Source organism: Rutidosis leptorrhynchoides, chromosome 6 (genome assembly GCF_046630445.1).
Source record: "Rutidosis leptorrhynchoides isolate AG116_Rl617_1_P2 chromosome 6, CSIRO_AGI_Rlap_v1, whole genome shotgun sequence".
Lineage (NCBI taxonomy): Eukaryota > Viridiplantae > Streptophyta > Magnoliopsida > Asterales > Asteraceae > Rutidosis > Rutidosis leptorrhynchoides.
In genome coordinates, this window is record NC_092338.1 from 269710003 (window position 1) to 269854181 (window position 144179).

A 144179-nucleotide genomic window follows, 5' to 3' on the forward strand; every position below is an offset into this window, starting at 1 on the left:
TTTGATTTAAAAGTTGTTATTCTGAGAAAATGATTTTTATTATGAACATGAAACTATATCCAAAAATTATGGTTAAACTCAAAGTGGAAGTATGTTTTCTAAAATGGTCATCTAGACGTCGTTCTTTCGACTGAAATGACTACCTTTACAAAAATGACTTGTAACTTATTTTTCCGACTATAAACCTATACTTTTTCTGTTTAGATTCATAAAATAGAGTTCAATATGAAACCATAGAAATTTGATTCACTCAAAACGGATTTAAAATGAAGAAGTTATGGGTAAAACAAGATTGGATAATTTTTCTCATTTTAGCTACGTGAAAATTGGTAACAAATCTATTCCAACCATAACTTAATCAACTTGTATTGTATATTATGTAATCTTGAGATACCATAGACACGTATACAATGTTTCGACCTATCATGTCGACACATCTATATATATTTCGGAACAACCATAGACACTCTATATGTGAATGTTGAAGTTAGCTATACAGGGTTGAGGTTGATTCCAAAATATATATAGTTTGAGTTGTGATCAATACTGAGATACGTATACACTGGGTCGTGGATTGATTAAAGATAATATTTATCGATTTATTTTTGTACATCTAACTGTGGACAACTAGTTGTAGGTTACTAACGAGGACAGCTGACTTAATAAACTTAAAACATCAAAATATATTAAAAGTGTTGTAAATATATTTTGAACATACTTTGATATATATTTATATATTGTTATAGGTTTGTGAATCAACCAGTGGCCAAGTCTTACTTCCCGACGAAGTAAAAATCTGTGAAAGTGAGTTATAGTCCCACTTTTAAAATCTAATATTTTTGGGATGAGAATACATGCAGGTTTTATAAATGATTTACAAAATAGACACAAGTACGTGAACTACATTCTATGGTTGAATTATCGAAATCGAATATGCCCCATTTTATTAAGTTTGGTAATCTATGAATTAGGGAACAGACACCCTAATTGACGCGAATCCTAAAGATAGATCTATTGGGCCTAACAAACCCCATCCAAAGTACCGGATGCTTTAGTACTTCGAAATTTATATCATATCCGAAGGGTGTCCTGGAATGATGGGGATATTCTTATATATGCATCTTGTTAATGTCGGTTACCAGGTGTTCACCATATGAATGATTTTTATCTCTATGTATGGGATGTGTATTGAAATATGAAATCTTGTGGTCTATTATTATGATTTGATATATATAGGTTAAACCTATAACTCACCAACATTTTTGTTGACGTTTTAAGCATGTTTATTCTCAGGTGATTATTAAGAGCTTCCGCTGTCGCATACTTAAATAAGGACGAGATTTGGAGTCCATGCTTGTATGATATTGTGTAAAAACTGCATTCAAGAAACTTATTTTGTTGTAACATATTTGTATTGTAAACCATTATTTAATGGTCGTGTGTAAACAGGATATTTTAGATTATCATTATTTGATAATCTACGTAAAGCTTTTTAAACCTTTATTGATGAAATAAAGGTTATGGTTTGTTTTAAAATGAATGCAGTCTTTGAAAAACGTCTCATATAGAGGTCAAAACCTCGCAACGAAATCAATTAATATGGAACGTTTTTAATCAATAAGAACGGGACATTTCACCAGGAGGTCACCCATCCTAGTAGTGCTCTCGCCTGAGCATGCTTAACTACAGAGTTCTCATGAGTTCTGCTGCGCTTGTGGTTCTAAAACGCGTCATGCTAGGAAAGGTCTCCACACCCTTATAAGGCATGCTTCGTTCTCCTCTCCAACCGATGTGGGACGGATGTAACATGGATGTTACAATCTCCCCCCCTAATGGGACACAGCGTCCTCGCTGTGCACGTTTGGTCCGGGGCCTGGCTCTGATACCATCTGTGACATCCCAGGTAAACGTTCCCCGTAGCATGATATTGTCCGCTTTGCCCGTAGGCGCACGGATTTTTCTTGGCAACCACACACGACGAGCACTTTCCCAGGAGGTCACCCATCCTGGTAGTGCTCTCGCCTGAACACACTTAACTGCAGAGTTCTCATGAGATCTGCTGCGCTTGTGGTCGCAAAACGCGTCATGCTAGGAAAGGTCTCCACATCCTTAAAAGGCATGCTTCGTTCTCCTCTCCAACCGATGTGGGACGGATGTAACACGGATGTTACAATCCTCCCCCCTAATGGGACACAGCGTCCTCGCTGTGCACGTTTGGTCTGGGGCCTGGCTCTGATACCATCTGTAACATCCCAGGTAACACGTTCCCCGTAGCATGATATTGTCCGCTTTGCCTGTAGGCGCACGGATTTCTCTTGGTGACCAAACACGACGAGCACTTACCCAGGAGGTCACCCATCCTGGTAGTGCTCTCACCTAAACACGCTTAACTGCAGAGTTCTCATGAGATCTGCTGCGCTTGTGGTCCCAAAACGCGTCATGCTAGGAAAGGTCTCCACACCCTTATAAGGCATGCTTCGTTTCCCTCTCCAACCGATGTGGGACGGATGTAACACGGATGTTACAAACACATAAGTGGTTGGGTAGCTTGGTTGCCTTTATTGTTTCCAGATGGGTGCAGGTTCGATTCTTGCAGGTTTTTATTGTTACATCCATGTTACATCCGTCCCACATCGGTTGGAGAGGAGAACGAAGCATGCCTTATAAGGGTGTGGAGACCTTTCCTACCATGACGCGTTTTGGGACCACAAGCGCAGCAGATCTCATAAGAACTCTGCAGTTAAGCGTGCTCAGGCGAGAGCACTACTAGGATGGGTGACCTCCTGGGAAAGTGCTCGTCGTGTGTGGTTGCCAAGAAAAATCCGTGCGCCTACGGGCAAAGCGGACAATATCATGCTACGGGGAACGTTTACCTGGGATGTCACAGATGGTATCAGAGCCAGGCCCCGAACCAAACGTGCACAGCGAGGACGCTGTGTCCCATTAGGGGGAGGATTGTAACATCCATGTTACATCCGTCCCACATCGGTTGGAGAGGAGAACGAAGCATGCCTTATAAGGGTGTGGAGACCTTTCCTAGCATGACGCGTTTTGGGACCACAAGCGCAGCAGATCTCATGAGAACTCTGCAGTTAAGCGTGCTCAGGCGAGAGCGCTACTAGGATGGGTGACCTCCTGGGAAAGTGCTCGTCGTGTGTGGTTGCCAAGAAAAATCCGTGCGCCTACGGGCAAAGCGGACAATATCATGCTACGGGGAATGTTTACCTGGGATGTCACATAAATCATATAAATAGATTTAGGATTTTGAAATTGATTTCACATCACTTTCCATCTGTATATAATTGATTCGTACGAATCAGGATTAAATTAATAGGACCCATCCAAATTAGATTAGGAATTGTACGCACTTTTACATTCTTTATTTTATTTTCTGTTTCTAGTACTGAAACCTGTCGAGCAAGTTGAATAAACAATAAACGAATTGGAAACAAATCTGCTTTATATCATTTATATCTGAAATAATTGATTCACTAGTACAATAAGAGATTAACTTCAAGAACAAAAATCCAAATTCTGTTTACCATCGTTTTCCCTTCCTATTCTGAACAAGATTATTCTGTCGACTTCGATTTGGCATATAACACAATCAAATCAAGTTATTATCCGATGCATTACTATTATTATTGTTGTTAGTTGAATATGACCATAAACAAACCCACGACAATCATCTCTCAATCTGATTATTCTGTTTTACTTTCTAGTCGAAAACATCCCACAAACCATTCTCCAAACCAAACTACGAACTTGCTGAGAATTCTTGTTTCGGATCTTGTTCAAACAAGTACACATCACCTTTGTTGCTTTGCTAACCCAACAATCACAATATCACCATCTTAAATCCATCAAACATCACTACTTGCCATCTTCAATAATCACCACCAGCTTTCACAATCATCATGAAATCACAACTCGTTTTTCCTTGTCTGTTATGATGATAAAACCAAACCGACCCATCAAGAACCACCACAAACCTTGTTAAAATTCTGTTCCTGTTCGAAAAGCATCAAGCAAACTGAAGACACCCGCATTTTCCTGTTTTGGAGTTTTGTTAAGAATGAGGTGAACTTGAACGTATGCAATATTACACATATATATAATTGTCTTTCTATCTTCCTTTTATTCGAACCCAACAGCCCACCGAAAACCCACTTGCAAAGATCAAATTTTCAATTGTTACAATATAACCACACTTGTTCAAGATATGGAGTTGTTGTGTAAAGGGTCACGTTCAATTAATCTTATCCACCTCATCGAAATTTTCCTTGTAATTTTATAACGAATTCCAACTTGGATTTTTAGGAAGTAAAGTTGAAACAGACACATATATTATTCAATTAAAGTGGTGGGATGAAAAGGCATGTAGGGTTAGAGTGATGAGCTGGTGTTTATTTTAATACTCCGTATTTGAATTAATCTGCAAACCATCGATTTTTATTTTTTATTCCTTCTGTTCTGGCTGATTAAAAGAAATGGGTACTTTAAATCGGTTTCTGCTCAGCCCATTTATCAAGTTGGCCCAACATTTATAAGCCAAATTTATCCTTCTATTGGTTGGGTTATAGTCGATTGATTAGAAGAGATGATGAAACCAGTTAAAACGGATGATATAGAAATAAGGGGTGTTTTAAAACAGAAAAGGAACGATGGTGGAATGGTTGGTGTTGTTGATGATTACCGAGAGGTCGTAGGTTCGAGCCTTGGCAACATCTATATTTTTTTAAAAGCTTTTACAATCTCTTTAAAGGTAGTAAAATATTCATTATTATTATTATTATTGATTATTAATTATTGTTGTTATTGTTATGTTAAATATTTACAACATTAATATTAGAATTATTATTGTCATTAATATTATTAGTATCATTATTATTACTAATATTATACTAGCAGTGTTATTATTAATAACTTTATAAGTATTATTATTGTGAATATTATCGTTATCAGAATTATAAATATAATAATAATTATTATTAGTGTTATAAGTATTTTCATTTTTATTAACATTATTATTATTTTTTAACATTATTAGTAATATCATTATTATTATTATTATTATTATTATTATTATTATTATTATTATTATTATTATTATTATTATTATTATTATTATTATTATTATTATTATTACCATTAGGATTATTATTACAACTAAACTAGTATCATAATTATCATTAGTAGAAAAATTATTAGTTTTATAGTTAATATAATTATCAGTACTATTATTATCAAATATTATTTTTAATTATTATTATCACTATTATTGTTGTATTGTAGAAATAATATAACTTTTCATTTAGTATTATTATTAATATTTTTTACTAAACGAATATTAAATTATATGTATTATATTTATTATATGTATCAATTTTCAATAAATTAGTTAATTAGAGTAGTTTAATAAGTATTTGATATATTAATATTAAGAACATACCTAAGATAAAAATAGATATTAATTATATTAACGAGATAGAAAATGAAAATATAAAATATATTACTAATATTAATATATAAACTTATTTGGTTACAATTATATGTGTTAATATATACACTTGATATAGGTTCATGAATCCGAGGCCAACACTGCATTGTTCAATATAGTCATATGTATTTTTACCACAAAATACATTAGGTGAGTTTCATTTGCTCCCTTTTACTCTTTACATTTATGGGACTGAGAATACATGCGCTACTTTTACAACTGCTTTATTAAATGCTTTTGAAATACATTTTGAACTGCGAATACATGAAATGCTTTTATAAATGTTTGACGAGATAGACACAAGCAAAACATTCCTCGAATGAATTATGTGGACGTGATAATTGCCACCATTGAATTATGTAGACGTGATAATTGCCACAATTGATATGAATAATTTTCCCCTGATTATTATTGCTTGGTAACCTAAGAATTAGGGAACATCACTAATTTTGAGAATTAGTGCACGCCTAATTTACGCAAATTCTAAAGGTAGCTACCGGGTTTAACACCCCCACCTAGAATGTTCACTAGACGGAAGGGCTAGTGGGCGTGGTATTTAGTACTTCGAAGTTTATATGATTATTATACAGACAAGATGTTCTGTTTTGGGGATATTATTATGCGCATTATATGTTAAGGTCGGTTACCAAGCCAAGCTATGAAAGAAATGAAAAGTGAATGTTATGTATCTAGAGAATGATTTTATACACAGGTTATGTGTATGTTATTTTTGTGCACGAGATATCTGTACGGTTACTAAGATTTATGAAAGATGATTTCGTACACGAGAAAGGTGTACTGTATTTAAAAGATATCGCATGTACATTACAGGTGGGTATAGGATTCGGGCCCATTTGTACCATGCAGCATTTAAATCTTGTGGTCTATCAAAATGATGAATTTTATTGTTTTCGATAAACTTATGAACTCTCCAACCTTTTGGTTGACACTTGAAAGCATGTTTATTCTCAGGTATGAAAGAAATCTTCCTTTGTATATTAGCTCATATTAGAGACATTACTTAGAGTCATTCATGACATATTTTAAAAGACGTTGCATTCGAGTCGTCGAGTTCATCAAGATTATTAATAAGTCAATTATAGATGGATATTTTATGAAAGGGTATGCATGCCGTCAACTTTCGATGTAAATGAAAGTTTGTCTTTTAAAAACGAATGCAATGTTTGTAAAATGTATCATATAGAGGTCAAGTACCTTGCAATGAAATCAACTATTGTGAATCTTTTATAATGTATATGAACGGGTCATTTCATATATATATATATATATATATATATATATATATATATATATATATATATATTATTTTTATTTTATTTTTATTTTACATAGTTAATTAAAGCATTTAATATTTTAAATTATACTTCAAATATATACGTATTTATACATATAAAATATATATGTATCTATTTATAAATAGTTGTTCGTGAATCGTCGGAGATAGTCAAGGTCAAATGAATTCATGAAAAATACTTCAAACATTTTGAGATTCGGTTTAATAGACTTTGCTTATCATGTCAGAATCATATAGAGATAAAGTTTAAATTTGTTCAGAAATTTCCAGGTCGTCACAGTACCTACCCGTTAAAGAAATTTCGTCCCCAAAATTTGATCGAGATCGTCATGGATAACAGTAAGAATGTTTTCCTGATGAATTTGAGCTGATAAATAGAGTTTTATTACTGTTGAGTAATATGGATAAGATAATTCGATTACTCGAAGCGTATAAGTGAAGCTATCACAAAAGAGTGAAATGAGAGAAATAAAGTTTCGTCTTAACTTTTGACGTAGTCATGGTTGATTTCCAGAATTCAAGGGACTTAGAGAAAATCTTCGAAATCTAAAAGATTTGATTCTTCGGCGAGTAAGGAAATTAAGATCTCTATAATTAAATACGGTGATCTGCCTCGATTACTCTGTCTGATATTTCCATTATAAATTAAACTCTTCCGTTCCATTATTTTCACCATTTCTATACTTTCTTTCTTAGTTCATACATCCAAAAGATTGTGAAAATGCTTAATCCCATTCTAATCCTTGATATTTTTCTAATTATCATTTCTGTCATCCTTTTTTTTAATCTTCCACCAGAAGAATCTTTGGGGTGATACTCTTTTTAATTCTACTGTATCTTTATATTGCTATTCGTATTAATATCCACGGTTTGTAACCTCCGTGTTGTTATTGGGCTTTATATTTTCTCTTATATTTTGGAGCTCTTTTTCCTTTTTATTATCTTCTCGACCGGTAGTAACGCGAGTAACGGTCCAGAATTTGCAAGTATGGAGTTTCGAATGAATTTAATGTCCTAAACAAGAAAGAACGTAATCGCACGATTTGGTTTGTCAAATTACCCGAGTCACTGAGAATAGAACTATCAAGAACATACTTTCTTGATATGTTCAGAAGTTAAGTAGAATGAAAGAGTTATGTAACATGGCACATGATGATGTTATGATCTGTGAATCATCACGTCCCATTAGAAACTCAGCATGATTTACTGTAATATAATCACGTTGATCAAGTGTCATTATATTATACTAACTCATGCTTTAGTTCCCAACACTACTTCAGAATTCATTCATAGTTTATACTTAGATTTTATAAAAATTTCCAATATAATATATTACAGGTAGCACGAAGAGGTATATAAATTCGGACAAGAATATTTATGAAAATATCTTCAGAAGTATTGAAGATATTTATGATGATATTTTGGGATATCTAAGTTCGAAAGTTGATAAGGAAAAATTTTAACATGACTTCGGAGCAGGATATCTCTAAAGTTTTCATCGGGTCCAGAATTACCTGGATTCTTTGAATATAGGGTTTGGTCCTTGTATTTGATCTTGGTCTCCTTCATGGTTAGCTCAATCTGTTTTTCAATACTAAATTTTCTATTGAGCATTCTCAACATTTCATTCTTTATTATCAAACTTTTGGCCGTTTAGATCATCTACAATTTTGCTGTTTCCTCTGTATTTAATGCTACCACATCTGAATCATCGTTTATTAATCCGAGGTGGTTTCAAGAAAATTGTGTTTTTAGATGATTAAACGCTGATGATAATATGGTGGAATATAAAAGGTTCCCCAGTAATGAGGACGAAGGCAAACTTATATATCAAGGTTATAATAAGGCTAATTCGAATGAAAGTCGAAGTTGACTTGATGGAGCTGTGACAAAATTGGCTAATTTGAAAAGGAATTGCAAAGTTAATTTATTTTTATTTTTTTTTTGTAATAACAACGCCAAAGAAGCTAGCACAGATACGTGTTAAACATTTACTCAGGTTCCAAGTGTTTTCAGGTGCATAACTATATGCATCGATCTTTTCTTCCGTAGATGAAGTACGGTTGGTTCATCCTCTCGATTGAGATGTCTTCAACAATCATGAAAGGTTTGAACGCAGATTGTAATCGTCAAGATACAAATGAGGTTTAAGACGAAATCAAGTGGAAACTTGAAGAATTATTTAGTTTCATATGTTATAATCAATATTTTAATTCATTTTAATTGTCCAATGTCGGCAGTCCACAGTTGATAGTCCACAGTTAACAGTCCAATAATTCATATATAGCTTAATATATAATATTCGAATTAATTAATATGTATCGTGACCCGTGTACATGTTTCAGACTCGATCACAACTCAAAGTATATATATTATTGTAGAATCAACCTCAACCCTGTATAGCTAACTCACACATTACTGCATATAGAGTGTCTATGGTTATTCCAAATAATATATATAGATGCGTCGATATGATATGTCAAAACCTTGTATACGTGTCCCGATATTTAAAGTGCGTAAAATAAATAATAGAAATTAAATGACGATAAATAAAGTGCGTAAAGTAAATAACAGAAATTAAATGACGATAAATAAAATTGCGAGAATTAAAATTGCGATAAAATAAATTACCATAATTAAATTGCGATAATTAAAATATAATACTGAATTCACAGTTAGCTAGGATTTCGTTAGCGTGGATTCTTAACAAAATTTCTCATAGTTAATTTGTTTGTTTCTAACAAATTTTATTTTGTCCAATGTTTTCTTCATTATGCCACTTGTTGTATTCTGATAGATTAAAATCCAAATATGAAATTGAATGAAAATGGTTATTCTGCGGTGAACGGATACGTATATCTTTGGATGTAAGTAGGATAGTAAATGACCGTTGAATCAGATTCGAAGAATGTACAATGTAACTTATTAATGTCAAATCTTAAATATTCCTCGAGTATTACCTACCCGTTAAAATATTTTCATCATTAACAGTTTGTACAAAGTTTTTTTTAATTACAATCTTTATGAAAACATATATACATATATATTTTCTTCATATGTAATCATGGATTTAATGAGTTAATATGATATTAAACTCATTTGATTTACCGTTAGAATAAGAATATATAATCTCTAAAACATTAGAGATTACATAATCACCATGTCGAACGAAGATAAATGATGTAGAACGTCATGTAGAACGAAGATAATTGAGGTAGGAAATCATGTAGTATGATGATTATGCTGGAGGTACAGACTGTGAATTTGAGGCGTATAGTGTTGAGGCTTGTGCTGCGGATGCTGTTGTTGGTGGTACTTGTAGTGACCCGAACTTTTCCATGTTTATATATATTAATTGAGATTGATATTTACATGATTAAATGTTTCCAACATGTTAAGCAATCAAACTTGTTAAGACTTGATTAATTGAAATATGTTTCATATAGACAATTGACCACCCAAGTTGACCGGTGATTCACGAACGTTAAAACTTGTAAAAACTATATGATGACATATATATGGATATATATATAGTTAACATGATACTATGATAAGTAAACATATCATTAAGTATATTAACAATGAACTACATATGTAAAAACAAGACTACTAACTTAATGATTTTTAAACGAGACATATATGTATCGATTATCGTTGTAAAGACATTTAATGTATATATATCATATTAAGAGATATTCATACATGATAATATCATGATAATATAATAATTTAAAATCTCATTTGATATTATAAACATTGGGTTAACAACATTTAACAAGATCATTAACCTAAAGGTTTCAAAACAACACTTACATGTAACGATTAACGATGACTTAACGACTCAGTTAAAATGTATATACATGTAGTGTTTTAATATGTATTTATACACTTTTGAAAGACTTCAATACACTTATCAAAATACTTCTACTTAACAACAATGATTACAATTACATCCTCGTTCAGTTTCATCAACAATTCTACTCGTATGCACCCGTATTCGTACTCGTACAATACACAGCTTTTAGATGTATGTACTATTGGTATATACACTCCAATGATCAGCTCTTAGCAGCCCATGTGAGTCACCTAACACATGTGGGAACCATCATTTGGCAACTAGCATGAAATATCTCATAAAATTACAAAAATATGAGTAATCATTCATGACTTATTTACATGAAAACAAAATTACATATCCTTTATATCTAATCCATACACCAACGACCAAAAACACCTACAAACACTTTCATTCTTCAATTTTCTTCATCTAATTGATCTCTCTCAAGTTCTATCTTCAAGTTCTAAGTGTTCTTCATAAATTCTACAAGTTCTAGTTACATAAAATCAAGAATACTTTCAAGTTTGCTAGCTCACTTCCAATCTTGTAAGGTGATCATCCAATCTCAAGAAATCTTTGTTTCTTACAGTAGGTTATCATTCTAATACAAGGTAATAATCATATTCAAACTTTGGTTCAATTTCTATAACTATAACAATCTTATTTCAAGTGATGATCGTACTTGAACTTGTTTTCGTGTCATGATTCTGCTTCAAGAACTTCGAGCCATCCAAGGATCCGTTGAAGCTAGATCCATTTTTCTATTTTCCAGTAGGTTTATCCAAGGAACTTAAGGTAGTAATGATGTTCATAACATCATTCAATTCATACATATAAAGCTATCTTATTCGAAGGTTTAAACTTGTAATCACTAGAACATAGTTTAGTTAATTCTAAACTTGTTCGCAAACAAAAGTTAATCCTTCTAACTTGACTTTTAAAATCAACTAAACACATGTTCTATATCTATATGATATGCTAACTTAATGATTTAAAACCTGGAAACACGAAAAACACCGTAAAACCGGATTTACGCCGTCGTAGTAACACCGTGGGCTGTTTTGGGTTAGTTAATTAAAAACTATGATAAACTTTTATTTAAAAGTTGTTATTCTGAGAAAATGATTTTTATTATGAACATGAAACTATATCCAAAAATTATGGTTAAACTCAAAGTGGAAGTATGTTTTCTAAAATGGTCATCTAGACGTCGTTCTTTCGACTGAAATGACTACCTTTACAAAAATGAATTGTAACTTATTTTTCCGACTATAAACCTATACTTTTTCTGTTTAGATTCATAAAATAGAGTTCAATATGAAACCATAGCAATTTGATTCACTCAAAACGGATTTAAAATGAAGAAGTTATGGGTAAAACAAGATTGGATAATTTTTCTCATTTTAGCTACGTGAAAATTGGTAACAAATCTATTCCAACCATAACGTAATCAACTTGTATTGTATATTATGTAATCTTGAGATACCATAGACACGTATACATTGTTTCGACCTATCATGTTGACACATCTATATATATTTCGGAACAACCATAGACACTCTATATGTGAATGTTGGAGTTAGCTATACAGGGTTGAGGTTGATTCCAAAATATGTATAGTTTGAGTTGTGATCAATACTGAGATACGTATACACTGGGTCGTGGATTGATTCAAGATAATATTTATCGATTTATTTCTGTACATCTAACTGTGGACAACTAGTTGTAGGTTAATAACAAGGACAGCTGACTTAATAAACTTAAAACATCAAAATATATTAAAAGTGTCGTAAATATATTTTGAACATACTTTGATATATATGTATATATTGTTATAGGTTCGTGAATCAACCAGTGGCCAAGTCTTACTTCCCGACGAAGTAAAAATCTGTGAAAGTGAGTTATAGTCCCACTTTTAAAATCTAATATTTTTGGGATGAGAATACATGCAGGTTTTATAAATGATTTACAAAATAGACACAAGTACGTGAAACTACATTCTATGGTTGAATTATCGAAATCGAATGTGCCCCTTTTTATTAAGTCTGGTAATCTAAGAATTAGGGAACAGACACCCTAATTGACGCGAATCCTAAAGATAGATCTATTGGGCCTAACAAACCCCATCCAAAGTACCGGATGCTTTAGTACTTCGAAATTTATATCATATCCGAAGGGTGTCCCGTAATGATGGGGATATTCTTATATATGCATCTTGTTATTGTCGGTTACCAGGTGTTCACCATATGAATGATTTTTATCTCTATGTATGGGATGTGTATTGAAATATGAAATCTTGTGGTCTATTATTATGATTTGATATATATAGGTTAAACCTATAACTCACCAACATTTTTGTTGACGTTTAAAGCATGTTTATTCTAAGGTGAATACTAAGAGCTTCCGCTATTGCATACTAAAATAAGGACATGATTTGGAGTCCATGTTTGTATGATATTGTGTAAAAACTGCATTCAAGAAACTGATTTCGATGTAACATATTTGTATTGTAAACCATTATGTAATGGTCGTGTGTAAACAGGATATTTTAGATTATCATTATTTGATAATCTACGTAAAGTTTTTTAAACCTTTATTTATGAAATAAAGGTTATGGTTTGTTTTAAAAATGAATGCAGTCTTTGAAAAACGTCTCATATAGAGGTCAAAACCTCGCAACGAAATCAATTAATATGGAACGTTTTGAATCAATAAGAACGGGACATTTCAGTTGGTATCCGAGCGTTGGTCTTAGAGAACCAGAATTTTGCATTAGTGTGTCTTATCGAGTTTGTTAGGATGCATTAGTGAGTCTGGACTTCGACCGTGTTTACTTGAAAAATGATTGCTTAACAAATTTTGTTGGAAACTATATATTTTTAACATGTGAATATTATGTGATATATTAAACTCTTAACGCGTTTGATATTATGTGATAGATGTCTACCTCTAGAACAAGTCCCATTGACTCACCTAATAATAATGAAGAGTCAAATGTAAATTGGAATGATTCGTGGACTGATTCACAAGTTCCCGAAGAGGAACCGGAAGAAGAGTCGGAACCGGAAGAAGAATCGGAACCGGAAGAAGAATCGGAACCGGATGAAGAAATAGAACCGGTGGGGGAAGTAATAAAACGGTTAAGTAAAAGAAAATCCTCAACCAACCGACCAAGGTTAATTATAGTCAATGGTGTTTCCGCCAAGGAAGCAAAATATTGGGAGGATTACCAATTCTCCGATGAATCGGATTCCGACGAGAATTCCGATGATGTTATAGAAATTACCCCAACTGAATTTAAAAAGGCAAAAGAAAATAATAAGGGAAAGGGCATAAAAATAGAGAAATCTAATTCCAACCCCGATGAACTTTATATGTATCGTCAACCCCCGAAGTCCTTAAGTTGTAACAATGACCCGGGAACCTCTAAACCACCAGGTTTTTCTAAACCAATGTGGAAAACGACGGCTCGTATTAGGGGAACATCATATATCCCTAGAAACTTGGCAAAACGAACCAAAACCGAAGAAGAAGAAACAAGCGAGTCAGAATAAGATAGTTGTATTCGTGTGGTGTAATATATGTAATATAGTGTGCTTATGCTTTATGATATATGTAAAAATTGCTTGTATTAATAAGTATTTTTTTTATGAATCTAACTCTTGTCTATTTTACAGTATAAAAACACAAAATGGATAGACAACCCAATATTTTAAGAGACCTACCCGGAGACATGATTGATGAAATCTTGTCTAGAGTCGGTCAGAATTCTGCGGTATGTGATGACCCGGAGATTTTCGAACAAATTTAAACTTTAACCTTTATATGTTTCCGACACGATAAGCAAAAATCTGTAATGTTGAGTCTTGAATGTTTTGAAAACTATATTCATGTAATCAATTACCCTTTGACCATGCCTAGCGATTCACGAACAATTATGTGTAAATAAATATATATACATATACATGTGTGATTATTAAATTGAGATATATTAATAAAACATTGAACGGATTAGTTAATATGAATATAAGCTATGAGATCTATTTTATGAATGCTATCAAGGTATTGAATGAATAATATGTTACATAAACGTATTTGTTCGATGTAAGTTTATCGACTAGATTAAAAGATAATGTCAAATGATTGAATTATCGGATACATTGAACTATGATTATGAGTCTCTGTTATGAGGTCCACTTTGAATTAGGTAACCCTTATTATTAACCGTATTCGGAAAAATGGTAAAGCGAGTTATAAAAGAAGACAAAGGTGTCAATTAACGGGAACTAGCCAAATGTTAGTGGAGTTTTCTGTTCGACTTTCTATATAAACGTTAACTAGTTAACCTTCCTATTATTTAGAGTGAAAGAGAAACTTTGGGAATATAGTTATATTATTTAGAAAGTTTAAGGAAAACAAACTAAACGTTGACACATAAGGAAATTATATTTTTTAAAGTATAAACGTTATAGGATATAATATCATAAACGATCTTCAAATATACTTTGAAATATAATTAAAATCTAAATATTTATTAAAGTATTTCAAACCTATATATTATAAATATATTTTAATTTAGTCAAAAGACGTTTTGGTTTAAGTTAATGTTATTAAATATACTTCGATAACTAACGAGGGTATGAATTATAAAAGTAAATGACCAAAACACTCAAAAGATTAAGTTACACTCTGAGTGGGTTAGTTTTTAATTAATTTAAGTCTATATTTTGATAAAGGTACGAGTCATAAAACGTCCTGATTTAAAATAATATATTTTGATAAACAACGAGACTTTGATTTAAATAAGTAAATGACCACAACGCTAAATTTTATAAGTGATATTTTTATAAAGCTAAATTATTGATAAGTAAGTCTAATTTTTGTATAAGGTACACATCGCGTAACGTAAAAGGCTAGTTTTCTAAACGTACGAAAGTGCGCCCGAAAAACCGAAAGTGGTACATGAGTCGTGAGATCACGACCGTATCATTTTTGTAAAAATTACATTTTTACCATGAGCGTAAATATAATATAATATATAATTAATTATATGAATTAAATATATTATATATATAATAATAACTAATACTACGTAAAAATATAAGAAACATGTGAATTGCAAATCACTTTAGTGATTGACTCCGTAAATTTAGGGACTTTTAATTCAGCAATCCTCCGAGATTGCGGAGATGGGGCCAAATTTGGGACTATAAAAAAAATCGAGCTCATCATTCTTCAATCTATCTTCTATCTCTCTCGTTATATATATATTTATTATTATTATTAATATTATAAAGATTATTATCATTAAACTTATTATTAGTAGTACTAGTATTATTATAATTAGTATTATACATAAAATATTACGACGAGGTCATGAGTGCATTATTTTCAAAACAAATTTTTATGAGGGGGATAGAGCTAAGGAAATAATGGGTTATAGCTATGGAGGTTATGGGTATGGTTCATGGGTGTTATGCTCATGAGGTCAATCTAGTGTTTGTCATCTCCGTTTCGTCTACGTACCTTTCCTACAGTATTGAACCTCAATATTGTTACGTGAGTACTCCTAATTAAATTTTTTACATACTAATAGTGTATCCCTGACTAGTGCTCGAGAAAATAGAATTAGGCATGCTTGTATATTTGATATTGCCCTTAGATAAGTTATGTTGAATCTTAAAGGTTGTTATACTAGGGATGAGATAAGATATAAGATATGCATGTCCTTGGAAAGCTAGCGAAAAATTATGAACTTTTCCTTTAAATACCAAATGGTTTTGACGGATGGATTAGAAGTTATATTCAATTGAATTTTTGTATTATTATTAAAAAATGAGTATTATTATCGTCGTTATCGTCGTTATAGTTTTATCTAATTATTATTATTATTATTATCATTATTATTATTATTATTATTATTATGAACGCGATATAACAGACGATTTAAAAACTATTAAATGAATCGATTAAGAAGGAATAGGTATGAGTATCATGATGAAATTAAAATATTGAAAGATATTAAATTAGATAAAATTGTCATTTTTATTATTTTTATCATTACTATTATTATTAAAAAGTATCATAAATATTAAGGTTATCCTAATCAAAATTATTATTTTATCATATTATCTTAGTAAATTTAAATAGTAATATTTTATTAATAATAATAACTATTATTACAAAATAATACAACGTTTACGTATAGATATTATTTTATCAAATAAATATGTGATACAAATTATATAACTACCTTAATAGAATACATCACAATATTTTTATGATATTGAATGAACTGTATAAATTTTATTACTTAAGATATATAAAAGTATATTTTAATGTAAAATTTTATTTATTAAAAAATAATATATTATTTACTCTATTAAATCTTTTAAAAATATATAAAACGATATTTAAATTATGTAATAAATTTTTGAAATCATTTTGAGTCAAACTAACTTTTATCGACCTTTGCATATTAGACTCGAGCATTAGGATTGTGGTACACTATAACTTGGCCTAATTTATTAGACAAATTTGACAAACACATAAAAATATATATAATTATTATAGGTTCGTGAATCCGAGGCCAACCCTACACTTGTTCAATGATGTTATATGTATTTTTAGTACAAAATACAGTATGGTGAGTTTCATTTGCCTTTTTACCCTTTATATTTTTGGGCTGAGAATACATGCGCAATTTTTATAAATGATTTACAAAAAAGACACAAGTACGTGAAACTACATTCTATGGTTGAATTATCGAAATCGAATATGCCCCTTTTTATTAAGTCTGGTAATCTAAGAATTAGGGAACAGACACCCTAATTGACGCGAATCCTAAAGATAGATCTATTGGGCCTAACAAACCCCATCCAAAGTACCGGATGCTTTAGTACTTCGAAATTTATATCATGTCCGAAGGAGAATCCCGGAATGATGGGGATATTCTTATATGCATATTGTTAATGTCGGTTACCAGGTGTTCAATCCATATGAATGATTATTTTTGTCTCTATGCATGGGACGTATATTTATGAGAACTGGAAATGAAATTCTTGTGGTCTATTAAAATGATGGAAATGAATGATTATGATAAACTAATGAACTCACCAACCTTTTGGTTGACACTTTAAAGCATGTTTATTCTCAGGTATAAAAGAAATCTTCCGCTGTGCATTTGCTTGTTTTAAAGATATTACTTGGAGTATTTCATGGCATATTTCGAAGAACGTTGCATTCGAGTCATTGAATTCATCAAAGATTACTATTAAGTTAATTTATAATTGGATAGTGGATATTATGAAATGGTATGCATGTCTGTCAATTTTCGATGTAAAGAAAGTTTGTGTTTTAAAAACGAATGCAATGTTTGTAATATGTATCATATAGAGGTCAAATACCTCGCGATGTAATCAACTATTGTGAATCGTTTATAATGTATATGAACGGGTCCTTTCACGGTACAACTAGTTTGTAAGACATTCGAAGAAAGTTCCAAGAATGCCTTGGTTTATAAAAGGCTTTCGTTCGGAAGATGGGGAATATCACATTGGGAAATCCATAAGTTACGATGTGTTTACTTTGACGCATATATTGCGGGGAACCCAAATGCTATTTTACGCAATGGGTTAAGAAATTATTTTGACTCAATATATCCGAATATTGGACTTCGTGATTTAGAAAAAGCGGCTAACGTGCAACATAAAGAAGCATGTTATGCTTACGGATTAGTAATGTTCTCTTCTCACCAAAGTGAGAACAAGAACATCGGGCTACAACTATTAAACAAAACGTTCCCACAAGTGACGGAGTCGGTAATTGGGGTAAGAAATGAGGTTTTTAGATTGTTACGGGACTGTTGGACATTACGTAACCCTCGTCCCTTTGACGACGTTACAACACGCTGTCTTATCAACGGCCATAACGGTTATGTTCCACAAGACCAAGGATGGGAAGTAATCCTAGTAAAACCAGAATGCATGACTTGTTTCTGGACGTATGAATTACATGTCTTTATTGCCTTTGCTGAACGACTTGTGTACTAGCTAGAATTATCTTCACAACCATCTTGTATCAAATTTATTGTGTGCTATATTTCATGCTATATGTAAAATAAGCGGTATTGTAAGTTTGTAAAATATTATGTAAAAGTTTGAACGCGAAATATTATTATAATCAGTTTTTCATATAGAATTGTAGTAGTTGAATTGTATATTAGCTACTAAGTATGAACTTAACGGGTAGGTACTACCCGAATTTAAACTTATAAAACGCTAATATGAAGAAAAAGCTTTTATAAATGAGTTCATATTATGCTACGAAATACTATTAACTACTCTTAATATTCTGTATGATTAACTTGTTCCAATTGACTATTTTGAAGGAAATGGCACCGACTACTCGACACACCGTGAATATGAATGAAGAGGAATTATGTACTTTTCTAGCTTCAAACATAGCCGCAGTATAGGCTGCACTACATACCAACAATAACCTTGGATCTAGCAGTACAGGAAATCGTGTAGGATGCACCTACAAAGAATTCACTGCCTGCAAACCTTTGGAATTTGATGGAACCGAAGGACCGATCGGATTGAAATGGTGGACCGAGAAGGTTGAATCGGTGTTTGCCATAAGTAAGTGTACTGAAGAGGACAAAGTGAAGTACGCTACACATACCTTCACAGGTTCTGCGTTAACATGGTGGAATACCTATCTAGAGCAAGTGGGACAAGACGATGCGTACGCACTACCGTGGTCAGCATTCAAGCACTTGATGAACGAGAAGTACCGTCCCAGAACCGAGGTCAATAAGATCAAGACAGAACTTAGAGGGTTACGAACCCAAGGATTTGATATTACCACGTACGAAAGACGATTCACAGAATTGTGCCTATTGTGTCCGGGAGCATTCGAAGATGAGGAAGAGAAGATCGACGAATTTGTGAAAGGATTACCGGAAAGAATCCAAGAAGATATAAGTTCACACGAGCCCGCCTCCATACAACAGGCATGTAGAATGGCTCACAAACTAGTGAACCAGATTGAAGAGAGAATTAAACAACAGACTACTGAAGAGGCCAATGTGAAGCAAGTCAAAAGAAAGTGGGAGGAAAACGGTGATAAGAATCACCAATACAACAACAACAGCAATTACAACAATAATCGCAACAATTATCCCAACAATCGCAACATCAATCGCAACTACAACAAACGGCCCAACAACAACAACAATAACAACAACAGCAACTACAACAATCATCCCAACAATAATAATAACCGCAACAACAACAACAATCAGAAGCAGCTATGCCAAAGGTGTGAAAAGTATCACTCGGGGTTCTGCACCAAATTTTGCAACAAGTGTAAAAGAAATGGTCATAGCGCGGCGAAGTGTGAGGTCTACGGACCAGGGGTTAATAGAACGAAAGGAACAAATGGTGTCGGAACGAGTAATGGCGGAGCAAGAGTCGGAGCAAGTTATGCCAATGTAGTTTGTTATAAATGTGGAAAACCGGGCCACATTATTAGAAATTGCCCGAACCAGGAGAACACAAATGGACAAGGCCGCGGAAGAGTTTTCAATATTAATGTGGCAGAGGCACAGGAAGATCCGGAGCTTGTTACGGGTACGTTTCTTATTGACAATAAATCTGCTTACGTTTTATTTGATTCGGGTGCGGATAGAAGCTATATGAGTAGAGATTTTTGTGCTAAATTAAGTTGTCCATTGACGCCTTTGGATAGTAAATTTTTACTCGAATTAGCAAATGGTAAATTAATTTCAGCAGATAATATATGTCGGAATCGAGAAATTAAACTGGTTAGCGAAACATTTAAGATTGATTTGATACCAGTAGAGTTAGGGAGTTTTGATGTGATAATCGGTAAGGACTGGTTGAAAGAAGTGAAAGCAGAGATCGTTTGTTACAAAAATGCAATTCGCATTATACGAGAAAAAGGAAAACCCTTAATGGTGTACGGAGAAAAGGGCAACACGAAGCTACATCTTATTAGTAATTTGAAGGCACAAAAACTAATAAGAAAAGGTTGCTATGCTGTTCTAGCACACGTCGAGAAAGTACAAACTGAAGAAAAGAGCACCAATGATGTTCCCATTGCAAAAGAATTTCCCGATGTATTTCCGAAAGAATTACCGGGATTACCCCCACATCGATCCGTTGAATTTCAAATAGATCTTGTACCAGGAGCTGCACCAATAGCTCGTGCTCCTTACAGACTCGCACCCAGCGAGATGAAAGAACTGCAAAGCCAATTACAAGAACTTTTAGAGCGTGGTTTCATTCGACCAAGCACATCACCGTGGGGAGCTCCTGTTTTGTTTGTCAAGAAGAAAGATGGTACATTCAGGTTGTGTATCGACTACCGAGAGTTGAACAAACTTACCAACAAGAACCGCTACCCACTACCAAGAATCGATGACTTATTTGATCAACTACAAGGCTCGTCTGTTTATTCAAAGATTGACTTACGTTCCGGGTATCATCAAATGCGGGTGAAAGAAGATGATATTCCAAAGACTGCTTTCAGAACACGTTACGGTCATTACGAGTTTATGGTCATGCCGTTTGGTTTAACTAATGCACCAGCTGTGTTCATGGACCTTATGAACCGAGTGTGTGGACCATACCTTGACAAGTTTGTCATTGTTTTCATTGATGACATACTTATTTACTCAAAGAATGACCAAGAACACGGTGAACATTTGAGAAAGGTGTTAGAAGTATTGAGGAAGGAAGAATTGTACGCTAAGTTTTCAAAGTGTGCATTTTTGTTGGAAGAAGTTCAATTCCTCGGTCACATAGTGAACAAAGAAGGTATTAAGGTGGATCCGGCAAAGATAGAAACTGTTGAAAAGTGGGAAACCCCGAAAACTCCGAAACACATACGCCAGTTTTTAGGACTAGCTGGTTACTACAGAAGGTTCATCCAAGACTTTTCCAGAATAGCAAAACCCTTGACTGCATTAACGCATAAAGGGAAGAAATTTGAATGGAATGATGAACAAGAGAAAGCGTTTCAGTTATTGAAGAAAAAGCTAACTACGGCACCTATATTGTCATTGCCTGAAGGGAATGATGATTTTGTGATTTATTGTGACGCATCAAAGCAAGGTCTCGGTTATGTATTAATGCAACGAACAAAGGTGATTGCTTATGCGTCTAGACAATTGAAGATCCACGAACAAAATTATACGACGCATGATTTGGAATTAGGCGCGGTTGTTTTTGCATTAAAGACTTGGAGGCACTACTTATATGGGGTCAAAAGTATTATATATACCGACCACAAAAGTCTTCAACACATATTTAATCAGAAACAACTGAATATGAGGCAGCGTAGGTGGATTGAATTATTGAATGATTACGACTTTGAGATTCGTTACCACCCGGGGAAGGCAAATGTGGTAGCCGATGCCTTGAGCAGGAAGGACAGAGAACCCATTCGAGTAAAATCTATGAATATAATGATTCATAATAACCTTACTACTCAAATAAAGGAGGCGCAACAAGGAGTTTTAAAAGAGGGAAATTTAAAGGATGAAATACCCAAAGGATCGGAGAAGCATCTTAATATTCGGGAAGATGGAACCCGGTATAGGGCTGAAAGGATTTGGGTACCAAAATTTGGAGATATGAGAGAAATGGTACTTAGAGAAGCTCATAAAACCAGATACTCAATACATCCTGGAACGGGGAAGATGTACAAGGATCTCAAGAAACATTTTTGGTGGCCGGGTATGAAAGCCGATGTTGCTAAATACGTAGGAGAATATTTGACGTGTTCTAAGGTCAAAGCTGAGCATCAGAAATCATCAGGTCTACTTCAATAACCCGAAATCCCGGAATGGAAATGGGAAAACATTACCATGGATTTCATCACTAAATTGCCAAGGACTGCAAGTGGTTTTGATACTATTTGGGTAATAGTTGATCGTCTCATCAAATCAGTACACTTCCTGCCAATAAGAGAAGATGACAAGATGGATAAGTTAGCACGACTGTATTTGAAGGAAGTCGTCTCCAGACATGGAATACCAATCTCTATTATCTCTGATAGGGATGGCAGATTTATTTCAAGATTCTGGCAGACATTACAGCAAGCATTAGGAACTCGTCTAGACATGAGTACTGCCTATCATCCACAAACTGATGGGCAGAGCGAAAGGACGATACAAACGCTTGAAGACATGCTACGAGCATGTGTTATTGATTTCGGAAACAGTTGGGATCGACATCTACCATTAGCAGAATTTTCCTACAACAACAGCTACCATTCAAGCATTGAGATGGCGCCGTTTGAAGCACTTTATGGTAGAAAGTGCAGGTCTCCAATTTGTTGGAGTGAAGTGGGGGATAGACAGATTACGGGTCCGGAGATTATACAAGAAACTACCGAGAAAATCATCCAAATTCAACAACGGTTGAAAACCGCCCAAAGTCGACAAAAGAGCTACGCTGATATTAAAAGAAAAGTTATAGAATTTGAAATTGGAGAGATGGTCATGTTTAAAGTTGCACCTTGGAAAGGCGTTGTTCGATTTGGTAAACGAGGGAAATTAAATCCAAGGTATATTGGACCATTCAAGATTATTGATCGTGTCGGACCAGTAGCTTACCGACTTGAGTTACCTCAACAACTCGTGGCTGTACATAACACTTTCCACGTCTCGAATTTGAAGAAATGTTTTGCTAAAGAAGATCTCACTATTCCGTTAGATGAAATCCAAATCAACGAAAAACTTCAATTCATCGAAGAACCCGTCGAAATAATGGATCGTGAGGTTAAAAGACTTAAGCAAAACAAGATACCAATTGTTAAGGTTCGATGGAATGCTCGTAGAGGACCCGAGTTCACCTGGGAGCGTGAAGATCAGATGAAGAAGAAATACCCGCATCTATTTCCAGAAGATTCGTCAACACCTTCAACAGCTTAAAATTTCGGGACGAAATTTATTTAACGGGTAGGTACTGTAGTGACCCGAACTTTTCCATGTTTATATATATTAATTGAGATTGATATTTACATGATTAAATGTTTCCAACATGTTAAGCAATCAAACTTGTTAAGACTTGATTAATTGAAATATGTTTCATATAGACAATTGACCACCCAAGTTGACCGGTAATTCACGAACGTTAAAACTTGTAAAAACTATATGATGACATATATATGGATATATATATAGTTAACATGATACTATGATAAGTAAACATATCATTAAGTATATTAACAATGAACTACATATGTAAAAACAAGACTACTAACTTAATGATTTTTAAACGAGACATATATGTATCGATTATCGTTGTAAAGACATTTAATGTATATATATCATATTAAGAGATATTCATACATGATAATATCATGATAATATAATAATTTAAAATCTCATTTGATATTATAAACATTGGGTTAACAACATTTAACAAGATCATTAACCTAAAGGTTTCAAAACAACACTTACATGTAACGACTAACGATGACTTAACGACTCAGTTAAAATGTATATACATGTAGTGTTTTAATATGTATTTATACACTTTTGAAAGACTTCAATACACTTATCAAAATACTTCTACTTAACAACAATGATTACAATTACATCCTCGTTCAGTTTCATCAACAATTCTACTCGTATGCACCCGTATTCGTACTCGTACAATACACAGCTTTTAGATGTATGTACTATTGGTATATACACTCCAATGATCAGCTCTTAGCAGCCCATGTGAGTCACCTAACACATGTGGGAACCATCATTTGGCAACTAGCATGAAATATCTCATAAAATTACAAAAATATGAGTAATCATTCATGACTTATTTACATGAAAACAAAATTACATATCCTTTATATCTAATCCATACACCAACGACCAAAAACACCTACAAACACTTTCATTCTTCAATTTTCTTTATCTAATTGATCTCTCTCAAGTTCTATCTTCAAGTTCTAAGTGTTCTTCATAAATTCTACAAGTTCTAGTTACATAAAATCAAGAATACTTTCAAGTTTGCTAGCTCACTTCCAATCTTGTAAGGTGATCATCCAACCTCAAGAAATCTTTGTTTCTTACAGTAGGTTATCATTCTAATACAAGGTAATAATCATATTCAAACTTTGGTTCAATTTCTATAACTATAACAATCTTATTTCAAGTGATGATCTTACTTGAACTTGTTTTCGTGTCATGATTCTGCTTCAAGAACTTCGAGCCATCCAAGGATCCATTGAAGCTAGATCCATTTTTCTATTTTCCAGTAGGTTTATCCAAGGAACTTAAGGTAGTAATGATGTTCATAACATCATTCGATTCATACATATAAAGCTATCTTATTCGAAGGTTTAAACTTGTAATCACTAGAACATAGTTTAGTTAATTCTAAACTTGTTCGCAAACAAAAGTTAATCCTTCTAACTTGACTTTTAAAATCAACTAAACACATGTTCTATATCTATATGATATGCTAACTTAATGATTTAAAATCTGGAAACACGAAAAACACCGTAAAACCGGATTTACGCCGTCGTAGTAACACCGTGGGCTGTTTTGGGTTAGTTAATTAAAAACTATGATAAACTTTTATTTAAAAGTTGTTATTCTGAGAAAATGATTTTTATTATAAACATGAAACTATATCCAAAAATTATGGTTAAACTCAAAGTGGAAGTATGTTTTCTAAAATGGTCATCTAGACGTCGTTCTTTCGACTGAAATGACTACCTTTACAAAAATGAATTGTAACTTATTTTTACGACTATAAACCTATACTTTTTCTGTTTAGATTCATAAAATAGAGTTCTATATGAAACCATAGCAATTTGATTCACTCAAAACGGATTTAAAATGAAGAAGTTATGGGTAAAACAAGATTGGATAATTTTTCTCATTTTAGCTACGTGAAAATTGGTAACAAATCTATTCCAACCATAACTTAATCAACTTGTATTGTATATTATGTAATCTTGAGATACCATAGACACGTATACATTGTTTCGACCTATCATGTTGACACATTTATATATATTTCGGAACAACCATAGACACTCTATATGTGAATGTTGGAGTTAGCTATACAGGGTTGAGGTTGATTCCAAAATATGTATAGTTTGAGTTGTGATCAATACTGAGATACGTATACACTGGGTCGTGGATTGATTCAAGATAATATTTATCGATTTATTTCTGTACATCTAACTGTGGACAACTAGTTGTAGGTTACTAACAAGGACAGCTGACTTAATAAACTTAAAACATCAAAATATATTAAAAGTGTCGTAAATATATTTTGAACATACTTTGATATATATGTATATATTGTTATAGGTTCGTGAATCAACCAGTGGCCAAGTCTTACTTCCCGACGAAGTAAAAATATGTGAAAGTGAGTTATAGTCCCACTTTTAAAGTCTAATATTTTTGGGATGAGAATACATGCAGGTTTTATAAATGATTTACAAAATAGACACAAGTACGTGAAACTACATTCTATGGTTGAATTATCGAAATCGAATGTGCCCCTTTTTATTAAGTCTGGTAATCTAAGAATTAGGGAACAGACACCCTAATTGACGTGAATCCTAAAGATAGATCTATTGGGCCTAACAAACCCCATCCAAAGTACCGGATGCTTTAGTACTTCGAAATTTATATCATATCCGAAGGGTGTCCCGGAATGATGGGGATATTCTTATATATGCATCTTGTTATTGTCGGTTACCAGGTGTTCACCATATGAATGATTTTTACCTCTATGTATGGGATGTGTATTGAAATATGAAATCTTGTGGTCTATTATTATGATTTGATATATATAGGTTAAACCTATAACTCACCAACATTTTTGTTGATGTTTAAAGCATGTTTATTCTCAGGTGAATACTAAGAGCTTCCGCTGCTGCATACTAAAATAAGGACATGATTTGGAGTCCATGTTTGTATGATATTGTGTAAAAACTGCATTCAAGAAACTGATTTCGATGTAACATATTTGTATTGTAAACCATTATGTAATGGTCGTGTGTAAACATGATATTTTAGATTATCATTATTTGATAATCTACGTAAAGTTTTTTAAACCTTTATTTATGAAATAAAGGTTATGGTTTGTTTTAAAAATGAATGCAGTCTTTGAAAAAGTCTCATATAGAGGTCAAAACCTCGCAACGAAATCAATTAATATGGAACGTTTTTAATCAATAAGAACGGGACATTTCAGTACTGGTGTTGTCGGTGCTGTTGTTGAAGCTGGTAAGTTTTGCACCATGTTTTTCTAAATTGATTACTCGAGCGCGAAGCTCGTTGACTTCTTTCATTATTCCGGGATGATTGTCGGTTCGGACGAGTCAATGAATAAGATCTAGAATTTTAGATAGAATATAATCGTGGCGAGATACTCTGGAAATGAGTGTGAAAATGGTGTTTCTAATAGGTTCGTCGGTAAGTACATCAGATTCTTCACCAAGAGGTGAATTCGGTGGGTGGAAGGGATTACCTTCTTCTTGCCTCCAATGATTAATTAGGCTACGAACCCATCAGATGAATTGGGGATGGCTGATTGGTTGATTCATTTCATTTACACTGCTTTCAGAGCTTAGGTGAATATCCATGTCAGAATAGATGTCGGAATAACTATCGGAATAGCTATCGAAATCTGAGGGCCTCGAACTGGTTGAGGGATTCATCTCGTACGATCAGATGAAGGATTTTCGATAAGAAATAGATTATAGAATGTATATTAGTACCCTGTAATACATAATTTACATATGCATATATAATACTAAAATCCCGTAAGTTACAGAGGAATCTACGGAAGCTGTCAGGCAAAGGTAACAATAACAGATACGCTAAGATATGAATTTATCTATACACTGTCTATGCAATAGAGGCAGTAAGACGTGTCTAGACTTTAAGGATGATAAGCAAATAATTTTCGACACTAAAAGATAAGCAAAACTTTTGACATGCAGACACGGTCGAAGTCCAGACCCACTAATGCATCTAAACAACTATCAGTTAGACACACTAATGCAAGACATGGTTCGCTAAGACCACCGCTCTGATACCAACTGAAAGACCTATTCATATACATTATAAACGATTCACAATAGTTGATTACATCGCAAGGTATTTGACCTCTATATGATACATTTTACAAACATTGCATTCGTTTTAAAAGAAAAACTTTATTTACATCGACAGTTGACGGCATGCATACCATTTCATAGTCTATCCAACTATAATTGACTTAATAATAATCTTGATGAACTCAACGACTCAAATACAACGTCTTTTGAAATATGATATGAATGACTCCAAGTAAGATCTCTAAAATGAGCTAATGCACAGCGGAAGATTTCTTTCATACCTGAGAATAAACATGCTTTCAAGTGTCAACCAAAAGGTTGGTGAGTTCATTAGTTTTTCATCAATATTCATTTTCATCATTTTTAATAGACCACAAGATTTTCATATCCATTTCTCATAAATATACGTCCCATGCATAGAGACAAAAATCATTCATATGGATTGAACACCTGGTAACCGATGAAATGTCCCGTTCTTATTGATTAAAAACGTTCCATATTAATTGATTTCGTTGCGAGGTTTTGACCTCTATATGAGACGTTTTTCAAAGACTGCATTCATTTTAAAACAAACCATAACCTTTATTTCATCAATAAAGGTTTAAAAAGCTTTACGTAGATTATCAAATAATGATAATCTAAAATATCCTGTTTACACACGACCATTACATAATGGTTTACAATACAAATATGTTACAACAAAATAAGTTTCTTGAATGCAGTTTTTACACAATATCATACAAGCATGGACTCCAATTCTCGTCCTTATTTAAGTATGCGACAGCGGAAGCTCTTAATAATCACCTGAGAATAAACATGCATAAAACGTCAACAAAAATGTTGGTGAGTTATAGGTTTAACCTATATATATCAAATCATAATAATAGACCACAAGATTTCATATTTCAATTAATCAAGTCTTAACAAGTTTGATTGCTTAACATGTTGGAAACATTTAATCATGTAAATATCAATCTCAATTAATATATATAAACATGGAAAAGTTCGGGTCACTACAGTACTTACCCGTTAAATAAATTTCATCCCGAAATTTTAAGCTGTTGAAGGTGTTGACGAATCTTCTGGAAATAGATGCGGGTATTTCTTCTTCATCTGATCTTCACGCTCCCAGGTGAACTCGGGTCCTCTACGAGCATTCCATCGAACCTTAACAATTGGTATCTTGTTTTGCTTAAGTCTTTTAACCTCACGAACCATTATTTCCACGGGTTCTTCGATGAATTGGAGTTTTTCGTTGATTTGGATTTCATCTAACGGAATAGTGATTTCTTCTTTAGCAAAACATTTCTTCAAATTTGAGACGTGGAAAGTATTATGTACAGCCGCGAGTTGTTGAGGTAACTCAAGTCGGTAAGCTACTGGTCTGACACGATCAATAATCTTGAATGGTCCAATATACCTTGGATTTAATTTCCCTCGTTTACCAAATCGAACAACGCCTTTCCAAGGTGCAACTTTAAGCATGACCATCTCTCCAATTTCAAATTCTATATCTTTTCTTTTAATGTCAGCGTAGCTCTTTTGTCGACTTTAGGCGGTTTTCAACCGCTGTTGAATTTGGATGATCTTCTCGGTAGTTTCTTGTATAATCTCCGGACCCGTAATCTGTCTATCCCCCACTTCACTCCAACAAATCGGAGACCTGCACCTTCTACCATAAAGTGCTTCAAACGGCGCCATCTCAATGCTTGAATGGTAGCTGTTGTTGTAGGAAAATTCTGCTAATGGTAGATGTCGATCCCAACTGTTTCCGAAATCAATAACACATGCTCGTAGCATGTCTTCAAGCGTTTGTATCGTCCTTTCGCTCTGCCCATCAGTTTGTGGATGATAGGCAGTACTCATGTCTAGACGAGTTCCTAATGCTTGCTGTAATGTCTGCCAGAATCTTGAAATAAATCTGCCATCCCTATCAGAGATAATAGAGATTGGTATTCCATGTCTGGAGATGACTTCCTTCAAATACAGTCGTGCTAACTTCTCCATCTTGTCATCTTCTCTTATTGGCAGGAAGTGTGCTGATTTGGTGAGACGATCAACTATTACCCAAATAGTATCAAAACCACTTGCAGTCCTTGGCAATTTAGTGATGAAATCCATGGTAATATTTTCCCATTTCCATTCCAGGATTTCGGGTTGTTGAAGTAGACCTGATGGTTTCTGATGCTCAGCTTTGACCTTAGAACACGTCAAACATTCTCCTACGTATTTAGCAACATCGGCTTTCATACCCGGCCACCAAAAATGTTTCTTGAGATCCTTGTACATCTTCCCCGTTCCAGGATGTATTGAATATCTGGTTTTATGAGCTTCTCTAAGTACCATTTCTCTCATATCTCCAAATTTTGGTACCCAAATCCTTTCAGCCCTATACCGGGTTCCGTCTTCCCGAATATTAAGATGCTTCTCCGATCCTTTGGGTATTTCATCCTTTAAATTTCCCTCTTTTAAAACTCCTTGTTGTGCCTCCTTTATTTGAGTAGTAAGGTTATTATGAATCATTATATTCATAGATTTTACTCGAATGGGTTCTCTGTCCTTCCTGCTCAAGGCATCGGCTACCACATTTGCCTTCCCCGGGTGGTAACGAATCTCAAAGTCGTAATCATTCAACAATTCAATCCACCTACGCTGCCTCATATTCAGTTGTTTCTGATTAAATATGTGTTGAAGACTTTTGTGGTCGGTATATATAATACTTTTGACCCCATATAAGTAGTGCCTCCAAGTCTTTAATGCAAAAACAACCGCGCCTAATTCCAAATCATGCGTCGTATAATTTTGTTCGTGAATCTTCAATTGTCTAGACGCATAAGCAATCACCTTCGTTCATTGCATTAATACACAACCGAGACCTTGCTTTGATGCGTCACAATAAATCACAAAATCATCATTCCCTTCAGGCAATGACAATATAGGTGCCGTAGTTAGCTTTTTCTTCAATAACTGAAACGCTTTCTCTTGTTCATCATTCCATTCAAATTTCTTCCCTTTATGCGTTAATGCAGTCAAGGGTTTTGCTATTCTGGAAAAGTCTTGGATGAACCTTCTGTAGTAACCAGCTAGTCCTAAAAACTGGCGTATGTGTTTCGGAGTTTTCGGGGTTTCCCACTTTTCAACAGTTTCTATCTTTGCCGGATCCACCTTAATACCTTCTTTGTTCACTATGTGACCGAGGAATTGAACTTCTTCCAACCAAAATGCACACTTTGAAAACTTAGCGTACAATTTTTCCTTCCTCAATACTTCTAACACCTTTCTCAAATGTTCACCGTGTTCTTGGTCATTCTTTGAGTAAATAAGTATGTCATCAATGAAAACAATGACAAACTTGTCAAGGTATGGTCCACACACTCGGTTCATAAGGTCCATGAACACAGCTGGTGCATTAGTTAAACCAAACGGCATGACCATAAACTCATAATGACCGTAACGTGTTCTGAAAGCAGTCTTTGGAATATCATCTTCTTTCACCCGCATTTGATGATACCCGGAACGTAAGTCAATCTTTGAATAAACAGACGAGCCTTGTAGTTGATCAAATAAGTCGTCGATTCTCGGTAGTGGGTAGCGGTTCTTGATGATAAGTTTGTTCAACTCTCGGTAGTCGATACACAACCTGAATTTACCATCGTTCTTCTTGACAAACAAAACAGGAGCTCCCCACGGTGATGTGCTTGGTCGAATGAAACCACGCTCTAAAAGTTCTTGTAATTGGCTTTGCAGTTCTTTCATCTCACTGGGTGCGAGTCTGTAAGGAGCACGAGCTATTGGTGCAGCTCCTGGTACAAGATCTATTTGAAATTCAACGGATCGATGTGGGGGTAATCCCGGTAATTCTTTCGGAAATACATCGGGAAATTCTTTTGCAATGGGAACATCATTGATGCTCTTTTCTTCAGTTTGTACTTTCTCGACGTGTGCTAGAACAGCATAGCAACCTTTTCTTATTAGTTTTTGTGCCTTCAAATTACTAATAAGATGTAGCTTCGTGTTGCCCTTTTCTCCGTACACCATTAAGGGTTTTACTTTTTCTCGTATAATGCGAATTGCATTTTTGTAACAAACGATCTCCGCTTTCACTTCTTTCAACCAGTCCATACCGATTATCACATCAAAACTCCCTAACTCTAATGGTATCAAATCAATCTTAAATGTTTCGCTAACCAGTTTAATTTCTCGATTCCGACATATATTATCTGCTGAAATTAATTTACCATTTGCTAATTCGAGTAAAAATTTACTATCCAAAGGCGTCAATGGACAACTTAATTTACCACAAAAATCTCTACTCATATAGCTTCTATCCGCACCCGAATCAAATAAAACGTAAGCAGATTTATTGTCAATAAGAAACGTACCCGTAACAAGCTCCGGGTCTTCCTGTGCCTCTGCCGCATTAATATTGAAAACTCTTCCACGGCCTTGTCCATTCGTGTTCTCCTGGTTCGGGCAATTTCTAATAATGTGGCCCGGTTTTCCACATTTATAACAAACTACATTGGCATAACTTGCTCCGACACTACTTGCTCCGCCATTACTCGTTTCGACACCATTTGTTCCTTTCGTTCTATTAACCCCTGGTCCGTAGACCTCACACTTCGCCGCGCTATGACCATTTCTTTTACACTTGTTGCAAAATTTGGTGCAGAACCCCGAGTGATTCTTTTCACACCTTTGGCTTAGCTGCTTCTGATTGTTGTTGTTGTTGCGGTTATTATTGTTGTTGGGATGATTGTTGTAGTTGCTGTTGTTGTTGCTGTTCTTGTTGTTGGGCCGTTTGTTGTAGTTGCGATTGATGTTGCGATTGTTGGGATAATTGTTGCGATTATTGTTGTAATTGCTGTTGTTGTTGTATTGGTGATTCTTATCACCGTTTTCCTCCCACTTTCTTTTGACTTGCTTCACATTGGCCTCTTCAGCAGTCTGTTCTTTAATTCTTTCTTCAATCTGGTTCACGAGTTTGTGAGCCATTCTACATGCCTGTTGTATGGAGGCGGGCTCGTGTGAACTTATATCTTCTTGGATTCTTTCCGGTAATCCTTTCACAAACGCGTCGATCTTCTCTTCCTCATCTTCGAATGCTCCCGGACACAATAGGCACAATTCTGTGAATCGTCTTTCGTACGTGGTAATATCAAATCCTTGGGTTCGTAACCCTCTAAGTTCTGTCTTGAGCTTATTGACCTCGGTTCTGGGACGGTTCTTCTCGTTCATCAAGTGCTTGAATGCTGACCACGGTAGTGCGTACGCATCGTCTTGTCCCACTTGCTCTAGATAGGTATTCCACCATGTTAACGCAGAACCTGTGAAGGTATGCGTAGCGTACTTTACTTTGTCCTCTTCAGTACACTTACTTATGGCAAACACCGATTCGACCTTCTCGGTCCACCGTTTCAATCCGATCGGTCCTTCGGTTCCATCAAATTCCAAAGGTTTGCAGGCAGTGAATTCTTTGTAGGTGCATCCTACACGATTTCCTGTACTGCTAGATCCAAGGTTATTGTTGGTATGTAGCGCAGCCTGTACTGCGGCTATGTTTGAAGCTAGAAAAGTACGGAATTCTTCTTCATTCATATTTACGGTGTGTCGAGTAGTCGGTGCCATTTCCTTCAAAATAGTTAAATGGAACAAGTTAATCATACAGAATATTAAGAGTAGTTAATAGTATTTCATAGCATAATATGAACTCATTTATAAAAGCTTTTTCTTCATTTTAGCGTTTTATAAGTTTAAATTCGGGTAGTACCTACCCGTTAAGTTCATACTTAGTAGCTAATATACAATTCAACTACTACAATTCTATATGAAAAACTGATTATAATAATATTTCGCGTTCAAACTTTTATACAATATTTTACAAACTTACAATACCGCTTATTTTACATAAAGCATGAAATATAGCACACAATAACTTCGATACAAGATAGTTGTGAAGATAATTCTAGCTAGTACACAAGTCGTTCAGCAAAGGCAATAAAGACACGTAATTCATACGTCCAGAAACAAGTCATGCATTCTGGTTTTACTAGGACTACTTCCCATCCTTGGTCTTGTGGAACATAACCGTTATGGCCATTGATAAGACAGCGTGTTGTAACGTCATCAAAGGGACGAGGGTTACGTAATGACCAACAGTCTCGTAATAACCTAAAAACCTCATTTCTTACCCCAATTACCGACTCCGTCACTTGTGGGAACGTTTTGTTTAATAGTTGTAGCCCGATGTTCTTGTTCTCACTTTGGTGAGAAGCGAACATTACTAACCCGTAAGCATAACATGCTTCTTTATGTTGCATGTTAGCCGCTTTTTCTAAATCATGAAGTCCTATATTCGGATATACTGAGTCAAAATAATTTCTTAACCCGTTGCGTAAAATAGCATTTGGGTTCCCCGCAATATATGCGTCAAAGTAAACACATCGTAACTTATGGATTTCCCAATGTGATATTCCCCATCTTCCGAACGAAAGCCTTTTATAAACCAAGGCATTCTTGGAACGTTCTTCGAATGTCTTACAAACTGATCTCGCCTTAAATAGTTGTGCCGAAGAATTCTGACCGACTCTAGACAAGATTTCATCAATCATGTCTCCGGGTAGGTCTCTTAAAATATTGGGTTGTCTATCCATTTTGTGTTTTTATACTGTAAAATAGACAAGAGTTAGATTCATAAAAAAAAATACTTATTAATACAAGCAATTTTTACATATATCATAAAGCATAAGCACACTATATTACATATATTACACCACACGAATACAACTATCTTATTCCGACTAGCTTGTTTCTTCTTCTTCAGTTTTGGTTCGTTTTGCCAAGTTTCTAGGGATATATGATGTTCCCCTAATACGAGCCGTCGTTATCCACATTGGTTTAGAAAAACCTGGTGGTTTAGAGGTTCCCGGGTCATTGTTACAACTTAAGGACTTCGGGGGTTGACGATACATATAAAGTTCATCGGGGTTGGAATTAGATTTCTCTATTTTTATGCCCTTTCCCTTATTATTTTCTTTTGCCTTTTTAAATTCAGTTGGGGTAATTTCTATAACATCATCGGAATTCTCGTCGGAATCCGATTCATCGGAGAATTGGTAATCCTCCCAATATTTTGCTTCCTTGGCGGAAACACCATTGACCATGATTAACCTTGGTCGGTTGGTTGAGGATTCTCTTTTACTTAACCGTTTTATTATTTCCCCCACCGATTCTATTTCTTCTTCCGGTTCCGATTCTTCTTCCGGTTCCGACTCTTCTTCCGGTTCCTCTTCGGGAACTTGTGAATCAGTCCACGAATCATTCCAATTTACATTTAACTCTTCATTATTATTAGGTGAGTCAATGGGACTTGTTCTAGAGGTAGACATCTATCACATAATATCAAACACGATAAGAGATTAATATATCACATAATATTCATATGTTAAAAATATATAGTTTCCAACAAAAATGTTAAGCAATCATTTTTAAAGAAAACACGGTCGAAGTCCAGACTCACTAATGCATCCTAACAAACTCGATAAGACACACTAATGCAAATTTTCTGGTTCTCTAAGACCAACGCTCGGATACCAACTGAAATGTCCCGTTCTTATTGATTAAAAACGTTCCATATTAATTGATTTCGTTGCGAGGTTTTGACCTCTATATGAGACGTTTTTCAAAGACTGCATTCATTTTAAAACAAACCATAACCTTTATTTCATCAATAAAGGTTTAAAAAGCTTTACGTAGATTATCAAATAATGATAATCTAAAATATCCTGTTTACACACGACCATTACATAATGGTTTATAATACAAATATGTTACAACAAAATAAGTTTCTTGAATGCAGTTTTTACACAATATCATACAAGCATGGACTCCAATTCTCGTCCTTATTTAAGTATGCGACAGCGGAAGCTCTTAATAATCACCTGAGAATAAACATGCTTAAAACGTCAACAAAAATGTTGGTGAGTTATAGGTTTAACCTATATATATCAAATCATAATAATAGACCACAAGATTTCATATTTCAATTAATCAAGTCTTAACAAGTTTGATTGCTTAACATGTTGGAAACATTTAATCATGTAAATATCAATCTCAATTAATATATATAAACATGGAAAAGTTCGGGTCACTACAACCGACATTAACAAGATGCATATAAGAATATCCCCTATCATTTCGAGAAATCCTTCGGACATGATAAAAACGAATTCGAAGTACTAAAGCATCCGGTACTTTGGATGGGGTTCGTTAGACCCAATAGATCTATCTTTAGGATTCGCGTCAATTAGGCATGAACTAATTCTCAAAATTAGTGATGTTCCCTAATTCTTAGGCTACCAAGCAAAAAGGGGCATATTCGACTTCGATTATTCAACCATATAATGTAGTTTCGATTACTTGTGTCTATTTCGTAAAACATTTATAAAAATTGTGCATGTATTCTCAGCCCAAAAATATAAATTGCAAAAGCATTTAAAAAGGGAGTAATGAAACTCACTATAATGTATTTTGTAGTAAAAATACATATGACGGCACTGGATAAGTGCAAGGTTTGCTTTAGATTCACGAATCTATATCATTTGTGGATATATTAATACACGTAATCGTAATCGAACAACTATATATATATTTTTGTTATTAATAATATACTATATATTATTTAGATAAATTTAATATATTTAGTTTATATGTTTTATATAACTATTACTTATCATTAATAATAAAAACTGTATATTAAGGTTTAGTATATATTTATATATTAATTGATATAGCTTAACTAATATCTTTTTGGTAATAAAAGTATAGCGTAATGTATTTTTATATAAAAGTATCTATTTATGATAATATTGATAGTTTTAGCGATAACAAAATAATAATTTTATAAGAATGATAATAATGATAATAAGTTTAATAATAATACTAATACTAATGATTTTATTAATAATAATAATGATAATATTTATAATACTACTTATGTTAATAATAATAATAACAATATTCTTAGTTATAACTATAATCATAATAATAATAACGATAACTAATACTTGCATGACAAAATTTATAATAATAAATACATTAGTAATGTTAATAATAATAATGGTTTTAATACTTATAACTATGATAATAATAATAATAAGTGTTATAATACTAATAATAACAATAATATCAATAACAATAATAATAATCATAGTAATAACATTAATAATAATAATAATAATAATAATAATAATAATAATAATAATAATAATAATAATAATAATAATAATAATAATAATAATAATAATATAAATGATAATCAAAATAATAATAATAATAATAATAACAATAATAATAATAATAATAAATATGAAAACTACCTCTTATAAAACGAGTTCCAAAAAGAAAACAAGCCACTGCAGGGCTCGAACCCACGACCACTCGCTCACCCAAAACACTCTCCAACCAATTCTCCATATCCGTTTTACTGAGTTAATTCGCCATCAAATTATATACAACCCGTATTTGTTTGTTTTCTTAAAACACACATACAACATCTCTGGCCCAACACAGATACACGGCCCAACACAGATACGCGGCCCAACACAAATAAACACTTCAGCCCATAAAACAAGATCAGAACCCCAATAAATTTAAATGGCCCGATAGAATGAAATCATACTACGGTACTTATAACTTGATAGAAATAGAAATTAAGTCGTCACTATCTATATGTCTTTACAGCTCATCCTCAGAAATTCTTATTATTGTTATCAATATACGAGTTTCCTTGTCTTCTTCACATCATCCTCATCATCGCTATTATTAACGGATCATGGTCATTTACATCACCATCATCGTTTGTCTTCACCATGTACGAGTAACAGCAACCACAACGATTGTAGCAGTAAAACAACGAGGGTTTTAGTTTTTATATGTGATTCGATCCACACACAGCAGCAGCAACAGTCGTCCCTTTAATCATCTGGGTTTGCATTGATCATCGAATAGGGGTGATGATAATGCTAGAAACGAACATATATTTCATAGCATTATCCCTCAAGAAAGACAAGCTTTTAGTTGCAATTATTCTATTTACAAGTGATATTCGTTTAAATAATAAAAGGTGAAGATAAAAGACAGATTCGACGAATTGAAGACGCAAACGACCAAAAAGCTCAAAAGTACAAAGTACAATCTAAGTGGTTCAAATTATTGATGAGAAACATCTAGAAATTACAAGAGTACAAGCCGCAAAACGCAAAGTACAAGATATTAAATTGTACGCAAGGACGTTCGAAAATCCGGAACCGGGACCAGAGTCAACTCTCAACGCTCGATGCAACAGACTAAAAATTACAAGTCAACTATGCACATGAATATAATATAATATATAATTAATTCTTAAAATTATATATATATTATATTATATATTAAAACCGTCGGCAAATAAGAAAACAAAAATATGTGAGCTTTCCTAGGCGGCCATGCGATCGCATGGCCAGAAGGCACAAAATCCATGCGATCGCATGTGCATCAGAATCTGGCCAAGTGCTATAAAAGCGACGAATTGAACGAGTAATATACAACATATTTTTCTCTTTCTTCTCTCACGTATTATATATATATATATATATATATATATATATATATATATATATATATATATATATATATATATATATATATATAAATATATATTATAATTTTAATTTTAATTTTAATAATAAGGGTATGTTAGCGAATGTTGTAAGGGTGTAAGTCTAAATTCTGTCCGTGTAACGCTACGCTATTTTTAATCATTGTAAGTTATGTTCAACATTTTTAAATTAATGTCTCGTAGCTAAGTTATTATTATGCTTATTTAAGCCGAAGTAATCGCGATGTTGGGCAAAATATTAAAGACGGGGTAATTGGGCTTTGTACCATAATTGTGGTTTGGACAAAAGAACGACACTTGTAGAAATTAGACTATGGGCTATTAATGGGCTTTATATTTTTTTAATTAAATGATAGTTTGTTAATTTAATATAAAGATTTACAACTGGACGTACCTATAAATAACCATATACACTCGATCGGACACGATGGGCGGGATATTTATAAGTACTAATAATCGTTCATTTAACCGGACACAAGAATGGATTAATAGTCAATGGACTTATTAAAACAGGGGTGAATTATATACAAGGACACTTGGTGTAATTATAGTTTAAGTCCCCAATTAGTTGGAATATTTGACTTTGGATATAAGGATAATTTGACGAGGACACTCGCACTTTATATTTATGACTGATGGACTGTTATGGACAAAAACCAGACGGACATATTGAATACTCCAGGACAAAGGACAATTAACTCATGGGAATAAACTAAAATCAACACATCAAACATCATGATTACGGAAGTTTAAATAAGCATAATTCCTTTATTTCATATTTAATTGCACTTTTAATTATCGCAATTTTATTTATTGTCATTTTATTTATCGCACTTTTATTTATCGCAATTTCATTATCGTTATTTACTTTACGCTTTAAATTAAGTTATATTTATTTTTAATATTTTATATTAGGTTTTAACTGCGACTAAAGTTTCAAAAATCGATAAACCGGTCATTAAATGGTAAAAACCCCCTTTTATAATAATAATAATAATACTTATATTTATATATATATTTATACAAATATAGTTTTTAAAAAAATATAGCGTTAAACTTGGCTAGATCCCTGTGGAACGAACCGGACTTACTAAAAACTACATTACTGTACGATTAGGTACACTGCCTATAAGTATTGTAGCAAGGTTTAGGTATATCCACTTTATAAATAAATAAATAATTTATGTAAAATTGTATCGTATTTAATAGTATTTCCTAGTAAAATATAGCTATTTCGTATACACCTTTACACACATCAAGTATTTTTGGCGCCGCTGCCGGGGACGACGAAGCGAAACCCTATAAAATTTTTTTTTTATTAAGTCTTAATTTACTTTTGTAACAATACGTTTTAAATATCAAAAATATAAAAACAAGAAAAAGAAAAAAAAAAATATATATATATATATATATATATATATATAAATATATATATATATATATATATATATATATATATATATAACTATATATTTTTACATTTTTAAAATTAAAAAGTTTGTATTTTTTTTAGTTACAAAAACTAATAGGTAGTTTTTAAAATATAAGTTTTTATATAAATATTTTATATAAATTAAAAACAGAAAAAAAAATAATAAGTAAAAGAATTCGGGCCCGGTACTGTAGCAGCCCAACATTAGATCCGGAATTCTGCTCCATGCGATCGCATGAGTTGAAGTGACAGGTCTGAGCCAACAGAACTAGGGTTCAGTTTAATAATTATTAGTATTAATTAATTAAAATTAGGGTTTAATTTAATAATAATTAGTTTTAATTTTTTAATTAAATTGTATTTTTAAGTTCTAATTTGTTTTATTAATTTATAAATTAATACATTTATAAAATAATAATATAAAAATAATATTTTTATAAAAATAAGTAATTTTATCATTTTTTTTCCCTTTTTATAAATTGTATATTTTTAACCTTTAATTCGTAATTTGTATTTTTATCGTTCGTAATTAGTTTTAAACTTAGTTTTTGCCGTAGTTATTTTTATTTCTAGATTTTTAGGCTTGGCCGTAAAATCCCTTAAGTGCTTTTTCTTTAGACTAAGATTTAAGTGCTTTAGAATTTTGCGACGCCGTTTTAAGATTTTAGTACTTTTTAAGTTATTACCGTTTTGGATATAGTATTTCTTTTAAGCTTTAATACCTTTAGGCGCAACTTTTTAGATTTAGTTTTTAGACTTTTAAGTTTCGACATTTTTCTTTCTTATTTTTATTTTTTGACCTTTTATTTTTCGACGTTTTTCGACGCACTCTTTTTCTTTCTTATTTCTCGACGCTCTAGTTTTTAGGACATAGAATTTTCTATTTCTTCTTTATAATTTCAAAACGAAAAATTATTTTAAGCGGTTAAATTGATAGACATTCAAAATTTTCTGGTTCGTAATAATAGTTGGATTTGTTATGGCGAGTTGTGGGCTTCCGATTTAAAGGGTCCTGGCTACCTGCTGCATCTATTGGCTATTCGAAACGTGGGCAAAATCAGAAAAGTCTATTAATTTGATAACTTGTATAATTTTTATTTTTTTTATAACTAATAGGATATTCAGTGAATGCACCGAGCAAAACGTTCAGCACCTTTCATACGTTCACCACCAGTAACTCGATCAAGACATCTAGCCAACATTGTTGCTGTTGATTTTTCTTTAGAATCGTCATTCAATCGACCAAGTACTCCAATTCAAATTTCTGATAATCCATTTTTTGAACCCGATCTCACAATTGAGAATCCGGAGGATATTCAAGGACAATTCCAAGATCCTGAAAAACTAATGATTCCTCCTGAACCACAAACCGTTAAATCAAAATCCTTTAGTGATTCAGATTTAACAAATTCAATTATGGAAGTAACGGAACCTCTAAGTATGGAAGACCGAATGAGAGCCACACGCACGGGCCAAGGTCACGCCATTATTAAGCCAGACATTAATGTGCCAGATTATGAAATCAAAGGACAAATCCTACACATGGTAACTAATCAATGTCAATATAGTGGTACACCAAAAGAAGATCCAAACGAACATCTTCGAACCTTTAATAGGATCTTTACTCTATTTAAAATCCGAGAAGTTGAGGATGAACATATATATCTCATGTTATTTCCCTGGACTTTAAAGGGAGAAGCCAAAGATTGGTTAGAATCGTTACCTGAAGGGGCGATTGACACATGGGATGTTTTAGTTGAGAAATTTCTTAAACAATTCTTTCCTGCATCTAAAGCCGTGAGACTTCAAGGAGAAATTGTTACGTTCGCGCAAAAGCCAAATGAAACATTATATGAGGCATGGACAAGATTTGGAAAGTTGTTGAGAGGATGTCCGCAACATGGTTTAGACACCTATCAAATAGTACAAATATTCTACCAAGGATGCGACATTGCTACACGAAAAGACATCGACATAACTGCTGGTGGTTCCATTATGAAGAAAACTGCAACCGAAGCTCACAAAATCATTGATAACACTGCCTCCCATTCACATGAGTGGCACCAAGAAAAAGATATCTTTCATTCATCTAAAGCGGCTAGAGCCGATTCTAGCCATGACTTTGATTCCGTTTTCGCAAAAATAGATGCTTTCGAGAGACGAATGGAAAAAATGACTAAAGATATTCATGCAATATGAATCAGTTGTGAGCAATGAGGTGGACCACAATTAACGAAAGATTGTAATTTTGAACAAACGATGGAACAACGTGAGAATGTTTCCCACATGAACCAAAGGCCGGGAAATAATTATCATAATAATTATCAACCGCCAAGGCCAAACTTCAATCGAAATCAAAACATTCTTTACAATCCAAATAGACCAAACAATAACTCGTATAACTAACAAGGTCCAAATAACCAACCAATTCAAAATAACACTTTCAATCAACAAAGACCTAGCTTGTATAAACCACCACAACAAACCGAAGAGAAAAAGCTAAATCTAGAAGAAATGATGGCAAAGCTAATGGAATCTCAAACACAATTTATTACATCTCAAACCCAAACAAATGAGAGGTTTGATCAGTCATTAAGAACTCAACAAGCTTCCATTTTGAATCTAGAAAAACATGTAGGTACTCTTGCTAGCATAATGAGTGAGAGGGAATAAGGAAAGCTACCGAGTAATACTGAAGTAAATTCTCGGAATGAGAATGTTAATATGGTCTCAACAAATTCTGAAAAACCAGCATCAGAAGATGGGAAGGTTTTAGACGTGAGTAACAATGAAGAAGTTACAACACCACCACCACCCGAGTATGTAAAGCAAGTGGTGGCACCATACAAACCACCCATCCCGTTTCTAAGAAAAGGAGTTGAGTATGATAAAGTAATAGGTAATAAAGTTTGTGATACCTCTAGAAAGAAGAAGAAGAATAAGAAAGTACAAGAAACAAAAACCGTAAAGATAAACCCGGTGAAGACAGTTCCACCAAAACCTCCACCCAGGGTGGGTGATCCGGGTGAATTTATTATTCCTTGTCTACTTAGTGATTGTGTCATTATGATGCACTAGCAGATTTAGGTGCAAGTATAAGTGTTATGCCTCTTTCATTATATAAGAGATTAGGAGTAGGTGAGCTAAGTCCAACAGAAATGAGTGTTCGACTCTTTGATCAAACCATTAGACGCCCAGTTGGAATTGCTGACAACCTACCCGTTCAAGTGGGTAATTTAACCTTTCTAGTCAAATTCATTATCATTGACATAGAAGAGGACCCAAACATTCCTCTAATTTTAGGTCGACCATTCTTAGCGTCCACAGGGGCGTTATTTGATGTAAGAGAGATTTGAATGACACTTAGTAATGATGAAAAATAGATCACCTTTGTAAGTCGAACGCCTAAATCTCCACCAACTAAAACCGTTGAACCAACAAAAACGATTGGTAAGAACCATGTTGTTTTACCAACTCCAACGGTAGTACTTAACAATAATAAAACTCCTAAGTGTGGGGAAAATGAAGTAACACCTAATGATGACCTGATAATAAAGAACCTCGTTGTTGATATGAAATTAAATGACCCCGTTATTAATAGTTCAATGAAGAAACTTATTAAACGGATTCGCGATGCTAGAACCAAGGGGAACTTTAAGTTATGTAACCGGTTAGTATCCAATCTATCGCCTAAAGAAAAGGCAAAACTAGTTGAATTTGTGGATATTACACAAGAATCCGACCAATGGCCTAAAGCAAAAGTCACAGATATGCAAGTTGATTATGGTCCAAGAGAAATTGATGATGAAGTTAATCACAATTTCGACACCACAGCTGCCTAAGTATGGGGAGATTCAAATGTTCTAAAAAGAAAACGCTGTCTAGAGTTAGTTGTTCTGTTCTCGTGTAGTTTCGAGAATGGAATCCGATTGGTCTTTTCCGCTAACAGAAACTAAAGAACTAGTTTTCTCCCCCCATTCTAAATTTTTTGTTTTATAGGTTTTATATAAAATTTATATGCATTTTTAAATTTAAGTTTTGTGTGATTTTTAAAAACAAAAATTTCTTTATTTCATTAAGTTTAAAAAAATGATTTCTAAAAATTCATCGTAAGTTGAAGACTAGGTCATGGAATCGAAATTGCTTTACCCGAGGGCGGGGCGAAAAATTTTGTTATCATTATTTTTAATTTCATTGATCTAAAGTATACCAAAAAAATTAAAAAACTCAAAAATCTTTGCTTTTAAAATAATCGCTTTAAAAACGACAAATTTTAAATTTTGTCGAGGGACGGACTAGGTAAACATACCGAAACTACCTAGAGTAAAAGGAAACAAAATTTTAAAAAATTATTCATTTAAATTGTTTTATAAAGAAACAAAAATTATATATATATATATATATATATATATATATATATATATATATATATATATATATATATATATATATATATATATATATATATATATATGTTTGTATTTTATGTTATGTACAAAACAAGGTAAAACATCGCACTTTTAAAGATTAAATTCAGCAAAAGCTACTAATTTTGACGACAAGACGCAAAATATCAAATGTGATTTAAAATAATATGTTTGCAAACTCGGTAATTTTAATCACTTTTCTACACTAATCACCCTCATGAATTTATAATTATAGTCTGATTTCATGCAAATGAGGGCATTGCATGATCTCAAGTATGTGGAAGGGTTATAAATGTAGTGACCCGAACTTTTCCATGTTTATATATATTAATTGAGATTGATATTTACATGACTAAATGTTTCCAACGTGTTAAGAAATCAAACTTGTTAAGACTTGATTAAATGAAATAAGTTTCATATAGACAATTGATCACCCAAGTTGACCGGCGATTCACGAACGTTACAAAATTGTATAAACAACATGTTGTGGTATATATATATATATATATATATATATATATATATATATATATATATATATATATATATATATATATATATATATATATATATATGTATATAGATATGGTTGACATGAGATTATGAAGAGTAAGTATCTCACTAAGTATATTAACAATGTGTGATATACATAAGAAATGAGATTACTAAGTTAAGAAACTCGAAATGATATATATAACGATTATCGTTATGATAACGTCTACTAAATATATATGTATCATATTAAGATATTGATACACTATATTTAACATGATAAAATGATATTTAAATATATCATTAAGTGTGTTAACAATGAACTACATATGTAAAAACAAGACTACTAACTCAAGAATTACGAAACGAGACTTATATGTAACGATTATCGTTGTAACGATATTTTAATGTATATATCATATTAAGAGTTATTCATACATCATAATATCATGATAATATAATAATTTAACATCTCATTTTATATAATAAACATTGGGTTAACAACATTAATTGAGATCGTTAACTTAAAGGTTTCATTAGAATGTAATGACTTACATGTAACGACTAACGAAGACTTAACGACTCCATTAGAATGTATATACATGTTGTGTTTTGATATGTATTCTTACACTTTTGAAAGACTTCAAGACACATATTAAAGTACTTCTACTTAACAAAAATGCTTACAATTACATCCTCGTTCAGTTTCATCAACAATTCTATTCGTATGCACCCGTATTCATACTCGTACAATACACAGCTTTTAGATGTATGTACTATTGATATATAAACTCCAATGATCAGCTCTTAGCAGCCCATGTGAGTCACCTAACACATGTGGGAACCATCATTTGGCAACTAGCATGAAATATCTCATAAAATTACAAAAATATTAGTAATCATTCATGACTTATTTACATGAAAACAAAATTACATATCCTTTATATCTAATCCATATACCAACGACCAAAAACATCTACAAACACTTTCATTTTTCAATTTTCTTCATCTAATTGATCTCTCTCAAGTTCCATCTTCAAGTTCTAAGTGTTCTTCATAAATTCCATAAGTATAGTTTCATAAAAATCAAGAATACTTTCAAGTTTGCAAGTCTACTTCCAAGCTTTCTAATCCATTCCAAGTAATCATATAAGATCAAGGAACCTTTGTTATTTACATTAGGTTATCTTTCTAATTCAAGGTAATATTCATATTCAAACTTTGATTCAATTTCTACAACTATAACAATCTTATTTCGAGTGAAAATCTTACTTGAACTATTTTCGTGTCATGATTCTGCTTCAAGAACTTTCAAGCCATCCAAGGATCCTTTGAAGCTAGATCCATTTTTCTCATTTCCAGTAGTTTTATCCAGAAAACTTTAGGTAGTAATGATGTTCATAACATCATTCAATTCATACATATAAAGCTATCTTATTCGAAGGTTTAAACTTGTAATCACTAGAACATAGTTTAGTTAATTCTAAACTTGTTCGCAAACAAAAGTTAATCCTTCTAAATTAACTTTTAAAATCAACTAAACACATGTTCTATATCTATATGATATGCTAACTTAATGATTTAAAACCTGGAAACAAGATGAACACCATAAAATCGGATATACGCCGTCGTAGTGAAACCGGGGGCTGTTTTGGTTTGGATAATTAAAAACTATGATAAACTTTGATTCAAAAGTTGTTATTCTGGGAAAATGATTTTTCATATGAACATGAAACTATATCCAAAAATCTTGGTTAAACTCAAAGTGAAAGTATGTTTTTCAAAATGGTCATCAAGATGTCGTTCTTTCGACGAAAATGACTACCTCTTTAGTAATTGACATGTAACTTAAGTTTCCGACTATAAACCTATACTTTTTCTGTTTGGAATCTTAAATTAGAGTTCAATATGAAACCATAGCAATTTGATTCACTCAAAACGGATTTAAAATGAAGAAGTTATGGGTAAAACAAGATTGGATATTTTTGATCTTTTTAGCTACGGGAAATGTTTAACAAATCTATACAAATAATATCCTAGCTAACTTATATTGTATTATACATGTATTCTAATATATTATGTAATCTTGGGATACCATATACACGTATGCAAATGTTTTGACATATCATATCGACCCATGTATATATATTATTTGGAACAACCATAGACACTCTATATGCAGTAATGTTGGAGTTAGCTATACAGGGTTGAGGTTGATTCCAAAAAATATATACTTTGAGTTGTGATTTAGCCTGAGACATTTATACACTGGGTTGTGGATTGATTCAAGATAATATATATCGATTTATTTCCGTACATCTAACTGTGGACAACTAGTTGTAGGTTACTAACGAGGACAGCTGACTTAATACACTCAAATCTTTAAAACATAATAAAAATGGTTGTAATTATATTTTGATCATACATTGATATATATGTACATATTTGTATAGGTTCGTGAATCGATCTGTGGCCAAGTCTTATTTTCGAGGAAGGAAATATCTGTGAAAGTGAGTTATAGTCCCACTTTTAAAATCTAATATTTTTGGGATGAGAATACATGCAGGTTTTATAAATGATTTACAAAATAGACACAAGTACGTGAAACTACATTCTATGATTGAATTATAGAAATCGAATATGCCCCTTTTTATTAAGTCTGGTAATCTAAGAATTAGGGAACAGACACCCTAATTGACGCGAATCCTAAAGATAGATCTATTGGGCCTAACAAACCCCATCCAAAGTACCGGATGCTTTAGTACTTTGAAATTTATATCATATCCGAAGGGTGTCCCGGAATGATGGGGATATTCTTATATATGCATCTTGTTAATGTCGGTTAACAGGTGTTCACCATATGAATGATTTTTATCTCTATGTATGGGATGTGTATTGAAATATGAAATCTTGTGGTCTATTGTTACGATTTGATATATATAGGTTAAACATATAACTCACCAACAATTTTGTTGACGTTTAAAGCATGTTTATTCTCAGGTGAATACTAAGAGCTTCTGCTGTTGCATACTAAAATAAGGACAAGATTTGGAGTCCATGTTTGTATGATATTGTGAAAAAACTGCATTCAAGAAACATATGTCGATGTAATATATTTCTATCGTAAACCATTATGTAATGGTCGTGTGTAAACAGTATATTTTAGATTATCATTATTTGATAATCTACGTAATGTTTTTAAAACCTTTATTGATAAAATAAAGGTTATGGTTGTTTTAAAAATGAATGCAGTCTTTGAAAAATGTCTCATATAGAGGTCAAAACCTCGCAACGAAATCAATTAATATGGAACATTTATAATCAATATGAACGGGACATTTCAGTTGGTATCCGAGCGTTGATCTTAGAGAACCAGAAAATTTGCATTAGTGTGTCTTATCGAGTTTGTTAGGATGCATTAGTGAGTCTGGACTTCGACCGTGTTTTCTTTAAAAATGATTGCTTAACATTTTTGTTGGAAACTATATATTATTAACATGTAAATATTATGTGATATATTAATCTCTTAACATGTTTGATATTGTATGATAGTTGTCTACCTCTAGCACAAATCCCATTGACTCACCTAATAATAACGAAGGGTCGAATATATATTGGCAAGATTCACAAGTTCCCAAAGAACCGGAAGAAGAGGAAACGGAACCGGAAGAAGAGGAACCGGAAGAAGAGGAACCAGAAGAAGAGGAACCGGAAGAATAAGAGGTTCCGGAGGGGGGAATAGTAGGAACCACAGAAAACCGGTCAAATAAAAGAAAATCCTCAACCAATGGACCAAAGTTAATAATGATCAATGGTGTTTCAGCTAAGGAAGCAAAATATTGGAAAAATTACCAATTTTTCGATGAATCGGATCCTGATGAGGATTCTGATGATGTTATAGAAATTACCCCGACCCAATTTAATCAGGCAAAAGAAAATAATAAGGGAAAAGGCATCAAAATAGAGAAATCTGATTCCAACCCCGATGAACTTTATATGTACCGTCAACACCCGTATTTTCAATATCGTGACAATAACCCAGGAACCTCAAAAGCACCAGGTTTCTCTAAACCAATGTGAAAAACAATGACTCGTATTAGAGGAACATCATATATCCCTAGAAGATTAGGAAAAAGAACCAAGTTCGAAGAAGAAGAAACCAGTGATTCAGATTAGAGGGGTGTGAGCATGTTGTGTAATAAATGTATTGTAGTGTGCTTGTACTTTTATGTTCTATGTAAAAATTGCTTGTATTGTTTGTTATTACGAATCTAATCCTTGTCTATTTTACATTATAAAAACAAAATGGACGTTACAACCGAATATCTTAGAAGACCTACCAGAGGATATGATTGAGGAAATCTTGTCTAGAGTCGGTCAGAATTCATCAGCACATTTAGTTATGGCAAAATTAACTTGTCAAACATTTGAAAGACTTTCCAGAAATGCCTTAGTTTATAAAAGGCTTTTCTTTAATAGGTGAGGTATATCACATTGGGGAGACTTTAAGTTACGCCGTGTTTTCTTTAAAGTGTTAAATGCAGGGAACCCAAATGCAATTTTACGCTACGGGTTAAGAACCTATTTTGACTCAACATATCTCAACATAGGATTTCGTGAATTAGAAAGAGCTTCTAACATGCAACATAAAGAAGCAAGTTATGCTTACGGGTTAGTGATGTTCGCTTCTTACCAAAGTGAGAAAAAGAACATCGGATTGCAGCTTTTAAATAAAACTTTCCCATAAGTGACGGATTCAGTAGTTGGGGTGAGAAACAAGGTTTTTAGATTATTACGGGGCTGTTAGACATTACGAAACCCTCGTCCTTTTGACGACATTACAACATGCTTCCTAGCCAATGGTCATAACGGTTATTTTCCACAAGACCAAGGATGGGAAGTCGTCTTAGTAAAGCCAGAATGCATGACTTGTTTCTGGACTTATGAATTACATGTCTTTATTTCCTTTGCTGAACAACTTGCGTATTAACTAGATTTATCTACAAAACTGTCCTGTATCATAGTGTACTATATTTCATGTTATATGTAATATAGCGAAGTTGTAAGTTTGAAGAATATTTGTATGTGATATATTATTATAATCAGTTTTTCATATGGAATTGTAGTAGTTGAATTGTATATTAGCTACTAAGTATGAACTTAACGGGTAGGTAGTACCCGAATTTAAACTTATAAAACGCTAATATGAACAAAAAGCTTTTATAAATGAGTTCATATTATGCTACGAGATACTATTGACTACTCTTAATATTCTGTATGATTAACTTGTTTCATTTGACTATTTTGAAGGAAATGGCACCGACTACTCGACACACCTTGAATATGAGCGAAGAGGAATTTCGTGCCTTTCTTGCTTCAAACATAGCACAGTACAGGACGCGCTACAGACCAACAATAACTCTGAATCTAGCAATACAGCTAACGGCACAAGAAATCGTGTAGGATGCTCCTACAAGGAATTCACTGCTTGCAAACCTTCAAAATTTGATGGGACCGAAGGACCAATCAGATTGAAATGGTGGACCAAGAAAGTTGAATCGGTGTTTGCCATAAGTAAGTGTGCTGAAGGAGACAAAGTGAAGTACGCTATGCATACCTTCATAGGTATTGCGTTAACATGGTGGAATACCTATCTAGAGAAAGTGGGGCAAGATGCTACTTACGCGCTACCGTGGTCAGCATTCAAGCACTTGATGAACGAGAAGTACCGTCCCAGAACCGAGGTCAATAAGCTCAAGTCAGAACTTAGAGGGTTACGAACACATGGATTCCATATTACTTCGTACTAAAGATGATTCATAGAATTGTGCCTATTGTGTCCGAGAGCGTTCGAAGATGAGGAAGAGAAGATCGACGCATTTGTGAAAGGGTTACCGGAGAGAATCCAAGAAGATATAAGTTCACACGAGCCTGCCTCCATATAAAAGGCATGTAGAATGGCTCACAAACTAGTGAACCAGATTGAGGGAAAAATTAAAGAACAGGCGGTCGAAGAGGCCAACGTGAAGCTAGTCAAAAGAAAGTGGGAGGAAAACGGTGATAAGAGTCACCAAAACAACAACAACTATCTCAACAATCGCAACTACAACAAACGGCAAAACAACAACAACAACAACTACAACAATCATTCCAACAACAATAACAACCGCAACAACAGCAACAATCAGAAGCAGCTATGCCAAAGGTGTGAAAAGTATCACTCGGGGTTCTGCACCAAATTTTTCAACAAGTGTAAAAGAAATGGTCATAGCGCGGCGAAGTGTGAGGTCTATGGACCAGGGGTTAACAGAACGAAAGGAACAAATGGTGTCGGAACGAGTAATGGCAGAGCAAGTAGTGTCGGAGCAAGTTATGCCAATGTAGTTTGTTATAAATGTGGATAACCGGGCCACATTATTAGAAATTTTCCGAACCAGGAGAACACAAATGGACAAGGCCGCGGAAGAGTTTTCAATATTAATGCGGCAGAGGCACAGGAAGACCCGGAGCTTGTTTCGGGTACGTTTCTTATTGACAATAAATCTGCTTACGTTTTATTTTATTCGGGTGCGGATAGAAGCTATTTGAGTAGAGATTTTTGTGCTAAATTAAGTTGTCCATTGACGCCGTTGGATAGTAAATTTTTACTCGAATTATCAAACGGTAAATTAATTTCAGCAGATTATATATGCCGGAATCGAGAAAGTAAACTGGGTAGCGAAATATTTAAGATTGATTTAATAGCAGTAGAGTTAGGGAGTTTTGATGTAATAGCTGGCATGGACTGGCTGAAGGAGATGAAAGCAGAGATCGTATGTTACAAAAATGCAATTCGCATTGTACGTGAAGAAGGAGAACCCTTAATGGTGTACGGAGAAAAGGGCAACACGAAGCTACATCTTATTAGTAATTTGAAGGCACAAAAACTAATAAGAAAAGGTTGCTATGCTGTTCTAGCACACGTCGAGAAAGTACAAAATGAAGAAAAGAGCATCAATGATGTTCCCGTCGCAAACGAATTTCCCGATATATTTCCGAAAGAATTACCGGGACTACCTCCACATCGATCTGTTGAATTTCAAATAGATCTTGTACCAAGAGCTGCACCAATAGCTCGTGCTCCTTACAGACTCGCACCCAGCGAGATGAAAGAACTGCAAAGCCAACTGCAAGAACTATTAGAACGTGGTTTCATTCGACCAAGCACATCACCATAGGGAGCTCCTGTTTTGTTTGTCAAGAAGAAGGATGGTACATTTAGGTTGTGTATTGACTATAGAGAGTTGAATAAACTTACCATCAAATACCGTTATCCACTGCCGAGAATTGACGACTTATTTAATCAACTACAAGGCTCGTCGGTTTATTCAAAAATCGATTTACGTTCTGGATATCATCAAATGCGAGTAAAGGAGGATGATATTCCAAAAACTGCTTTTAGGACGCGTTATAGTCATTACGAGTTTATGGTTATGCCGTTTGGATTGACTAACGCACCAGCTGTATTCATGGACCTTATGAACCGAGTGTGTGGGCTATATCTTGAAAAGTTTGTCATTGTTTTCATCGATAACATACTTATTTACTCAAAGAATGATCAAGAGCACGAAGAACATTTGAGAAAAGTGCTAGAAGTATTGAGGAAAGAAAAACTATACGCTAAGTTTTCAAAGTGTGCATTTTGGTTGGAAGAAGTTCAATTTCTCGGTCACATAGTGAACAAAGAAGGTATCCAGGTGGACCCGGTAAAAATTGAAACCGTTGAAAAGTGGGAACCCCAAAAACTCCGAAGCATATACGTCAATTTTTAGGATTGACTGGTTACTACAGAAGATTCATCCAAGATTTCTCCAAAATAGCAAAACCCTTGACTGCATTAACGCATAAAGGGAAGAAATTTGAATGGAAGGATGAACAAGAGAAGGCGTTTCAGTTATTGAAGAAAAAGCTAACTACGGCACCTATATTGTCATTGCCTGAAGGGAATGATGATTTTGTGATTTATTGTGACGCATCAAAGCAAGGTTTCAGTTGTGTATTAATGCAACGAACGAAGGTAATTGCTTATGCGTTTAGACAATTGAAGATTCACGAGCAAAATTATACAACTCACGATTTGGAATTGGGTGCTGTTGTTTTTGCATTAAAGACTTGGAGGCATTATTTATATGGAGTCAAAAGTATTATATATACCGATCACAAAAGTCTCCAAAATATATTTAATCAGAAGCAACTGAATATGAGACAACGCAGGTGGATTGAACTGTTGAATGATTATGATTTTGAGATTCGATACCACCCGGGGAAGGCGAATGTGGTAGCCGACGCTTTGAGTAGAAAGGACAGAGAACCTATACGGGTAAAAGCTATGAATATAATTATTCGTACTAACCTTACTACTCAAATAAAGGAGGTACAACAGGGGGTTGTAACAGAAGGAAAGTTAAAGAATGAGATACCCAAAGGATCAGAGAAACATCTTAATATTCGGGAAGACGGAACCCGATATAGGGCTGATAGAATTTGGGTACCAAGGTTTGGAGATGTGAGAGAAATGGTACTTAAAGAAGCACATAAAACCAGATATTCAATACGTCCCGGACCGGGGAAGATGTATAAAGATCTCAAGAAACACTTTTGGTGACCGGGTATGAAAGCCGATATTGCTAAATATGTAGGAGAATGTTTGACGTGTTCTAAGGTCAAAGCTGAACATCAGAAACCATCAGGTCTACTACAACAACCTGAAATCCCGGAATGGAAATGGGAAAACATTACCATGGATTTCATTACTAAATTTCCAAGGACTACAAGTGATTATGATACTATTTGAGTAATAGTTGATCGTCTCACCAAGTCAGCACACTTCCTGCCAATGAGAGAAGATGACAAAATGAAGAAGTTGGCACGATTGTATTTGAAGGAGGTTGTCTCCAGACATGGAATACCCGTCTCTATTACCTCTGATAGGGATGGTAGATTTGTTTCAAGGTTCTGGCAGACGTTGTAACAAGCATTGGGGACTCGTCTAGACATGAGTACTGCCTATCATCCACAAACTGATGGGCAGAGCGATGTAGTGACCCGAACTTTTCCATGTTTATATATATATATATATATATATATATATATATATATATATATTAAATGAAATTGTTATTTACATGATTAAGTGTTTCCAACATGTTAAGCAATCAAACTTGTTAAGACTTGATTAATTGAAATAGGTTTCATATAGACAATTGACCACCCAAGTTGACCGGTGATTCACGAACGTTAAAACTTGTAAAAACTATATGATGAAATATATATGGTTATATATATAGTTAACATGATATTATGATAATTAAACATATCATTAAGTATATTAATAATGAACTACATATGTAAAAACAAGACTACTAACTTAATGATTTTGAAACGAGACATATATGTAACGATTATCGTTGTAACGACATTTAATGTATATATATCATATTAAGAAATATTAGTACATCATAATATCATGATAATATAATAATTTAAAATCTCATTTGATATTATAAACATTGGGTTAACAACATTTAACAAGATCGTTAACCTAAAGGTTTCAAAACAACACTTACATGTAACGACTAACGATGACTTAACGACTCAGTTAAAATGTATATACATGTAGTGTTTTAATATGTATTCATACACTTTTGAAATACTTCAAGACACTTATCAAAATACTTCTACTTAACAAAAATGCTTACAATTACATCCTCGTTCAGTATCATGAACAATTCTACTCGTATGCACCCGTATTCGTACTCGTACAATACACAGCTTTTAGATGTATGTACTATTGGTATATACACTCCAATGATCAGCTCTTAGCAGCCCATGTGAGTCACCTAACACATGTAGGAACCATCATTTGGCAACTAGCATGAAATATCTCATAAAATTACAAAAATATGAGTAATCATTCATGACTTATTTACATGAAAACAAAATTACATATCCTTTATATCTAATCCATACACCAACAACCAAAAACACCTAAAAACACTTTCATTCTTAAATTTTCTTCATCTAATTGATCTCTCTCAAGTTCTATCTTCAAGTTCTAAGTGTTCTTCATAAATTCTACAAGTTCTAGTTTCATAAAATCAAGAATACTTCCAAATTTGCTAGCTTACTTCCAATCTTGTAGAGTGATCATCCAACCTCAAGAAATCTTTCTTATTTACAGTAAGATATCTTTATAATACAAGGTAATAATCATATTCAAACTTTGATTCAATTTCTATAACTATAACAATCTTATTTCGAGTGGAAATCTTACTTGAACTTGTTTTCGTGTCATGATTCTACTTCAAGAACTTTCAAGCCATCCAAGATCCTTTGAAGCTAGATACATTTGTATTTTTTCCAGTATTTTTATCCACAAAACTTGAGGTAGTAATGATATTCATAACATCATTCAATTCATACATATAAAGCTATCTTATTCGAAGGTTTAAACTTGAAATCACTAGAACATAGTTTAGTTAATTCTAAACTTATTCGCAAACAAAAGTTAATCCTTCTAACTTGATTTTTAAAATCAACTAAACACATGTTCTATATCTATATGATATGCTAACTTAATGATTTAAAACCTGGAAACACGAAAAACACCGTAAAACTGGACAGACGCCGTCGTAGTAACACTGCGGGCTGTTTTAGGTTTGATAATTAAAAACTATGATAAACTTTGATTTAAAAGTTGTTATTCTGGGAAAAATGATTTTTCTTATGAACATGAAACTATATCCAAAAATCATGGTTAAACTCAAAGTGGAAGTATGTTTTTCAAAATGGTCATCAAGACGTCGTTCTTTTGACTGAAATGACTACCTCTTAAAAAAATGACTTGTAACTTATATTTCTGAATATAAACCTATACTTTTTCTGTTTAGATTAATAAAATAGAGTTCAATATGAAACCATAGCATTTTGATTCACTCAAAACGGATTTTAAATGAAGAAGTTATGGGTAAATAAGATTGGATATTTTTTGATTTTTGTAGCTACGGGAAATATTAACAATTCTATACAAATCATATCCTAGCTAACTTATATTGTATTATACATGTATTCTAATATATTATGTAATCTTGGGATACCATAGACACGTATGCAAATGTTTTGACATATCATATCGACCCATGTATATATATTATTTGGAACAACCATAGACACTCTATAAGCAGTAATGTTGGAGTTAGCTATACAGGGTTGAGGTTGATTCCAAAAATATATATACTTTGAGTTGTGATCTAGCCTGAGACGTGTATACACTGGATCGTGGATTGATTCAAGATAATATATATATCGATTTATTTCTGTACATCTAACTGTGGACAACTAGTTGTAGGTTACTAACGAGGACAGCTGACTTAATAAACTTAAAACATCAAAATGTTTTAAAAGTGTTGTAAATATATTTTGAACATACTTTGATATATATGTACATATTTGTTCTAGGTTCGTGAATCGACCAGTGGCCAAGTCTTACTTCCAGACGAAGTAAAAATCTGTGAAAGTGAGTTATAGTCCCACTTTTCAAATCTAATATTTTTGGGATGAGAATACATGCAGGTTTTATAAATGATTTACAAAATAGACACAAGTACGTGAAACCACATTCTATGGTTGAATTATCGAAATCGAATATGCCCCTTTTTATTAAGTCTGGTAATCTAAGAATTAGGGAACAGACACCCTAATTGACGCGAATCCTAAAGATAGATCTATTGGGCCTAACAAACCCCATCCAAAGTACCAGATGCTTTAGTACTTCGAAATTTATATCATATCCGAAGGCTGTCCCGGAATGATGGGGATATTCATATATATGCATCTTGTTAGTGTCGGTTACCAGGTGTTCACCATATGAATGATTTTTATCTCTATGTATGGGATATATATTGAAATATGAAATCTTGTGGTCTATTGTTACGATTTGATATATATAGGTTAAACCTATAACTCACCAACATTTTTGTTGACATTTAAAGCATGTTTATTCTCAGGTGAATACTAAGAGCTTCCGCTGTTGCATACTAAAATAAGGACAAGATTTGGAGTCCATGTTTGTATGATATTGTGTAAAATCTGCATTCAAGAAACATATGTCGATGTAATATATTTCTATTGTAAACCATTATGTAATGGTCGTGTGTAAACAGTATATTTTAGATTATCATTATTTGATAATCTACGTAATGCTTTTGAAACCTTTATTGATAAAATAAAGGTTATGGTTGTTTTAAAAATGAATGCAGTCTTTGAAAAACGTCTCATATAGAGTTCAAAGCCTCGCAACGAAATCAATTAATATGGAACGTTTATAATCAATATGAACGGGACATTTCAGTTGGTATCCGAGCGTTGGTCTTAGAGAACCAGAATTTTGCATTAGTGTGTCTTATCGAGTTTGTTAGGATGCATTAGTGAGTCTGGACTTCGACCGTGTTTACTTGAAAAATGATTGCTTAAAAAATTTTGTTGGAAACTATATATTTTTAACATGTGAATATTATGTGATATATTAATCTCTTAACGTGTTTAATATTATGTGATAGATGTCTACCTCTAGAACAAGTCCCATTGACTCACCTAATAATAATGAAGAGTCAAATGTAAATTGGAATGATTAGTGGACTGATTCACAAGTTCCCGAAGAGGAACCGGAAGAAGAGTCAGAACCGGAAGAAGAATCGGAACCAAAAGAAGAATCGAAACCGGAAGAAGAAATAGAACTAGTGGGGGAAATAATAAAACGGTTAAGTAGAAGAAAATCCTCAACCAACCAACCAAAGTTAATTATGGTCAATGGTGTTTCCGCCAAGGAAGCAAAGTATTGGGAGGATTACCAATTCTCCGATGAATCGGATCCCGACAAGGATTTCGATGATGTTATAGAAATTACCCCAACACAATTTAATAAGGCAAAAGAGAACAATAAGGGAAAGGGCATAAGAATAGAGAAATTTGATTCCAACACCCGTATGTATCGTCAACACCCGTATTTCTTAAGTTGTGACAATAACCCGGGAACCTCTAAACCACCAGGTTTTTCTAAACCAATGTGGAAAACGACGGCTCGTATTAGGGGAACATCATATATCCCTAGAAACTTGGCAAAATGAACCAAAACCGAAGAAGAAGAAACGAGCGAGTCGGAATAAGATAGTTGTATTCGTGTGGTGTAATATATGTAATTTAGTGTGCTTATGCTTTATGATATATGTAAAAATTGCTTGTATTAATAAGTATTTTTTTATGAATCTAACTCTTGTCTATTTTACAGTATAAAAACACAAAATGGATAGACAACCCAATATTTTAAGAGACCTACCCGGAGACATGATTGATGAAATCTTGTCTAGAGTCGGTCAGAATTCCTCGGCACAACTATTTAAGGCGAGATCAGTTTGTAAGACATTCGAAGAACGTTCCAAGAATGCCTTGGTTTATAAAAGGCTTTCGTTCGAAAGATGGGGGATATCACATTGGGAAATCCATAAGTTACGATGTGTTTACTTTGACGCATATATTGCGGGGAACCCAAATGCTATTTTACGCAACGGGTTAAGAAATTATTTTGACTCAATATATCCGAATATAGGACTTCATGATTTAGAAAAAGCGGCTAAAATGCAACATAAAGAAGCATGTTATGCTTACGGGTTAGTAATGTTCGCTTCTCAACAAAGTGAGAACAAGAACATCGGGCTACAACTATTAAACAAAACGTTCCCACAAGTGACGGAGTCGGTAATTGGGGTAAGAAATGAGATTTTTAGGTTTTTACGAGACTGTTGGTCATTACGTAACTTTCATCCTTTTGACGACGTTACAACACATTGTCTTACTATCGGTCACAACGGTTATGTTCCACAAAACCAAGGATGGGAAGTGGTAATAGTAAAACCAGAATGCATGACTTGTTTATGGACGTATGAATTACGTGTCTTTATTGCCTTTGCTGAACGCCTTATTTATTAACTAGAATTATCTTCGCAACTACTTTGTATCAAAGTTTTATGTGCTATATTTCATGCTATATGTAAAATAGCGGTATTGTAAGTTTGCAAATTATTGTATATAAAGGTTTGAATATGATATATTTTTTTTTTGTGATTAGTTTTTCATATAGAATTGTAGTAGTTGAAATGGTATGTTAGCTACTAAGTATGAACTTAACGGGTAGGTACTACCCGAATTAAAGAGTATAAAACGCTAATATGAAGAAAGAGCTTTTATAAATAAGTTCATATTACGCTACAAAATACTATTTACTACTCTTGATATTCTATATGATTAACTCGTTTCATTTGACTATTTTGAAGGAAATGGCACCGACTACTCGACACACCTTGAATATGAGCGAAGAGGAATTTTGTGCCTTTCTTGCTTCAAACATAGCCGCAGTACAGGCCGAGCTACATACCAACAATAACTCTGAACCTAGCAATATAGCTAACGGCGCAAGAAATCGTGTAGGATGCTCCTACAAGGAATTCACTGCCTGCAAACCTTCAGAATTTGATGGGACCGAAGGACCAATCGGATTGAAACGGTGGATCGAGAAAGTTGAATCGGTCTTTGCCATAAGTAAGTGTGCTGAAGGAGACAAACTGAAGTACGCTACGCATACCTTCACAGGTATTGCGTTAACATGGTGCAATACCTATCTAGAGCAAGTGGGACAAGATGCTGCTTATGCGCTACCGTGCTCAGCATTCAAACACTTGATGAACGAGAAGTACCATCCTAGAACCTAGGTCAATAAGCTCAAGTCAGAACTTAGAGGGTTACGAACACATGGATTCGATATTACTTCGTACTAAAGACGATTCACAGAATTGTGCCTATTGTGTCCGAGAGCGTTCGAAGATGAGGAAGAGAAGATCGACGCGTTTGTGAAAGGGTTACCGGAGAGAATCCAAGAAGATATAAGTTCACACGAGCCTGCCACCATACAAAAGGCATGTAGAATGGCTCACAAACTAGTGAACCAGATTGAGGGAAGAATTAAAGAACAGGCGGCCGAAGAGGCCAACGTGAAGCTAGTCAAAAGAAAGTGGGAGGAAAACGGTGATAAGAGTCACCAAAACAACAACAACTATCCCAACAATCGCAACATCAATCGCAACTATAACAAACGGCAAAACAACAACAACAAATATAACAATCATTCCAACAACAATAACAACCGCAACAACAACAACAATCAGAAGCAGCTATGCCAAAGGTGTGAAAAGTATCACTTGGGGTTCTGCACCAAATTTTGCAACAAGTGTAAAAGAAATGGTCATAGCGCGGCGAAGTGTGAGGTCTACGGCCAGGGGTTAACAGAACAAAAGGAACAAATGGTTTCGGAACGAGTAATGGCGGAGCAAGTAGTGTCGGAGCAAGTTATGCCAATGTAGTTTGTTATAAATGTGGAAAACCAGGCCACATTATTAGAAATTGCCCGAACCAGGAGAACACGAATGGACAAGGCCGCGGAAGAGTTTTCAATATTAATGCGGCAGAGGCACAGGAAGACCCGGAGCTTGTTACGGGTACATTTCTTATTGACAATAAATATGCTTACGTTTTATTTGATTCGGGTGCGGATATAAGCTATATGAGTAGAGATTTTTGTGCTAAATTAAGTTGTCCATTGACGCCTTTGGATAGTAAATTTTTACTCGAATTAGCAAATGGTAAATTAATTTCAGCAGATAATATATGTCGGAATCGAGAAATTAAACTGGTTAGCAAAACATTTAAGATTGACTTGATACCAGTAGAGTTAAGGAGTTTTGATGTGATAATCGGTATGGACTGGTTGAAAGAAGTGAAAGCAAAGATCGTTTGTTACAAAAATGTAATTCACATTATACGAGAAAAAGGAAAACCCTTAATGGTGTACGGAGAAAAGGGCAACACGAAGCTACATCTTATTAGTAATTTGAAGGCACAAAAACTAATAAGAAAAGGTTGCTATGCTGTTCTAACACACGTCGAGAAAGTACAAACTGAAGAAAAGAACATCAATGATGTTCCCGTCGCAAAAGAATTTCCTGATGTATTTCCGAAAGAATTACCGGGATTACCCCCACATCGATCCGTTGAATTTCAAATAGATCTTGTACCAGGAGCTGCACCAATATCTCGTGCTTCTTACAGACTCGCACTCAGCAAGATGAAAGAACTGCAAAGCCAACTGCAAGAACTATTAGGACGTGGTTTCATTCAACCAAGCACATCACCATGGGGAGCTCCTATTTTGTTTGTCAAGAAGAAGGATGGTACATTAGGTTGTGTATTGACTACAGAGAGTTGAATAAACTTACCATCAAAAACCGTTATCCACTGCCGAGAATTGACGACTTATTTGATCAACTACAAGGCTCGTCGGTTTATTTGAAAATCGATTTACGTTCTGGATATCATCAAATGCGAGTAAAGGAGGATGATATTCCAAAAACTGCTTTTAGGACGCGTTATGGTCATTACGAGTTTATGATTATGCCGTTTGGATTGACTAACGCACCAGCTGTGTTCATGGACCTTATGAACCGAGTGTGTGGGCCATATCTTGACAAGTTTGTCATTGTTTTCATTGATGACATACTTATTTACTCAAAGAATGATCAAGAGCACGAAGAACATTTGAGAAAAGTGCTAGAAGTATTGAGGAAAGAAAAACTGTACGCTAAGTTTTCAAAGTGTACATTTTGGTTAGAAGAAGTTCAATTCCTCGGTCATATAGTGAACAAAGAAGGTATCCAGGTGGACCCGACAAAGATTGAAACCGTTGAAAAGTGGGAAATCCCAAAAACTCTGAAGCATATACGTCAATTTTTAGGATTGGCTGGTTACTACAGAAGATTCATCCAAGATTTCTCCAAAATACAAAAACCCTTAACTGCATTAACGCTTAAAGGGAAGAAATTTGAATAGAAGGATGAACAAGATAAGGCGTTTAAGTTATTGAAGAAAAAGCTAACTACGGCACCTATATTATCATTGCCTGAAGGGAATGATGATTTTGTGATTTATTGTGACGCATCAAAGCAAGGTCTCGGTTGTGTATTAATGCAACGAATGAAGGTGATTGCTTATGCGTCTAGAAAATTGAAGATTCATGAAAAAAATTATACGACGCATGATTTGGAATTAGGCGCGGTTGTTTTTGCATTAAAGACTTGGAGGCACTACTTATATGGGGTCAAAAGTATTATATATACCGACCACAAAAGTCTTCAACACATATTTAATCAGAAACAACTGAATATGAGGCAGTGTAGGTGGATTGAATTGTTGAATGATTACGACTTTGAGATTCGTTACCACCTGGGGAAGGTAAATGTGGTAGCCGACTCCTTGAGCAGGAAGGATAGAGAACCCATTCGAGTAAAATCTATGAATATAATGATTCACAATAACCTTACTACTCAAATAAAGGAGGTGCAACAAGAAGTTTTAAAAGAGGGAAATTTAAAGGATGAAATACCCAAAGGATCGGAGAAGCATCTTAATATTCGGGAAGACGGAACCCGATATAGGGCTGAAAGGATTTGGGTACCAAAATTTGGAGATATGAGAGAAATGGTACTTAGAGAAGGTCATAAAACCAGATACTCAATACATCCTAGAACGGAGAAGATGTACAATGATCTCAAGAAACATTTTTGGTGGCCGGGTATGAAAGCCGATGTTGCTAAATACGTAGGAGAATGTTTGACGTGTTCTAAGGTCAAAGCTGAGCATCAGAAACCATCAGGTCTACTTCAACAACCCGGAATCCCGGAATGGAAATGGGAAAACATTACCATGGATTTCATCACTAAATTGCCAAGGACTGCAAGTGGTTTTGGTACTATTTGGGTAATAGTTAATCTTCTCACCAAATCAGCACACTTCCTGCCAATAAGAGAAGATGACAAAATGGAGAAGTTAGCATGACTGTATTTGAAGGAAGTCATCTCCAGACATGGAATACCAATCTCTATTATCTCTGATAGGGATGGCAGATTTATTTCAAGATTTTGGCAGACATTACAGCAAGCATTAGGAACTCGTTTAGACATGAGTACTGCCTATCATCCACAAACTGATGGGCAGAGCAAAAGGATGATACAAACGCTTGAAGACATGCTACGAGCATGTGTTATTGATTTTGGAAACAGTTGGGATCGACATCTACCGTTAGCAGAATTTTCCTACAACAACAGCTACCATTCAAGCATTGAGATGGCACCGTTTGAATCACTTTATGGTAGAAAGTGCAGGTCTCCGATTTATTGGAGTGAAGTGGGAGATAGACAGATTACGGGTCCTTAGATAATACAAGAAACTACCGAGAAGATCATCCAAATTCAACAACGGTTGAAAACCGCCCAAAGTCGACAAAAGAGTTACGCTGACATTAAAAGAAAAGATATAGAATTTGAAATTGGAGAGATGGTTATGCTTAAAGTTGCACCTTGGAAAGGCGTTGTTCGATTTGGTAAACGAGGGAAATTAAATCCAAGGTATATTGGACCATTCAAGATTATTGATCGTGTCGGACCAGTAGCTTACCGACTTGAGTTACCTCAACAACTCGCGGCTGTACATAACTCTTTCCATGTCTCAAATTTGAAGAAATGTTTTGCTAAAGAAGATCTCACTATTCCGTTAGATGAAATCCAAATCAACAAAAAACTTCAATTCATCGAAGAACCCATCGAAATAATGGATCGTGAGGTTAAAAGACTTAAGCAAAACAAGATACCAATTGTTAAGTTCGATGGAATGCTCGTAGAGGACCCGAGTTCACCTGGGAATGGGAAGATCAGATGAAGAAGAAATACCCGCATTTATTTCCAGAAGATACATCAACACCTCCAACTACTTAAAATTTCGGGACGAAATTTATTTAACGGGTAGGTACTGTAGTGACCCGAACTTTTTCATGTTTATATATATATTAAATGAAATTGTTATTTACATGATTAAGTGTTTCCTACATGTTAAGCAATCAAACTTGTTAAGACTTGATTAATTGAAATAGGTTTCATATAGACAATTGACCACCCAAGTTGACCGGTGATTCACGAACGTTAAAACATGTAAAAACTATATGATGACATATATATGGTTATATATATAGTTAACATGATATTATGATAATTAAACATATCATTAAGTATATTAACAATGAACTACATATGTAAAAACAAGACTACTAACTTAATGATTTTGAAACGAGACATATATGTAACGATTATCGTTGTAACGACATTTAATGTATATATATCATATTAAGAGATATTCGTACATCATAATATCATGATAATATAATAATTTAAAATCTCATTTGATATTATAAACATTGGGTTAACAACATTTAACAAGATCGTTAACCTAAAGGTTTCAAAACAACACTTACATGTAACGATTAAAGATGACTTAACGACTCAGTTAAAATGTATATACATGTAGTGTTTTAATATGTATTCATACACTTTTGAAAGACTTCAAGAAACTTATCAAAATACTTCTACTTAACAAAAATGCTTACAATTACATCCTCGTTTAGTATCATCAACAATTCTACTCGTATGCACTCGTATTCGTACTCGTACAATACACAGCTTTTAGATGTATGTACTATTGGTATATATACTCCAATGATCAACTCTTAGCAGCCCATGTGAGTCACCTAACACATGTGAGAACCATCATTTGGAAACTAGCATGAAATATCTCATAAAATTACAAAAATATGAGTAATCATTCATGACTTATTTACATGAAAACAAAATTACATATCCTTTATATCTAATCCATACACCAACGACCAAAAACACCTACAAACACTTTCATTCTTCAATTTTATTCATCTAATTGATCTCTCTAAAGTTCTATATTCAAGTTCTAAGTGTTCTTCATAAATTCTACAAGTTCTAGTTTCATAAAATCAAGAATACTTCCAAGTTTGCTAGCTTACTTCCAATCTTGTAGAGTGATCATCCAACCTCAAGAAATCTTTCTTATTTACAGTAATATATCTTTCTAATACAAGGTAATACTCATATTCAAACTTTGATTCAATTTCTATAACTATAACAATCTTATTTCGAGTGGAAATCTTACTTGAACTTGTTTTCGTGTCATGATTCTACTTCAAGAACTTTCAAGCCATCCATGATCCTTTGAAGCAAGATCCATTTATCTTTTTTCCAGTAGGTTTATCCACAAAACTTGAGGTAGTAATTATGTTCATAACATCATTCGATTCGTACATATAAAGCTATCTTATTCGAAGGTTTAAACTTGAAATCACAAGAACATAGTTTAGTTAATTTTAAACTTGTTCGCAAACAAAAGTTAATCCTTCTAACTGAAGGTATTTCGTATGCCAGAGAGACATATTAAATTAACGTGGCTAATATGTTTTGATCCAATTCGGGTCATACCCAATAACAAACTTACCAACACCTTATTCGTATTTGATTTTAACGATTGGTTCATTGATCAAATACGCGACACTTGAACTTCAAGAAAAAAGGTTTTCTTAAATATTGCTAGATGTGTATATATATATAAATTATGGAATAATTTATATGATATGGATTTAATTATTTATAGGTAAATAATTAATTAATTATGTTACATTCTATAAAATAGGTTTTATAGAAGATGTAAACATAATAAATAAAATGTAAGTTTATAAAATATATTTTATAAAATTCAATTTTATAAAATCAAATTTTATAAAAACCATTTTATTTAAATGTATGTAGTGGCATGGGGACTCTTGCACACATGCTTAGATGCTTTTCTTGGTCAATTACAATTGCCATTCTCTATAAGCATGGTCTAGAGACTTGTAGTAAACACACACATGCAATACACACAAAATAAGCAAAAAAAAACTGCATTTTCTCCCTTCCCTTTTGCTGTTTCTGCCGTGACTTTTCAAAGGGGAAAAGGAGATCATTTTTCTTTTAGCAAGCTTATTCTCAAGTGTTGATTAAATCCTAACCAAAGTACAAGGTGTTGGTGCAAAGTTTAGGGTATTATCTCTTGAGGTTTCATAGTTTTGAGACTCCATTCATCATCATCTTTTGACAAGCTGCTGTCCAGAATTTTGGGTTCAAAGGAAGGGGGTAACAAGGTTGGTTTAAATGTGATTAAGTGTCTAAAACCTAACTAAGTTAAAGGGTAGTGTTGGTGCATTACTTCTTCATCATTTCCTTTTCATTTCAGCCCTCAAACCTTGTTTTGAGGAGGTATAAACTCTCTCCTTCTCTTGTTAATATGTAAGCATAATGTTCACAACTTGATCCATGGGATTTAGCTTTAAATTGGTTGAAGTTTAACAAGTAAAACTTGATAATTACACGCTTCCGTTTTGATTATAATCTTAAATGGTTTTAAGAGTTTTAAAACTTGTTAAATCCCAACAATGGTATCTAGAGCCGAAGTTGTTGAAATATGCTTCGAATTGTTGTTTAAAACCCACCTTGTAACATGCATGAATGTAGATTGCAAAAACAAATGAGTTTTGGGAGGGTGTTTGATGAATGCCGAATTGTTAGGGCTCCAAAATTGGGTTTGGGCTCTTGCATTTTGGTCACAATTGGTTGTATGTTGATGTTCACAATCCTAGCCTTGACCGTGTGTTGATTGCATGCTATATTTGGTTGATTTATGATTCATTTGGTTTGTAATTATAATTATTCAATGGCATGTAATAATTGTTCAATTGGTTTGTAATAATTCATTCATTTGGTTATGTAATTCATTTTATATTTGGTATGTAAAATAGAATAGGTTGTAATTTCATTTTCTAGATAAAATGTATTAGGATACATATTTTGTAAAAATGAAGATACAAGATGATGAAGACTTGAAGAACACAAGGTGCATATGGATGCAAGATTAAGTGGGAGATTTGAAATCTCCTACTTTGTATGATTAACCCCTTAACCGGTGACATTTGTTTTCGGCTAAACAAATGTCCACCAAAATGGCTAGATTGTGACACACTTATTTTGCATGTGTGGTTGTTTGTATGATTATTGTTTTGTATGTTTGGTTGATACAATTAATCACAAGATAACAACAAACAAAACGACAATTTAATTGGTTAAATTAGACGTACTAAGTACATGCAAAATGGTAATTTAAATGGTTGAATTAAAATTGCAACCAAAAACCTTAATAAATGGTTATTAAGAACAAGAAAAGGATAACGTATATAAAATGGTTTATATCAAGTAATTGGCTAAATTACAAGACATGAAATTGGTTTTTCATAAGTACCATACACTAAATGCATGTTGGTGTATGGCATAAAAGTTTTCTCAAACTAGAATTAATGAAAACTTAAAATCCCTTTTACAAACAAGGTAAACAAGTTTAACGCCATCCTATTGTGTGACACTTAAAAGTATTAGGGAACTCATGATGGGATAAAGGTCACCTAACCGTTATGAGCAAACTAATATGATTAAGGTAAATTTCGCATGCTTGTGGGATAAAGGTCACCTAACCACATGTATGCTGAATTTACAAGTCTATACAAGTAGGACGACTTGATTTGGGAATCATGAACTTAGGGTCACCGAAGCATGAGGAACAAATAGGCGTTGATGGGATAAATATGCCATGCAAAAGGATTGCATGATCCCATACTCTAGAAGTTGCAAATGGATTGCAATTGTCATTTATTGACTACCTAGCTAAATCAAATTGCGGGATAAAGGTCACCTAACGAAAATTTGGTTTACCGTTGGATTCTAGAATTTAATAATTCAATTTGATTTAAAGGGTATTGGATGTTAAATTAAAATTAATACTTAAACAAACTTTGTTAAATTTCGTAGATGGCCGCTAATAACAACAACAACATGCAAAACGCACCACTTAACATGAACAACCTATCGTTACGGTCTCTCCTCGAGAAAGACAAACTCAATCATACCAACTTTATGGATTGGTTCCGCAATCTTCGGATTGTCCTAAAACAAGAGGATAAAGCGTATGTACTTGAGGACCCCATTCCCGATCAACCGGATGAGCATGATATGGAGGTAATGGCCTCTTACGATAAGTATTGCCACGACTCCCTTCAAGTCTCATGCTTAATGCTTGGGACTATGTTACCCGAACTCCAAAAGGATTTCGAGCATCATAGTGCATACGACATGATAACGTAATTGAAGGAGATGTTCCTCCAACAAGCGCGTGTCGAGCGTTTCGAAACGGTTCGGGCGCTACATGCTTGTCGTAAGGACGATACCCAATCGGTTTCATCTTATGTACTTAAGATGAAAAGCCTTATCGATCGTGCTAACCGCCTTAACCTAAACATATCTAATGAGTTAGCCACCGATCTTATCCTTAACTCCCTATCAAAAAGGTTTGATCAATTTGTAATCAATTACAATATGAATGGGATGGATAAGAGCATAGGTGAGCTTCACGGTATGCTTAGAACGGCGGAAACTAGCATGGGTAAAAGGGCTTTACCCGTGTTAGCAATCGATCAAGGTGGGTCAAAAGGTAACACCTCTAACCCAAAGGTGGCCAAGAGAAAAGGACCCGCCCATCAAGGCAAAGGGAAAGGGAAGATGGTTACCCCAACCATCAACAAGGCTAAGAAGCAAAAGGTAGCCGAGAAGGCAAACCCCAAAGAAGACCCATGTTTTGGTTGCGGTGAGATGGGTCATTGGAAACGAAACTGTCCGGTCTATCTTAAGGAGTTGAAGGATAAGAGGGATGCAGGGCAAACCTCAGGTAATATCTATATGGTATATATAGAGCTTAGTATTACTTCTTCTAATACATGGGTATTAGACACGGGATGTGGAACTCATATTTGCAATTCTTTGCAGGGGTTCAAAAGAAGTGATCATAAGGCGGGAACATCAAGTCTCTATATGGGCAATGGTGCAAAGGTGCATGTTAAAGCTCAAGGAGATTTTATTTTGAAGCTTCCAAGCGGATTGGAACTTATTTTAGAAAATGTTTTGTATGCTCCGGATTTGTGTAGAAACATTATTTCTATTTCTTGCTTAAAACAATGTGGTTACGTTGTTAATTTTATTGATGATGATATTCATGTTTCTAAAGACAATGTATTCTATTTCAAGGCTTCGCCTTCAAATGGAATTTATGAATTGGTTCATGATGACGTATCATCGAGCTCTATATACCATACAAGCACCAAGAAACTCAAAAGGGATTTGAGTTATTCCTATTTATGGCATTGTCGCCTTGGCCATATAAACAAGAACCGAATGCATACACTTCAAAAGAATGGACTTTTGAAATCAAATGAACTAGACTCATTTGATGTATGTGAATCTTGTTTACAAGGCAAAATGACAAAAGCACCTTTCCAAGGGACCTATGAAAGGGCTAAAGACTTATTGGGATTAATACATTCGAATGTATGTGGACCCTTTAAGCCCATAACTAGGAATGGTGAAAGATACTTCGTTACTTTCATTGATGACTTCAGTCGTTTCGGATATGTCTACTTGTTAAGACACAAGGACGAAACGTTTGAAGCATTCAAAGAATATCAAAACGAAGTACAAAATCAACTCAATAGGACAATTAAGGTACTTCGTACCGATAGAGGAGGTGAATACCTAAGCGATGCCTTCCAAGATCATCTTAGGAGTTATGGGATTATCTCACAACTTACTCCACCCGGAACACCCCAACTTAATGGAGTTTCCGAAAGGAGGAACCGAACCCTAATGGATATGGTTCGATCTATGATGGAAAGAAGCTCGTTACCTCTATCATTTTGGGGTTATTGTCTAAGCTCCGCGGCTCGTATTTTAAATATGGCCCCAACCAAGAAAGTGGAACGAACTCCTCATGAGATGTGGTTTGGAAAACCTCCTTCTCTTTCATACTTAAAGGTATGGGGATGTGAAGCTTATCCTAAGCGTTACGTCCCTAATAAGTTGGATGCTCGATCCACGAAGTGTATCTTCATAGGATATCCCAAGGATGATATGGGATACTATTTCTATGATCCATCCGAGCAGAATGTATTTGTTGCTCGGAAGGCGGAATTCCTTGAAACTAAGTTGCTAATGGAAGGAAATAGTGAAAGGAAGATAGATCTTGAAGAGGTTCAAGATCAAGTAGATGATACACAATTGGTTGACACTAGCACTCAACATGAAAATGTTGAGAGTGATCAAATGGATGATCAAAATACACAAGACATTCGTAGATCTGGTAGGATTAGCAATCCTCCTGAGAGATATGGGTTTCTCATAGATGATTACTATACGGTTGATTTGGATGAACCAACAAACTACCAAGATGCTTTATCAAGGATTGATAAAGATAAATGGCAGGAAGCCATGAAATCTGAGATGCAATCCATGTATGACAACCAAGTTTGGGAACTTGTTACGCAACCCCCTGGCTCTAGGCTAGTTGATTGCAAATGGCTTTTCAAAATGAAAACCGACATACATGGAAACTTGGATACATACAAAGCTAGACTTGTAGCAAAAGGTTTCACTCAAACTCAAGGGGTTGACTATGATGAAACTTTTTCGCCTGTGGCAATGCTAAAGTCTATCAGGATATTATTTGCCATTGCTTCTCATTATGATCACGAAATATGGCAAATGGATGTCAAGACCGCTTTTCTAAATGGATATCTTATGGAAGATGTCTATATGGTTCAGCCTGAAGGTTTTGTTGATCCGAAATATCCTAAAAAGGTATGCAAGTTAAAGAAGTCAATCTACGGATTGAAACAAGCATCTAGAATGTGGAATCATCGTTTTAATGAGGAAGCTGAGAAATTTGGCTTCATTAAAAATGGTGATGAAGCTTGTGTATATAAGAAAGCTAGTGGGAGCACAATCATGTTCCTTGTATTATATGTGGATGATATATTGTTATTTGGGAACGATATTCCGGCAATGCAAGGTGTTAAAACTTGGTTAAGTAAATGCTTCTCCATTAAGGATCTTGGAGAAGCACAATACATATTGGGGATTGGGATCTATAGGAATAGATCCAAGAGATTGATAGGTTTAAGTCAAAGTACATACATTGACAAAATCTTGAAAAGGTTCAAGATGGAAAACTCTAAGAAAGGTTTGGTACCTATTCAAAGAGGAACCGTTCTCAGTTCATCTCAGTGTCCTACCACGAAAGATGAACAAGAGAGAATGAAGAAAGTCCCATACGCATCTGCTATTGGGTCTATCATGTATGCAATGATATGTACTAGACCGGGTGTGTCATGCACTCTAAGCTTGACAAGTAGATACCAGAATAACCCAGGAAATAGTCATTGGATTACTGTTAAAAGTATATTGAAATACCTTAGGAGGACTAAGGATATGTTTCTAATATATGGGTCTGGTGAGGAGGAACTCGCTGTAAAAGGTTACGTGGACACGAGTTTCCAAACTGATCGAGATGACTCTCGATCACAATCCGGTTATGTCTTCACATTAAATGGAGGTGCGGTCTCTTGGAAGAGTTCAAAACAGGATGTTGTTGCATTATCCACTACAGAATCGGAGTACATTGCCGCATCATTGGCAGCACAGGAAGCTGCATGGATGAAGAAATTCATCGACGACTTAGGAGTGGTCCCTTCCATTCAAGACCCTCTTGAGATCTTTTGTGACAACGAAGGTGCGATTGCTCAAATCAAGGAACCTCGTGCTCACCAAAAGACCCGTCACATTGAGCGGAGATTTAACTACATTAGGGATGAAGTTGAAAAGGGAAAGATATGTATTTGCAAAGTTCACACAGATCATAACATAGCGGATCCACTCACGAAACTCTTATATGGAGCAAAACATGAAGGACATGTTTGTGCATTAGGGCTTCGATATTCTAGTGATTGGTCTTGATCTATTTTAAGTACTGTAATGGAACGAAGTGGTTCAAACTCATTAATATAATTATGGTTTAATTTATTTTGAGTTATGTTCCTATTTTGCATATTTTATCCACGAATAAGTAATTATTCTAAATTCCGTAGTCGATCACATTTGTGGGAATGAGTGTGAGGTTTAGACTATTATGAACTTGGATTGCTATACATTCATAGGTTGAATGTAGGGCAGGGTTGCTACCAAGGTGATAATGCTAAAAACGAACATATATTTCATAGCATTATTCCTCAAGAAAGACAAGCTTTTAGTTGCAATTGTTCTATTTACAAGTGATATTCGTTTAAATAATAAAAGGTGAAGACAAAAGACAGATTCGACGAATTGAAGACGCAAACGACCAAAAAGCTCAAAAGAACAAAAGACAATCAAAAAGGTTCCAATTATTGATAAGAAACGTCTCGAAATCACAGAAGTACAAGATTCAAAACGCAAAGTACAAGATATTAAATTGTACGCAAGGACGTTCGAAAATCCGGAACCGGGACTAGAGTCAACTCTTAACGCTCGACGCAACGGACTAAAAATTACAAGTTAACTATTTATATAAATATAATATAATATATAATTAATTATATTAATTATATATATATTATATATATATAATAAAAACCGTCGGCAGCAGGAAACTCCAAGGGAGTGAATTGTAAATACCTCTCCGCGACTCGCGGAGTTTGAGGGGCATTTTGCCGCGAGTCGCGGAGCCCCAAATTTCACTTCTGGCTATAAAGCCAACCGAATTCTGATCGAATTTATCATCTTATTTCTCAATCTCTCTCTCAATATATACGTAATATATTTATATTTATAATTTATATTTTAATTTTAATTATAATTCTAATAATAAGGGTATGTTAGCGAATGTTGTAAGGGTGTAAGTCGAAATTCTGTCCGTGTAACGCTACGCTATTTTTAATCATTGTAAGTTATGTTCAACCTTTTTATATTAATGTCTCGTAGCTAAGTTATAATTATGCTTATTTAAAACAAAGTAATCATGATGTTGGGCTAATTACTAAAATTGGGTAATTGGGCTTTGTACCATAATTGGGGTTTGGACAAAAGAACGACACTTGTGGAAACTAGACTATGGGCTATTAATGGGCTTTATATTTGTTTAACTAAATGAAAGTTTGTTAATGTTAATATAAAGATTTACAATTGGGCGTCCCTATAAATTACCATATACACTCGATCGGACACGATGGGCGGGGTATTTATATGTACGAATAATCGTTCATTTAACCGGACACGGGAATGGATTAATAGCCACTAGAATAATTGAAACAGGGGTGAAATTACATTCAAGGGTAATTGGTGTAATTGTTAACAAAGTAGTAAAACCTTGGTTTACACGCAGTCGATAACCTGGTGTATTCATTAAACAAAGTATTAAAACCTTGTTACAATTCGAATCCCCAATTAGTTGGAATATTTAACTTCGGGTATAATAATAATTTGTCAAGGACACTTGCAATTTATATTTATGACTGATGGACTGTTATGGACAAAAACCAGACGGACATATTGAATAATCCAGGACAAAGGACAATTAACCCAAGGGCATAAAACTAAAATCAACACGTCAAACATCATGATTACGGAAGTTTAAATAAGCATAATTCTTTTATTTCATATTTAATTTCCTTTATTTTATATTTAATTGCACTTCTAATTATCGCATTTTTATTTATTTTATTTTATCGCACTTTTAATTATCGTACTTTTTAATTATCGCAATTTAATTTTATCGCATTTTTATTATTCGCAATTTCATTATCGTTATTTACTTTACGCTTTAATTTAAAGTCTTGTATTTATTTTATATTTTACATTAGGTTTTAACTGCGACTAAAGTCTTAAAATCGACAAACCGGTCATTAAACGGTAAAAACCCCCCTTTATAATAATAATATTACTTATATATATATTTGTATTTTTATAAAAGTAAACTAATATAGCGTTGAGCTTTGTTTAAAGATTTCCCTGTGGAACGAACCGGACTTACTAAAAACTACACTACTGTACGATTAGGTACACTGCCTATAAGTGTTGTAGCAAGGTTTAAGTATATCCATTCTATAAATAAATAAATATCTTGTGTAAAATTGTATCGTATTTAATAGTATTTCCTAGTAAAATATAAGCTATTTTATATACACCTCGTTCGACATCAAGTATTTTTGGCGCCGCTGCCGGGGAAATTCTATCTTAGGTACAATTTATCATTCAGCAAACAAACGCCAATATATTTGGAAACTTTGGTAAAAATTTAATCATTTTCACACTAATCACCCTCAATAATTTAAATTGTTACTGATTTCTTGCAAATGAGGGCATTGCAAGATCTTAAGTGTGGGAAGGGATTAAATTCTTTCGGATTTTAAAATTTTTTACTTTATACACTTGGTTACCATTAAAAATACTAGTAAAGCAGTAGTTGTATTAGAATCTAGTGCTCTCTGATAAAAAAGAACAGCCCTAGTCTTATATACTGACTACCTAATTCTAGTAAAATTTTTCAAAATTTTCAATTAAATGAATTCAAAATCATGTTTATACATATTTATGAACGATAAAACTAGGTTTTAACACCGAAATTATTGTTACCTCGGAAAGGACATAAATTGAGAAACAAACTAAAACGTCAAAATTCATTTAAAATGGAATAGAGGACGATAAAAAGAAAAATAAAAAGCCAAGTATGGGAAAATTTACCAAGTTATCTTAAACATATGTCACATATATCTGTAACAAATAATTGAAAATACTTTTGCTTTGGACTAAACTAAACTGTTTTACCCGATGAAAGAAAAGAAGAGATGGATCTACACGATGAATCAATTCCATCATTAAAAGGAAGTAAAGTCTTCCGAAAAAGACACGCGCTTCTTGATTTAGGTCATGAAGTTGTCGTCCAGACCAGCTGTAGGTTGACGAAAAATCTAGAAAAGTCATCACTAAAATCAGCAGGAAATCCACGGACCTCAGCATTAAACAGGGTCGCCAAGTGGTCAGATTTATCCTAACCATGAGAAGGATTTATCTCGTACAATGGGGAGGCACCATGCAAATTAGCTGGATAAGACTAATGAATCAGATCCCCAGAAAGGATAATCTCCTTAAAGATCAAAAATCAGCTTTTAAGCCTGATATTACTCAATCCTAGAGATTGACCTTAAAGATTGAGAATTCAAACTCATGGAATTCAATGATATCTAAGCTCGAGCTTAAACGAGAAAATATTTTGATCAAAATTACAAACCGATTTGTTTTCTGAAAACCCTATTTTCAATGCGTTCATTACGATTGAACGTAAAATCCTAGGAATTCACCTGGAATTCATTAGGTCACCTGAACTAAATCGGGTGTCAACCGTAAGAACGGTGGTTGCATAGCATGGTCAAAGACAGGACCTTGTGCCAGACCGAAAAATTATAAGGGTGAGCTTTACTATTGCTCCTACCAAGGATAGTAATTGCGTCCGATACGTTATAGACCATAATCAAAAGCATGTCACGGGACATTGCCTTAACAGTTGCTTGTTCAACGCTTTCCTTTACAACCGGACGGTAGTTTGCCGAAAGGTAATATACGGAACAAGTAAACTGGACGTGTTGCTTTCCAAATACAAGGTTAGCAAGTGGGTGACACAAAACCGCAAGTTTTGAGCTAAAATTTTCAAATCTGAAACCCACCAAACCCACAAAAATATTTTGCAAACACCGGTAAAGGGTTATTCCGGAAAACTTATCTAGGGTAAAAACTAGATTTAATTTTCAAAAGATCAAATGTTTTCATAAAGATCCAATTTCCTTAATGGATCTAAATTTTTATAGTCATGTGGGACTGTAAACCATATCGTTACTACCATTGTTTATACCGCCGTATAGAAATCACTGATGTACAAAGTGTGAAGAATAAAGAAGTGATTCTAGTATTTCAAGACGATATTGCTTGAGGACAAGCAACGCTCAAGTGTGGGAATATTTGATAATGCTAAAAACGAACATATATTTCATAGCATTATTCCTCAAGAAAGACAAGCTTTTAGTTGCAATTGTTCTATTTACAAGTGATATTCGTTTAAATAATAAAAGGTGAAGACAAAAGACAGATTCGACGAATTGAAGACGCAAACGACCAAAAAGCTCAAAAGTACAAAAGACAATCAAAAAGGTTCCAATTATTGATAAGAAACGTCTCGAAATCACAGAAGTACAAGATTCAAAACGCAAAGTACAAGATATTAAATTGTACGCAAGGACGTTCGAAAATCCGGAACCGGGACTAGAGTCAACTCTTAACGCTCGACGCAACGGACTAAAAATTACAAGTTAACTATTTATATAAATATAATATAATATATAATTAATTATATTAATTATATATATATTATATATATATAATAAAAACCGTCGGCAGCAGGAAACTCCAAGGGAGTGAATTGTAAATACCTCTCCGCGACTCGCGGAGTTTGAGGGGCATTTTGCCGCGAGTCGCGGAGCCCCAAATTTCACTTCTGGCTATAAAGCCAACCGAATTCTGATCGAATTTATCATCTTATTTCTCAATCTCTCTCTCAATATATACGTAATATATTTATATTTATAATTTATATTTTAATTTTAATTATAATTCTAATAATAAGGGTATGTTAGCGAATGTTGTAAGGGTGTAAGTCGAAATTCTGTCCGTGTAACGCTACGCTATTTTTAATCATTGTAAGTTATGTTCAACCTTTTTATATTAATGTCTCGTAGCTAAGTTATAATTATGCTTATTTAAAACAAAGTAATCATGATGTTGGGCTAATTACTAAAATTGGGTAATTGGGCTTTGTACCATAATTGGGGTTTGGACAAAAGAACGACACTTGTGGAAACTAGACTATGGGCTATTAATGGGCTTTATATTTGTTTAACTAAATGAAAGTTTGTTAATGTTAATATAAAGATTTACAATTGGGCGTCCCTATAAATTACCATATACACTCGATCGGACACGATGGGCGGGGTATTTATATGTACGAATAATCGTTCATTTAACCGGACACGGGAATGGATTAATAGCCACTAGAATAATTGAAACAGGGGTGAAATTACATTCAAGGGTAATTGGTGTAATTGTTAACAAAGTAGTAAAACCTTGGTTTACACGCAGTCGATAACCTGGTGTATTCATTAAACAAAGTATTAAAACCTTGTTACAATTCGAATCCCCAATTAGTTGGAATATTTAACTTCGGGTATAATAATAATTTGTCAAGGACACTTGCAATTTATATTTATGACTGATGGACTGTTATGGACAAAAACCAGACGGACATATTGAATAATCCAGGACAAAGGACAATTAACCCAAGGGCATAAAACTAAAATCAACACGTCAAACATCATGATTACGGAAGTTTAAATAAGCATAATTCTTTTATTTCATATTTAATTTCCTCTATTTTATATTTAATTGCACTTCTAATTATCGCACTTTTATTTATTGTTATTTTATTTAATCGCACTTTTAATTATCGTACTTTTTAATTATCGCAATTTAATTTTATCGCATTTTTATTATTCGTAATTTCATTATCGTTATTTACTTTAAGCTTTAATTTAAGTCTTGTATTTATTTTATATTTTACATTAGGTTTTAACTGCGACTAAAGTCTTAAAATCGACAAACCGGTCATTAAACGGTAAAAACCCCCCTTTATAATAATAATATTACTTATATATATATTTGTATTTTTATAAAAGTAAACTAATATAGCGTTGAGCTTTGTTTAAAGATTTCCCTGTGGAACGAACCGGACTTACTAAAAACTACACTACTGTACGATTAGGTACACTGCCTATAAGTGTTGTAGCAAGGTTTAAGTATATCCATTCTATAAATAAATAAATATCTTGTGTAAAATTGTATCGTATTTAATAGTATTTCCTAGTAAAATATAAGCTATTTTATATACACCTCGTTCGACATCAAGTATTTTTGGCGCCGCTGCCGGGGAAATTCTATCTTAAAAGCCGGAAGCGCAACGCTAATATAAAAAAAAAAAAAAAGATTTTTTATCTACTTTTATTAAAAGTCATTTTTGTAAAATTACGTTTTAAAAATTCGAAAAATATAAAAAGAAAAACAAAAATATTAGTATTTTTAGGATTTTGTTAAATATTTAAGTTTTATAAGTTTCTTTATTTTTATTTTAGTTTATAAAAATATAAGTTTTAATTTTAATATCTTTTAATTATTTAAAAAACAGAAAACAAAATAAAAAAAAAAAAAATAAAGAAAAACGCGTAAAAACAAAAGCTGTCAACTGAATTCCTGAACCCCGCGACTCGCGGGGTTTTCTTCTTTATTCGCCGCGACTCGCGGAGGCCCTCTGACACACGGACAAAAACCCTAATTTCGCATTGATTACGGGTTATAATTTATTATTATTATTATTTAACTTAATTATTATTATTATTATTATTAATTTTAGTTTTATTTTTACTTTTTACTTTATATTTATGTATTTTGTTTAATTAGTTTTATTAAAATTGTAAAATTAGTAGTTTTAATTAAATAAATATTATAAAAATAATATTTTTATAAAAATTGTACTTTTTACAACTTTTTGTATATTTTTATATTTTGTACCTTTTTAATCATTGTAGCGTAATATTTATATTTTTAGCTCATAATTAATTTTAAACTTAGTTTTTGCTATAGTTATTTTTACTCCTATATTTTTAGGCTTTGCCGTAGAATTCCTTAAGTGCTTTTTCTTTAGACTAAGATTTAGGTGCTTTAGAATTTTGCGACGCCTTTTTAAGTTTTAGTTTCTTTTTAAGTTATTTCCATTTGGGACTTAGTTTTTCCTGTAAGCTTTAATATTTTTAGACCTTTTACTATGTATCAATTATCATTCCAATTAGTAATTTCAATTTGCGATTATAATTTTAAGTTAGTTGTAGTAATAAGGTTAAATTAATTAAGTATTTTTAAGTTTTTATAAGTTTCTTTTATTTTTCCGTCACCTTTTATTTTTCAACCATTTTTTCTTTTTCGACCTTTTGCGACGAACTCTCTTTTTCTCTCTTATTTCTCGCTATTCTAGTTTTTAGGACTTAGATTTTTATTCTACTTCTTATCTAAATTTCTTAAAATTACGAAAATTTATTTTAAGTGGTTAAATTGATAGACATCAAAATTTTCTGGTTCGTAGTAATAGTTGGATTTGTACGTGGACCGGGTTATTGGAGCCAAACAGTCCTCAATTATATTGAGACCAAACGAATCCTGCCCCTCTGCTGCATCTTTTGGCTATTCGAAACGTGGGCAAAATCAGAAAAGTCTATTGATTGGATAACTTATTATAATTTTTCTTTCCTTTTTAAAAAAAACTAATAGGATATTCTGTGAATGCACCGAGCAAGACGTTCATCACCTTTTGTACGTTCACCACCTGTAACTCGATCAAGACATCGTTTAACAAATATAACCGCCGTTGATTTTTCTTTAGAATCGTCATCCAGTCGACCAAGTACTTCAGTTCAAATTTCCGATAATCCAGTTTTTGAAACAAACCTCACAATTGAGAATCCGGAAAATATTCAGGAACGGTTCGTAGATCCTGAACCATTAAACTTTCCTCCGGAACCACCAATCATTCAAACAGAGATTGTTGAGGAACGAACTATTAAATCAGAATCATCTAGTGATACCGATTCAACAAATTCAATTATGGAGAATCTGGAACCTTTAAGTATGGAAGACCGAATGAGAGCTAAACGCACTGGCCAAGGTCACGCAATTACTCATCCAGACATTAATGCGCCAGATTATGAAATCAAAGGACAAATTTTACACATGGTGACTAATCAATGCCAATTTAGTGGTGCGCCGAAGGAAGATCCAAATGAACATCTACGTACCTTTAATAGGATCTGCACACTATTTAAAATCCGAGAAGTGGAGGATGAACAGATATATCTCATGTTATTTCCCTGGACTTTAAAGGGAGAAGCCAAAGATTGGTTGGAATCGTTACCTGAAGGGGCGATCGATACATGGGATGTTTTAATTGACAAATTTCTTAAACAATTCTTTCCTGCATCAAAAGCCGTAAGACTTCAAGCAGAAATTGTTACGTTCACACAAAAGCCAAATGAAACTCTATATGAGGCGTGGACAAGATATGGGAAGTTATTAAGAGGATGTCCGCAACATGGTTTAGACACCTGTCAAATAGTACAAATATTCTACCAAGGATGCGACATCACTACAAGAAAAGACATAGATATAGCAGCTGGTGGTTCTATTATGAAGAAAACCGAAACTGATGCTTACAAAATTATTGATAACACTGCTTCCCACTCACATGAGTGGCACCAAGAAAAAGACATCATTAGATCATCTAAAGCAGCTAGAGCCGATTCTAGCCATGACTTAGATTCCATTTCCGCAAAGATAGATGCTTTCGAGAGACGAATGGAAAAAATGACTAAAGATATTCATGCTATACGAATTAGTTGTGAGCAGTGTGGAGGACCACATTTGACAAAAGATTGTCTCAGTATTGAATTAACAATGGAACAAAGAGAGAATATTTCATACATAAACCAAAGGCCTGGAAATAATTATCAGAATAATTATCAACCGCCAAGACCGATTTACAATCAAAACCAGAATTATAACCGAAATATTCCATACAACAACCAACAAGGTCCTAGCAATCAACAAGTATCCAATAATACTTACAATCAGCAAAGACCGAATTTTCAAAACAAACCACCACAACAAACCGATGATAAAAAGCCGAATTTAGAAGATATGATGACGAAGCTAGTTGAAACTCAAACGCAGTTTTTCACATCTCAAAAACAAACCAATGAACAAAATGCTCAAGCATTTAGAAACCAACAAGCTTCTATTCAAAATCTGGAACAAGAAGTGAGTAACCTAGCAAGGTTAATAGGTGAAAGAAAACCGGGAAGTCTACCTAGTGATACAAATGCTAACCCCCGGAATGAAACAGCTAAAGCTATTACCACAAGAAGTGGTACGACACTTAAATCACCTGAAATACCTGTAACTTCTGATGAAACTATTCCTACTCCACAAGAACCACAACCTGATCAAGATAAGGAAAAAGAACCGGTAGTTGAAAAGGTTAATGAAGATAACACAGTTAAGAATAAACCTTATGTTAAACCATACCAACCACCACTTCCTTACCCGAGTAAAATGAAGAAGGAAAAACTTGAAGCCGAGCAATCCAAATTCTTGGATATGTTTAAACAGATAAATGTAAATCTTCCTTTCATTGATGTAATTTCAGGAATGCCAAGATATGCTAAATTCTTGAAAGATCTAATCACGAATAGAAAGAAAATGGAAGAACTCTCGGCTGTTACTATGAATGCAAATTGTTCAGCAGTGCTGTTGAATAAGATACCAGAAAAACTATCTGATCCAGGAAGTTTCACAATTCCATGTTTTCTGGGTAGTCTTAGTTCAATAGAAGCATTGGCTGACTTAGGTGCTAGTATAAATCTAATGCCGTATTCACTATACGCTAAACTAGACCTTGGAAAATTGAAACCAACAAGAATAAGCATACAACTAGCCGATAGATCAATAAAATATCCTAGAGGGATAATGGAGAACATGCTAGTTAAAGTTGGTACTTTAGTATTTCCAGTAGATTTTGTTGTTTTGGACATGGAAGAAGATTCTCAAGTTCCTCTCATATTAGGAAGACCATTCTTAAACACGGCTAAAGCAATGATAGACGTGTTCGGTAAGAAACTGACCCTAAGTATAGAGGATGAGAGTGTTACCTTTTCAGTTGATAGAGCAATGCAACAACCACAATCTGCAGATGATACATGTTATTATATTCAAACTATAGATGCACATGCAGAATTATTAGAAGAATTTCCAGAATTACAAGGAACAGGAGAATGTTCTTTAGGAGAAGGAAATGAACCAATTGATGAGGCTGAAATGTTAGCTACACTTATAGCTAATGGATATGAACCAACAACAGAAGAAATTCAAATGCTAAAAGAAGAAGACAGATATCGATATAAATCATCGATAGAAGAACCTCCGAAATTAGAATTAAAGCCACTTCCAAACCATTTGGAATACGCTTATTTACATGGTGAATCTGAATTACCTGTAATAATATCGTCTTCTCTTACTGAAAATGAGAAATCACAACTCATTTCTGTGTTGAAAGCTCATAAACCAGCCATTGCATGGAAGATTCATGATATTAAAGGAATAAGTCCTTCGTATTGCACACATAAAATCCTTATGGAAGAAGGTCATAAAACGTATGTGCAACGCCAACGAAGACTAAATCCTAATATGCAAGATGTAGTTAAGAAAGAGATTATTAAACTGCTAGATGCAGGTTTGATATATCCAATCTCTGATAGTCCATGGGTAAGCCCAGTTCAATGCGTGCCTAAGAAGGGTGGCATGACTGTCATCACAAATGAGAAAAATGAGCTTATTCCTACTAGGACTGTAACAGGATGGCGTGTATGTATTGATTATAGAAAATTAAATGACGCCACCAGAAAAGATCACTTTCCCTTACCTTTCATAGATCAAATGTTGGAAAGATTAGCCGGAAATAGTTACTATTGTTTCCTAGATGGATTTTCCGGATATTTTCAAATTCCAATAGCACCCGAAGATCAAGAAAAAACCACATTCACGTGCCCTTATGGTACTTTTGCTTACAAACGCATGCCATTTGGACTTTGTAACGCCCATGCAACCTTTCAAAGGTGTATGATGGCGATTTTTCACGACATGATAGAAGAATGCATGGAAGTATTCATGGATGACTTTTCAGTCTTCGGTGATACATTTAAATCATGTCTAGTTAATCTAGAACGAATGCTAATTAGATGCGAAAAATCAAATCTAGTACTTAATTGGGAGAAATGCCATTTCATGGTTAAAGAAGGCATCGTTCTTGGACATAAAATTTCAAAAGAAGGAATTGAAGTGGATAGAGCTAAAGTAGATGTAATTGCTAAACTTCCACATCCCTCCAATGTTAGAGGAGTTAGGAGTTTTCTAGGGCATGCCGGTTTTTACCGACGTTTCATAAAAGATTTTTCTAAAATTGCCACTCCTATGAATAAACTCCTAGAAAAGGATGCGCCATTCATCTTTTCAGATGAATGTATCAAATCTTTTAATATTCTTAAAGAAAAACTCACTAATGCACCAATCATGATAACACCAAATTGGAATCTACCATTTGAACTAATGTGCGATGCAAGTGATTTTGCAATGGGAGCCGTTTTAGGACAAAGGATTGAAAAACGATTTCAACCTATATATTATGCTAGTAAGACATTACAAGGAGCACAAACGAACTATACAACTACTGAAAAAGAACTCCTTGCTATTGTCTTTGCTTTTGACAAATTTCGATCATATCTCGTTCTAGCAAAAACGGTGGTCTATACCGACCATTCTGCTCTTAAATACCTATTTTCAAAACAAGATGCTAAACCAAGATTAATCCGTTGGATCTTACTCTTACAAGAGTTTGATATTGAAATCCGAGATAAAAGAGGAGCAGAAAATCTCGCCGCTGATCATCTTTCTCGTCTTGAAAATCCCGAATTAGAAGTTTTGAATGAATCGGCCATACAAGACAACTTTCCTGATGAATATCTATTGAAGATAGATTATAAAGAAATCCCATGGTTTGCAGACTATGCAAACTACTTAGTTTGTGGATTCCTTGAAAAAGGATTATCGTACCAAAGACGAAAGAAATTCTTCAGTGATATAAAACACTATTTCTGGGAAGATCCACATCTGTTTAAAAGTTGTCCCGATGGAATAATACGCCGATGTGTATTTGGAGATGAAGCTAGTAAAATTTTAAACCATTGTCACACAGGACCAACAGGAGGGCATTATGGGCCTCAACTAACAGCAAGAAAAGTTTATGAAGCTGGATTCTATTGGCCTACAATTTACAAAGACGCACACCTTCTTTGCAAATCCTGTGATGCATGTCAAAGGGCCGGAAAAATAAGTCAACGTGATGAAATGCCACAAAATGTCATCCAAGTATGTGAAGTATTTGACATTTGGGGTATTGACTTTATGGGTCCATTTCCAAAATCTCATAACAATCTATATATACTCGTAGCCATTGATTATGTATCTAAATGGGCGGAAGCACAAGCTCTCCCAACCAACGATGCACGAGTTGTAGTCAACTTTTTAAAACGTCTTTTTGCAAGGTTTGGAACACCGAAAGCTTTAATAAGTGATCGGGGTACTCATTTCTGTAATAATCAACTTGAGAAAGTTCTTAAAAGATATGGAGTAACTCATAAAATCTCCACTGCATATCATCCACAAACAAGTGGACAAGTTGAAAATACCAACCGAGCTTTAAAACGTATTCTAGAGAAAACCGTAGGATCAAATCCGAAGGAATGGTCCATTAAATTGGAGGATGCACTCTGGGCTTTTAGAACAGCCTACAAAACTCCAATTGGAACCACACCTTTTAGACTTGTGTATGGAAAAGCATGTCATCTTCCAGTAGAAATTGAACACAAAGCATTTTGGGCTTTGAAGACATGTAATCTTGATTTACAAGAAGCCGGACGTCTACGATTAAGTCAACTAAACGAATTAGAAGAATTAAGACATGAAGCATACGAAAATTCGTTAATCTATAAAGAAAGAACGAAGAAATGGCATGATAAAAGAATCAGAAGTTCAAGGGAATTTAAAGAAGGAGACAGAGTTCTTCTTTTCAATTCACGATTCAAGCTATTTCCTGGAAAATTGAAGTCAAGATGGTCTGGACCATTCATAGTCAAAAGAGTTTTCCCATACGGAACGATAGAATTAATAAATTCAAATGGGATTGAATTTAAAGTTAATGGTCACAGAGTTAAACATTACATACATGGTCCGATGGAAGTCGACAACGAAGTTAATCACAATTTCAATACCACAGCTAACTAAGTGTGGGGAGAATCAAGTCTTTAAAGGATAAATATGTATTTATGTTAGAGTTAGATTGTCTGTTTTCGTGTAGTTCTCGAAAATGGAACACGTATGGTCTTTCCCTAGCAGACCCTAAAGAACTAGTCTTCTCCCCCCATTCTGAATTTTTATTTTTTTAGGTTTTTACAAAATGAAGACTGCCTGTGAACTAAACCATGGTCTAATGCTACACGCTTTGATCACTAAACGTAATAATGACATACTACCGAGCGAAATAGTATCAGTAATCAGAGAAAGAATGGACGGAGTTAGAAAAGGATCCAGATGCGAAGATAATAAGTTACAATTTGGTAAAGGAAAATCAAAATCCGCAGCGAAAAGAAGAGCACGACACCTAGAAAAATGTCACAAATGCGGAAAATGGTCACATGGAGGTAAATGTTCAAATAATCAAACCTATTCAAATACCGAATTTGTTACTTTATGCAGAGACGGACCGTTCATATGTTTAGAAGAAAAGACAATGAATGCTCGAGGTTACGCCTATGCAGCCATGGAAGACCAATTAAACCGACTATCTTATGAATATAATAGATCATATAACTAAGAAATCTATTTCACAGGTATGTCTGTACAGTTTTTATTTTTATTTTTATTTTTAACCTTTTGATAATAAACGCTAATTTGTTCGCTAAAAAGTATTAAATTGGTATTAAATAAAATTAGGTTTGGCGACCGAAATTATTGATATCCTTCAAAAATTTATTACATCACTGCGAAATTTAACGTTTATTCTTAAGGTATAAATATCTTTAATCAATCAACCCAAAATATTTCAAAAATTCGTCATGAGTTAAATTAGGTCTTGGAACCGAAATTACTTTACCGAAAAGAGGGGCGCATATTTTTGATAATATTTGATTGATTAAAGTGGGATAAAAAGACAAAAAGATTTTTAATTTTATTTTTACCATGTTTTTAAAATTAATATTTAAATCTTAAATTAATATTGTAAACTTTGTAAAAACAATATATTTAAAATTGTAAATATTTGAAAAATTAATATAAGTTTGGTATGAATTTATGAATTTTTAAATTAAGTTTGGTGTGAATTTTTAATTTTTAAAATATGAAATTTTAATTTTATGCATTTCAAATTTTAAGTTTGGTGTGAATTTTTAATTTTTTTAATTTTTAATTTTGAATTTTATATTTAAGTTGTGTGAATTTAAAAACAAAAATTTACTTTATCTCATTAAGTTAAGAATATGATTTTTAAAATTCGTCGTAAGTTGAAGACTAGGTCTTTGAACCGAAATTGCTTTACCCGAGGGAGGGACGAGAACTTTTATTATCATTATTTTTAAGCTTATTGAATTAAAGTATGCCAAAAACATTGAAAAAAAAACCCAAAAATCTTAGCTTTTAAAACAATCGCTACAAAGAGACAAATTTTAAAATTTTGTCGAGGGACGGACTAGGACATCGATCCGAAACGACCTCGTCCTAAATAACAAGGGAAACAAAATTTTAAAATTAATTTCTTAATTGTTTTAATAAGTTAATGATAATAAAAAAAAAAAAAAAAAAAAAAAAAATTTGTGTTTGATGTGTTTTGCAGAATGAAAGGGGTGAATCTTCATCCCAAGCCCGCCATGCTCCTGCTGAGAACTTGGAACAACAGGAGGTAGATAACTACTACAGGCAGGATGTACCTCATCCAGTCATGACCTTTTCAGATATGCATTTGGAACAGTTGCACCCGAACCTGAGATTTGACAGACTTTGGATAGATTATCCAAAATATCAACGGGGTTTGCATACTCTTCATTCCAAGGTTGTTGAGGTACCGAGGGTCATAGAATGGGGACCCTTGGAAGCTGTAGAATTGGCCGGGCCAATTAGGGAATTACTGGTACAGAGGTATGGTAATTCTTCTTTTAATGACTGGATATGTTTATTCACCATACGCAGACCTGTATATAAAGTATGGTGTGAAGAGTTGTTATGTAGTATAGAGTTGAATGATCGGGTAGCTAGTTTAACCGATCGTTCTTTTATTAGATTTTTGTTAGGCGGTTCGATGCGCCACATGTCTTTACTGGACATGGCTCAGGCTTTACGTATATATACGCCTGAGGAATTAGCGTCTGCCGATTGTAGAGGATTGATACTAAACGGTAGGAAAATAGATGAGAATTTTGATACACACGGTGTGTGGAGTCAAATGACAAGCCACCACCGTTTCAAAGGGGGAAACTACTCTTATTTGGATATAGATAGAGCCGAATTAAGAGTAATACATAGGTTTTTAGCTAATTCGATTACACAAAGGGGTAAAAACAAAGAAAAGGTAAATGAACAAGATTTGTTTTACCATATGTGTATTCGAGACCCACACAGCGCTGTAAGTATACCATATTGTGTGGGTTATTATTTATCAGCTATGGTTCGAGGGATGCGTCCACATAGCATAATAGGAGGTGGTATTTTTATTACTTTGATTGGTGAATATCTCGGTGTGGATATAAGTCGGGGGGGATTATTGGTAGAAGAGCCGGAACCCCGCGACACTATAGGTTTGAATGTATACCATGGTGCTAAAGTTTTGAAGCGGCGAAATAACGCCGCAGTACGATACAATGGTAGACATCCACAGGTAGAGAGAAACCAGGAACAAGGTAATGTAGGAGGGGGGAATGAGATGCAAGAAATGCATAGGTTTATAGCTTCTCAGGAATACGAAAATGCTAGACAGAGAGCATTTGAAGATTGGCAAGTTCATCAGAACCAGATCATAGCGCATTGCCAACATATAGGTAGAAACTATATTCCTACACCGAAACCCGTCTTCCCTCCTTGGTCGATAGAGATGCAGCCACCATATCCTACGTATGACCCTGCCGAAGCATTCTATAGCACTTATGGTTATGCGTGGAACCCCTATTGGTACCAATATCATCCTTAGTTTACTTATTATTATTTTTTTTATTTTGTAATTTGTAATTATTGTTATGTTTAATACTTTTATTAATATTGTAATCATTTTTATAATTATCTAACTTTTATTCTTAGATTTTAATAATTTTTGAATGTGGGGTAATAAACCAAACTTCAAAAATATGTATATATGTTTGCAGTTTATCTTATGTACACAACAGGGTAAAACAACGCATTTTCAAAGACTGGCATTAAGTTCAGCAAAAGCAACTAATTTTGACGACAAGATGCAAAATATATGTGAAATAACAACAAGACGGAATGAACAAATGATGTGCACCATTTATCATTCAGCAAACAAACGCCAATATATTTGGAAACTTTGGTAAAAATTTAATCATTTTCACACTAATCACCCTCAATAATTTAAATTGTTACTGATTTCTTGCAAATGAGGGCATTGCAAGATCTTAAGTGTGGGAAGGGATTAAATTCTTTCGGATTTTAAAATTTTTTACTTTATACACTTGGTTACCATTAAAAATACTAGTAAAGCAGTAGTTGTATTAGAATCTAGTGCTCTCTGATAAAAAAGAACAGCCCTAGTCTTATATACTGACTACCCAATTCTAGTAAAATTTTTCAAAATTTTCAATTAAATGAATTCAAAATCATGTTTATACATATTTATGAACGATAAAACTAGGTTTTAACACCGAAATTATTGTTACCTCGGAAAGGACATAAATTGAGAAACAAACTAAAACGTCAAAATTCATTTAAAATGGAATAGAGGACGATAAAAAGAAAAATAAAAAGCCAAGTATGGGAAAATTTACCAAGTTATCTTAAACATATGTCACATATATCTGTAACAAATAATTGAAAATACTTTTGCTTTGGACTAAACTAAACTGTTTTACACGATGAAAGAAAAGAAGAGATGGATCTACACGATGAATCAATTCCATCATTAAAAGGAAGTAAAGTCTTCCGAAAAAGACACGCGCTTCTTGATTTAGGTCATGAAGTTGTCGTCCAGACCAGCTGTAGGTTGACGAAAAATCTAGAAAAGTCATCACTAAAATCAGCAGGAAATCCACGGACCTCAGCATTAAACAGGGTCGCCAAGTGGTCAGATTTATCCTAACCATGAGAAGGATTTATCTCGTACAATGGGGAGGCACCATGCAAATTAGCTGGATAAGACTAATGAATCAGATCCCCAGAAAGGATAATCTCCTTAAAGATCAAAAATCAGCTTTTAAGCCTGATATTACTCAATCCTAGAGATTGACCTTAAAGATTGAGAATTCAAACTCATGGAATTCGATGATATCTAAACTCGAGCTTAAACGAGAAAATATTTTGATCAAAAATACAAACCGATTTGTTTTCTGAAAACCCTATTTTCAATGCGTTCATTACCATTGAACGTAGAATCCTAGGAATTCACCTGGAATTCATTAGGTCACCTGAACTAAATCGGGTGTCAACCGTAAGAACGGTGGTTGCATAGCATGGTCAAAGACAGGACCTTGTGCCAGACCGAAAAATTATAAGGGTGAGCTTTACTATTGCTCCTACCAAGGATAGTAATTGCGTCCGACACGTTATAGACCATAATCAAAAGCATGTCACGGGACATTGCCTTAACAGTTGCTTGTTCAACGCTTTCCTTTACAACCGGACGGTAGTTTGCCGAAAGGTAATATACGGAACAAGTAAACTGGACGTGTTGCTTTCCAAATACAAGGTTAGCAAGTGGGTGACACAAAACCGCAAGTTTTGAGCTAAAATTTTCAAATCTGAAACCCACCAAACCCACAAAATATTTTGCAAACACCGGTAAAGGGTTATTCCGGAAAACTTATCTAGGGTAAAAACTAGATTTCAAAAGATCAAATGTTTTAATAAAGATCCAATTTCCTTAATGGATCTAAATTTTTATAGTCATGTGGGACTGTAAACCATATCGTTACTACCATTGTTTATACCGCCATATAGAAATCACTGATGTACAAAGTGTGAAGAATAAAGAAGTGATTCTAGTATTTCAAGACAATATTGCTTGAGGACAAGCAACGCTCAAGTGTGGGAATATTTGATAATGCTAAAAACGAACATATATTTCATAGCATTATTCCTCAAGAAAAACAAGCTTTTAGTTGCAATTGTTCTATTTACAAGTGATATTCGTTTAAATAATAAAAGGTGAAGACAAAAGACAGATTCGACGATTTGAAGACGCAAACGACCAAAAAGCTCAAAAGAACAAAAGACAATCAAAAAGGTTCCAATTATTGATAAGAAACGTCTCAAAATCACAAGAGTACAAGATTCAAAACGCAAAGTACAAGATATTAAATTGTACGCGAGGACGTTCAAAAATCCGGAACCGGGACCAGAGTCAATTCTTAACGCTCGACGCAACGGACTAAAAATTACAAGTTAACTATGTATATAAATATAATATAATATATAATTAATTATATTAATTATATATATATTATATATATATATTTAAAACCGTCGGCAGCAGGAAACTGCAAGGGTGTAAACTGTAAATACCTCTCCGCGACTCGCGGAGTTTTAAGGGTATTTGGCCGCGAGTCGCGGAGCCCCAAAAATCAAGTCTGGCTATAAATCAACCCGAATTCTGATCAAAATCATCATCATTTTTTTCTTCTCATTCATACGAAGTAATATATATTTATATTTATAATTTATATTTTAATTTTAATTATAATTCTAATAATAAGGGTATGTTAGCGAATGTTGTAAGGGTGTAAGTCGAAATTCTGTCCGTGTAACGCTACGCTATTTTTAATCATTGTAAGTTATGTTCAACCTTTTTATATTAATGTCTCGTAGCTAAGTTATTATTATGCTTATTTAAAACGAAGTAATCATGATGTTGGGCTAATTACTAAAATTGGGTAATTGGGCTTTGTACCATAATTGGGGTTTGGACAAAAGAACGACACTTGTGAAAACTAGACTATGGGCTATTAATGGGCTTTATATTTGTTTAACTAAATGAAAGTTTGTTAATGTTAATATAAAGATTTACAATTGGGCGTCCCTATAAATTACCATATACACTCGATCGGACACGATGGGCGGGGTATTTATATGTACGAATAATCGTTCATTTAACCGGACACGGGAATGGATTAATAGCCACTAGAATAATTGAAACAGGGGTGAAATTACATTCAAGGGTAATTGGTGTAATTGTTAACAAAGTAGTAAAACCTTGGTTTACACGCAGTCGATAACCTGGTGTATTCATTAAACAAAGTATTAAAACCTTGTTACAATTCGAATCCCCAATTAGTTGGAATATTTAACTTCGGGTATAATAATAATTTGTCAAGGACACTTGCAATTTATATTTATGACTGATGGACTGTTATGGACAAAAACCAGACGGACATATTGAATAATCCAGGACAAAGGACAATTAACCCAAGGGCATAAAACTAAAATCAACACGTCAAACATCATGATTACGGAAGTTTAAATAAGCATAATTCTTTTATTTCATATTTAATTTCCTCTATTTTATATTTAATTGCACTTCTAATTATCGCACTTTTATTTATTGTTATTTTATTTAATCGCACTTTTAATTATCGTACTTTTTAATTATCGCAATTTAATTTTATCGCATTTTTATTATTCGTAATTTCATTATCGTTATTTACTTTAAGCTTTAATTTAAGTCTTGTATTTATTTTATATTTTACATTAGGTTTTAACTGCGACTAAAGTCTTAAAATCGACAAACCGGTCATTAAACGGTAAAAACCCCCCTTTATAATAATAATATTACTTATATATATATTTGTATTTTTATAAAAGTAAACTAATATAGCGTTGAGCTTTGTTTAAAGATTTCCCTGTGGAACGAACCGGACTTACTAAAAACTACACTACTGTACGATTAGGTACACTGCCTATAAGTGTTGTAGCAAGGTTTAAGTATATCCATTCTATAAATAAATAAATATCTTGTGTAAAATTGTATCGTATTTAATAGTATTTCCTAGTAAAATATAAGCTATTTTATATACACCTCGTTCGACATCACAAGGTTCATAGATATTTGTGGGATACAAATATTGGAAGACCCGCTCTCAAGATTTACTGTATGGAGCCTTTGTGGTTGATCACATGTAATCTTGAGTAAAGGCGAATATCATCGTATCCTCTGACCTGAGATACATATTGGGTTCTGATATTTACCGAGTATTATGCCTTGACTCTTTCCTTCGCTATTCTGAAATATGGTAGTACATAAGGAAGAGCTCAGGTATAATACAAAGTGTGTATCTAGGACGTATGTAGTCAAGATGGAATTTGTCCCTCTTATTCGTTGAGAGTAAGATGTCTAAGGCCTGATAAAGTTGAGTCTATAAGAGAGTGGTCACTCTGTATCTCTTGGATTTGACATGACATCTAGGATGAAAGGATATAATGAAAGATTCACCTATTCATATTCGAGATGGTAACTCGAAAAGGATGATGTTATTGAATGTCACAAAGTCATAACATATTGGGGGTGATGGACGGTCGTTAGGTGGTATCCATCACTTGCATTAATTTCTTATGTTTCTCGTGCAAGTGGGAGATTGATGGTATTTCGTATGCCCGAGAGACATATTAAATTAACGTGGCTAATATGTTTTGATCCAATTAGGGTCATACCCAATAACAAACTTACCAACACCTTATTCGTATTTGATTTTAACGATTGGTTCATTGATCAAATACGCGACACTTGAACTTCAAGAAAAATGGTTTTCTTAAATATTGCTTGATGTGTATATATATATATAAATTATGGAATAATTTATATGATATGGATTTAATTATTTATAGGTAAATAATTAATTAATTATGTTACATTCTATAAAATAGGTTTTATATAAGATGTAAACATAATAAATAAAATGTAAGTTTATAAAATATATTTTATAAAATTCAATTTTATAAAATCAAATTTTATAAAAACTATTTTATTTAAATGTATGTAGTGGCATGGGGACTCTTGCACACATGCTTAGATGCTTTTCTTGGTCAATTACAATTGCCATTCTCTATAAGCATGGTCTAGAGACTTGTAGTAAACACACACATGCAATACACACAAAATAAGCAAAAAAAAAACTGCATTTTCTCCCTTCCCTTTTGCTGTTTCTGCCGTGACTTTTCAAAGGGGAAAAGGAGATCATTTTTCTTTTAGCAAGCTTATTCTCAAGTGTTGATTAAATCCTAACCAAAGTACAAGGTGTTGGTGCAAAGTTTGGGGTATTATCTCTTGAGGTTTCATAGTTTTGAGACTCCATTCATCATCATCTTTTGACAAGCTGCTGTCCAGAATTTTGGGTTCAAAGGAAGGGGGTTACAAGCTTGGTTTAAAGGTGATTAAGTGTCTAAAACCTAACTAAGTTAAAGGGCAGTGTTGGTGCATTACTTCTTCATCATTTCCTTTTCATTTCAGCCCTCAAACCTTGTTTTGAGGAGGTATAAACTCTCTCCTTCTCTTGTTAATATGTAAGGATAATGTTCACAACTTGATCCATGGGATTTAGCTTTAAATTGGTTGAAGTTTAACAAGTAAAACTTGATAATTACACGCTTCTGTTTTGATTATAATCTTAAATGGTTTTAAGAGTTTTAAAACTTGTTAAATCCCAACACTAACTTGAATTTTAAAATCAACTAAACACATGTTCTATATCCATATGATATACTAACTTAATGATTTAAAACCTGGAAACACGAAAAACACCGTAAAAATGGACATACGCCGTCGTAGTAACACAGCGGGCTGTTTTGGGTTTGATAATTAAAAACTATGATAAACTTTGATTTAAAAGTTGTTCTTCTGGGAAAAATGATTTTTCTTATGAACATGAAACTATATCCAAAAATCATGGTTAAACTCAAAGTGGAAGTATGTTTTTCAAAATGGTCATCAAGACGTCGTTCTTTCGACTGAAATGACTACCTCTTACAAAAATGACTTGTAACTTATATTTCCGACTATAAACCTATACTTTTTCTGTTTAGATTCATAAAATAGAGTTCAATATAAAACCATAGCATTTTGATTCACTAAAAACGGATTTAAAATGAAGAAGTTATGGGTAAAACAAGATTGGATATTTTTTGATTTTTGTAGATACGGGAAATATTAACAATTCTATACAAATCATATCCTAGCTAACTTATATTGTATTATACATGTATTCTAATATATTATGTAATCTTGGGATACCATAGACATGTATGCAAATGTTTTGACATATCATATCGACCCATGTATATATATTATTTGGAACAACCATAGACACTCTATATGCAGTAATGTTGGAGTTAGCTATACAGGGTTGAGAGCGTTCGAAGATGAGGAAGAGAAGATCGACTCATTTGTGAAAGGGTTACCGGAGAGAATCCAAGAAGATATAAGTTCACACGAGCCTGCCTCCATACAAAAGGCATGTAGAATGGCTCACAAACTAGTGAACCAGATTGAGGGAAGAATTAAAGAACAGGCGGCCGAAGAGGCCAACGTGAAGCTAGTCAAAAGAAAGTGGGAGGAAAACAGTGATAAGAGTCACCAAAACAATAACAACTATCCCAACAATCGCAACATCAATCGCAACTACAACAAACGGCAAAACAACAACAACAACTATAACAATCATTCCAACAACAATAACAACTGCAACAACAACAATCAGAAGCAGCTATGCCAAAGGTGTGAAAAGTATCACTCGGGGTTCTGCACCAAATTTTGCAACAAGTGTAAAAGAAATGGTCATAGCGCGGTGAAGTGTGAGGTCTACGGACCAGGGGTTAACAGAACGAAAGGAACAAATGGTGTCGAAACGAGTAATGGCGGAGCAAGTAGTGTCAGAGCAAGTTATGCTAATGTAGTTTGTTATAAATGTGGAAAACCGGGCCACATTATTAGAAATTGCCCGAACCAGGAGAACACGAATGGACAAGGCCGCGGAGGAGTTTTCAATATTAATGCGGCAGAGGCACAGGAAGACCCGGAGCTTGTTACGGGTACATTTCTTATTGACAATAAATATGATTAATTTTTATTTGATTCGGGTGCGGATATAAGCTATATGAGTAGAGATTTTTGTGCTAAATTAAATTGTTCATTGACGCCTTTGGATAGTAAATTTTTACTCGAATTAGCAAATGGTAAATTAATTTCAGCAGATAATATATGTCGGAATCGAGAAATTAAACTGGTTAGCAAAACAATTAAGATTGACTTGATACCAGTAGAGTTAGGGAGTTTTGATGTGATAATCGGTATGGACTGGTTGAAAGAAGTGAAAGCAAAGATCGTTTGTTACAAAAATGTAATTCACATTATACGAGAAAAAGGAAAACCCTTAATGGTGTACGTAGAAAAGGGCAACACGAAGATACATCTTATTAGTAATTTGAAGGCACAAAAACTAATAAGAAAAGGTTGCTATGCTGTTCTAGCACACGTCGAGAAAGTACAAACTGAAGAAAAGAGCATCAATGATGTTCCCATCGTAAAAGAATTTCCCGATGTATTTCCGAAAGAATTACCGGGATTACCCCCACATCGATCCGTTGAATTTCAAATAGATCTTGTACCAGGAGCTGCACCAATATCTCGTGCTCCTAACAGACTCACATCCAGCGAGATGAAAGAACTGCAAAGCCAACTGCAAGAACTATTAGGACGTGGTTTCATTCAACCAAGCACATCACCATGGGGAGCTCTTGTTTTATTTGTCAAGAAGAAGGATGGTACATTTAGGTTGTGTATTGACTACAGAGAGTTGAATAAACTTACCATCAAAAACCGTTATCCACTGCCGAGAATTGACGACTTATTTGATCAACTACAAGGCTCGTCGGTTTATTTGAAAATCGATTTACGTTCTGGATATCATCAAATGCGAGTAAAGGAGGATGATATTCCAAAAACTGCTTTTAGGACGCGTTATGGTCATTACGAGTTTATGATTATGCCGTTTGGATTGACTAACGCACCAGCTGTGTTCATGGACCTTATGAACCGAGTGTGTGGGCCATATCTTGACAAGTTTGTCATTATTTTCATCGATGATGAAATGTCCCGTTCTTATTGATTAAAAACGTTCCATATTAATTGATTTCGTTGCGAGGTTTTGACCTCTATATGAGACGTTTTTCAAAGACTGCATTCATTTTTAAACAAACCATAACCTTTATTTCATCAATAAAGGTTTAAAAAGCTTTACGTAGATTATCAAATAATGATAATCTAAAATATCCTGTTTACACACGACCATTACATAATGGTTTACAATACAAATATGTTACATCAAAATAAGTTTCTTGAATGCAGTTTTTACACAATATCATACAAGCATGGACTCCAAATCTTGTCCTTATTTAAGTATGCGACAGCGGAAGCTCTTAATAATCACCTGAGAATAAACATGCTTAAAACGTCAACAAAATGTTGGTGAGTTATAGGTTTAACCTATATATATCAAATCGTAACAATAGACCACAAGATTTCATATTTCAATACACATCCCATACATAGAGATAAAAATCATTCATATGGTGAACACCTGGTAACCGACAATAACAAGATGCATATATAAGAATATCCCCATCATTCCGGGACACCCTTCGGATATGATATAAATTTCGAAGTACTAAAGCATCCGGTACTTTGGATGGGGTTTGTTAGGCCCAATAGATCTATCTTTAGGATTCGCGTCAATTAGGGTGTCTGTTCCCTAATTCTTAGATTACCAGACTTAATAAAAAGGGGCATATTCGATTTCGATAATTCAACCATAGAATGTAGTTTCACGTACTTGTGTCTATTTTGTAAATCATTTATAAAACCTGCATGTATTCTCATCCCAAAAATATTAGATTTTAAAAGTGGGACTATAACTCACTTTCACAGATTTTTACTTCGTCGGGAAGTAAGACTTGGCCACTGGTTGATTCACGAACCTATAACAATATATACATATATATCAAAGTATGTTCAAAATATATTTACAACACTTTTAATATATTTTGATGTTTTAAGTTTATTAAGTCAGCTGTCCTCGTTAGTAACCTACAACTAGTTGTCCACAGTTAGATGTACAGAAATAAATCGATAAATATTATCTTGAATCAATCCACGACCCAGTGTATACGTATCTCAGTATTGATCACAACTCAAACTATATATATTTTGGAATCAACCTCAACCCTGTATAGCTAACTCCAACATTCACATATAGAGTGTCTATGGTTGTTCCGAAATATATATAGATGTGTCGACATGATAGGTCGAAACATTGTATACGTGTCTATGGTATCTCAAGATTACATAATATATAATACAAGTTGATTAAGTTATGGTTGGAATAGATTTGTTACCAATTTTCACGTAGCTAAAATGAGAAAAATTATCCAATCTTGTTTTACCCATAACTTCTTCATTTTAAATCCATTTTGAGTGAATCAAATTGCTATGGTTTCATATTGAACTCTATTTTATGAATCTAAACAAAAAAAGTATAGGTTTCTAGTCGGAAAAATAAGTTACAAGTCGTTTTTGTAAAGGTAGTCATTTCAGTCGAAAGAACGACGTCTAGATGACCATTTTAGAAAACATACTTCCACTTTGAGTTTAACCATAATTTTTGGATATAGTTTCATGTTCATAATAAAAATAATTTTCTCAGAATAACAACTTTTAAATCAAAGTTTATCATAGTTTTTAATTAACTAACCCAAAACAGCCCGCGGTGTTACTACGACGGCGTAAATCCGGTTTTACGGTGTTTTTCGTGTTTCCAGGTTTTAAATCATTAAGTTAGCATATCATATAGATATAGAACATGTGTTTAGTTGATTTTAAAAGTCAAGTTAGAAGGATTAACTTTTATTTGCGAACAAGTTTAGAATTAACTAAACTATGTTCTAGTGATTACAAGTTTAAACCTTCGAATAAGATAGCTTTATATGTATGAATCGAATGATGTTATGAACATCATTACTACCTTAAGTTCCTTGGATGAACCTACTGGAAAAGAGAAAAATGGATCTAGCTTCAATGGATCCTTGGATGGCTCAAAGTTCTTGAAGCAAAATCATGACACGAAAACAAGTTCAAGTAAGATCATCACTTGAAATAAGATTGTTATAGTTATAGAAATTGAACCAAAGTTTGAATATGATTATTACCTTGTATTAGAATGATAACCTACTGTAAGAAACAAAGATTTCTTGAGGTTGGATGATCACCTTACAAGATTGGAAGTGAGCTAGCAAACTTGAAAGTATTCTTGATTTTATGAAACTAGAACTTTTGGAATTTATGAAGAACACTTAGAACTTGAAGATAGAACTTGAGAGAGTTCAATTAGATGAAGAAAATTGAAGAATGAAAGTGTTTGTAGGTGTTTTTGGTCGTTGGTGTATGGATTAGATATAAAGGATATGTAATTTTGTTTTCATGTAAATAAGTCATGAATGATTACTCATATTTTTGTAATCTTATGAGATATTTCATGCTAGTTGCCAAATAATGGTTCCCACATGTGTTAGGTGACTCACATGGGCTGCTAAGAGCTGATCATTGGAGTGTATATACCAATAGTACATACATCTAAAAGCTGTGTATTGTACGAGTACGAATACGGGTGCATACGAGTAGAATTGTTGATGAAACTGAACGAGAATGTAATTGTAAGCATTTTTGTTAAGTAGAAGTATTTTGATAAGTGTATTTAAGTCTTTCAAAAGTGTATAAATACATATTAAAACACTACATGTATATACATTTTAACTGAGTCGTTAAGTCATCGTTAGTCGTTACATGTAAGTGTTGTTTTGAAACCTTTAGGTTAACGATCTTGTTAAATGTTGTTAACCCAATGTTTATAATAACAAAAGAGATTTTAAATTATTATATTATCATGATATTATGATGTACGAATATCTCTTAATATGATATATATACATTAAATGTCGTTACAACGATAAACGTTACATATATGTCTCGTTTCAAAATCATTAAGTTAGTAGTCTTGTTTTTACATATGTAGTTCATTGTTAATATAATTAATGATATGTTTACTTATCATAATATCATGTTAACTATATATATAACCATATATATGTCATCATATAGTTTTTTACAAGTTTTAACGTTCGTGAATCACCGGTCAACTTGGGTGGTCAATTGTCTATATGAAACCTATTTCAATTAATCAAGTCTTAACAAGTTTGATTGCTTAACATGTTGGAAACATTTAATCATGTAAACATCAATCTCAATTAATATATATAAACATGGAAAAGTTCGGGTCATTACAGTACCTACCCGTTAAATAAATTTCGTCCCGAAATTTTAAGCTGTTGAAGGTGTTGACGAATCTTCTGGAAATAGATGCGGGTATTTCCTCTTCATCTGATCTTCACGCTCCCAGGTGAACTCGGGTCCTCTACGAGCATTCCATCGAACCTTAACAATTGGTATCTTGTTTTGCTTAAGTCTTTTAACCTCACGATCCATTATTTCGACGGGTTCTTCGATGAATTGGAGTTTTTCGTTGATTTGGATTTCATCTAACGGAATAGTGAGATCTTCTTTAGCAAAACATTTCTTCAAATTCGAGACGTGGAAAGTGTTATGTACAGCCGCGAGTTGTTGAGGTAACTCAAGTCGGTAAGCTACTGGTCCGACACGATCAATAATCTTGAATGGTCCAATATACCTTGGATTTAATTTCCCTCGTTTACCAAATCGAACAACGCCTTTCCAAGGTGAAACTTTAAGCATGACCATCTCTCCAATTTCAAATTCTATATATTTTCTTTTAATGTCAGCGTAGCTCTTTTGTCGACTTTGGGCGGTTTTCAACCGTTGTTGAATTTGGATGATCTTCTCGGTAGTTTCTTGTATAATCTCCGGACCCGTAATCTGTCTATCCCCCACCTCACTCCAACAAATTGGAGACCTGCACTTTCTACCATAAAGTGCTTCAAACGGCGCCATCTCAATGCTTGAATGGTAGCTGTTGTTGTAGGAAAATTCTGCTAACGGTAGATGTCGATCCCAACTGTTTCCGAAATCAATAACACATGCTCGTAGCATGTCTTCAAGCGTTTGTATCGTCCTTTCGCTCTGCCCATCAGTTTGTGGATGATATGCAGTACTCATGTCTAGACGAGTTCCTAATGCTTGCTGTAATGTCTGCCAGAATCTTGAAATAAATCTGCCATCCCTATCAGAGATAATAGAGATTGGTATTCCATGTCTGGAGACGACTTCCTTCAAATACAGTCGTGCTAACTTCTCCATCTTGTCATCTTCTCTTATTGGTAGGAAGTGTGCTGATTTGGTGAGACGATCAACTATTACCCAAATAGTATCAAAACCACTTGCAGTCCTTGGCAATTTAGTGATGAAATCCATGGTAATGTTTTCCCATTTCCATTCCGGGATTTTGGGTTGTTGAAGTAGACCTGATGGTTTCTGATGCTCAGCTTTGACCTTAGAACACGTCAAACATTCTCCTACGTATTTAGCAACATCGGCTTTCATACCCGGCCACCAAAAATGTTTCTTGAGATCCTTGTACATCTTCCCCGTTCCAGGATGTATTGAGTATCTGGTTTTATGAGCTTCTCTAAGTACCATTTCTCTCATATCTCCAAATTTTGGTACCCAAATCCTTTCAGCCCTATACCGGGTTCCGTCTTCCCGAATATTAAGATGCTTCTCCGATCCTTTGGGTATTTCATCCTTTAAATTTCCCTCTTTTAAAACTCCTTGTTGCGCCTCCTTTATTTGAGTAGTAATGTTATTATGAATCATTATATTCATAGATTTTACTCGAATGGGTTCTCTATCCTTCCTGCTCAAGGCATCGGCTACCACATTTGCCTTCCCCGGGTGGTAACGAATCTCAAAATCGTAATCATTCAATAATTCAATCCACCTACGCTGCCTCATATTCAGTTGTTTCTGATTAAATATGTGTTGAAGACTTTTGTGGTCGGTATATATAATACTTTTGACCCCATATAAGTAGTGCCTCCAAGTCTTTAATGCAAAAACAACCGCGCCTAATTCCAAATCATGCGTCGTATAATTTTGTTCGTGAATCTTCAATTGTCTAGACGCATAAGCAATCACCTTCGTTCGTTGCATTAATACACAACCGAGACCTTGCTTTGATGCGTCACAATAAATCACAAAATCATCATTCCCTTCAGGCAATGACAATATAGGTGCCGTAGTTAGCTTTTTCTTCAATAACTGAAACGCTTTCTCTTGTTCATCATTCCATTCAAATTTCTTCCCTTTATGCGTTAATGCAGTCAAGGGTTTTGCTATTCTGGAAAAGTCTTGGATGAACCTTCTGTAGTAACCAGCTAGTCCTAAAAACTGGCGTATGTGTTTCGGAGTTTTCGGGGTTTCCCACTTTTCAACAGTTTCTATCTTTGCCGGATCCACCTTAATACCTTCTTTGTTCACTATGTGACCGAGGAATTGAACTTCTTCCAACCAAAATGCACACTTTGAAAACTTAGCGTACAATTCTTCCTTCCTCAATACTTCTAACACCTTTCTCAAATGTTCACCGTGTTCTTGGTCATTCTTTGAGTAAATAAGTATGTCATCAATGAAAACAATGACAAACTTGTCAAGGTATGGTCCACACACTCGGTTCATAAGGTCCATGAACACAGCTGGTGCATTAGTTAAACCAAACGGCATGACCATAAACTCGTAATGACCGTAACGTGTTCTGAAAGCAGTCTTTGGAATATCATCTTCTTTCACCCGCATTTGATGATACCCGGAACGTAAGTCAATCTTTGAATAAACAGACGAGCCTTGTAGTTGATCAAATAAGTCGTCGATTCTCGGTAGTGGGTAGCGGTTCTTGATGGTAAGTTTGTTCAACTCTCGGTAGTCGATACACAACCTGAATGTACCATCTTTCTTCTTGACAAACAAAACAGGAGCTCCCCACGGTGATGTGCTTGGTCGAATGAAACCACGCTCTAAAAGTTCTTGTAATTGGCTTTGCAGTTCTTTCATCTCGCTGGGTGCGAGTCTGTAAGGAGCACGAGCTATTGGTGCAGCTCCTGGTACAAGATCTATTTGAAATTCAACGGATCGATGTGGGGGTAATCCCGGTAATTCTTTCGGAAATACATCGGGAAATTCTTTTGCAATGGGAACATCATTGATGCTCTTTTCTTCAGTTTGTACTTTCTCGACGTGTGCTAGAACAGCATAGCAACCTTTTCTTATTAGTTTTTGTGCCTTCAAATTACTAATAAGATGTAGCTTCGTGTTGCCCTTTTCTCCGTACACCATTAAGGGTTTTCCTTTTTCTCGTATAATGCGAATTGCATTTTTGTAACAAACGATCTCCGCTTTCACTTCTTTCAACCAGTCCATACCGATTATCACATCAAAACTCCCTAACTCTACTGGTATCAAATCAATCTTAAATGTTTCACTAACCAGTTTAATTTCTCGATTCCGACATATATTATCTGCTGAAATTAATTTACCATTTGCTAATTCGAGTAAAAATTTACTATCCAAAGGCGTCAATGGACAACTTAATTTAGCACAAAAATCTCTACTCATATAGCTTCTATCCGCACCCGAATCAAATAAAACGTAAGCAGATTTATTGTCAATAAGAAACGTACCCGTAACAAGCTCCGGGTCTTCCTGTGCCTCTACCGCATTAATATTGAAAACTCTTCCACGGCCTTGTCCATTCGTGTTCTCCTGGTTCGGGCAATTTCTAATAATGTGGCCTGGTTTTCCACATTTATAACAAACTACATTGGCATAACTTGCTCCGACACTACTTGCTCCGCCATTACTCGTTCCGACACCATTTGTTCCTTTCGTTCTATTAACCCCTGGTCCGTAGACCTCACACTTCACCGCGCTATGACCATTTCTTTTACACTTGTTGCAAAATTTGGTGCAGAACCCCGAGTGATTCTTTTCACACCTTTGGCATAGTTGCTTCTGATTGTTGTTGTTGTTGCGGTTATTATTGTTGTTGGGATGATTGTTGTAGTTGCTGTTGTTATTGTTGTTGTTGTTGTTGGGCCATTTGTTGTAGTTGCGATTGATGTTGCGATTGTTGAGATAATTGTTGCGATTATTGTTGTAATTGCTGTTGTTGTTGTATTGGTGATTCTTATCACCGTTTTCCTCCCACTTTCTTTTGACTTGCTTCAAATTGGCCTCTTCAGCAGTCTGTTCTTTAATTCTTTCTTCAATCTGGTTCACTAGTTTGTGAGCCATTCTACATGCCTGTTGTATGGAGGCGGGCTCGTGTGAACTTATATCTTCTTGGATTCTTTCCGGTAATCCTTTCACAAACGCGTCGATCTTCTCTTCCTCATCTTCGAATGCTCCCGGACACAATAGGCACAATTCTGTGAATCGTCTTTCGTACGTGGTAATATCAAATCCTTGGGTTCGTAACCCTCTAAGTTCTGTCTTGAGCTTATTGACCTCGGTTCTGGGACGGTACTTCTCGTTCATCAAGTGCTTGAATGCTGACCACGGTAGTGCGTACGCATCATCTTGTCCCACTTGCTCTAGATAGGTATTCCACCATGTTAACGCAGAACCTGTGAAGGTATGCGTAGCGTACTTCACTTTGTCCTCTTCAGTACACTTACTTATGGCAAACACCGATTCAACCTTCTCGGTCCACCGTTTCAATCCGATCGGTCCTTCGGTTCCATCAAATTCCAAAGGTTTGCAGGCAGTGAATTCTTTGTAGGTGCATCCTACACGATTTCCTGTACTGCTAGATCCAAGGTTATTGTTGGTATGTAGCGCAGCCTGTACTGCGGCTATGTTTGAAGCTAGAAAAGTACGGAATTCCTCTTCATTCATATTCACGGTGTGTCGAGTAGTCGGTGCCATTTCCTTCAAAATAGTTAAATGGAACAAGTTAATCATACAGAATATTAAGAGTAGTTAATAGTATTTCGTAGCATAATATGAACTCATTTATAAAAGCTTTTTCTTCATATTAGCGTTTTATAAGTTTAAATTCGGGTAGTACCTACCCGTTAAGTTCATACTTAGTAGCTAATATACAATTCAACTACTACAATTCTATATGAAAAACTGATTATAATAATATTTCGCGTTCAAACTTTTATACAATATTTTACAAACTTACAATACCGCTTATTTTACATAAAGCATGAAATATAGCACACAATAACTTTGATACAAGATAGTTGTGAAGACAATTCTAGCTAGTACACAAGTCGTTCAGCAAAGGTAATAAAGACACGTAATTCATACGTCCAGAAACAAGTCATGCATTCTGGTTTTACTAGGACTACTTCCCATCCTTGGTCTTGTGCAACATAACCGTTATGGCCGTTGATAAGACAGCGTGTTGTAACGTCATCAAAGGGACGAGGGTTACGTAATGTCCAACAGTCCCGTAATAATCTAAAAACCTCATTTCTTACCCCAATTACCGACTCCGTCACTTGTGGAAACGTTTTGTTTAATAGTTGTAGCCCGATGTTCTTGTTCTCACTTTGGAGAGAAGCGAACATTACTAATCCGTAAGCATAACATGCTTCTTTATGTTGCATGTTAGCCGCTTTTTCTAAATCACGAAGTCCAATATTCGGATATATTGAGTCAAAATAATTTCTTAACCCGTTGCGTAAAATAGCATTTGGGTTCCCCGCAATATATGCGTCAAAGTAAACACATCGTAACTTATGGGTTTCCCAATGTGATATCCCCCATCTTTCAAACGAAAGTCTCTTATAAACCAAGACATTCTTGGAACGTTCTTCGAATGTCTTACAAACTGATCTCGCCTTAAATAGTTGTGCCGAAGAATTCTGGCCGACTCTAGACAAGATTTCATCAATCATGTCTCCGGGTAGGTCTCTTAAAATATTGGGTTGTCTATTCATTTTGTGTTTTTAAACTGTAAAGTAGACAAGAGTTAGATTCATAAAAAAAATACTTATTAATACAAGCAATTTTTACATATATCATAAAGCATAAGAACACTATATTCCATATATTACACCACACGAATACAACTATCTTATTCCGACTCGCTCGTTTCTTCTTCTTCGGTTTTGGTTCGTTTTGCCAAGTTTCTAGGGATATATGATGTTCCCCTAATACGAGCCGTCGTTGTCCACATTGGTTTAGAAAAACCTGGTGGTTTAGAGGTTCCCGGGTCATTGTTACAACTTAAGGACTTCGGGGGTTGACGATACATATAAAGTTCATCGGGGTTGGAATTAGATTTCTCTATTTTTATGCCCTTTCCCTTATTATTTTCTTTTGCCTTTTTAAATTCAGTTGGGGTAATTTCTATAACATCATCGGAATTCTCGTCGGAATCCGATTCATCGGAGAATTGGTAATCCTCCCAATATTTTGCTTCCTTGGCGGAAACACCATTGACCATAATTAACTTTTGTCGGTTGGTTGAGGATTTTCTTTTACTTAACCGTTTTATTATTTCCCCCACCGGTTCTATTTCTTCATCCGGTTCCGATTCTTCTTCCGGTTCCGATTCTTCTTCCGGTTCCGACTCTTCTTCCGGTTCCGACTCTTCTTCCGGTTCCTCTTCGGGAACTTGTGAATCAGTCCACAAATCATTCCAATTTACATTTGACTCTTCATTATTATTAGGTGAGTCAATGGGACTTGTTCTAGAGGTAGACATCTATCACATAATATCAAACACGTTAAGAGATTAATATATCACATAATATTCATATGTTAAAAATATATAGTTTCCAACAAAAATGTTAAGCAATCATTTTTAAAGAAAACACGGTCGAAGTCCAGACTCACTAATGCATCCTAACAAACTCGATAAGACACACTAATGCAAATTTTCTGGTTCTCTAAGACCAACGCTCGGATACCAACTGAAATGTCCCGTTCTTATTGATTAAAAACGTTCCATATTAATTGATTTCGTTGCGAGGTTTTGACCTCTATATGAGACGTTTTTCAAAGACTGCATTCATTTTTAAACAAACCATAACCTTTATTTCATCAATAAAGGTTTAAAAAGCTTTACGTAGATTATCAAATAATGATAATCTAAAATATCCTGTTTACACACGACCATTACATAATGGTTTACAATACAAATATGTTACAACAAAATAAGTTTCTTGAATGCAGTTTTTACACAATATCATACAAGCATGGACTCCAAATCTTGTCCTTATTTAAGTATGCGACAGCGGAAGCTCTTAATAATCACCTGAGAATAAACATGCTTAAAACGTCAACAAAATGTTGGTGAGTTATAGGTTTAACCTATATATATCAAATCGTAACAATAGACCACAAGATTTCATATTTCAATACACATCCCATACATAGAGATAAAAATCATTCATATGGTGAACACCTGGTAACCGACAATAACAAGATGCATATATAAGAATATCCCCATCATTCCGGGACACCCTTCGGATATGATATAAATTTCGAAGTACTAAAGCATCCGGTACTTTGGATGGGGTTTGTTAGGCCCAATAGATCTATCTTTAGGATTCGCATCAATTAGGGTGTCTGTTCCCTAATTCTTAGATTACCAGACTTAATAAAAAGGGGCATATTCGATTTCGATAATTCAACCATAGAATGTAGTTTCACGTACTTGTGTCTATTTTGTAAATCATTTATAAAACCTGCATGTATTCTCATCCCAAAAATATTAGATTTTAAAAGTGGGACTATAACTCACTTTCACAGATTTTTACTTCGTCGGGAAGTAAGACTTGGCCACTGGTTGATTCACGAACCTATAACAATATATACATATATATCAAAGTATGTTCAAAATATATTTACAACACTTTTAATATATTTTGATGTTTTAAGTTTATTAAGTCAGCTGTCCTCGTTAGTAACCTACAACTAGTTGTCCACAGTTAGATGTACAGAAATAAATCGATAAATATTATCTTGAATCAATCCACGACCCAGTGTATACGTATCTCAGTATTGATCACAACTCAAACTATATATATTTTGGAATCAACCTCAACCCTGTATAGCTAACTCCAACATTCACATATAGAGTGTCTATGGTTGTTCCGAAATATATATAGATGTGTCGACATGATAGGTCGAAACATTGTATACGTGTCTATGGTATCTCAAGATTACATAATATATAATACAAGTTGATTAAGTTATGGTTGGAATAGATTTGTTACCAATTTTCACGTAGCTAAAATGAGAAAAATTATCCAATCTTGTTTTACCCATAACTTCTTCATTTTAAATCTGTTTTGAGTGAATCAAATTGCTATGGTTTCATATTGAACTCTATCTTATGAATCTAAACAAAAAAAGTATAGGTTCCTAGTCGGAAAAATAAGTTACAAGTCGTTTTTGTAAAGGTAGTCATTTCAGTCGAAAGAACGACGTCTAGATGACCATTTTAGAAAACATACTTCCACTTTGAGTTTAACCATAATTTTTGGATATAGTTTCATGTTCATAATAAAAATCATTTTCTCAGAATAACAACTTTTAAATCAAAGTTTATCATAGTTTTTAATTAACTAACCCAAAACAGCCCGCGGTGTTACTACGACGGCGTAAATCCGGTTTTACGGTGTTTTTCGTGTTTCCAGGTTTTAAATCATTAAGTTAGCATATCATATAGATATAGAACATGTGTTTAGTTGATTTTAAAAGTCAAGTTAGAAGGATTAACTTTTGTTTGCGAACAAGTTTAGAATTAACTAAACTATGTTCTAGTGATTACAAGTTTAAACCTTCGAATAAGATAGCTTTATATGTATGAATCGAATGATGTTATGAACATCATTACTACCTTAAGTTCCTTGGATGAACCTACTGGAAAAGAGAAAAATGGATCTAGCTTCAATGGATCCTTGGATGGCTCAAAGTTCTTGAAGCAAAATCATGACACGAAAACAAGTTCAAGTAAGATCATCACTTGAAATAAGATTGTTATAGTTATAGAAATTGAACCAAAGTTTGAATATGATTATTACCTTGTATTAGAATGATAACCTACTTTAAGAAACAAAGATTTCTTGAGGTTGGATGATCACCTTACAAGATTGGAAGTGAGCTAGCAAACTTGAAAGTATTCTTGATTTTATGAAACTAGAACTTTTGGAATTTATGAAGAACACTTAGAACTTGAAGATAGAACTTGAGAGAGTTCAATTAGATGAAGAAAATTGAAGAATGAAAGTGTTTGTAGGTGTTTTTGGTCGTTGGTGTATGGATTAGATATAAAGGATATGTAATTTTGTTTTCATGTAAATAAGTCATGAATGATTACTCATATTTTTGTAATCTTATGAGATATTTCATGCTAGTTGCCAAATGATGGTTCCCACATGTGTTAGGTGACTCACATGGGCTGCTAAGAGCTGATCATTGGAGTGTATATACCAATAGTACATACATCTAAAAGCTGTGTATTGTACGAGTACGAATACGGGTGCATACGAGTAGAATTGTTGATGAAACTGAACGAGAATGTAATTGTAAGCATTTTTGTTAAGTAGAAGTATTTTGATAAGTGTATTGAAGTCTTTCAAAAGTGTATAAATACATATTAAAACACTACATGTATATACATTTTAACTGAGTCGTTAAGTCATCGTTAGTCGTTACATGTAAGTGTTGTTTTGAAACCTTTAGGTTAACGATCTTGTTAAATGTTGTTAACCCAATGTTTATAATAACAAAAGAGATTTTAAATTATTATATTATCATGATATTATGATGTACGAATATCTCTTAATATGATATATATACATTAAATGTCGTTACAACGATAAACGTTACATATATGTCTCGTTTCAAAATCATTAAGTTAGTAGTCTTGTTTTTACATATGTAGTTCATTGTTAATATAATTAATGATATGTTTACTTATCATAATATCATGTTAACTATATATATAACCATATATATGTCATCATATAGTTTTTTACAAGTTTTAACGTTCGTGAATCACCGGTCAACTTGGGTGGTCAATTGTCTATATGAAACCTATTTCAATTAATCAAGTCTTAACAAGTTTGATTGCTTAACATGTTGGAAACATTTAATCATGTAAACATCAATCTCAATTAATATATATAAACATGGAAAAGTTCGGGTCACTACAGATGACATATTTATTTACTCAAAGAATGATCAAGAGCACGAAGAACATTTGAGAAAAGTGCTAGAAGTATTGAGGAAAGAAAAACTGTACGCTAAGTTTTCAAAGTGTGCATTTTGATTAGAAGAAGTTCAATTCCTCGGTCATATAGTGAACAAAGAAGGTATCCAGGTGGACCCGGCAAAGATTGAAACCGTTGAAAAGTGGGAAACCCCAAAAACTCTGAAGCATATACGTCAATTTTTAGGATTGGCTGGTTACTACAGAAGATTCATCCAAGATTTCTCCAAAATAGCAAAACCCTTGACTGCATTAACGCTTAAAGGGAAGAAATTTGAATAGAAGGATGAATAAGAGAAGGCGTTTAAGTTATTGAAGAAAAAGCTAACTACGGCACCTATATTGTCATTGCCTGAAGGGAATGATGATTTTGTGATTTATTGTGACGCATCAAAGCAAGGTCTCGGTTGTGTATTAATGCAACGAACGAAGGTGATTGCTTATGCATCTAGACAATTGAAGATTCACGAAAAAAATTATACGACGCATGATTTGGAATTAGGCGCGGTTGTTTTTGCATTAAAGACTTGGAGGCACTACTTATATGGGGTCAAAAGTATTATATATACCGACCACAAAAGTCTTCAACACATATTTAATCAGAAACAACTGAATATGAGGCAGTGTAGGTGGATTGAATTGTTGAATGATTACGACTTTGAGATTCGTTACCACCCTGGGAAGGTAAATGTGGTAGCCGACGCCTTGAGCAGGAAGGACAGAGAACCCATTCGAGTAAAATCTATGAATATAATGATTCATAATAACCTTACTACTCAAATAAAGGAGGTGCAACAAGAAGTTTTAAAAGATGGAAATTTAAAGGATGAAATACCCAAAGGATCGGAGAAGCATCTTAATATTCGGGAAGACGGAACCCGATATAGGGCTGAAAGGATTTGGGTACCAAAACTTGGAGATATGAGAGAAATGGTACTTAGAGAAGCTCATAAAACCAGATACTCAATACATCCTGGAACGGGGAAGATGTACAAGGATCTCAAGAAACATTTTTGGTGGCCGGGTATGAAAGCCAATGTTGCTAAATACGTAGGAGAATGTTTGACGTGTTCTAAGGTCAAAGCTGAGCATCTGAAACCATCAGGTCTACTTCAACAACCCGAAATCCCGGAATGGAAATGGGAAAAATTACCATGGATTTCATCACTAAATTGTCAAGGACTGCAAGTGGTTTTGGTACTATTTGGGTAATAGTTAATCTTCTCACCAAATCAGCACACTTCCTGCCAATAAGAGAAGATGCCAAGATGGAGAAGTTAGCACGACTGTATTTGAAGGAAGTCGTCTCCAGACATGGAATACCAATCTCTATTATCTCTGATAGGGATGGCAGATTTATTTCAAGATTTTGGCAGACATTACAACAAGCATTAGGAACTCGTTTAGACATGAGTACTGCCTATCATCCACAAACTGATGGGCAGAGCAAAAGGACGATACAAATGCTTGAAGACATGCTACGAGCATGTGTTATTGATTTTGGAAACAGTTGGGATCGACATCTATCGTTAGCAGAATTTTCCTACAACAACAGCTACCATTCAAGCATTGAGATGGCGCCGTTTGAAGCACTTTATGGTAGAAAGTGCAGGTCTACAATTTATTGGAGTGAAGTGGGAGATAGACAGATTACGGGTCCGGAGATAATACAAGAAACTACCGAGAAGATCATCCAAATTCAACAACGGTTGAAAACCGCCCAAAGTAGATAAAAGAGCTACGCTGACATTAAAAGAAAAGATATAGAATTTGAAATTGGAGAGATGGTTATGCTTAAAGTTGCACCTTGGAAAGGCATTGTTCGATTTGGTAAACGAGGGAAATTAAATCCAAGGTATATTGGACCATTCAAGATTATTGATCGTGTCGGACCAGTAGCTTACCGACTTGAGTTGCCTCAACAACTCGCGGCTGTACATAACTCTTTCCACGTCTCGAATTTGAAGAAATTTTTTGCTAAAGAAGATCTCACTATTCCGTTAAATGAAATCCAAATCAACGAAAAACTTCAATTCATCGAAGAACCCGTCGAAATAATGGATCGTGAGGTTAAAAGACTTAAGCAAAACAAGATACCAATTGTTAAGATTAGATGGAATGCTCGTAGAGGACCCGAGTTCACCTGGGAATGGGAAGATCAGATGAAGAATAAATACCCGCATTTATTTCCAGAAGATACGTCAACACCTCCAACTACTTAAAATTTCGGGACGAAATTTATTTAACGGGTAGGTACTGTAGTGACCCGAACTTTTTCATGTTTATATATATATATTAAATGAAATTGTTATTTACATGATTAAGTGTTTCCAACATGTTAAGAAATCAAACTTGTTAAGACTTGATTAATTGAAATAGGTTTCATATAGACAATTGACCACCCAAGTTGACCGGTGATTCACGAACGTTAAAACATGTAAAAACTATATGATGACATATATATGGTTATATATATAGTTAACATGATATTATGATAATTAAACATATCATTAAGTATATTAACGATGAACTACATATGTAAAAACAAGACTACTAACTTAATGATTTTGAAACGAGACATATATGTAACGATTATCGTTGTAACGACATTTAATGTATATATATATCATATTAAGAGATATTCGTACATCATAATATCATGATAATATAATAATTTAAAATCTCATTTTATATTATAAACATTGGGTTAACAACATTTAACAAGATCGTTAACCTAAAGGTTTCAAAACAACACTTACATGTAACGACTAACGATGACTTAACGACTCAGTTAAAATGTATATACATGTAGTGTTTTAATATGTATTCATACACTTTTGAAAGACTTTAAGAAACTTATCAAAATACTTCTACTTAACAAAATGCTTATAATTACATCCTCGTTCAGTATCATCAACAATTCTACTCGTATGCACTCGTATTCGTACTCGTACAATACACAGCTTTTAGATGTATGTACTATTGATATATACACTCCAATGATCAGCTCTTAGCAGCCCATGTGAGTCACCTAACACATGTGGGAACCATTATTTGGCAACTAGCATGAAATATCTCATAAAATTACAAAAATATGAGTAATCATTCATGACTTATTTACATGAAAACAAAATTACATATCCTTTATATCTAATCCATACACCAACGACCAAAAACACCTAAAAACACTTTCATTCTTCAATTTTATTCATCTAATTAATCTCTCTAAAGTTCTATATTCAAGTTCTAAGTGTTCTTCATAAATTCTACAAGTTCTAGTTTCATAAAATCAAGAATACTTCCAAGTTTGCTAGCTTACTTCCAATCTTGTAGAGTGATCATCCAACCTCAAGAAATCTTTCTTATTTACAGTAAGATATCTTTCTAATACAAGGTAATACTCATATTCAAACTTTGATTCAATTTCTATAACTATAACAATCTTATTTCGAGTGAAAATCTTACTTGAACTTGTTTTCGTGTCATGATTCTACTTCAAGAAATTTCAAGCCATCCAAGACCCTTTGAAGCTAGATCCATTTATCTTTTTTCCAGTACGTTTATCCACAAAACTTGAGGTAGTAATTATGTTCATAACATCATTCGATTCATACATATAAAGCTATCTTATTCGAAGGTTTAAACTTGAAATCACTAGAGCATAGTTTAGTTAATTTTAAACTTGTTCGCAAACAAAAGTTAATCCTTCTAACTTGATTTTTAAAATAAACTAAACACATGTTCTATATCCATATGGTATGCTAACTTAATGATTTAAAACCTGGAAACACGAAAAACACCGTAAAACTGGACATACGCCGTCGTAGTAACACCGCGGGTTGTTTTGGGTTTGATAATTAAAAACTATGATAAACTTTGATTTAAAAGTTGTTCTTCTGGGAAAAATGATTTTTCTTTTGAACATGAAACTATATCCAAAAATCATGGTTAAACTCAAAGTGGAAGTACGTTTTTCAAAATGGTCATCAAGACGCCGTTCTTTCGACTGAAATGACTACCTCTTACAAAAATGACTTGTAACTTATATTTCTGACTATAAACCTATAATTTTTCTGTTTAGATTCATAAAATAGAGTTAAATATGAAACCATAGCATTTTGATTCACTAAAAACGGATTTAAATTGAAGAAGTTATGGGTAGAACAAGATTGGATATTTTTTAATTTTTGTAGCTACGGGAAATATTAATAATTCTATACAAATCATATCCTAGCTAACTTATATTGTATTATACATGTATTGTAATATATTATGTAATCTTGGGATACCATAGACACGTATGCAAATGTTTTGACATATCATATCGACCCATTTATATATATTATTTGGAACAACCATAGACACTCTATATGCAGTAATGTTGGAGTTAGCTATACAGGGTTGAGGTTGATTCCAAAAATATATATACTTTGAGTTGTGATCTAGCCAGAGACGTGTACACTGGGTCGTGGATTGATTCAAGGTAATATATATCGATTTATTTCTGTACATCTACCTGTGGACAACTAGTTGTAGGTTACTAACGAGGACAGCTGACTTAATAAACTTAAAACATCAAAATGTATTAAAAGTGTTGTAAATATATTTTGAACATACTTTGATATATATGTACATATTTGTTATAGGTTCGTGAATCGACCAGTGGCCAAGTCTTACTTCCCAACGAAGTAAAAATCTGTGAAAGTGAGTTATAGTCCCACTTTTAAAATCTAATATTTTTGGGATAAGAATACATGCAGGTTTTATAAATGTTTACAAAATAGACACAAGTACGTGAAACTACATTCTATGGTTGAATTATCAAAATCGAATATGCCTCTTTTTATTAAGTTTGGTAATCTAAGAATTAGGGAATAGACACCCTAATTGACGCGAATCCTAAAGATAGATCTATTGGGCCTAACAAACCCCATCCAAAGTACCAGATGCTTTAGTACTTCGAAATTTATATCATATCCGAAGGGTGTCCCGGAATGATGGGGATATTCTTATATATGCATCTTGTTAAGGTCAGTTACCAGGTGTTCACCATATGAATGATTTTTATCTCTATGTATGGGATGTATATTGAAATATGAAATCTTGTGGTCTATTATTACGATTTGATATATATAGGTTAAACCTATAACTCACCAACATTTTTGTTGACGTTTAAAGCGTGTTTATTCTCAGGTGAATACTAAGAGCTTCCGCTGTTGCATACTAAAATAAGGACAAGATTTAGAGTCCATGTTTGTATTATATTGTGTAAAAACTGCATTCAAGAAACATATGTCGATGTAATATATTTCTATTGTAAACCATTATGTAATGGTCGTGTGTAAACAGTATATTTTAGATTATCATTATTTGATAATCTACATAATGCTTTTGAAACCTTTATTGATAAAATAAAGGTTATGGTTGTTTTAAAAATGAATGCAGTCTTTGAAAAACGTCTCATATAGAGGTCAAAGCCTCGCAACGAAATCAATTAATATGGAACATTTATAATCAATATGAACGGAACATTTCAAGCTAAAGGACGATACAAACGCTTGAAGACATGCTACGAGCATGTGTTATTGATTTCGAAAACAGTTGGGATCGACACCTACCGTTAGCAGAATTTTCCTACAACAACAGTTATCATTCTAGTGTTGAGATGGCGCCGTTTGAGGCACTTTATGGTAGAAAGTGTAGGTCTCCAATTTGTTGGAATGAAGTGGGGGATAGACAGATTACGGGTCCGGAGATAATACAAGAAACTACCGAGAAAATCATCCAAATTCAACAACGATTGAAAACCTTCCAGAGTCGACAAAATAGCTACGCGGACAGTAAAAGAAAAGATATAGAGTTTGAAATTGGAGAAATGGTCATGCTTAAGGTTTCACCTTGGAAAGGCGTTGTTCGATTTGGTAAACGGGGGAAACTAAATCCAAGGTACATTGGACCATTCAAGATTATAGATCGTGTCGGACCAGTAGCTTACCAACTGGAGCTACCTCAACAACTCGCGGCTGTACATAACACTTTCCACGTCTCGAATTTGAAGAAATGTTTTGCTAAAGAAGATCTCACTATTCTGTTGGACGAAATCCAAATCAATGAAAAACTTCAATTCATTGAAGAACCCGTCGAAATAATGGATTGGGAGGTTAAGAGACTTAAGCAAAACAAGATACCGATTGTTAAGGTTCAATGGAATGCTCGTAGAGGACCCGAGTTCACCTGGGAGCGTGAAGATCAGATGAAGAAGAAATACCCACATCTGTTTCCAGAAGATTCGTCAATACCTTCAACAGCTTAAAATTTCGGGATGAAATTTATTTAACGGGTAGGCACTGTAGTGACCCGAACTTTTCCATGTTTATATATATTAATTGAGATTGATATTTACATGACTAAATGTTTCCAATGTGTTAAGCAATCAAACTTGTTAAGACTTGATTAAATGAAATAAGTTTCATATAGACAATTGATCACCCAAGTTGACCGGCGATTCACGAACGTTACAAATTTGTAAAAACTACATGTTGTGGTATATATAGACATATATATATGGTTGACATGAGATTATGATGAGTAAGTATCTCACTAAGTATATTAACAATGTGTGATATACATAAGAAATGAGATTACTAAGTTAAGAAACTCGAAATGATATATATAACGATTATCGTTATGATAACGTCTACTAAATATTTATGTATCATATTAAGATATTGATACACTATATTTAACATGATAAAATGATATTTAAATATATCATTAAGTGTGTTAACAATGAACTACATATGTAAAAACAAGACTACTAACTCAAGAATTACGAAACGAGACTTATATGTAACGATTACCGTTGTAACGATATTTTAATGTATATATCATATTAAGAGATATTCATACATCATAATATCATGATAATATAATAATTTAACATCTCATTTGATATAATAAACATTGGGTTAACAACATTTATTGAGATCGTTAACTTAAAGGTTTCAAAACAACACTTACATGTAACGACTAACGAAGACTTAACGACTCCATTAGAATGTATATACATGTTGTGTTTTGATATGTATTCTTACATTTTTGAAAGACTTCAAGACACATATCAAAGTAATTCTACTTAATAAAAATGCTTACAATTACATCCTCATTCAGTTTCATCAACAATTCTACTCGTATGCACCCGTATTCGTACTCGTACAATACATAGCTTTTAGATGTATGTACTATTGGTATATACACTCCAATGATCAGCTCTTAGCAGCCCATGTGAGTCACCTAATACATGTGGGAACCATCATTTAGCAACTAGCATGAAATATCTCATAAATTTACAAAAGTATTAGTAATCATTCATGACTTATTTACATGAAAACAAAATTACATATCCTTTATATCTAATCCATATACCAACGAACAAAAACACCTACAAACACTTTAATTCTTCAATTTTCTTCATCTAATTGATCTCTCTCAAGTTCCATCTTCAAGTTCTAAGTGTTCTTCATAAATTCCATAAGTATAGTTTCATAAAAATCAAGAATACTTCTAAGTTTGCAAGTCTACTTCCAAGCTTTCTAATTCATTCCAAGTAATCATCTAAGATCAAGGAACCTTGGTTATTTACAGTATGTTATCTTTCTAATTCAAGGTAATATTCATATTCAAACTTTGATTCAATTTCCACAACTATAACAATCTTATTTCGAGTGAAAATCTTACGTGAACTGTTTTCGTGTCATGATTCTGCTTCAAGAACTTTCAAGCCATCCTAGGATCCTTTGAAGATAGATCCATTTTTCTCATTTCCAGTAGTTTTATCCAAAAAACTTGAGGTAGTAATGATGTTCATAACATCATTCGATTCATACATATAAAGCTATCTTATTCGAAGGTTTAAACTTGTAATCACTAGAACATAGTTTAGTTAATTCTAAACTTGTTTGAAAACAAAAGTTAATCCTTCTAACTTGACTTTTAAAATCAACTAAACACATTTTCTATATCTATATGATATGCTAACTTAATGATTTAAAACCTGGAAAGACGATGAACACCATAAAATCGGATATACGCCGTCGTAGTGAAACCGGGGGCTGTTTTGGTTTGGATAATTAAAAACTATGATAAACTTTGATTTAAAAGTTGTTCTTCTGGGAAAATGATTTTTCATATGAACATGAAACTATATCCAAAAATCTTGGTTAAACTCAAAGTGAAAGTATGTTTTTCAAAATGGTCATCAAGATGTCGTTCTTTCGACGGAAATGACTACCTCTTTAGTAATTGACATGTAACTTAAGTTTCCGACTATAAACCTATACTTTTTATGTTTGGATTATTAAATTATAGTTCAATATGAAACCATAGCAATTTGATTCACTCAAAACGGATTTAAAATGAAGAAGTTACGGGTAAAACAAGATTGGATATTTTTGATCTTTTTAGCTACGGGAAATGTTTAACAAATCTATACAAATCATATCCTAGCTAACTTATATTGTATTATACATATATTCTAATATATTATGTAATCTTGGGATACCATAGACACGTATGCAAATGTTTTGACATATCATATCGACCCATGTATATATATTATTTGGAACAACCATAGACACTCTATATGCAGTAATGTTGGAGTTAGCTATACAGGGTTGAGGTTGATTCCAAAAATATATATACTTTGAGTTGTGATTTAGCCTGAGATGTGTATACACTGGGTCGTGGATTGATTCAAGATAATATATATCGATTTATTTCCGTACAACTAACTGTGGACAACTAGTTGTAGGTTAATAACGAGGACAGCTGACTTAATACACTCAAATCTTTAAAAAATAATTAAAATAGTTGTAATTATATTTTGATCATACTTTGATATATATGTACATATTTGTATAGGTTCGTGAATCGATCCGTGGCCAAGTCTTATTTCCGAGGAAGGAAATATCTGTGAAAGTGAGTTATAGTCCCACTTTTAAAATCTAATATTTTTGGGATGAGAATACATGCAGGTTTTATAAATAATTTACAAAATAGACACAAGTACGTGAAACTACATTCTATGGTTGAATTATCGAAATTGAATATGCCCCTTTTTATTAAGTCTGGTAATCTAAGAATTAGGGAATAGACACCCTAATTGACGCGAATTCTAAAGATAGATCTATTGGGCCTAACAAACCTCATCCAAAGTACCGGATGCTTTAGTACTTCGAAATTTATATCATATCCGAAGGGTGTCCCGGAATGATGGGGATATTCTTATATATGCATCTTGTTAATGTCGGTTACCAGGTATTCACCATATGAATGATTTTTATCTCTATGTATGGGATGTGTATTGAAATATGAAATCTTGTGGTCTATTGTTATGATTTGATATATATAGGTTAAACCTATAACTCACCAACATTTTTGTTGACGTTTAGAGCATGTTTATTCTCAGGTGAATACTAAGAGCTTCTGCTGTTGCATACTAAAATAAGGACAAGATTTGGAGTCCATGTTTGTATGATATTGTGTAAAAACTGCATTCAAGAAACATATGTCGATGTAATATATTTCTATTGTAAACCATTATGTAATGGTTGTGTGTAAACAATATATTTTAGATTATCATTATTTGATAATCTACGTAATATTTTTAAAACCTTTATTGATAAAATAAAGGTTATGGTTGTTTTAAAAATGGATGCAGTCTTTGAAAAACGTCTTATATAGAGGTCAAAACCTCGCAACGAAATCAATTAATATGGAACGTTTATAATCAATATGAACGGGACATTTCAATAAATTCTCTCGGGTTTACACTTAGTTTATTTGCCAAATTTTGTGAAAATTTGAAAAATTTTCAATAAAATGATTTCAAAATCATGTTTATACATATTTATGAACTATTATTGTTACCTCGGAGAGAACATTAATGGAGAAACAACCCAAAACGTCAGAATTCATTTAAAATGGAATAGAGGAGAATAAAAAGGCAAAGAAAAAAACTAAGTGTGGGGAGAATGTACCAAGTTATTCAATAAAACTATCTATCACATGTTTCTGTAAAGTTATTGCAGGTGCTTCGGTTTTGGACTAAATTAACTGTTTTACCCGTTTATTGTAATTCATTTAAAAGAAAAGATGGATCTACACAATGAATCAATTCCATCATTAAAAGGAAGTAAAGTCTTCCGAGAAAGAAATGCGCTTCTTGATTTAGGTCAGGAAGTTGTCATCCAGACCAGTTGTAGAGTCTACGAAAAACCTTAAAAAGTTTTCTCGAAAATCAGCTGGAAATCCACGGACCTCAGCATCAAACAAGGTCGCCAAGTGGTCAGACTTATCCTAACCATGAGAGGATATGTCTCGTAAAATGGGGAGGGCACTGTACAAATTAGCTTGATAAGACTAATGAATCAGACCCCCAGAAAGGATAATCTCCCTAAAAGATTAAAAATTAGCCTTTAAGCCTGATATTACTCAATCCTTGAGATTGATCTTAAAGATTGAGAATTACAAACTCATGGAATTCGATGATGTCTAAACTCGAGCTTAAACGAGAAAATATTTTGATCAAATTAAAACCGATTTGTTTTTTGAAAACCTATTTTCAATGCGTTCATTACCATTGAACGTAAAATTCTAGGAATTCACCTGGAATTCATTAGGTCACCTGAACCAAATTGGGTGTCAACCGTAAGAACGGTGGTTGTATAGCATGATCAAAGACAGGACCTTGTGCCAGACCAAAAAAATATAGGGTGAGCTTTACTATTACTCCTATAAAGGATGGTAATTGCATCCGACACGTTATAGACCATAATTAAAAGCATGTCACGGGACATTGCCTTAACAGTTGCTTGTTCAATGCTTTCCTTTATAGCCGGACGGTAGTTTACCGAAAGGTAATATACGGAGCGAGTAAACTGAACGTGTTGCTTTCCCAATACAAGGTTAGCAAGTAGGTGACACAAAACCATAAGTTTTGAGCTAAAATTTTCAAATCTGAAACCCACAAAACCAACAAAAACATTTTGCAACACCGGTGAAGGGTTATTCCGGAAAACTTATCTAGGGTAAAAGCTAGATTGAATTTTCAAAAGATCAAATGTTTTCATAAAGATCCAATTTTCTAAAAGGATCTAAATTTTCATAGTCATGTAGGACTGTAAACCACATCGTTACTACCATTGTTCATACCGCCGTATAGAAATCACTGATGTACAAAGTGTGAAAAATAAAGAAGTGATTCTTGTATGTTTTTATTTTAAGACTATATTGCTTGAGGACAAGCAACGCGCAAGTGTGGGAATATTTGATAATGCTAAAAACGAACATATATTTCATAGGATTATCCCTCAAGAAAGACAAGCTTTTAGTTGCAATTGTTCTATTTACAAGTGATATTCGTTTAAATAATAAAAGGTGAAGACAAAAGACAAATTCGACGAATTGAAGACGCAAACGACCAAAAAGCTCAAAAGTACAAAGTACAATCCAAGTGGTTCAAATTATTGATGAGAAACATTTAGAAATTACAAGAGTACAAGCCGCGAAACGCAAAGTACAAGAAATTAAATTGTACGCAAGGACGTTCTAAAATCCGGAACCTGGACCAGAGTCAACTCTCAACGCTCGACTCAACGGACTAAAAATTACACATGAATATAATATAATATATAATTAATTCTTAAAATTATATATATATTATATTATATATTAAAACCGTCGGCAAATAAGAAAACAAAAATATGTGAGCTGTTCCAGGCGGCCATGCGATCGCATGGCCAGAAGGCACAAAATCCATGCGATCGCATGGGCATCAGAATCTGGCCAAGTGCTATAAAAAGTGACGAATTGAACGAGTAATATACAACATCTTTTTCTCTTCCTACTCTCACGTATTATATATATATATATATATATATATATATATATATATATATATATATATATATATATATATATATATATATATATATATATATATATATATATATATATATATTATAATTTTAATTTTAATTTTAATTTTAATAATAAGGGTATGTTAGCGAATGTTGTAAGGGTGTAAGTTGAAATTATGTCCGTGTAACGCAACGCTATTTTTAATCATTGTAAGTTATGTTCAACCTTTTTAAATTAATATCTCGTAGCTAAGTTATTATTATGCTTATTTAAGCCGAAGTAATCGTGATGTTGGGCTAAATATTAAAGACTGGGTAATTGGGCTTTGTACCATAATTGGGGTTTGGAAAAAAGAACGACACTTGTGGAAATTAGACTATGGGCTATTAATGGGCTTTATATTTGTTTAATTAAATGATAGTTTGTTAATTTATTATAAAGATTTACAATTGGATGTACCTATAAATAACCATATACACTCGATCGGACACGATGGGCGGGATATTTATAAGTACTAATAATCGTTCATTTAATCGAACATGGGAATGGATTAATAGTCAATGGACTTATTAAAACAGGGGTGAATTATATATAAGGACACTTGGTGTAATTATAGTTTAAGTCCCCAATTTGTTGGAATATTTGACTTCGGATATAAGGATAATTTGACGAGGACACTCGCACTTTATATTTATGACTGATGGACTGTTATGGACAAAAACCAGACGGACATATTGAATAATCCAGGACAAAGGACAATTAACCCATGGGAATAAACTAAAATCAACACGTCAAACATCATGATTACGGAAGTTTAAATAAGCTTAATTCCTTTATTTCATATTTAATTGAACTTTTAATTATCGCAATTTTATTTATTGTCATTTTATTTATCGCACTTTTATTTATCGCAATTTCATTATCGTTATTTACTTTACGCTTTAAATTAATTTATATTTAATTTTAATATTTTACATTAGGTTTTAACTGCGACTAAAGTTTCAAAAATCGACAAACCGGTCATTAAACGGTAAAAACCCCCTTTTATAATAATAATAATACTACTTATATTTATATATATATTTATACAAATATAGTTTTAAAAAAAATATAGCGTTAAACTTGGCTAGATCCCTGTGGAATGAACCGGAATTACTAAAAACTACACTACTGTACGATTATGTACACTGCCAATAAGTGTTGTAGCAAGGTTTAGGTATATCCATTTTATAAATAAATAAATAATTTGTGTAAAATTGTATCGTATTTAATATTATTTCCTAGTAAAAATATAGCTATTTCGTATACACCTCTGCACACATCAGGTGTGTAGGGTTGTTTGGGTTACGTTTGAATTAAAACATAAGTGGTTTTCAGATAATAGGAAAAAAAATAGCAGTTTTCTACTTTGGTTCTTCATCATCATATCATCATTATCTTTTGTTAACTCATCTCATCTTTATCATCATTCTCCTCCTAGCAATAACATCATAATCGCTCACCATTCTCTTTGTTTTATCAAAACCGAAACACGATCACATCAGCCTTGTTTTCTGTGTTGGTTGTCAAAAAAGAAAAGAACTAAATAATAAAAGCAGTAATCACAAATGGGTTTGGATTTTGGATAGTCTTGGTGTGACGACCTGAGAATTTCTGACTAAATTTAAACTTAATCTTTATATGATTTTGACACGATAAGAAAAGTATGTAATGTTGAGTCTAGAAAATTTTGGAAACGGTGTTCATATATTCAATTGACCTTCAACTGAAAGGACCCGTCCTAATCCACCTGGACGAAGTCATCAACATTTGGTCCCATTGCGATGATCGGCTCCAAGTAATGTCCTTATATTGAGCAAATGCACAGTGGAAGACTTAATTCGTACCTGAAAATAAACATGCTTTAAAGTGTCAACCAAAAGGTTGGTGAGTTCATAGGTTTATCATAACAATCATTTCAATATGTTAATAGACCACAAGATTTCATAATCATAAAAATAATACACTCGCAAGTGTATGTAAAGCATTCTAAGTGGTTGAGCACTTGGTAACCATACTTAACATTTAATCAACGTCGCATATTCCCTTTATTATGAAATCTCACTACACCGTACCAAGTGTAGTTACCAAAACGAAGTACTGTGCAACCGTTGAATACTGGTCATCCAGTCCGGTTGGGGTTGTCAGGCCCGATAGATCTATCAACAGGATTCGCGTTTACAATACCCATGTAAATAGTAGTTACCAAGCTACAGGGAAATATGCCAGTTGTACAACTCAACGTAGAATATATTTTTAAGTACTTGTGTCTATTTTGTAAACATTTATAAAAGCAGCGCATGTATTCTCAGCCCAAAAATATATATTGCAAAAGTAATTAAAAAGGGAGCAAATGAAACTTACTTTTGCCTTGAAGGTATTTAATTCGACTTGGTCTCCGATAGATATCACGAACCTAACCATATATATAATATATCAACGTATTTTCTTTTTAAGTAATCGTTACATATACTTTTAATACTTTTAATATTTTCTTAGTCCGTAGTTAGCAGTCCGATGTTAGTGGACCACAATTAGTCGCTTAAATAAAATAAATAAAGACCCCATCATATTCGTATTGATCAGAATTAATCTCGACCCATGGTACCATGTTGTCAAATGACGTGTTGCGTACATAAAGTACCGTGTTGTCAAATGACGTGTTGCGTACAATCATGAGGTCGTATGATTAATCTTCTCGTGTTGTTTACGGGTGGTCCTGAAATATATAAAATCAAATCATAAGTAATTATATATAAAATATCATATTAATTAGAAAAGATACGATTAATTTACTTTTTCTCCAAATATTTTCGTAGCTAAACTTGCTTCGGATACCCAATCTTGTTTTAGTCGTAGTTTCTTCATTACAACTCCGTTTTTGTTGGTTCAACTCGCCACTTCCTTGGATCGAGTCAAATTTTAAGAATATGAACTTAAAATACCTTAGTTTGTATTCGAAATCATAGGTTATAGGTCAAACTTTGGTGAAACTTATGAAAGTGATCATTTTCCATCATAAAAACAACATTTAATGATCATTTTTCTAAAAATACTTACACTTTGAGTTAAACCATGAAATTTTTATGTGTTAACATATTCATAAGAAATATCATGTTTACAGAACATGAACTTCCAATTCAAAGTTCAAGATGGTTTTTAATTATCCAACCCAAAACAGCTCCCGGTTGCACTCCGACGACGTAGATTCAGTTTTTAAGATGTTCTTTGTAAAACCAAGTTATATCTTGTTAGGTTAGCATATAATTATGATATATTACATGTGTTGAAGTGTTTTAAAAGTCAAGTTAGAAGGATCTATTTAGTTTGCGAACAAGTTTGAAATCATTCAAACTATGTTCTTGTTGTTAAAATTTTATACCACAAAATAAGATAGCTATATGAATCTGAATTGAATAAGATTATGAACAAGGTTACTACCTCAAGTTACTTGGACAAAGTTACTACAAAAGATAAGAAATAATCTTGGAATCAAAGAGTGGTGGAGTTAGATCAAAAGGTTGGAAGTAAACTTCTTCAAATGGGTGGTTATTTTGATATGTTATTGAAAGAGTTTTCTTATGGTGTTTAAGGCTTGTAATTGAAGCTAAATGATGGGGAAAATACTTGGAGATGATCAAGTATGAAGTTAGGAGTATTTTGAGAGAGAAATGAGGGTGTAGGTATGAGAAAATGGAGTGAAAAAATGGTGTTCATTTATAAAAACGTTTTTAGTTTATAAAGAAAGAAAAGGATTCCTAATTTTGTTTTCTTACTAATAATTCATACTACTTGACAAATCCTAGTTACCTCATATCTAGGGTATTAATAATGTTGATTAGGATGTTGATTTGATGTGTATATACCAATAGTAAATACGTATAGAAGCTGGGTATGATACGGGTACATATACCCTAGATATACGTATAGAAATCTTGAGGAAACGGAACGAGAATTCAAATATAGCTATCTTTTGTGAATATACTTATATTGTTTTATGTATTTAAGTCCTTAAAAAGTGATTAAATACATTATATATACGATACATGTATAAGCATTATAGATTATAAGTATATATATCAAAGAATGTTACGTATTGTTATCGTTTTGAAAACTTAAGGTAGTAGTTTCAAAATATACTTATAACTCATTGTCATTAGTACACAATGAGATGTTAAACCATCCTCAGATCATGTTGAATATATATAAATACATATATATACACAAACGTATAATTATCGTATGTTATATAGTTCGTGATATCATCGGTCATATTGGACGGTCAAACGTTGTATAAAACTCTTTTCAAAAACACAAGTCTTAATAATTTGGATTGCTTATCATGTTGGTAAGGTTTAATTTATGTAAATATTAATCTCATAAGTATAATTTGGTCGGAAAATTCCGGGTCATTACAGTACCTACCCGTTAAAGAAATTTCGTCCCCGAAATTTGATAGAGGTTGTTATGGATAACAATAAGAAGGTTTTCATGACAAATATAAGGTGATAATGGAGTTTTATCATCATTGAGTAATGTAGATAAAATGATTCGATTATGCAAAGAATATAAATGAGACTATCGTAAAAGAGTGAGATGAGTAAAATATATTCGTCTTAACCGATGACGTAGTTATGATTGATTTTCGGGATTTAAGGGATTTAAAGAGAATCTAACGTAATAAGATTTGGTTCTTTGGTGATTAAGAAAATCAGGATCTTCTTTGATTATATGCAATAATCTGTTCCCGATTGCTCTATCGGATATTTCACTATAAATTCACCCCTTCGTTTCCTTATTTTCCACGACTCACACCTTCTATTCTTTCTCCCTTGATTCTTACTTTAGAGCATTCATCAATATGCTCCATCTAGTCCTGATTCTTGATATACTCCTAACTTTTATATCTGTCATTCTTCTTTTTCATCTACCACCAAAAGAATCTATTTACTTCTACTATACTCTTGTGTTTATAGTGTTTCTAATTCTCCCGTGTCTCTATATTGCAATCTGCATCGATATACATGGTTTGTAATTTTGGGGTTATTATCGGAGTTTATATTCTTCATTATTTTCGGAGCTTCATGCTTTCGTTTTCTCTTTCCGACTTCGAGTCAAGCGAGTAATGGTCCGGAATTCGTAGATATGAAATTCAGAATGAACATAGCTAATGCTCTAAGAAGAAAATGGTAATAGAACGATTTTGATTTGTTAAATTACCAGAATACCCTGGAGAAGACCGAGTCATCCAGAAAAATATTCTCTTGATATGTTTATAGATTAGATAGAATGTAAGAGTCATGTAAATGGCACATGATGACGGTACTGTGAATCATCATGCTTCATTAGAAACTCAGCATGACTTACTGTAATATAATGACGTTGATCAAGTGTCATTATATTATACTAATCCATGCTTCAGTTCCCAACACTACTTCAAAACATTCATATTTTAAACTCGAAGGTTTCAGAATTTAGAAACTAACACATTTTCTTTTATGTTGCTGATATTACGGAGAGATAAATGATCTCAGATAAGAATAGTTGTGAAAATATCGCCAGAAATATGGAGGATATTTATAATAGAACATACGAGAATATCTTAGAATTTCTAATATCAATGGATGGTGAAGAAGATTTGTCTGTGAAGGTTTAGAATGAGAAATAAGATGTTTACTAACGATTTCAGCAGGCACAGAATCATTTGGATTCTTTGAAGGCAAACTTATTCTTTGTGATTTGTCCACGGCTTTCTTCATAGTTTCGCATAATCCGCTTTTCGGTACTAAATTTTCTATCGAGCGTTCCTAACACTCCTTTCTTTATCATCAAACTTTTGGCAATTAAGATCATCTACAATATGCTGCTTTGTCAGCATTTTCAAAGTTAACTGATCTGGGTCATCGGTTATCAAACCGAGGTAGTTTCAGGAGAATTGTGTTTTTAGAATCATTAATCGCTGATGGTAATATTGTGGAATATAAAAGGTTCCGCAGTAACAATAAAGAGTACGCATATACAGCGCGGTTATAATAAAGTTGTTTCGGATGAAAAGTCGAAGTTGACTTGCTGGAGCTGTGACAAAATTAGCTACTTTGGAAAGGGATTGCAAAACGATCTTCGGTAATAACAATGTCAAAGGAACTAGAACAGATACGTGTCAAACGTTTACTTAGTTTCCGAGGGTTTTTCAGGTGCATAACTATATGCATCAATCTTTTCTTCCGTAGATGAAGTGCGGTTGGTTTATCCGCTCGATTGAGGTGTTCTTAAGAATCATGATAGATTTGAACGCTGATTGTAATCGTCGAGATAGAATGAGGTTTAAGATGAAATCAAGTGGCAATCTTGAAGAAATGTTTAGTTTCATATGTTATAATCAATATTTTAATTCATTTTAATTGTCCAATGTCATTAGTCCACAGTCGATAGTCCACAGTAACAGTCCAATAATTCATATATAGTTTAATATATAATATACGAATTAATTAATACGTGTCGTGACCCGTATACGTCTCAGACTCGATCACAACTCAAACTATATATATTATTGTAGAATCAACCTCAACCCTGTATAGAGAACTCGATCATTACTGCATATAGAGTGTCTATGGTGATTCCAAATAATATATATAGATGCGTCGATATGATATGTCAAAATATTGTATACGTGTCCCGATATTTAAACTGCGTAAAATAATTACAGAAATTAAATGACGATAAATAAAAGTGCGATAATTAAATTGCGATAAATAAACTGAGATAAATAAAATGTAAACAGTTAGCTAGGAACCGTTAGCTGGAACAGTTAGCGTGGATTCTTAACAAAATTTTTCATAGTTAATTTGTTTGTTTCTAACAGATTTTATTTTGTCATATGTTTTCTTCATATGCCACTTGTTGGATTCTGGGAAGTCAAAATCCAAATATGAAATTGAATAAAAATGGTTATTCTGCGGTGAACGGATACGTATATCGGTGGTTGTAAGTAGGATAGTAAATGACTGTTGAATCAGCTTCGGCGAATGTACAATGTAACTTATTAAGATGAAATCTAATTATTCCTCGGGTATTACCTACCCGTTAAAAAAAATTTTCACCATTAATAGTTTGTACAAAAGAACTTTTAATTACAATCTTTATGAAAACATATATACATATATATTTTCTTCAGATGAAATCATGAATTTAATAAGTTAATATGATATTAATCTCATTTGCTTTTCGGTTTGAGCTAGAATAAGAAATCTCTAAAACTTTTTGAAACCACATATTCTTCGCAGAATATCAATGAAGTTATGGATCAATACTTCACTGTTCATTATTGTTGGTACTCCTTGGTATCTATGGTGCGTATGATGTTGATGTTTGTGGGACAGATTATGATGTCGAGACGTGTGATGCGGATGTTGTTTGTTAGTGGTGATGATGGTATTGTTGATGTTATTGATGGTGGTGCTGATTATACTGCTGGTGCTGCTGCTGGTGTTTGCAACCTTCGCACCATGTTCTCCAAAGCAGTCACGCGAGCGCGAAGTTCGTTAACTTCTGCTAGTACACCGGGATGATTGGCGGTTGGAGCGAGTGAATGAACAAGATTTGTAATATGGGATAGTATATAATCGTGATGAGATACTCTAGAAATGAGAGAGAAAATGGTGCTTCGAATAGGTTCGCCGGTAAGTGCTTCAGGTTCATCGCCAAGAGGGCAATTTGGTGGATGGAATGGATCACCTTCTTCTTGTCTCCAGTGATTTAGTATATTATGAACCCATCCCCAATTCATCCAGAATAGATGATGGGAAATTCGTCGATCCATTCCGGTGATGCTGCTTTCGGAACCCGAATGGAAATCCATATCGGCATAACTGTCGGAATCTGAAGAATTCGAACTAGATGCGGAATCCATCTTGTATAATGGGGAAAATGAATTTTTGGTATGGAATAGATTATAGGAGTTAGATTTGGTACTCTTCAATACATAATTTACATATGTATATATAATACCAAAATCCCGTAAATTACGGAGAATCTTTGAAAAGATATCAGTCAAAGTTCGCAATAACAGATATGCTAAGATAAGAATTCGTCTATACACTATCAATGCAGTAAATGAAGTAAAACGTGTCTAGACTTATGAATGATAAGCAGGTAATTTCCTAAGGATGATAAGCAGATGATTTCCGACTAGAAATGATAAGCAAAACTTTTGACATGTAGACACGGTCGAAGTCCAGACTCATTAATGCATCCTAACAACTACTAGTTAGACACACTAATGCAAGACCTGGTTCGCTACGACCACCGCTCTGATACCAACTAAAAGGACCCGTCCTAATCCACCTGGACGAAGTCATCAACATTTGGTCCCATTGCGATGATCGGCTCCAAGTAATGTCCTTATATTGAGCAAATGCACAGCGGAAGACTTAATTCGTACCTGAAAATAAACATGCTTTAAAGTGTCAACCAAAAGGTTGGTGAGTTCATAGGTTTATCATAATAATCATTTCAATATGTTAATAGACCACAAGATTTCATAATCATAAAAATAATACACTCGCAAGTGTATGTAAAGCATTCTAAGTGGTTGAGTACTTGGTAACCATACTTAACATTTAATCAACGTCGCATATTCCCTTTATTATGAAATCTCACTACACCGTACCAAGTGTAGTCACCAAAACGAAGTACTGTGCAACCGTTGAATACTGGTCGTCCAGTCCGGTTGGGGTTGTCAGGCCCGATAGATCTATCAACAGGATTCACGTTTACAATACCCATGTAAATAGTAGTTACCAAGACAGGGAAATATGCCAGTGGTACAACTCAATGTAGAATATATTTTTAAGTACTTGTGTCTATTTTGTAAACATTTATAAAAGCAGCGCATGTATTCTCAGCCCAAAAATATATATTGCAAAAGCAATTAAAAAGGGAGCAAATGAAACTCACTTTTGCCTTGAAGGTATTTAATTCGACTTGGTCTCCGATAGATATCACGAACCTAACCATATATATAATATATCAACATATTTTCTTTTTAAGTAATCGTTACATATATATATATATATATATATACTTTTAATACTTTTAATATTTTCTTAGTCCGTAGTTAGTAGTCCGATGTTAGTGGTCCACAATTAGTCGCTTAAATAAAATAAATAAAGACCCCATCGTATTCGTATTGATCAGAATTAATCTCAACCCATGGTACCATGTTGTCAAATGACGTGTTGCGTACATAAAGTACCGTGTTGTCAAATGACGTGTTGCGTACAATCATGCGGTCTTATGATTAATCTTCTCGTGTTGTTTACGGGTGGTCCTGAAATATATAAAATCAAATCATAAGTAATTATATATAAAATATCATATTAATTAGAAAAGATATGATTAATTTACTTTTTCTCCAAATATTTTCGTAGCTAAACTAGCTTCGGATACCCAATCTTGTTTTAGTCGTAGTTTCTTCATTACAAATCCGTTTTTGTTGGTTCAACTTGTCACTTCCTTGGATCGAGTCAAATTTTAAGAATATGAACTGAAAATACCTTAGTTTGTATTCGAAATCATAGGTTATAGGTCAAACTTTGGTGAAACTTATGAAAGTGATCATTTTCCATCATAAAAACAACATTTAATGATCATTTTTCTAAAAATACTTACACTTTAAGTTAAACCATGAAATTTTTACGTGTTAACATATTCATAAGAAATATCATTTTTCCAGAACATGAACTTCCAATTCAAAGTTCAAGATGGTTTTTAATTATCCAACCCAAAACAGCCCCCGGTTGCACTCCGACAACGTAGATTCAGTTTTTAAGATGTTCTTTGTAAAGCCAAGTTATATCTTGTTAGGTTAGCATATCATTATGATATATTACATGTGTTGAAGTGTTTTAAAAGTCAAGTTAGAAGGATCTATTTAGTTTGCGAACAAGTTTGAAATCATTCAAACTATGTTCTTGTTGTTAAAATTTTATACCACAAAATAAGATAGCTATATGAATATGAATTGAATAAGATTATGAACAAGGTTACTACCTCAAGTTACTTGGACAAAGTTACTGCAAAATATAAGAAATAATCTTGGAATCAAAGAGTGGTGGAGTTAGATCAAAAGGTTGGAAGTAAACTTCTTCAAATGGGTGGTTATTTTGATATGTTCTTGAAAGAGTTTTCTTATGGTGTTTAAGGCTTGTAATTGAAGCTAAATGATGGAGAAAATACTTGGAGATGATCAAGTATGAAGTTAGGAGTATTTTGAGAGAGAAATGAGGGTGTAGGTATGAGAAAATGGAGTGAAAAAATGGTGTTCATTTATAAAAACGTTTTTAGTTTATAAAGAAAGAAAAGGATTCCTAATTTTGTTTTCTTACGAATAATTCATACTACTTGACAAATCCTAGTTACCTCATATCTAGGGCAGTAATAATGTTGATTAGAATGTTGATTTGATGTGTATATACCAATAGTAAATACGTATAGAAGCTGGGTATGATACGGGTACATATACCCTAGATATACGTATAGAAATCTTGAGGAAACGGAACGAGAATTCAAATATAGCTATCTTTTGTGAATATACTTATTTTTTTTATGTATTTAAGTCCTTAAAAAGTGATTAAATATATTATATATACGATACATGTATAAGCATTATAGATTATAAGTATATATATCAAAGAATGTTATGTATAGTTATCGTTTTGAAAACTTAAGTTAGTAGTTTCAACATATACTTATAACTCATTGTCATTAGAACACAATGAGATGTTAAACCATCCTTAGATCATTTTAAATATATATAAATACATATATATACACAAACGTATAATTATCGTATGTTATATAGTTCGTGATATCATCGGTCATATTGGACGGTCAAACGTTGTGTAAAACTCTTTTCAAAAACACAAGTCTCAACAATTTGGATTGCTTATCATGTTGGTATGGTTTAATTTATGTAAATATTAATCTCATAAGTATAATTTGGTCAGAAAATTCTGGGTCATTACATCGACCATTCCCGACGATTCACGAACAACTAATTTTTAATTAGATATATATAATTTTATTTGAAATATTATTTGAAATAATATATGATTTAATTATTGGAAATAAATATATTAAATAATATTAGTATATTTAATATTATTAATTTAATATATAATATATAGATATGCATATAAGTAAATATATATATATATATATATATATATATATATATATATATATATATATATATATATATATATGTATATTATAAAATGAAATATTATATATTGTAATTGTTATAATCAATGTTGAAAAATAATAATAATATATAACAATTATTATATATATGAAAATAAACTATATAAAATAAATATTTTTGTGATTTCAAAGTTATTTAATAAACGATAGTAACGCTCAATTGGCATTCGATAGATAGTAAACGAGTTAAAAAGGAACTTATGTGAGTTTAAAATAAACAGTGATCCGAAAATGGGTTTTACAAATTATAGGCTTTGTAAAAATGTATTTAGGAGCTATTTATTAAATTTTAAAACTTTTTATATTTTACCAGGGTTGGGAGTGAATAATTAATGTAATTTTTATTTAATAGTTAATGCTCGAATTTTATACTATAATGACCAAAATAAATAAATATATCTAATTTAAAAATATGGAATTTTTCTGAACACTTTTATTCACCACTGATTATCGACGGAGTACGAAAATTAGTCCGTAAATGATGACGACTAACTTTACGCACGTTTACTTTCTTTAATTATATTATACTGAATATTATATTTAACATCACTGTGATTTTGTTGAAATTCATTTTTAACTCTAAATCTTTATATACATACATGCATCTCTCAAATCATTAAACCCACTAATTGAATCATTATTTCCCTGGTATCTGTTTGATGATCGAACACCACTCATCACCTATTTAATTTTCAATCTCTTACTCTCTATATAGATAATATACATTTACATAGAATTGAAGACATATTAACATAACCAAACCCATATCCTGTCTCCTTCCCTTTTTTCTTGATTTGGTAGTCTCCACAACTGCCTTCCATCACCCCATGACAGTCTTGAAATCATCGTGTATCCTACCATTACTCTATTAACTATTCCCATTTACTTCTATGATTGACCAACTGCTTTAGCTGCTGTTGCTGCTACAGTTAAACCTGCTGCATCATATTCAACCACCAATATCCACCCATTTTCAATCACCAAACTGCTGCTACTATTTTACATCGAACCATCACCATCAAAACATGTTAACTGTTATGTTCAGACTGCAATTTGTTGTTGTTCGATTCTTTTTCTGTTACTAGCCGAATAATTACCACAAACCCAAAACCCACTCTATCTGAAACCCACTTCTGCTATTCGAATGTTTCTGTTTCAACCTTAAACAGCCACCACTTGCAACTATTAAACCATACACATGCTTGTTTTCAGTTTTGTCTAATCGACACCTCATCGTCTTCATCATACAACCAAGAAACACCATAACCTGTTACATGGTTTTACTTTGATTTCTGTTTATGTTCGAGAACACACCACCATCCTACTACACCATCGATAGACAACACCATCTATCAGTTTCGGTTTCGATGACCAAACCAACACCACTATCATCAAATCATCACCACCTGCAAACTACTACAACTGCTTCTTGTTTTCGATCAAACCCACTTATATTTGCCACTCGAGACACCTATCAGAACCATTATCAATCACCTTCTATTTTTGCTACAATCATAGCCTCACCATCTTCATCGATCACCACATACGATTACTCGTGTTGTTGCTACTATCCTGTCCAAGAACCACCTTCACCCAAAACACCATATTTACACCTGCTACAGCCCATTGAGGTCACCTAACCATATGTTTTTCTCGCAATATGATTTGTTTATACTTCAAACGAAACCCTTCGATACCCAACTACTGTTTCTGTTTAAGGTGTCGACCCAAAACAAGAGATTTGGACTGCTGTTTACGCTATAATTACTGCTGCTTAAGCTTTCTATTTTTCTGTTTCGTAGTCACCAAGACGCCAATTTTATTGCAGCTACTGCAGTCGTTTTATTTTTCTGTCACCGGGTAAGTAAAAAATAATGATGATGTGAAGATTGTTTATGAGAATGATGATACGGAAAAATAAATAATGATGATGAAGAATATATATGATGATAAAGACGTTTGTATTTTTTTTCTTTTCTTTTCTTTTGAGCCGACAGTTACCAAACCTAAACAACCCCACTTGAGAATTATTGGAGCCGCTTCTTTTTCTTCTTTTATTTGGAAATCCTTTGGATCGGGCTTCAAGGACACTGTTGGGCCATTTATGGACTGCTTCATTTGGGCCGATCATGTGTTGGTGTTCTAATTGGGTCGAGAGATATTGAACTGCTACTACTGCTTTATGCCATCCTGTTTCTACTTTTGATCCGAATTGAAACTCACAGTAAAGATGATATTGTTTGCTGCTATCTCCTGTGTATGCTACTGTTATGGTAATGATGTTGACAGTAGATGACGAATGAAGGTGGTAATAACCAATAACGATGATGGCAATGCAATAATGATGGTGACGAGTAAGATAATGGGTATGATTATGATAATGATGATAGAAGTGATTAAGATGATAATCATAATTTATGATGATAATCGTTGTTGATAATGATGATTGTATTGATAAGGATGCTACTGAATCGATGATGGTACACGATAATGATATTGATGACGAGTGATTACGTTTGATTTTAAAGAAGAAGAAAGCACTGATAGATATTCGGGTTATATATTTTTTTCTGTGATCTAATTTAGAAATGAAACAGACCGGGTATTGGTTAGGATGTGTTTGCTTATTAAATAGGTCGTAGGTTGGAGCCTAGGCAGTGGCGTGTATTTTTTTTAGGCCTAGTACATTAAGGTAGTCTTCCTATTATTGTTGTTGTTGTTGTTGTTATTATTATTATTATTATTATTATCATTATTATTATTATTATTATTATTATTATTATTATTATTATTATTATTATTATTATTAGATCATTATTTTCAAAACTATCATTTTAACAAATAAATATTTTGTATATAAAAATAAACTTATTGCATATACTATAACTATATTAATATTTCATATACATTATATATTAAACCTAATAACATTGTTTACATAAATATTTACATATAACAAATTGATTTAACAAAATAATACTAATTATATAGATAGATATATGTATTAGTATAACGATATGTATAAATATTAAATATACAAAATAAATATATATAATCTTGAAATAACAAATATATTACTAAATTAAATAAGTAATATATATAAACTAGTTTGATCATTATTATATGTTAATTATATGTGTTAATATACATACTCGATATAGGTTCGTGAATCTGAGGTCAACCCTACAATTGTTCAATGATGTTATATGTATTTTCACTACAAAATACAGTACGGTGAGTTTCATTTGCCTTTTTACCCTTTATATTTTTGGGCTGAGAATACATACAAATTTTTATAAATGTTTTATGAAATAGACACAAGTAATTGAAACTACATTATATGGGTGAATGATCGAAGCCGAATATGCCCCTTTTGCTTGGTAACCTAAGAATTAGTAAACCAATCTACTAATTGATGCGAATCCTCAAGATAGATCTATTGGGCCTAACGAACCTCATCCATGGTTGCGGATGCTTTAGTAATTTGATGTTGTTTTATCATGTCCGAAGGATTTCCCAAAATGATAGGGAATATTCTTATATGCATCTGGTTAATGTCGGTTACCAGGTGTTCACCATATGAATGATTTTTGTCTCTATGCATGGGACGTATATTTATGAGAAATGAAAATGAAAATCTTGTGGTCTATTAAAATGATGGAAATGATTATTTAAGTTAAATTAATGAACTCACCAACCTTTTGGTTGACACTTTAAAGCATGTTTATTCTCAGGTGTTAAAGAAATCTTTCGCTGTGCATTTGCTCATTTTAGAGATATTACTTGGAGTCATTCATGACATATTTCAAAAGACGTTGCATTCGAGTCGTCGAGTTCATCCAGATTATTACTAAGTCAATTATAGTTGGAAATATTATGAAATGGTATGCATGCCGTCAACTTTCGATGAAATGAAAGTTTGTCTTTTAAAAACGAATGCAATGTTTGTAAAATGTATCATATAGAGGTCAAGTACCTCTCGATGTAACCAAATGTAATGTATTCGTCCAGATGGATTAGTACGGGGCATTACAGGTGGTATCAGAGCGGTGGTCTTAGTGAACCAGGTCTTGCATTAGTGTGTCTAACTGATAGTTGTTTAGATGCATTAGTGGGTCTGGACTTTGACCGTGTCTGCAGTCAAAAGTTTTGCTTATAATTTAGTGTCGAAAATTATTTGCTTATCATCCTTAAAGTCTAGACACGTCTTACTGCCTCTATTGCATAGACAGTGTATAGATAAATTCATATCTTAGCGTATCTGTTATTGTTACCTTTGCCTGACAACTTCCGTAGATTCCTCCGTAACTTATGGGATTTTAGTATTATATATGCATATGTAAATTATGTATTGCAGGGTAGTAATCTACATCATATAATCTATTTCTTATCGAAAATCCTTCATTTGATCGTATGAGATGAATCCCCCAACCAGTTCGAGTCCCTCAGATTTCGATAGCTATTTCGATAGTTATTCCGACAGCTATTCCGACATGGATGTTCACCTAAGCTCCAAAAGCAGCGTCACCAGAATGAATCAACCAATTAATCTGATAGGTTCGTAGTCGACTTAATTAATGGAGATGAGAAGAAGGCGAACTTTTCACCAACCGAATTCACCACTTGACGGAGAACCCGAAGCACATACCGGCGAACCAGTCCGAAACATAATTTTCACCCTCATTTCCCGAATACCTCACCACGATTATATTCTATCTAAAATTCAAAACCTTATTCATCCGCTCGTTCGGACCGACAATCATCCCGGAATAATAGAAGAAGTCAATGAACTTCGCGATCGAGTAATCAATTTGGAGAATATGGTACAAAATTTACCAGCTTTAGCAACACCACCGGCACCAACAGTACCATCAGTAACAGCACCAGTACCATCAACAATCCATGTCTCAACATCTCATTCTGTACCTCGAGCATAATCATCGTTCTATATGACGTTCTACAACATTTATCTTCGTACGACATGATGAATATGTAATCTCTAAATGTTTTAGAGATTATGTACTATAGTTCTAGCCTTAAATCAGATGAGTTTAATATCATATTAACTCATTAAATCCATGATTACATCTGAAGAAAATATGTATGTATATATGTTTTCATAAAGATTGTAATTAAAAATTCATGTGTACAAACTGTTAACGGGTAGGTAACACCCGAGAAATATTTAGATTTCACATTAATAAGTACACTGTACATTCTTTCAAATCTGATTCAACAGTCATTTACTATCCTATTTACAACCACAGATATACGAATCCGTTCACCACAGAATAACCATTTTCATTCAAATTCATATTTGGATTTTGAATTACCAGAATCCAACAAGTGGCATAATGAAGAAAATATTGGACAAAATAAAATTTGTTAGAAACAAACAAATTAACTATGAGAAATTTTGTTAAGAATCCACGCTAACAAAATCCTAGCTAACTGTTCCTAGCTAACTGTTAATTCCATATTACATTTAATTATCGCAATTTATTTATCGTAATTTTAATTCTCGCAATTTTATTTATCGTCATTTAATTTCTGTTATTTATTTTACTTACTTTAATCGGGACACGTATACAAAGTTTTGACATATCATATCGACGCATCTATATATATTATTTGGAATAACTGTAGTGACCTGAACTTTTCCATGTTTATATATATTAATTGAGATTGATATTTACATGATTAAATGTTTCCAACATGTTAAGCAATCAAACTTGTTAAGACTTGATTAATTGAAATATGTTTCATATAGACAATTGACCACCCAAGTTGACCGGTGATTCACGAACGTTAAAACTTGTAAAAACTATATGATGACATATATATGGATATATATATAGTTAACATGATACTATGATAAGTAAACATATCATTAAGTATATTAACAATGAACTACATATGTAAAAACAAGACTACTAACTTAATGATTTTTAAACGAAACATATATGTAACGATTATCGTTGTAAAGACATTTAATGTATATATATCATATTAAGAGATATTCATACATGATAATATCATGATAATATAATAATTTAAAATCTCATTTGATATTATAAACATTGGGTTAACAACATTTAACAAGATCGTTAACCGAAAGGTTTCAAAACAACACTTACATGTAACGACTAACGATGACTTAACGACTCAGTTAAAATGTATATACATGTAGTGTTTTAATATGTATTTATACACTTTTGAAAGACTTCAATACACTTATCAAAATACTTCTACTTAACAAAAATGCTTACAATTACATCCTCGTTCAGTTTCATCAACAATCCTACTCGTATGCACCCGTATTCGTACTCGTACAATACACAGCTTTTAGATGTATGTACTATTGGTATATACACTCCAATGATCAGCTTTTAGCAGCCCATGTGAGTCACCTAACACATGTGAGAACCATCATTTGGCAACTAGCATAAAATATCTCATAAAATTACAAAAATATGAGTAATCATTCATGACTTATTTACATGAAAACAAAATTACATATCCTTTATATCTAATCCATACACCAACGACCAAAAACACCTACAAACACTTTCATTCTTCAATTTTATTCATCTAATTGATGTCTCTCATGTTCTATCTTCAAGTTCTAAGTGTTCTTCATAAATTCCAAAAGTTCTAGTTTCATAAAATCAAGAATACTTCCAAGATTGCAAGTTTACTTCCAAGTTTTCTAAATCCATTCCAAGTAATCATTCAAGATCAAGAAACCTTTGTTACTTACAGTAGGTTATATTTCTAATACAAGGTAATAATCATATTCAAACTTTTATTCAATTTCTATAACTATAACAATCTTATTTCGAGTGGAAATCTTACTTGAAATTGTTTTCGTGTCATGATTCTGCTTCAAGAACTTTCAAGCCATCCAAGGATCCTTTGAAGCTAGATCTATTTTTCTCATTTCCAGTAGGTTTATCCAAGGAACTTGAGGTAGTAATGATGTTCATAACATCATTCGATTCATACATATAAAGCTATCTTATTCGAAGGTTTAAACTTGTAATCACTAGAACCTAGTTTAGTTAATTCTAAACTTGTTCGCAAATAAAAGTTAATCCTTCTAACTTGACTTTTAAAATCAACTAAACACATGTTATATATCTATATGATATGCTAACTTAATGATTTAAAACCTGGAAACACGAAAAACACCGTAAAACCGGATTTACGCCGTAGTAGTAACACCGCGGGCTGTTTTGGGTTAGTTAATTAAAAACTATGATAAACTTTGATTTAAAAGTTGTTATTCTGGGAAAATGATTTTTATTATAAACATGAAACTATATCCAAAAATTATGGTTAAACTCAAAGTGGAAGTATGTTTTCTAAAATGGTCATCTAGACGTCGTTCTTTCGACTGAAATGACTACCTTTACAAAAATGACTTGTAACTTACTTTTCCGACTATAAACCTATACTTTTTCTATTTAGATTCATAAAATAGAGTTCAATATGAAACCATAGCAATTTGATTCACTCAAAACGGATTTAAAATGAAGAAGTTATGGGTAAAACAAGATTGGATAATTTTTCTCATTTTAGCTACGTGAAAATTGGTAACAAATCTATTCCAACCATAACTTAATCAACTTGTATTGTATATTATGTAATCTTGAGATATCATAGACACGTATACAATATTTCGACCTATCATGTCGACACATCTATATATATTTCGGAACAACCATAGACACTCTATATGTGAATGTTGGAGTTAGCTATACAGGGTTGAGGTTGATTCCAAAATATATATAGTTTGAGTTGTGATCAATACTGAGATACGTATACACTGGGTCGTGGATTGATTCAAGATAATATTTATCGATTTATTTATGTACATCTAACTGTGGACAACTAGTTGTAGGTTACTAACGAGGACAGCTGACTTAATAAACTTAAAACATCAAAATATATTAAAAGTGTTGTAAATATATTTTGAACATACTTTGATATATATGTATATATTGTTATAGGTTCGTGAATCAACCAGTGGCCAAGTCTTACTTCCTGACGAAGTAAAAATCTGTGAAAGTGAGTTATAGTCCCACTTTTAAAATCTAATATTTTTGGGATGAGGATACATGCAGGTTTTATAAATGATTTACAAAATAGACACAAGTACGTGAAACTATATTCTATGGTTGAATTATCAAAATCGAATATGCCCCTTTTTATTAAGTCTGGTAATCTAAGAATTAGGGAACAGACACCATAATTGACGCGAATCCTAAAGATAGATCTATTGGGCCTAACAAACCCCATCCAAAGTACCGGATGCTTTAGTACTTCGAAATTTATATCATATCCGAAGGGTGTCCCGGAATGATGGGGATATTCTTATATATGCATCTTGTTAATGTCGGTTACCAGGTGTTCATCATATGAATGATTTTTATCTCTATGTATGGGATGTGTATTGAAATATGAAATCTTGTGGTCTATTGTTACGATTTGATATATATAGGTTAAACCTATAACTCACCAACATTTTTGTTGACGTTTAAAAATTGTTTATTCTCAGGTGAATACTAAGAGCTTCCGCTGTTGTATACTAAAATAAGGACAAGATTTGGAGTCCATGTTTGTATGATATTGTGTAAAAACTGCATTCAAGAAACTGATTTCGATGTAACATATTTGTATTGTAAACCATTATGTAATGGTCGTGTGTAAACAGGATATTTTAGATTATCATTATTTGATAATCTACGTAAAGCTTTTTAAACCTTTATTTATGAAATAAAGGTTATGGTTTGTTTTAAAAATGAATGCAGTCTTTGAAAAACGTCTCATATAGAGGTCAAAACCTCGCAACGAAATCAATTAATATGGAACGTTTTTAATCAATAAGAACGGGACATTTCAATAACCATAGACACTCTATATGCAGTAATGCTAGAGTTAGCTACACAGGGTTGAGGTTGATTCTACAATAATATATACTTTGAGTTGTGATCGAGTCTAAGACATGTACACGGGTCACGATACGTATTAATTAATTCGAATATTATAAAATTAAACTATATATGAATTATTGGACTGTTAACTGTGGATTATCGACTATGGACTAATAACATTGGACAATTAAAATGAATTAAAATATTGATTATAACATATGAAACTAAACAATTCTTCAAGTTTGCCACTTGATTTCATCTTAAATCTCGTTTGTATCTTGACAATTACAATCTACGTTCAAATCTTTCATGATTCTTAAAAACACCTCAATCGAGAGGATGAACCAACCGCACTTCATCTACAGAAAGAAAGATTGATACGTATAGTTATGCACCTGAAAACTCTCAGAAACTGAGTAAACGTTTAACGCGTAGCTGTGCTAATTCCTTTAGCGTTATTATTACTAAAAATAACTTTGCAATCTCTTTCCAAATTAGTCAATTTTGTCACAGATCCAGCAAGTCAACTTCGACTTTTCATTTGAAACAACCTTATTATAACCTTGATATATATGTGTGCTCTTTTATTGTTACTGGGGAGCCTTTTATATTCCACCATAGTACCATCAGCGGTTAATCATCTAAAAAAAATAACACAATTATATTCCACCTGAAACCACCTCAGATTGATAACCGATGATTCAAATATCGTAGCATTACATGCAGAGGAAACAGAAAAGTTGTAGATGGTCTAAACGGCCAAAAGTTTGATGATAAAGAAGGGAGTGTTAGGAACGTTCGATAGAAAATTTCGTACTGAAAAACAGATTGAGCAAACCATGAAGGGGACCAAGGCCAAATACAAAGACCATACCATATATTCAAAGAAACCAGGTAATTCTGGATCCGATGAAATCTTCAACGAATATCTTTCTCCGTACTCATGTTAAAATCTTGCGGAAAATCTTTCTTCATCAACCATCGAACTTAAAAATTCCAAAATATTATCATAAATATCTTCGATATCATAAATATCTTCGATATTTATGAAGATATTTTCATAAATATCCTCGTCCGAAATTATTTATCTCTTCGTGCAATCTTTATTACATCATAAAGGAAACTACTTTAGTTTCTAAATTTCTTTAAAATTCGAGTTTGAATTATGAGTGATTTTGAAGTAGTGTTGGAAATTGATGCATGAGTTAGTATAATATAATGACACTTGATCAACGTGATTATATTACAGTAAGTCATGCTGAGTTTCTAAATAGAACGTGATGATTCACAGACCCTAACGTCATCATGTGCCATGATACACGACTCTTACGTTCTATCTAATATATAAACATATCAAGAACATAATTTCCTGATAGTCCTATCTTTTCTCTTGATTTCTGGTAATTTAACCAATCAAGATCATGCTATTAAAATTTCTCTCTTAGAACATTAATCATGTTCATTCAAAACTCCATACCTACGAATTCTGGACCATTATTCGCTTGGCTTAAAGTCGGGAAAAGAAAATAAAGGTATGGAACTTCAAAATAATAAGGAAATGAAGGGAGTAAATTTATAGTAAAATATCATACAGAACAATCTAGACAGATCATCGCATTTAACCGAAGGGGATTCTAATTACCTTAATTATCGAAGAACCAAATCTTATTACAAAGATTTCCTTTAAATCCCTTAAATTCTGAAATTCAAACATGAATACGTCAAAAATTAAGACGAGCCTCTATTTCTTTATTGCACTATTTTGTGATAGCTTCACTTGTACTCTTCAACAAATCAAATTGTTTTATTCATAATACTCAATGATGATAAAACTCTGACTTCTAGCTCGTATGCGTCATGAAAACGTATTTATTGTCTGTCATGACCATCCTAATCAAATTTCGGGATAAAATTTCTTTAACGGGTAGGTACTGTGACGACCTGGGAATTTCCGACTAAATTTAAACTTAATCTTTATATGATTTCGATACGATAAGCAAAGTATGTAATGTTGAGTCTAGAAAAGTTTAGAAACGGTGTTCATATATTCAATTGACCTTCGACCATTCCCGACGATTCACGAACAACTAATTTTTAATTAGATATATATAATTTTATTTGAAATATTATTTGAAATAATATATGATTTAATTGTTGGAAATAAATATATTAAATAATATCAGTATATTTAATATTATTAATTTAATATATAATATATAGATATGCATATAATTAAATATATATATATATATATATAAATATATATGTATATTATAAAATGAAATATTATATATTGTAATTGTTATAATCAATGTTGAAAAATAATAATAATATATAACAATTATTATATATATAAAAATAAAGTATATAAAATAAATATTTTTGTGATTTCGAAGTTATTTAATAAATGATGGTAATGCTCAATTGGCATTTGATAGATATTAAACTAGTTAAAAAGGAACTTATGTGAGTTTAAAATAAACGGTGATCCGAAAATGGGTTTTATAAATTATAGGCTTAGTAAAAATGTATTTAGGAGCTATTTATTAAATTTTAAAACTTTTTATATTTTACTTGGGTTGGGAGTGAATAATTAATGTAATTTTTATTTAATAGTTAACGCTCGAATTTTATACTATAATGACCAAAATAAATAAATATATCTAATTTAAAAATATGGAATTTTTCTGAACATTTTTATTCACCACAGATTATCAACGAAGTACGAAATTTAGTCCCTAAATGATGACGACGAACTTTATGAACATTTACTTTCTTTAATTATATTATAGTGAATAGTATATTTAACATCACTGTGCTTTTGTTGAAATTCATTTCTAACTCTAAATCTTTATATACATACCTGCATCTCTTAGATCATTAAACCCACTAATTGAATCATTATTTCCCTGGTATCTGTTTGATGATCGAACACCACTCATCACCTATTTAATTTTCAATCTCTTACTCTCTATATAGATAATATACATTTACATTGAATTGAAGATATATTAACATAACCAAACCCATATCC